Source organism: Mytilus edulis, chromosome 4, assembly GCF_963676685.1.
Source record: "Mytilus edulis chromosome 4, xbMytEdul2.2, whole genome shotgun sequence".
Lineage (NCBI taxonomy): Eukaryota > Metazoa > Mollusca > Bivalvia > Mytilida > Mytilidae > Mytilus > Mytilus edulis.
The window spans coordinates 59,905,176-60,016,154 of record NC_092347.1 but is presented as its reverse complement, the minus strand read 5'-3'; the positions used below and the strand labels follow the sequence as shown (position 1 = coordinate 60,016,154).

At 31.6% G+C, this 110,979-nt stretch overlaps 2 protein-coding genes across 20 annotated transcripts; one reads left to right on the top strand and one right to left on the bottom strand.

Annotated features, from left to right (window-relative positions):
- Positions 1-544: 544 nt before the first annotated feature.
- Positions 545-63,244, bottom strand: LOC139520113 (uncharacterized). Of its 17 annotated transcripts, none has more exons than XM_071312560.1 (20): positions 63,026-63,242; positions 43,653-43,736; positions 43,076-43,192; positions 42,420-42,476; positions 40,347-40,640; positions 39,816-39,859; positions 38,601-38,750; positions 37,729-37,798; positions 36,567-36,714; positions 35,131-35,166; positions 32,628-32,699; positions 32,160-32,186; positions 29,577-29,690; positions 25,035-25,127; positions 22,889-23,047; positions 22,173-22,268; positions 21,545-21,922; positions 19,018-19,143; positions 15,711-15,779; positions 791-1,113 (listed from the first exon to the last, which is right to left on the bottom strand). In XM_071312560.1, the coding sequence occupies exons 1-20, from the start codon at positions 63,068-63,070 to the stop codon at positions 941-943; spliced, it is 2,352 nt and encodes a 783-aa protein (XP_071168661.1). In that variant the 5' UTR covers positions 63,071-63,242; the 3' UTR covers positions 791-940. The 17 variants fall into 17 exon arrangements, with proteins under 17 accessions (XP_071168666.1, XP_071168667.1, XP_071168668.1 ...); XM_071312563.1 differs by having other exon boundaries at positions 15,711-15,776; XM_071312562.1 differs by having other exon boundaries at positions 22,889-23,044.
- Positions 63,245-63,561: 317 nt separating this feature from the next.
- On the top strand, positions 63,562-100,835 carry LOC139520112 (serine-rich adhesin for platelets-like). Of its 3 annotated transcripts, XM_071312558.1 has the most exons (25): positions 63,562-63,644; positions 67,833-68,027; positions 68,741-68,835; positions 73,787-73,980; positions 75,967-76,025; positions 76,757-76,926; positions 78,610-78,668; positions 79,160-79,239; positions 81,775-81,920; positions 83,078-83,197; positions 83,593-83,979; positions 84,203-84,276; positions 84,808-84,878; positions 85,989-86,122; positions 86,975-87,504; positions 88,808-88,884; positions 90,763-90,935; positions 92,050-92,110; positions 92,217-92,233; positions 92,884-93,098; positions 94,515-94,633; positions 95,130-95,281; positions 96,340-96,419; positions 97,617-97,655; positions 100,343-100,476. In XM_071312558.1, exons 2-25 carry the CDS (start codon positions 67,843-67,845, stop codon positions 100,382-100,384), a joined length of 3,279 nt encoding a protein of 1,092 aa, XP_071168659.1. In that variant the 5' UTR covers positions 63,562-63,644; positions 67,833-67,842; the 3' UTR covers positions 100,385-100,476. The 3 variants fall into 3 exon arrangements, with proteins under 3 accessions (XP_071168659.1, XP_071168658.1, XP_071168660.1); XM_071312557.1 differs by lacking the exon at positions 92,217-92,233 and having other exon boundaries at positions 92,050-92,154; XM_071312559.1 differs by lacking the exons at positions 92,217-92,233; positions 97,617-97,655 and having other exon boundaries at positions 92,050-92,154; positions 100,343-100,835.
- The last annotated feature ends 10,144 nt before the right edge of the window (positions 100,836-110,979 follow it).

Genomic DNA, 110,979 nt, shown 5'->3' with positions numbered 1-110,979 from the left:
GATCACGCTAAATGAATTTAAATTATCTACAGCATCCTATAACATATAATATATAACTAACTGTTAAAATATTGAATGTAAAGGTAAGATTGTTAGTATGATTGTGGGATGCTTAACTTCCAGTGGCAAATATTTCATGCATGTTCAGAACAATAGAGGGTGAAAATGTACATTTTAACTGGCTGTAAACAATGAGCAAAATATCATAATAAAAACTGACCTGGCAAAATTATAATCTACCTACAGCTTTGAAAAAAAAGCAAGTAACTGGCCAATTTGTGGTATTATATATATTGTTGTGTAGTACTTCTAAAATTTTACTTCACACATTATTGCTTATTCATACAAAAAGCTATTGCCACTATTTCATACAATTTTAAAAAGGTTAGGTTTAACAAACTTATAAATGTCAGAAACAAATATTGTTGTGCCTAGGTGAGCTAAAACTCTATTGTTTCAATATCATATCAATCCAAAAATTTAAACACTGGGGATTCATTTATTTTCGTGGGTATCAGTTTTCATGGATTGACGAAAAATTGCATTTTTGTGGGTATTGATTTCGTGGTTTGCTAATATCTAGTTACAAGGCAATAGAAAATTTGTAATTCGTTGAACATTTTATTTCACATATTCCCACGAAATCCACAGAAATTCATATCCAATGATTAATAATGAATCCACAGCCACTTCTAGCTGAAATAAACTACTACGATCACTACGATCACTGGATTGGTTGGGTTGACTTCACAAGTCAATCTTATTAGACAAAACATTATAAGACAAAACCCTGCTCATTGACGATTTTGGTAAAAACAAAAAGTTCATTAACTAACATCATGATTTGTATGTATACAAATCCTTGCTAACATTACAGCAATATGCAAAAATTTATCACATTTTTTACAAATCAAAAGAGTTTTAGCATGCAAATGTTTATTCATCCATCTGTTTCAGGTAGTTGTTCATACAGATCATCGTCATCTTCTATGAAATTTTGAGGTTGGCGGCCTGGAATGGCTGGAATGGTGGATTTTCTTTGCTGCTGCTGCTGTCCACCAAGCACATTGTTTAAATGCCTCATAAACGATGGTTCTGGACCTATTTTGGAAACTGAAAGATAATATGCATGTCAATATCAATATAAATAAACCATTGTTTCAACATTACTACCCTTTCTTGTATGTTATATTGAATCCATCTTTTTTAAATTGTTAAAAAAGTTAAGCATCAGTTGATACAGTAGCAGCCTTTCTGTTTTTAACAAAAAGCTTTAAAGAGCCTGTGTTGCTCACCTGGATCTTTGCATTTTCAACATAAAAGATTTTAAAAATTCTGAATAAGATCACATTTCTGTTGATCTTGTATAGCTGATAATTTTCTGTGTCATATATTCTCTCTATTTAAGTTTTTAGCCAGAAATAAAAAAAATGGTAACACTTCAACTTTAAAGGTAAAAAGAACTATTGGAGGAGAATATTTTTTTAACAGTTAAGACCTTAACAGACCATGGACACCAAGAAATGAAAATTCTAAAAAGGAAGTTAAGTGAGTCAATATTTAGTCTGCTCAGTAGCTTAAGTATCTGCAAATCATTGGTTACAATTCTAAATGTTAATTGCGTAAACCCCTGAGGGTTTACGCAGTATATATTGGACGAGTGATGTAGTCTTTCGGAACACCAGATGTTAGTCGGAACACTTCTGGTCTTTCTATGACCACCTTTCAAATACATGCGCAATAGCTATGACCACCTTTCAAATGCATGCGCAATAGCTTACAAATCTGTTGAATATGCATTAGCATCTTAAGTTGCTATAGAGATATTTTACGTATGATCTGAAATTTATTATGATATAATATTTTCTTGCACACGATTACAAGCTGCTAATATTAACCTACATGCGTAGTATTTTAATTAGTCAAACGATGTAACCAGCTGTGTTTAGATATGAGATAAGATTTCATGTTATATTCTGAACGAGAATAATTAAAAATAAAATCTTTAGAAAGAGTTTTAGTAGCATTTTATTTTAGATTTTACGTTTAGTGAAGATGTACATGTTGTAAAAAGCAAGCTATTTATTTTTTTATACTGAAATTATAGCGAACCCTATCATAGTTTTCCATAGATTCACCTGCAAGTTACCTGTCCATTTAAACTTTTGTAAGTTCTATTGTCCCATTGAACAAATACAACAGGTATTGTTCTCTGTGTAGTTTATTTTTAATAATATTCATTATACCTACCAGTGAAAATTGACATTTATTAAATTAGAATATAATTCGTGTTAACTAGTTCTCATCGCAAACATCTAGGTGATCTAGAAATAAAAACATCCCTAGGATGTCCGATCACCTTACCTGTGTAATACACCCCACTACAGGTAAATATACAGGTATTCTCATCAGTTTTAATTTTTGCGAGCTAGCGAACAGATGTTCTCGTCGCTGCAAAGTTTTCAACAAAATTAGAAATTTAGTTTTTTTCTATTGAAGACTTCTTTAGATAACAAAGTTTTAATAATATATCGTTTAAATTGAAAATTTAAATATATTTTTGAGCATGGAATCCGATCTCGAGGTGCACGAGAATTCGGAGGAGGTAAACAAAGATACGCCATCTTTTTTACCGGCAAGTAAAGATATGTCCAGAACCAAAACCACTGGTAAGGCTAAGAAAAAGCCGTCAAAGTCAACTGCATTGCAGCAGGAATATGACAAGAAAATCCAAGGTTTGCAAGACAATTTTGATAGTAAATTTGATACATTATTTAGCATGATGCAGTCGTTAGCCAATGTTAGAGGGGCAAATAACGAGAGTATAGTTCAGAATAGGGATACGCAAGGTATGCCCAGATCTGAAACTAATCCAGATTCAAGGGGTCAGAATAGAGAAACACAAGGTTTGCTCAGATCTGACACCCTTAGACCCATTATCCCACTAGTTTCAAATCTAGACGAGGATTTGGGTTCTCCTAGAATTTCTAGAAATATAGATTTCGACGCAAGGTCGGAAATTTCTATTCATGTAAATCCGATAGAAAGGGATATACTTGGTGATATTCGCTCTGACAATGAGTCAGATAATGAGAGCGAAATTAGATTTGAGCAGTCAACAGGTAGTGTTGCTAGAAAAGGTGAAAGGTTTATGAAACATGTACAATTAAAAACTGTTTCAAATGATGTAAACAAAGATGTTGAGTTAAGCTCAGACAATATAACTAGACATAATGTTTTGTCAGAATTGTTTAGTGAGGATATTGCCTCAAACAATGATAAAGGTAGTGTTGGGTTGATTATGGATCAGGCACAAGTCACTATTTTGGAAAACTCCTGGCGGTGTCAGCACCCAGAGAAACTTTCCGCTTATAGAGAGGAATACAGGAGTTGTTTTCCTGTGCATGATAGTGCTGTAGAGTTCTTGCAAGTTCCTAGTCTGGACGACTTGCTAGAGCCAATGATGAGAAAGAATCATGGGCCAAAGGCAGTAAAGTCATGGGATACTGGCCATAGGCAATTATATACACAGCCTTTAAAACAAATTGAAAAACTTTCATATCAAGGGCAAATGGCGTCTCGAATGAATGTGATTTCAGGCATGTATATGCAACAGACAATGGGTACTCTGCTTGGGAAGCTTGAAAATTCTCCGTCTTTAGAGCATGAGGAGAAAGAATCATGTTGTCAAATTGTGAAAGATTTGTTCTCAATGTCAACTAAGTCTTTGGACCAGTCGGGTAGGACTGGTGCATTCTTTCATTTAGTCAGACGTAAGGCTGCATCACATGAATCAGGTCTTGTGAATTTGTCTGATATAAAAGACAAAACTCAATATTTGCCTCTATCAGGAGAAGGTGTTTTTGGGAATGGTCTTAAGACATGCCTTGAAAAGCGCAAGGAACAAAAAGATCAATTGAATGATTTATTACCTGAACTAGGTCAGGGTAGGAAGAGAAGGGCAGATTTTGACAGAGATTGGCAAAATAAAACTCCCAAGTTCAATGTTGAGCATAATATTGTAAATGCCAATAAGACTAGAGGCTCAAATAACAATAGGTTCAATGTGCCTAAGACATCAAATAGTGGGAGACAGCCACAAAGAGACAATCAAGGCTATAAGGGTCCTGCAAAAGAGTCAAATAAGGACAAGACCAACAAGGCTGGTCAGAGTAGCTGGGGGTCTTTTCGGATCCCCAGAAAGAACAACAGTTGACTCAAAGGTAGGCTCATGTTTAATGATGTGTACAGAGATTCCGGTAGGGGGGCGTCTAAAATATTTTCTTCAAAATTGGAAAATGATAACAACAGATCAGTGGGTACTTTCTATAATAGAGGAAGGTTACAAACTGGAATTTCTTCAAAGACCTGCATGGACAGGCATCAAGAAAACAATACTATCTCACAAAAACGCAGATATATTTTTGGCAGAAATAAATTCTTTATTAGAAAAAGATGCTATAGAAAAAGTATTTTTTCCGGAATCTCTCACAGGTTTTTACAGTACACTATTTCTGGTGCCAAAGAAAAACGGGAAAATGAGACCTGTGACAAATTTAAAACCATTAAATGCACATCTAAAGAAAGTCCATTTCAAGATGGACACAATGAGCAAAGTCATAAATCTAGTGAAACCAAAAGATTGGGCAATTTCAATAGATCTGAGCGATGCATATTTCCATGTACCAATTTTTCAGAAACATCGTCCGTACATGAGGTTTTGCATAGCAAATCAATGTTATCAATGGAAAGCAATGTGCTTTGGCCCAACATGTGCTCCTCGAATTTTTACAAAACTGGTGTCAGTAGTAGCTGCATATCTGAGAACTCAAAATATCAGAATGTCAGTATATTTAGACGATTGGTTGATAGTCAATCAAAACCAACAGCAATTAGTTCAGGATCGTCTGAAATGTCTCAATCTGTTGGTTTCACTAGGCTTTATGATAAACATAGACAAATCGAGCCTAGTTCCAAGTCAAGTGATAACTTACTTAGGGGGAGTTTTTCATTTAGACAAGGGCCTAGTTTATCCAACAATGGAAAGGATAGAAAAATTACAGATTTTACTAGAAAAAATGATTTCAGGTCAGAATTTGGCTCTAGATTTTTTGAAAATTTTGGGGATGATGGCATCATGCATCGAATTGATTCCCAATGCTCGTCTGTTTATGAGACCCATCCAACTTCATTTGTTAAGTTTTTGGAGACCAGTCAGCAAAAATATGTTGGCACATGTTCCATTGACACAACATCTGAAATCCCATCTTTTATAGTGGAAAAATTCAGCCAACACTCTGAAAGGCCGATATTTGCAATTGCCGAAAATCAATGTGACCATAACGACAGATGCTTCAATGAAAGGTTATGGGGGTCATATGGGAAAACAGATTTTTCAGGGAGTTTGGAACTCAGAACAGAAACTTTGGCACATAAATTGTTTGGAAATGAAAGCTGTAACTTTGACAGTTCAGCATTTTCTGAAAATTTTGAAGGGAAAATGTGTTCTGATAAGGAGCGACAACACAAGCGTAGTGCAATACATAAATCGTCAAGGGGGGACGAAGTCACCAAATTTATGTTACTTGACTTGGGAGCTATGGCAGATAGCAATTCAAAACAACATAGTATTGAAAGCAGCCCATATAATGGACAAGAAGAATGTTTTGGCAGATCATTTGAGTCGGGAAAAGGTTTGTCCCACAGAATGGTCTCTGAACAAGTCAATAGTGCAGCAGATTTTTCAGATATGGGGAACTCCTTTGATAGATTTGTTTGCGTCATGGGAAAATCGCCAGACAGAAATCTTTTGCACTTGGATTCCTCATCCCAATGCTCTGGCCTTGGATGCTCTGACAATTCCTTGGGAGAACATGTACGCGTATGTGTTTCCCCCAATTTGTCTGATTCCAAGGATATTGCAATATATGAGGCTGTTCCACTGTCAGATTATCTTGATTGCACCCCAGTGGCCAAGGAGACACTGGTACACAGAGATTTTACAGTTACTGATAGCATGCCCAATAAGACTACCAGTAATGGACAATTTGTTGTCTCAGTTCAAAATGAAAATGTTTCATCCAAATCCAGAAATATTAAATCTGACAGCATGGCTTCTTTCGACAGACGTTTTAAAACAGAGGGATTTTCTGAATCAGCAAGAACATTGCTCTCAGCTTCATGGCGCGATGGTACAAAAAAGGACTATTCCTCAAAATTCGAAAAGTTTAATAGCTGGTGTGGTGAGAGACAAATTGATCCATATTCAGCAAATTTAAATCAGATTGCCGATTTTTTGGCTTATTTATTTCATTCTGGTTTGCAATATAGGACAATAGCAGGTTATCGATCTATGTTATCTGCAGTGTTACCTCCAGTGCAAAATTTTCCTGTCGGCCAACATCCTAACATAGTTAGAATTATCAAAGGTGTTTTTAATTCTAGACCTCCTAAGGTTAAAATTCTGCCTGAATGGAACTTAGAATTATTGTTACTGGCTCTTGAGAAGAAACCTTTTGAGCCTATGCAAGAAGTTGATTTAAAGCATGTAACTTTAAAAACAGTGTTTTTAGTTGCCATAACTACATTCAGAAGATGTAGTGATTTGCAAAGTCTCCGTATTGATGACAAGTCAATGAGAGTTCAAAGTAAGGGTATTACTTTTGTAAGACATGGCTTAGCCAAGCAAGATAGACAAAAACATTTTGGAGAAAAATTATTTGTTCCCAGTTTTCCAGAGAAAACTTTAATAGATCCAAAAAGAGCTCTTTCAGTTTATTTGGATAAAACTAAGAATTTTCGAGGAAAGTTGAGTGAATCAGAAAGAATTAAGCTTTTTCTGGGAATAAATGAACCGCACAAACCGGTATCAACAGCAACTATTTCAAGTTGGATTGTACAGGCTATTAGAATAGCATATAATGATGACAATATGAAAGTAAATGCACATTCCACACGTGCTATAGCTCCAAGTTGGGCTTTGTACAAGGGAGCTTCTTTGAAATCAATTCTAGATTCTGCCGACTGGGCAGTTGAATCAACATTCGCAAAGTTTTATTTGCGAGATTTTGATGCCACTAAAGTTTTAGAATAGGATATAAGCATACAAATTCATTTATTTGTATGATATTTTATTTGTATTTGCAGTATAACATGTAGCTGTATATAGATGTAAATAGTGGGTTTTTTGTTATGGTGGTAGTATTTTATCCTGTTGGAAAGATATTTGTTTGTGGATTTTTTCTTGAAGAAAAGGAAATTCATCCACCACCGTTGAATGAATTCAACACTGCTTTGGAATCAGTGAGTATTCTAATTTAATAAATGTCAATTTTCACTGGTAGGTATAATGAATATTATTAAAAATGGAACAATTTGTTCCCAAGTTGAGATTTTTAATAATAGAGTTATACCTACCAGTGAAGGGGCCACCACCATCCCCCAGATGAATTTCGAGATACATGTAAGTGTAGATTGAAGGAACATGACAAAAATCAAAACTGATGAGAATACCTGTATATTTACCTGTAGTGGGGTGTATTACACAGGTAAGGTGATCGGACATCCTAGGGATGTTTTTATTTCTAGATCACCTAGATGTTTGCGATGAGAACTAGTTAACACGAATTATATTCTAATTTAATAAATGTCAATTTTCACTGGTAGGTATAACTCTATTATTAAAAATCTCAACTTGGGAACAAATTGTTCCATTTGATGGGACCTTTAAATTTCTTCCAAGAGAAATATATCACTCATTGATTAATTTACCTGAGTAAAAAATTGAACTGTCAATGAAGAAAAAATAGTTATACCAATACTAAGTAAGGACTCACAAAACTGCATGTGGTGTTGTATTTATTCGATACCTGGAGTAACTCGTTTTTAATGTGTTCAATATTACATTTGTAATACTGATTCAAAAATTAAAAGTTGATTTCTGATCAAATATTCAATATTTTTGTGTGTTTGATAAATAAAGATTTGAATATTATTATCTTTAAATTAAGGTCTTCATAAACATAAGTCTATAAATGAACAACAACAAAAACATGTAAATTCATTGGAAAATACTAAAAAATGTGTCTGAAATAAACTTTTTAGTATTAAACCAGATTTTATATTGAACAGATTGAAAATATATTAATGATAATATTGAATAAATACAATATTGCATACAGTTTATGTGAGTTATTAGAAGTATTTCAATAAAAAAGAAGATAATTTTTTGGTCAGGTAAATTAATCAATGAGTGATATATTTCTCCTAGAAGAAATTTAAAGGTCCCAGTGAATAAACTACACAGAGAACAATACCTGTTGTATTTGTTAGATGGGACAATAGAACTGCCAAAAGTTTAAATCGACAGGTAACTTGCAGGTGAATCTATGGAAAACTAAGATAGGGTTCGCAATAAAAGGAAGTCTTTCTTGCATATGATTAAATTACAGTTATTTTTTTTTGGTTAAATATTGCAACTTTAATAAATAAAAAAAATGGTTATTAAAAATAAAATTAAATAGATATTGAATATGAAAAAATAAAATATTTTGAACGAGAACAATTAAAAATAATATCTTTAAAAAAAGTATTAGCACTTTTTGAAATTTTACGTCTAGGATAGACCAAGGACATGGAAATATAATCATAAATACGTGCCTCGAATAGGTGTAAAAACGAGGATTTAAAAAAAAAAATCGGTTATTGAAAATAACGTTAAAATTAATTATGAAAGTTATGTCCGTATTTATTTTCATTAATATTGCAAATTTAAAGTTATTTTCTTTGTTTAAATATTGCAACATTATTTACTTTTTTTAATAACCTCTGAATCCTTTTCGTCATTAAAATGCGACTGATAAGTATAGATATTCAATATGAAGGGGGAAAAAATAACCGTGACTGAAATCTAAATCTAAAATTTATTTTTAAAAAATACACATTTGACCATGCAGATGTAAGAAATGATACTTCAAGCAATGAAACAACGAATTAAATGTGCCACTTTAATTACGACTGATAACCTAACTAGAGGCTCTAAAGAGCCTGTGTCGCTCACCTTGGTCTATGTGCATATTAAACAAAGGACACAAATGGATTCATGACAAAATTGTATTTTGGTGATGGTGATGTGTTTGAAGTTCTTACTTTACTGAACATTCTTGCTTCTTACAATTATATCTATAATGAACTTTGCCCATTAGTAACAGAGAAAAATATTTGGTAAAAATTTACATAAATTTACCAAATTAATGAAAATTGTTAAAAATTGACTATAAAGGGCAATTTAGGTCATGTGGACTTATTTGTAGATCTTACTTTGATGAACATTATCGCTGTTTACAGTTTATCGCTATCTATAATAGTATTCAAGATAATAACCAAAAACAGCAAAATTTCTTTAAAAATTACCAATTGGAGGGCAGCAACCCAACAACCGGTTGTCCAATTCATTTGAATATTTCAGGGCAGATATATATTGACTTGATTAACAATTTAACTCCTTGTCAGATTTCCTCTAAATGATTTGGTTTCAGAGTTATAAGCAAAAAACTACATTTTACCCCTGTTCTATTTTTAGCCGTGGTGGCCATCTTGGTTGGATGGCCAGGTCATCGGACACATTTTTCAAACAAGGTACCTCAAAGATAATTGTGGTTAAGTTTGAATTAATTTGGCCCAGTAGTTTCAGAGGAGAAGATTTTTGTAAAAGATAACTAAGATTTACAAAAAATGGTTAAAAATTGACTATAAAGGGCAATAACTCCTAAAGGGGTCAACTGACCATTACGGTCATGTTGACTTATTTGTAAATATTACTTTGATGAACATTATTGCTGTTAACAGTTTATCTCTATCTATAATAATATTCAAGATAATAACCAAAAACAGCAAAATTTCCTCAAAATGACCAATTCAGGGGCAGCAACCCAACAACGGGTTGACCGATTCATCTGAAAATTTCAGGGCAGATAGATCTTGACCTGATAAACATATTTACCCAATGTCAGATTTCCTCTAAATGCTTTGGTTTTTGAGTTATAAGCCAAAAACTGCATTTTACCCCTATGTTCTATTTTTAGCCGTGGCGGCCATCTTGGTTGGTTGACCGGGTCACGCCACACATTTTTTAAACAAGATACCCCAAAGATTATTGTGGCCAAGTTTGGATTAATTTGGCCAAGTAGTTTCAGAGGAGAAGATTTTTGTAAAAGATTACTTAGATTTGTGAAAAATGGTTGAAAATTGACTATAAAGGGCAATAACTCCTAAAGGGGTCAACTGACCATTTCGGTCATGTTGAATTATTTGTTAATCTAACTTTGCCGAACATTATTGCTGTTTACAGTTTATCTCTATCTATAATAATATTCAAGATAATAACCAAAAACAGCAAAATTTCCTCAAAATGACCAATTCAGGGGCAGCAACCCAACAACAGGTTGACCGATTCATCTGAAAATTTCAGGGCAGATAGATCTTGACCTGATAAACATATTTACCCAATGTCAGATTTCCTCTAAATGCTTTGGTTTTTGAGTTATAAGCCAAAAACTGCATTTTACCCCTATGTTCTATTTTTAGCCGTGGCGGCCATCTTGGTTGGTTGACCGGGTCACGCCACACATTTTTTAAACTAGATACCCCAATGATGATTGTGGCCAAGTTTGGTTCAAGTTGGCCCAGTAGTTTCAGAGGAGAAGATTTTTGTAAAAGTTAACGACGACGGACGACGACGGACGACAGACGACGGACGACGACGCCGACGCCGGACGCCGGACGCAAAGTGATGGGAAAAGCTCACTTGGCCCTTCGGGCCAGGTGAGCTAAAAATGAATCATGCATGCATTTTTAGCAGACTTAACCAGGTCGGCGATAAGATATCGAATATAAAAAAAGAAGATATCGGGTTTGGTGTCAATGAGACAACTATCTGCAAGAAACCAAAATAACACAGAAATACAAACTATGGGTCACCGTACGGCCTTCAACAACAGGCAAAGCACGTACCGCATAGTCGGCTTTAAAAGGCCCCGAAATGACAATGTAAAACAATCAGTCAAAAAAGAAAATTAACAAAGTCCGTATCATCGTATGCATAACTTAGTTGCTCACCAGAGGAACTTTACGCAAGCGTTTAAACATGCGTTCCATAAGTTTGAAGTACGTCGAAATGCAAAGGTATACGCTTGGTGAACGCTTTTACTTCAGGAAAATTTTAATGGAACATAAAAAAAATCATTCAGCTCAAGCGTTTGTCAAATGTATATACATGTACCTGTAAACTGCACGCACATAATATACACGCTACACGAGCATTGAAAACGCTACAGATAAGTTTTAGACACGTTAAGGGCACATTGCATACAAAAATACTCGTCGCCTTAAAGCTTTCATTTAGGAAAAGAAGTCCGATACGGGTGAAACTTCATCAAACCTACAGAAGATATTACACCCTCTCTAACCATGCAACATCGGACTAGACATAGAAGTACAGGAACTACTCACATTAGTTTGAGCTGTACAAGATCTACAAAAATATCCCGCCTGCCTCAAAGGTGCATATAGGATCGACCATGGTCCAGCACTAATGATACAAATACCAACCAGAGTTACAATGACGTGGTAGTAAGTCTTTAAAGGCCACCGAGCGGCCTCCAAAAATGAAAAAAAACTACTATTTAGTCGGCTATTAAATGCCCCGACCATTAAGATTTAAAAACAAAAATCAAACAAAACTAAACAGCCTTATTGATAACAAAATAATTTACGAAAACAACTTGACCGACATGAATTATGAACAACAACCACTGTACTACATGTTTCTGGCTTTAGAATGGGCATTGGCACATAAACAATGTGGTGGCCATAAACCCAACCCTCCCAAATGAACCAAACCTTAAGGACAACACATCGCAAGAAAAAACTGTAAAATATCAGTTGCAATTCGCGTCCCTAAAATTATGGGTACGGTGCACAATAATCACTTACATAAAAACAATAGACACAAATCACTGAAATAATCGCACTTACCGAAAGCTATTTCAAAGCTAGTGAACATGTAGACGAACCAGTGGACATAGACGGACTGGTAAACATGTAAACAGACGGGCGAATGTGACAGACTTATTGACAAACATTCACATATAGACAGACCTGCAGTTGGGAATGTAGGAAGACCAGGGGAAACGCTAAGGTACGCTTTACGCACACCCAATACACGCTTTAAGCTCGTTGTGCACACGATACAGATATGATTGACAGGTGGAATGCATCAAAATTACTAGCGTTTTGGTAGCGTGCATGATTTTTTTTACCTCTGCCGACGTACGTCGGATCTATACGTTGATGTGTGAAGCCGGTATTACATTATTTAAACCACTAAACAGGCAATGTCAGTTTCTAATTCTTATGCACAACAAAAGTAATATAAGACAATACATCTTTATTAAACAATTATCTAATATATATATAATGCCAAACAAGCATTTGGGTTTACGATTGCATTTCTTTTTTTAAAGAAAGCAACTTGTTCATTGTATTCTTCAAAATTGATATAACACAATTAGTTATATCTGAATTCTTAAAAATAATTAAAATTGTAAATATTATGACACTTTATACTGTTTAAACTTTGAACAGATTTATTATGTGATAAGTACCCAAATTGCACCTATTTCGACAGTTTTTTCACCATTTTTTTTAAATGATCAAGACAACAATTTCCATTGTGTTTATTTTATAGCTGTATCCTTCTTTATTATATAGGTACACCAATTTGAATTTTAATCCTTATTGAGTCATAGAAAAATGGGTTGGAATCGACCTCCAAAGTATCCATGATTCCATAATGAGGAGTACCCAAAATACCCAAGAATTATAAGGAGTACCATGCTTAAATTCACATCATTAAAAAACGAATAACAGATGTTTTGATTTATTTTTTCAAATATTTGTAATAATTTGACATTAGTACAAGCTCACTATTCATTTTTTTAAAGATGGATGTTTGTAACATTTTTTTTTTTTCATTTTTAAAAGATGACTTTTGGTGAACGTTGCATGGCAATGTTTCGTAAATTTTTCTTTTCCAATGAAAGCTTCATCTGCTGATATAAATTGTGAACATTTAGTGTATATTTGAATATATTCACCTATTTTGTAAGACATGCATAAAGTCAAATAATCCAAATACACAAATTGTTTAGACTCAAAGACAACTTTTAATAATTAGGAGATAACTGTATTGTATTTTAAGCTCCGACGGCATCAATTGGGGATTTGATGGTCGCAAATTAAGTTTACTGGCGACGCGTTAGCGGAGACAGTAAACGGGTATTTGCGACCATCAAATCCCAAACTGACGCCGTTGGAGCTTAAAATACAATATTGTTATCTCTATTCTAATGAAACTGACAGAAAACAACGTTAAAACATGTATTTAAAATCTGTCAAATGACGTCTGCGCTTGCGCGTACGTTCCATAGCATCAATTGTTAATTGATGCCATGTACAAAAGTGACGTTATCCAATCAAAAAGAAAGTTACAAACGTTGTTGCATTAGAATTTCTGATCTGTTTATTTTGAATAGGTGAAATTTGGGTACTGGGTGCAATTTGGGCACCGTTCACGGATCTTTTCAGTTTTAAAGATTCTGTTATCTTGTGTTTTTTAAAGCAAGTATTATATTCTGATTAATACACAGAATTATCTTTAAGGGAAAATAGAGAAAAGGCAGAATGATATTATAACTGATATAATTGAACTACCATTTAAGCAAAAGAGTGAATATATGAAACATTTAATAAAAGCAAATTGTGAAGAAATATTATCAATATTCTTGTCAGATGACACAGTGCAGTTATCGTCCTTTGAATTTTGTTGTCTACAAATATAGTCCCTAATGTGCACAGTGTATAATTTGCAATTTTTTTTCTAACACTTTCCAAATCTATATCTTAATGTTTTATGTATGATATATTAAGTAGAGGGTAGGAGGTTGGGGATATTTTTCTTCAGTGGTTGAATAATATGTTAAAAAAATTTTGGATGGTGAATTTTAATGTAAAGTTGATGTTGTTCAGATAAAAAAGGAAAAAATTAGTATGTCTGAAGCTGTCAAACTGAATGATAGACTCCATTAACATAGACTTGGCCACAATTTGAGTCGAGTGGGTAAGACTTTTCTATAATTTGATATTATTTGTCCCAAAAGAAGTACACTACACTGTTAAACTCTTATTGAGACAGAGCTGAGGTGGGATTCTTTTTTAACTTGAATTTATTGTACAAAAGAAATGCACATGAAATAATTGTGTTCTTGGGTCTTATACAAGTGTATTAAAATGTAACTGAACAAATTAAAAATGATTTAAAACAAAGTTTGAGTACTATAAATTCAAAAATTATTGCCAGCATTGATTTTTGCAATCTTGTGATTTTAGACTAAAACTAGAACACACCCATGATATCGCGGGTCCGTGACTGAATTAAAGTATATAACTATGCGCAAGCATTATTTGAGTATTAGTATTGTCATCTGATAAAGTCATGCTGATTATAAGATACACAGTTTTCTCTGCTTTCAAATCTTTCTGTTTGAACCCGTCGAACTGGAACTTATCAATTATTGGTAATATTAATTATTTGGAAAACAAAAGGTCCTGGAATGGAGTATTTTTTAATCAACAGCATTGTCCTATATTAGTTATAAATAAAGTTGAATTCTTTGATTCGCTGTTTTACGTCATGCCCAGCTAACAAATTGAAAACTGTACCTATACGCCTTATTTTTAGTCCAGATTTTTAGTATTCGTATTGTTATCTTAGAAAGTCTTACTGATTAAAATACTACAATAGGTAACAATTCGACAATTTAGTAGTGTCAACCCTGTGATTATGACCCGCGTATATAGCATATTAATCCTGAAAACACCGCTGTTGGTGCGCCTGTCAGATGCGGAACGTACCGCGAGATAAGGTAATAGGTAACAGGTGAATATACTATTGGTATCGGTATCGGACTCGACCCGGAACTTCTTAATTATTGGCAATATTAATTACGTGGGAAAACAAAAGGGCCTGGAGTGGTGTAATTTTTAATCTACACCTTAGTACTATATTAGTTATATATAAAGTTGAATTCTTTGATTCGTCGTTTTTACGTGATGACGGCTGACAAATTGGACCTCGTAATTTAAGTATTATAGATGTGATTTGAATTTTTGCGATATTGAGAAAAATCCTTTTTAATTCTTAAAAAAATTAAAACATTGCAATAATTTCTGAATTTACAGTAAATAGATATTAGTAGCATTAGTGAAATAAAGATTGTTAAAGCACTGCAGACAAGAAGGTTTCACAGAATTTTTTGATAAACGAAAATGATCACACCAAAATAGTCACTAAAATTTAGTGTTCTGTTTAATTTTCTTCACAATGGGGATAACTGTATTGTAATTAAAGCTAGGCAACAAGCAGGACTCGAACCAATAACATCAGTTGACCTACAATGTGAACTGCTCCCCCCCAGTGAAATCTGAAAGCTGAATAATCACACTAGCACTATAGTATATGCCTATTATATGTGAAAATAAAATATGCAACAGCAATAATGGTTTTTAAGTGGGTTGTGAGAAACACATATATACATTATTATATATAATGCTGATGTGAAATTACTTGTCCAAAACCCATGTTACTGCAATACCTTTTAATTGTTCTCTTATCTCAGGGCTGATTGTAGGTGTGCTCTTAGACCGTTGTCTTCCACATGCTACTGCAAAAAGCAAACTTGATTGTGCAACCATAACACACACACAAAACATCATACAAACACAAAACAAACATGTAATAGCACTATAAACTGTCTGCATAGTATTTCAGAAATTGCTATAATAAACTTCTTTGCCAAAACGTTTTTTGGAACTGATTTAGTTGCCTTCCAGACACTGAGTATGCTTTGAAATGATTCCAGAAGGCTTGTCATATACACATACTAAAATTAAGTATGTTTGAAGAATAGCTAGTCTAATTTGCCACTGTAAGGACACCCAAAAAGGAGTTTACAGATATTTTATACAGAAAACTGTTTTTCTGATAACTGAAGTATAATTTGTATAGCCTACATATACCAGTAATATGGATTCATTTATTTTCTTTGGTACATGTACTAATTTTCATAGATTGAGGAAAAACTGCAATTTATTGGATATTTGATTTCATGGTTTTGCCAAAGTCTGAATACAAGCGTAAGAACAATGAACTGTACTTGTTTTTAAAATTTAAATTTATGGTTTACCTAAAGCAAGGAAATCCACAAAAATTGGTATCCCCAAAAATAATAATGAATCCACAGTATCATACAGATACAATGACACATGACACAATCTTATTTCAATGGCTACATTATGTTAGTATAATAAAAAGTTTATTAGCCAAGACAGAAATCTAATATTAGATTGTTGGTTTGTTATGAAGTTTGAAGAATAGAATTATATATAAACATTAGGTAGAATGTTGCACTGAAATAAGATGAAAAACACAGAAAAGCATATAATCTTATAAATAGCGCTGAATACGGACAAATGATTTCTATTTATTACATGTACAGCATAAATAATTCTTGCTGATTCAGGAATTTCTCAAAACTTTTCAGGTCAATTTTATTGAGAGCATGAAAAAAATGCTTGTGATGTGAATGCATTTGCAGAAAACGCTATACCTCCACCATAACTGATACAGACCACTTAATGAACTATTTGTGTATGCCAAATATTCTAATGTCTCCTATCTTGGGTATATGGCATTGCATGATGGGTAATTTTGTAAGTCTTCCTTTTTATTCAGATTAATTTGTCATTTAATTAAAAAAAAAAAAACATTTTGTCATCAAAATATTGTACAACAAATATCATGGCTAACTAAAATCTGAAATTTGGATTTCAGCAAATTACTGAAACTACTTCAGATTCTGGGTATTTTAGCCAATGTTACGTTAATTCTGAACATTTTAATACTATAGTGTTGTCAATTGCTCTGATAGTTAAGTATAAAAGGTCAATGAATATCTGCACACACAAATAACTCATTAGAATCACATGTAACTTCAAGGCCGTAGCGCATGTCTTTTTAAAGTGAGGCATTTCGCCGAGCGGAGCAAAATTTTTGGGCCCTTTTTTTTAGGGGGGTTCGGATGCATGAAACGGAAGAAGCTTATTTCAGCATTAATATCTATAATAAAAAAAAAATATAACAGAAATGCGTTTTTTTTATTAGCTAGCCTAGTAAGTAAGAAAACGAGTTTCAATATTAAAGTTAATCTCTGTTGGTAAACCAAAACTTTCCGATTCTCCTGTAACCCGTACTATTAAAAAGCTTCAACACACGTTCTGATGTATATATATATATATACTTATCTCCAACAGCAAGTTATAAGCTTCTAAAAGACCAGAACATATTATAAGCATCAATTAAGATACATTTATTATACATAATCATTAACCATAAGAATATGTACAGAGAAGACTAGACCAACATTGTTACTTAACCAGATGTTTGACGTTCTAATGTCACAAGTTATCTGTAAACATGTAAACATTCCGCTGGAGGACATGTCCACCTATTTGGACACATTATTCTACCAATTTTTAAGTCATTGGTCTAACCCACCGTTCGGGGTTCGAACCCACGGCCTACCACAATAGAATCAATGGAACACGCTAGCATACAACCAAACAATGCTAATAATAATAATAATAAAAAAGAAACACGAAAAAAATATTTTCAAACAATACCAAAAATATAGTTCATACTTTTATCAAGGATGATTTGTACAAATCCTTGCTTTTATTAAAGATAAATAAAAATCATGAATTGCTTTATACGTTAAAGACTTCCATATAAAAGGCGCTTCATGATTTTGTTTAAATCAATTATAAATAATCCTTATATTTTTTGGTCAATGAATTATTTTATCGATTTGCATTTGCGGCATGTTTGTTTTTCAGTGTGTAAACATTGGTAGATTCAAAAATAAACCAAGAAAGTTATAAGCCAGCATACTTATTGGGGGGTGTTTCAACTTTTTTTTTCTCTTAAAGAACCCGTCTTCAACCAGTTTTGTAACGACATAAATAAGATTTGTTTCAATTTTTGTATTTTGATTTGTAATCGGGACACTTATTTTGTTTTACCGTCACCGCTATGGTAAAATAATTATATTCAAAATAGCTGCTGCAGATTGGAAACACTGTATGTAGTGTGCCGGTAGATAGTTTGAAACTCGAAACTCGCATATTGATAATGTAAAATACATGAAATTAAAAAAAATGACACTTCTAAAGTTTGATCGTCGTTTCAAAAGTGAGGCATTTGCCTCATTTGCCTCCATTACGCTACGGCCCTGAACTTACAGTGTAACAATATATAACCGGTATCATGACATTGCTAAATTTGTTTTGGCTAAACTAATAAAGGGGTAGGAGGATGTTTTTTGGGGGGATATCAGGATTTGTTTTAAATTTTTGCAATAATTCAGGATTTACATTTATTGGGACTTCAGGATCCTGGAAAAAAAGTTTTTTCTTCTTCTGAAATCAAGATTTAGCTTTTATTTTTTACAGAGGATTACACCCACCTCCCCATTAATGGTTGTCAATTTTTCCATCAGATGGTCAACAGCATTTACTATCAATATCAATAGCTTGAAACTTTGGGTTAAAATTTTGAAAACTGATTTTCCTGTGTGAAATTCTTCATCATTATTTGATTCAAGTATGACCAGTGACATTTTAATAAATTCTCCCTTGAGACAGAAAAAATCTTTTCATATTTGTAAAATCCAATCTTTTCTGAAAATAAAACTTTCTTTAGATAATCCAAGATATCTTGATGGTAGGAAATACATTGTTACACTCTATAAATTCTACTTTCTGTTAGCTATCTGATCCATTTTCATCCCCCCCCCCCCCCAAAAAAAAATACAAATAATTACACCTGAAATAAGTTTGTCTTACCTGGCGTTTTTGCATCATCATAAGGATTTTCACCATTTACTTGGCTCTGTGTATTTAGGTAGGAATGATCCGAAGTGTTAGGACAAGCAGTAGGCTGAGGGGCTTGATTAATTACAGTTCCAACACCTATATAGGATATACCATTTATACAATATGTAAAATATTAGACATAGAATATGAAGCTCAAGAGCTGAGTTATTAGAAATATTATAGAGTGGTGAGTTTTCATGAAAGTTTAACTTTTATTTCATCTCACAAGAATAAAACAAAATCTTGAAAACCCTTCTTTCCTTTGTAAATTTGTAGTTTCAAGAAAATAAAGACAAAAAACATTGCAAACTAATTTGGTTCGAAAATAAGTGTAGGTAAATACACCACAATACAATATTTTATTGTAATGAATACAAATATATACCAACAACATAGAAAATATGCTTAAGAAGAGAGAAAAGTAAACTAGAGGTTCTTAAGAGCCTGTGTCACTCACCTTGGTGTATGTGCATACATGTATTAAACAAAGGAAATAGATGGATTCATGACAAAATTGTGTTTGATGATGGTGATGTGTTTGTAGATCTTACTTTACCGAACATTCTTGCTACATACAATTTTCTCTATCTATAATAAACTTAGCCCTTTAGTTACAGAGGAAAATATTTTGTACAAATTTACAAAAATTAACCAAATTAATGAAAATTGTTAAAAATTTACTATAAAGAGCAATAACTCCTTAAGTGGTCAAATGACCATTTTGGTCATGTTCACTGATTTGTAGATCTTACTTTGCTGAACATTATTGCTGTTTACAGTTTATTTCTATCTATAATAGTATTCAAGATAATAACCAAAAACAGCAAAATTTCTTTAAAAATTACCAGGGGGGGGGGGGGGGCAGCAACCCAACAACCTGTTGTCCAATTCATCTGAAAATTTCATGGCAGATAAATATTGACTTGATAAACAATTTTAACCCCTTGTCAGATTTGCTCTAATTGCTTTGGTTTCAGAGTTATAAGCCAAAATCTACATTTTACCCTTATGTTCTATTTTTAGCCATGGTGGCCATATTGGTTTTAGGCCGGGTCACCAGACACATTTTTTAAACTAGATACTCCAATGATGATTGTGGCCAAGTTTGGGACAACGATTGACGACGGACGCCAAGTGATGAGAAAAGCTCACTTGGCCCTTTGGGTCAGGTGAGCTAATAATAAATATAGTGATGCTTGCTCTAAGGATTAAATAAGTTTCTTTTGTCAAAATATTCCCAAACAATATGGTAGAATGCCTTTTGAAACCTTCAAACAATTTCTTTTTGTAACGCGACAAGGTTTTGCTCAAATAATTATCTTGCATAGCATACAGCAAAAGTAAGCTTTAACCAATAAGGCAACTATTCTATTCTAATTCCAGTAACTTTCAGTTATATTGTTTATAAGTAAAGCTAAATATTCATTGGACTTCAGTTTAAAAAATATCAAACATTTTGACCTTTTTCTCTTTTTAAATATTAATTGAAAGTTCAGAAATTATAGTGTGCAGTTGTAATTGCAATTATTAAAATATCTAAACAAGTGCAAGTTTAATTATTGAGGATTCAGAAAATGCTGCATATAGATAAAATATCTAAATTGAAAATGTGAGGTTCTGTTTGGCAATAACTATCGCATAGCAATTTTCGCAATTATATAAACATTGCAAAAATTACAGAATTTAGAGTAATAGTATTTCATATAATTATCGTTTAAAAAAGGAAGGTTATTAAAATTGTGCAACAAAATTTACAATTGCATGTAATAGATTTATATTAATACTTTTATTAAATGTTATTATATAAATAACACATAGCTGAGAGGGTGATAGAGCAGATTGTTACCCGAGAAAACATTGTCAACCGCGGCGAAGCCAAGGTTGACAATGCTTTTTAGAGGGGTACCAATCTGCTCTATCACCCTCTCAGCTATGTGTTATTTAATTTATTATACTGAATGTCCTATCATTATTGTCTTTTACAGATTAGTTGTAATTTAAAAGCATTTTCTAAGATGTCACCTACATAACAATGTTACGGGTAATATAAAAAACAGCAAAAGTTAAGCAAGATAGAACTTAAGCATTGTATATAATTACTTGATGTAAATTCGATTCACTTTCCTTTAAATTGTCGATTTTTGATTGGTCTAGACGAGAGGGTAACATTCAAAAGAATTGTCACCCTCTCAGCCATGTGATAGAGTAAATTAACACCCTCGTATTATCCAATCAAAATATGGCATTTTAACGTGGAGTATAATAATATAAATTGGAAAGCATGACCTACTCAAATTAAAAATGAATTTATATACATTGTATACAATCTCTCCAAAGTAGTATATTGTTAGAGTGAAGGAAATAAGTAATCTTACAATTATAACAAGTCTTTTTTTTTTAAAGCCATACAGTTTCTAACATCCTGAGATCAAATTTAATAAAAATAAGCAGAAAATTTCAAGATACATTATTTTTTTTCCGTTTAAACAGAACAAACCTGTCAATTGTTTTTGTGGCGTTGTACTTTCTATTTTCTTCTCAAATCTAGATGCTATGGAAGATACACCTCCTGGGTGAGAATCATCAATTACTCGTCCATCGTCAGTTTTTTCTGGTTCAGGGTCCAAAGATACACTTTTTCTAGCAGGTTTAAGACCCATTTGTTGTGGAGACGGAACAGAAACAGACTTTGTGACGGGTGATTTTTGTGCTGATGTCATGATTGCACCCTTTGATGGATCTGGCTTTGTAAAGTCAGTTTTTCTGAGACCTAACTGTTGTGGCGTAGGACTATCAGCCCCAAAGTTATTTACTGGTTGAAAGGTTGGTGTACTGGCTACATGTTTTACAGATGGAGGTGGTGCATTTGTAACAGCTGAAAAAATAATTCATTTGTGTATATTTTTTCTTGTGAAATTAAAGGTCAACCTCTTAATTATGAAGCCTACAACTTTATAGCTCAATTTTTTTTCCAACTCCATGAATAAAAAATAAATGAATTAGACTATCAGTAAAAGAAGCATAACAGTACCAGTGGTACACCTAGTGCCCTTTCTGACTTAAAGTATTAATTCTAAATTCTAGATCTTTTTTTAATTTCGTTGAATTGTTTTATGATAATGTACCTTTCATTTCCAACACTGGGTTGAGTTTAGCAGTTTGTAGTTGTTGAGCCAAATTTGGCACTGACTTAGCCCTCTCATGTCGTGGTGGTGGAGGTGCTAAAATAAAGAAAAAAATAGTTTACACAGTTCTAAAAGTATTCAATAAATAATACTATTCTTAGCTAAAGAAACGAAAGACTTTTGTTTGTACTTATTTTTCTTATAACATTTGCTTTCCATTATGTATGTAAAGTTTTTCAAGCATTGTTGTTTTTATCTATCATTTTTTTTACTTGAAAACTAAACTAAACTAAAGTCTAAAAAAGTTTGTATTACTCACATAACTATACTCAGTGCATATATAAAAAGCTTACTCATGTCAAAATGAGTATAAAGCATGAATTGCAATAATTATTTCTAAATTTCTACATCTAACTTATGCTACTGTGGATTTATTTATTTTAGTGTGTATCAATTTTCGTGGATTGAGGAAAACTTGCATTTTCATGGATGTTTGATTTCCTGATTTGGACAAAGACTGCATACCACCTTGCAGAAAATTTGTATTTCATTAAACATTGAAATTGTGGTTCACTCTCATCCATAAATTCCACGAAAAATTGGTGTCCATTAAATAACAATGAATCCACAGTAAGTGCAAATTATCAGCAGTTTACAAAGACTCCATTTTCTAGGCCAAAAAGGTTCTTTGTTGTCCTCCTCTCTTGATTACTTACCAGGTGGTATTATTGGCTCTTCGTTGACATATGATATTTTGGAAATAGGTTGGTGTGGTGCTGGTGGCGCAGGTATAACTGGGTTTGGTACAGGGGGTATAGTTGATCGTGGTACAGGGGGTGCAGGGTGTAAGGGGGAGTCTTCTTCTACTTCTTCTTCTACAATAAAATGTCAAGCTATATCTAAAATCCACAGTACAAATATTGTTTTTCTAAATTTCAGCATTCATTTTTCTGTGACTCAATAGAAACTCAAATAAATATTCCCTCCCTTGACTCAAATTTTTGTGAACAGCTCATGTTGTTAAGATACAAAATATCAGAATATTTGTGAAGAAAGATGGTGGTCTCGTATTCTTTCATCTGGTATAACATTGACTAACTAGTCTCAGACTCTAAGTATCAAAAACAAAAAAACCTTTATTATGTTTCATTTTTATTCTGAGAACAATCCCTTACCCTTATTAGTTATAATTTGTGATGTGATCTTAGAAAATAAATGTTTAATCAGTATGGATTTATATTTTTGAATAAGGTTTGTACTTTGTGGATTGTTGTAACAGATATCTATGTGCATTTAAATAAAAAAGTATAGAAGAAAGTATGCAAGCAGATGTAGACTATAAGTCAATGAAACAGCAACTTAACAATACACAAAAACTAAAACACAAAAATATTGCCCACAACAAGCCTTTTGGCCCTGAATTTTGTCAGTGAAATATTGCCCACAACAAGCCTTTTGGCCCTGAATTTTGTCAATGAAATATTGCCCACAACAAGCCTTTTGGCCCTGAATTTTATCAGTGAAATATTGCCCACAACAAGCCTTTTGGCCCTGAATTTTGTCAGTGAAATATTGCCCACAAGCCTTTTGGCCCTGAATTTTATCAGTGAAATATTGCCCACAAGCCTTTTGGCCCTGAATTTTATCAGTGAAATATTGCCCACAACAAGCCTTTTGGCCCGGAATTTTATCAGTTAACAGTCCTTTTTGTTTGCACTGCAAGTTTCTTGTGTTAAAACTTTAACTATTTAGGTTTTTTTTTGGTGATATCCATTTTATGTGTCTCTGTCCTCCTTATACAACCAGTCATTGTGTTATTGTTCAGCATGGTAAAAAAAAATGTATTCTTGTCTTTCATTTTAGCTAATGTGCTTTGTCTATTATATGCCTTTTTGTGTTTCTTTGTTACATATGACATGGCTCTGTACTTATACATCCCTTCAGTATGTTATTGTGCTTTGGTAAACTTAAGTCTTTCATTTTTCCTAATGTGCTTTGTCTATGTGCCTTTTTGTGTTTCTTTGTTACATATGACGTGGCTCTGTACTTATACATCCCTTCATTATGTTATTGTGCTTTGGTAAACTTTAGTCTTTCATTTTTCCTAATGTGCTTTGTCTATGTGCCTCTTTGTGTTTCTTTGTTGTATATTGTTGTTTTTTTTTGTCATAAAGATTATAACACAATGTTGACTACTGTACCCTAATTTTTGAAATTTTTACCTATAATGTGTGTTTGTTTTGTTCACACATAGTTGTCAATATGATGCGACTGTCATACAAGTGAGAGGTTTAGCTAGCTATAAAACCAGGTTTTATCCACCATTTTCTACATAAGAAAATGACTGTACCAAGTCAGGAATATGTCAGTTGTTATCCATTTGTTTCATGTGTTTGAGCTTTTGATTTTGCCATTTGATTACAGACTTTCCTTTTTGAAATTTCCTCAGAGTTCTGTATTTTTCGTTATTTTACTTTTTACATATGAAACCTTTGCATGTTTTAAATGAACATATAGAAAACAGCTAATCTTGTTAATCTAAGACCAAAATCAGGTATACTTCCATTATTGAAGAACAAAAACATCTAAGAGGTGATTACACGGTCTTTAAAAATAGACAAGGTCTTTTTTTCCGATATATACATCTGATGACCCTTAGTCTAAACAAATCTTGTTTTAAGCGCAGATATATAAGGGTTTCACATGTCAAGTTCTAAATGGCCCTAATTCTAATGAAGAATAGTTTAAAGTGCTGATACGTCAACTAAGGGTTTAATATGTCAAGCACTGAATTGTCCTAAATGTGTAGAAGGCTGGCTTTAAGCGCAGATATTGGAACATAGAGTTTCAGTGATCTCTTACCTTGTCTTTGTAGATCTTGTAAATTGATATAATCCTCAGCCCTAGCAGGTTCATCAAATGGGTCTATTGTTTTATCAAACATATCTATAGCAGCTGAAGATAAGATAAATATTGATATATATCATTTCAGTTTTATAATTATTAACAACATATGACAACCAGATGCTTCGCAGGGCGTAGCTTTATAGGACCGCAGAGGTTGAACCCTGAACGGTTGGGGCAAGTATGGACACAACATTCAAGCTGGATTCAGCTCTAAATTTGGATTGTGATTAAATAGTTGACACAGCATAGGTTTCTGACACAGAATGAATGTGGTCTAATAAACATAAAATTTGGTTTTTGGCTTTGAGCAATTCACTATGCTGTTGAATATTAATCCTCTCAAAAATATGTTTGAAGAAATTTTCTTTATATTTATGAAATCTGAAATGAGAAAAATTGACCCCCCCCCCCCCCCCCAATTTTTTTTCACATCCCATTCCCTTATTCCAAAACTGATCTCAATTCAAATTTCTAATGGAGTTTGCAACAATAACTACTCATTTAAATACATCATAAAATATTAAAATGTTAAACAAGTGCTTGTTATCACTGAATGGTAAAGATTGTTTTAATTTATCAGTTGGTAGTAAAAGTGAATATACATTGTATATTGTATAAAACAATGATTTAAGTTGATTCAACTACTATTCTGGACAAAGAAAGATAACTCCAATTGAAAATTTCTTGCTATTGCTCAATATTTTGCAATTAGATATTTTTTGCTATTGCGCAATACTGTGCAATTGAAGATTTCCTGCTATTGCGCAATACTGTGTAATTGAAAATTTCTTGCTATTGCACAATACTGTGCAATTGAAGATTTCTTGCTATTGCTGAATACTGTGCAATTGAAAATTTCTTGCTATTGCACAATACTTAATATAATAATTTTGGATCCTGATTTGGACCAACTTGAAAACTGGGCCCATAATCAAAAATCTAAGTACATGTTTAGATTCAGCATATCAAAGAACCCCAAGGATTCAATTTTTGTTCAAATCAAACTAAGTTTAATTTTGGACCCTTTGGACCTTAATGTAGACCAATTTGAAAACGGGACCAAAAATTAAGAATCTACATACACAGTTAGATTCGGTTATCAAAGAACCCCTATTATAATTTTTGATGAAATCAAACAAAGTTTAATTTTGGACCCTTTGGGCCCCTTATTCCTACACTGTTGGGACCAAAACTCCGCAAAATCAATCCCAACCTTCCTTTTATGGTCATAAACCTTGTGTTTAAATTTCATAGATTTCTATTTACTTACACTAAAGTTATGGTGTGAAAACAAAGAAAAATGCTTATTTGGGCCCCTTTTTGGCCCCTAATTCCTACACTGTTGGGATCTCAACTCCCATAAATCAATCCCAACCTTCCTTTTGTGTTCATAAACCTTGTGTTAAATTTCATTGGTTTCTATTTACTTATACTTAAGTTATTGTGCGAAAACCAAGAATAATGCTTATTTGGGCCCTTTTTTGGCCCCTAATTCCTAAACAGTTGGAACCAAAACTCCTAAAATCAATCCCAACCTTCCTTTTGTGGTCATAAACCTTGTGTCAAAATTTCATAGATTTCTATTTACTTAAACTAAAGTTATAGTGCGAAAACCAAGAAAATGCTTATTTGGCCTCCGTGTTAAAGGCTGTACATTGACCTTTAATGGTTTCCTTTTTTTAAATTGTTATTTGGATGGAGAGTTGTCTCATTGGCACTCACACCACATCTTCCTATATCTATTATTTGGGCCCTTTTTGGTCCCTAATTCTTAAACTGTTGGGACCAAAACTTCTAAAATCAATCCCAAACTTCCTTTTGTGGTGATAAACCTTGTGTTTAAATTTCATAGATTTCTATTTACTTAAACTAAAGTTATAGTGCGAAAACCAAAAGTCTTCGGACTACAACGACGACAAGGAGGCAGAAGACGACGCCAATGTGATACCAATATACGACCAAAAAATTGAAGCGGTCGTATAAAAAAACAGTTGTTTTTAATCATTTTAAAATATTATAGACTGATTCATACACAGGTAGTTATTTATTAAAGCCGTGGCAATGAAACCTGAATGTTCTTTCAGGCGCAAGCAATACTTGTTTTTCTGACTCCTTGACATTGTTTTAAAGAAAACTGTTTCAAAGCTTCATTCTATTGACACACTTATACTTTTAAAATAAATCTATTTGTTGATAGTAACACTTGAAACCTCAAAATGAAGTAAACACAGTAAAAAAATCACCACAACACCACCTTTGGAACACTTTTGACAAGAAATTTGAACAGAATGTGTTCAAGTAGAACAATTTTTAAACTTCATCAGTAACTAATTATTATGCAATTTCATACCAAATATCAGTTAAGGGAGTTCGCTTCTCAGTTTCAAAGTAATTAACTTTTCTAAACACTAGTTTATATTGATAGGGAATTAATAAATGAATCCAAAGAGCAAAAAATATATATAGGTCACCGTGCTTGTTTTCAAGATATAAGCCCTTGAAATTTTGGCGGGAAAATATTCTCTCTTGACTTTTCATAGCTTTATCATTGACAGGTTGAAGTTCTCAAAAACTGTTAAAAAGTAATTAAAATTTTATAAGACTTTCACAGATGGCTTATCATTATACATGTAAAAGATTTACAAAAAGAAAAATGGGGGTCACCAGACAAATTTTTTCAAGGCATTCAAATGAATAAAACCGGAGGATTCCGAAAATCTGACATAAAATCCAAAACATGACAAGCCAGCTTCCTTAAATACCTGTTAGGAGAGTTGACAAAAAAAAAGAAAAATATCAATATAAGAAAATATCTGTTGTAAGCATGGCCTAGACTTTCTAAAGCTTAGCCCATTTAAAATAGACTCATGCAATGCTGAAGTTCTACATTGCAAGACACCTACACCTGCTTCTTAAATGTTTACACTCACAACTATTAAGCTAGATGGACAGACAGAGAGCAAAATATGCAAAAGCTGACAATTCCCCTTTATGTCGAGATGAGCTAAAAAGGATTTGGAAATCATCATTCTTAATGTCTTCATGTGACAATTTCCGATTATTGTAAATTCAGAAATAATTGAGAGGTTTTTGTTAATTCCGATAATGCATTTGAATGAGTTTCACAATAATAATAACTCCCATTCTGATATCTGATACTTATCACCTTCCCTTTGCCCTAATCACTCTGCTTAGTGAATCAGTAGTTATTGTGTCTTGCCTTATAATGACATAAGCAGGCATTATCTGCAACGCCACATTGTGTGAGGAGACGTTACAAAGATTGCTTTTGTCGCTATAAAACTGTCTTAGGAATGGGGAAACAAACCAGTAAAAGAACTATAAAAAGATTATCTGATTTTCTATAGATAGTTATCATAAAATATATACCGCTTTACACTTTGTAATATTTTTGCTCGTTTAATGTGCTCACTTGCGAAAAAAATTAATATAGTGGCTTGTGACTGATATTTAAAGATATCAATGTGAAGAAAAGCTGAAATCTAGACATATATCTTAATGAAAATTATCCCATAATCATAGCAATTAATCTCCAATTTTTGTCCATTTCACAAAGTCCCAATCAAAAATGCATGCAATAATTTCTAAATTCATAGTATTAAGGTCAATTTAATCATCTGGCATCTTTTGTAAAGTCGAAAAACTTAAGTACGTTTTAATTATATCATGTAATTTCAATGGGTCTAAAAATTTAAAACTTATTATAATAAATAGAGCAACTTCTATTATAAAAAGGATTTTACAAAATAAAGAAAATATATATAAATGTTTATAGTATAAAAAGCAATGTCTCAGTAATGTTAATAATATGCAGTTTCTTATGTTCATGATTAAAACCTCTAAATATATACTGCATATAATATAATGTTTATTATTGAAAATTAAATGGTGATGATAGATGCAGACCAAGATTTTTATTTCAAAAGACAAAGGCAAACACCACATTGCTTTACCTAATTAATCTTTTTACAATTGTGTTTGAAGTAAAAACATTGCCTTCATATTGTATTGCGTAAAATAAATTACATAACCTAACATGTAAATTGGACATATGTAAGTGAAGAGGCTCTTTTTCACATTTATTCATGTAAACCTTGGTCTGCCACCATTTTTTATACTGCGGATTCATTTTTTTGAGGGGCTGTAGTTTTCATTGACTTCATTGATAAAGCTGAAGCACTAATTCGAGTTTTCAACAAAATAGACTGAAGTTTTGTTTGCAGATTTTGTCCACAACTAAAAAGTCAAATATCCATGAAATATATTTTTTTCTCAATGCATATAATTGCTCATTGTTGAAAGCCGTATATGACCTATAGTTGTTAATTTCTGTGTTATTTTAGTCTCTTGTGGAGAGTTGTCTCATTGGCAATCATACCACATCTTCTTTTTTTATACACATGAAAACAAATGAATCCACAGTATACATCTATATCCACACAGATCATACTATACAAGATAACCCCAATGACAAACCTGCTGCCTTGATGTTTGTTTGGATATCATCCAGTGATGGTTTCCCTGCTCGTACTTTATAATCACTAGCGGCTCTTGTTGTGTTGTATGAATGGCGTGCTTGCTGGTAAGGAACTACAGGCAAAAATAGCAGCCATAGATTTATGGGTTGATATTTTGAAATTAGGCAAAGCACACCAAATAAATAAATTCAACATAAATGCAATTAGAATTACCAAAATTTAAATAAATATCAATATTTAGTTTTTAAAATTTTGAGTGTTTAATATATTGCAATTAGTTCATTTCACCCCTTCTAAACATTGCATTTATTTTGAAATCCATCCATAGCAGACTATATGAATAGTTTGCTATAGCTGTAAATAATGAGCTAAACATATACATACAAGTAGCTAAGTTGTATTGTAGGCAGGGATTTAAAGATATCTTCTCCTCCATGTGCACATGCAACATAAATAATGTAAATTTTTTTTGACATTCTAATCTTTTTATTTTTAAAAGCACAGATGTCGAATAAAGTTGTATCATTTAAAACAACCATGCATGTCATATACATAAAATGTTGACACAGGGATATGTCTTGCCAAAGTAAAACGGTTTTAAAGACCATGACAAATGGGATGGAGCCAAATGAAATGTGCCCATGGTAATACAAGTATCATGACTTTCATATGTGGTTACCATTGAAATTGCATGAACTAACTTTAACACCTGTTGAAGCTGTCATAGCTGGAAACACCATTCCTAAGCTTGTCTCCATGACTTTTTTAAGGGACAAACATATCAATATAGTATTTTCTCCATTCTACTTTTTTTAACTAACATTTTGACAAACCATTTGTTTTGTTGACTGGTTTTTTCTCAAGGAATCAATTTTTTGTCATAATTTTCCTTAACATTTATGTCATGATTTGAATGCAACTAAATGTTGTTCTGGCAGAAAATATGTAATTTGCTTTTTCTCTCTCAATTACTCCACATATATATTATTGAAGTATGACTCATATTTTCTGATGACAAAATAGGATAACAAATTCATCATATGAGCATTAAATTTTAAAGACATAATTTTTTTTTTGGCAAAATGGAGGAAGAACAGCAAAGAAACTGAAAATGTGTCACAAGGTATGGCATAACCAAATGAAGCTTGATTCCATATTTAAAGAAACTATGACTCATAGTTTTTAGAAAAAATTTGACTGATTTAGGTTCTGGACAGACGGACAGTCAGAAGTTTTAAACAAGTATGTCCCTTTTTCAAAATGGAGTAAAAAGTTATTTTAAAGGCTTGACATACATTTAAATGTCTACGGATATATATAAGAATTGTTTGATTTGGAATGTATCCTGGCATTTAATACTGTAAAAGGAGAAATGTCCATTGGCTTTTAACTTGTGGATATATAATTTCCATGAAATTGAAACTTAAAAAACAATTTAACTGACATAAAATATTAATTCATAGATTTATTATACAAATCTATCAAATTGATATATTTAAAAATTATATTCAAACTAAGCTTTGCAGGTAAAATGAGTTTTCAAAAATAAAATCTATGTAATAATTATCTATATAAAAATAAAAATATGATGAAGCTTGTCAATTAGACGAACTATTCACCAGAAACCAAAGGAGCATGGTGTAAACAACAATAGATAACTGTATGGCCTTCAACAATGAGCAAAACCCATACCATATGACAAGTCATTTGTTTCCTTTTGCTCAATAACAACACCCTTCTTCATCATTTGGTCTCTGGTGGAGAGTTGTTTCATTGGCAATCATACCACATCTTCTGATTATTATATTAATTGCTCCTGCATGACAAAATCTACAGCCATTTGACAGTTTTTGGCATATATTACTAGCTAGTAGAAAAAAAAATTAAAAATAAAAAAAATGTGGCAATTGAGTATACTTTGTGCTGGTATGTAGTACAGTGACCAAAATAAGTTATATCAAACTAAAATCTATTCTATCCTCATAAAAGTTAGAACAATAGAATATGTATATACCAGAACTTTCTTCACTGTAACTTGCTACAAATATACACAAAACACCCTTGCATTGATGCATGTAGTAATTATTGTTAAAATACAACCCATTCCATTTCATAACATGAAATATTAATATTAAGTGTGAAAATTTGACAAAAAGAAGAATGCCTTCTATCTAATGGATATGGTAAAAAAAATGGTCATAACTTCATTTTCCTAAATATTTATGTCATGATCAAATGTGACTTCCATAAGGGTTGTTCTAGCACAAGATGTATAATTTGCTTTTCCTCAGTCACTTACCTCTCATATACAATATCGAGGTATTATTTGTAGTTGCTGATTAAAAATAGGATGAAAAGTTCATATTTGGCAATAACATTTTAAAGACAGGAGTTGTCCCCCCTTTTGTAGTGGCAATAACATAACAAAGAATTATACAATTTCTGGCAAAGGACCTAAAGTGCATTATTGTTCAGTGTCATTCCTTTACATGCAATTGTCATGCTACCTGACCCAAAATCAAATATCTAGCTTTCCACATGCTTTATTTACGATTGAAGAATCTTCAAAATTTGTACTCACATGAATTATCATAATCATCATCTACTGCTGTTATTTAAATGTATCAATTTTTTTTAAATTGTGCAAAAACAATAAAAGTATGGGAGATTGGTTTAACTCTTTATTCAATTCTATTGCTTTTAAAATAAGGAGATACAGTTGATAAGTAAAAAAATTACTGAATGTTCACGTTTCGGAGTTTCTTGCAAAAATCTCTATCTTTAATTTGGGCTGCAATCATTTTCTTTTTCACATAATTTATAAAAAAATCAAATTAAAACAAACAGAAATTAATCCAAGGACTAAAAGTTATTTTCATGGTCAAAATATTCAACATGTAAATTCTTCTACCGTATATACATTTTTTTAAATGTTATCTTGGTCTTTTTTTGTTTGTTTTCTATTTTGATTAATATGTTGTAGGGTTGCTTTTACACTGGTGTATTAATTTTTTTCCAGATCTTTGTATGGTCTATTGTAAGAACTTACATTTGGCAGTTGAAGGCGTCACAGTTTTGAATCCTTGACGCTGTGGTCTGGACGGAACTGGTTCTTCATAATCTAAATGAAAAAATGTACTACTATTTATTTCAATATAAGTCAAAGGGTATCAGCTTTCCAAAAAAATTGGCAGGATGCTATGTATCAAATCCAACTTTAAGAAAGAATAGTTTTAATTGCATCTTTAATAACTTTTCTTGGTAACCATATTTACTATCAAATCATTTATATCATAAACTCAACATATTCAACTGTTTAGTAATGAAAGAATATTATCAAAATCCAAAGCTAAATTTCTAATTTTTTTAAATTCTCTGTTGTTTTGCAAGTATTTTTGTCTTTATTGTCAATTATTGTGAAAAGTAATTTAGTTTCTTACATTTCAATTTTATTTTTTTCTCGATTGTAAGTAAAATATATTTCAATATCTTCAAAGAGATGAGTAGAATATTTTCTCCTTGTTATTACACAGTCTTGATTTAAAGACCATAGGTACTTTCACAACACAAAACAATTAGATAACTCACTAATGAAAAGTATGGTCACTAGTTGAAGTAAAAACTATGTTTTACTATTTAAATAATATTACCAGTCTTTATATATATATATTTATATAACCACTATCCAAAGTGTGAACCCAGACCATATCCATGAGAAAATATTTATGTACAGTAATATTTGAAAAAATACAGGTTTGAAAAGTACATGTAAAGATCTATTCTAAAAAAAAATGAAGCATGACTCCTAAAAGATGTTTGCTATTACTGCAAGGCATGTGTAAATGGCTTAACAAAATCAAATTCAGTTTTATACAGTGACAAATAACAGCCATTGCTTTACTTAAATTACTTATCACTTACGTAATAGAGATCATTCAAAGAATAATTTTAGGCTTGAGTTAGGTCTTGGTTAGGGAAGGCTTTTAGGATAAGGAATTTTGTTCTAAGATTAAGATTAAGATTAAACAGTAAAGAGTTAATAGTTGGCAGATTGTTATATTCATTTTAATGCATAAACTTTTTTTTATCACCAGTCAGTTAAATTTAAGCATTGAATATGTGAGCAACCTTAACATCAATATTGTTGATTTTTTAAAATCATTTTGGCAGGGTATTTTCCAGGAACTTAAAGTGATCATGAAAGAATCAATTTCCAGGTTTAGAGAATTGGCAAATACAGCTCTTATTTGAGAGTTTAATACGTAAGAGAAGGTCCATTAAAGCATTACTCGAAGTGTTATGTGGTCCAAAGGATGGCACTATACCATGAAAAGATTCAATGTTATGGTATGGTAAATCTCAAAAATCACACCTTTGGGCCAGGTGAGCTAAAAGCAGGTGCACGAAATTCATATCCTATTAAAAAATTCTGTGCTAGTTTGGTGTAATAACAAAGTGTGAAACAGACAACACAAAAACAAGATAACAGACATGATTCCTGTGTGTTATCTCAGCTAAAAATTGGTGATGTTATCAAATGCTTAGGTTAAAAAAATATCCTCTAACCAAACAACCTAGATAAAAAAAATAACTTACGAGAAGACCCTAATGTTCAAAGAAATATATAAAAATAAGCAATACTGTATAGAAAGCCTATCTGCAACTGTAGAAACTCCATGCAAAGTAACCCAATCAATATTAAAATTATAGTAAAGGAAAGGAAATGTTCGATCTTGTACCATTAAAATTAATATGAGGCATAAAGCATTTTACCTATGTTCAGAGAAATTCTGAAAAATATTTTATATAACCAGTCATTTTTGGGGACTTTTTGCTAAACTTCATTGTATACAGAACCTCATACTGGAGAATATTCATAGTTAAGAAAAAGTTGGTGGTATGTATGTTTTTAATCAGAACGACTGTTTTATGAATGCCTATATACATTTTGTATTTTTCTATTCATGATGGATAGATATTTATGTGAAGTCATGGATTCCTTTTTTTGCTGTCTTTATAAATTGATTATTTGTTTACACTTAATTAACAGTGTACTAAAAATCAAATAGAAATGATATTACCTTCCATGACATTAGTCACAGGGGAGATAACTATCTCATTTTTAATGTGCATATATTACAGTATATCAGTAATTATCATACATGAATCAGTATCCAGATACAAAAGACCTTTTTCATATAACCGACTTTTAACTCTAGAATATATAACTTTTGGTCATGTTACCTTACTTGTGGTAAGGCATTCTGATAACTGATTCTGTCAAGTAGAAACACCTGGAAGCAGTAAAATCAAGCTTACAATCGGTGCAATTTGGTGGCAAAAAAATACTTGTTTTATGTTTTCTATACACAACAAAATCTTGTGAAAACATTTAATTTCCCCCCAAATTGCCTTAATTGTAAGCTTGATTTTACTCTTTAAGATGCTCTCACTTGACAGAGCACCACATTGACCTACCACAGAGTCAGCTATATGAAAATAGTCTATTCAATAACAAATACCCATAGAGTTGAATGACACACAAACATTACCTGGTGGTGGTTCATTCAGAATGTCTGCCACTGTATCTGTATAAAACAATGTCAGTGGGTTAGAAAAAGCAACAGAAACATGCGAACACCTAATAATTATAAACTCAATTGCTATAAAGGGGTAGCAGATAATTTGAAGAAATCAGTTTTTTTTTGTTAACATTTTTATTTGTTATTCTTGTGAAATGTATGATAATTTACATAAAGGTCAAAGGGTAAATGCCAAGGTCATATCAGTAAATGTCCATCAAATTAAAATTTTCTGTTGTCATGTAACATTTCCCCTTTATAGCATCCTATTGAGTAGATCAGTGCTGAGTTGAGTGTATTTCAAAAATATAAAAATGTAAATATACTTCACCAATGACAGCAGTGATCTACCAGAGAACAACATTTGCCTTCTTTTACATTATAGGACCCTTACTATATAGGCCTATTCCAATATCTTCCTCAGTTCTTACTATAACCATAATACTTAACCTTTATTCAACCCTAAACCTAACTTGACCTAATTTATAATTGACCCTTGCAATATCTTCCCCTTTAACTAAACTTTCCCTAAACATAACCTTAACCCTTATCTGCACTCTTTCCCTTTTTCAATCTGGCCATAACTTATTCAAAAACCTAAGTTAAATATAACTCTACTCCTTACCATAACCTGATTCAAAAGCCTCTAGCTCAAATAGAGCCTTTACCTTACTTGAAACCATACCCTGATTTGAGTGTCACAGATGATTCTTTACCAAACCCCTACCTGAAACCAAACATTATTTATGGCTTTGAACCTAAACATAAAGAGAGTCTAAAATTTCCATACTTAATCACTAGCCCCAAAGTAATAGGTCCTCTAACATAAAAGAAGGCCACAACATATTATACTATGGATTTATTTAATTTATGGTTACCAATTTTTTGCTTCCATGAAAATATTCAATTTTAATCATAATTTATACCAATAATATCAGCTTAAAAGTATTTCTAGATTCATGCATCTAAATTGGTAGGAATAAGTATCCAATGAATAAAGAAATCCATAGTATATGTAATAGTGAAAACACAATAAGACTATGTTACTGTGTTAAGTCAAATCATTTAAACTAAGCTTTTCTGTAGTGTATCTCTCACCTTCTTTTTCTGTTAAAAAATATTCAATACATTCAAATTCATTACAGTTATTCATGTTTTATGAAATACTTGATGTGTTTGCATTTTTTCCCTAAATATTTTTCTGGTATGAATATTAGTGACTATTTTCTTCTGTAGAATATAATACTGCATTATCTTATAAATTTGTAAAAATTGTAAAGGGAAAGGTTTTGCAAATATGAAATCTTAAAAGTAAATGCTCACAAATTAACAGCATCAAAAGGGACATTTTCCCCCCGTTTAAAATCAGTTTTTACAGATAATAATGTCCATTGCATGTTGCATACCTGCAGGTTGTAATCTTCCAGTATTATATGGGTCTTCAACCATACCAAAGTCACTCAAGCGATTAGTGGTTAGAGGGTTTGTACCATAAGTTCCTGATGTGGTCACAAAGTAATTCATTACACTGGTTAAATTTCTCATTGCCTCATGCTGTAAAAGAGATCACTTATATCAAAATAAAAATTAAAAGTATAAAAAGAAATTGCTAACTGTTTCATAGAAACAATGAGTCTTGGTTGCGAATTCTGCAGTTAGAGTGAAAGTTTAAAAAAATTCTTCAGATGCTATTTCTTCAAACAGCAGAAGTTTCATTACATTTGCAGAAGGTTTGACAAACTTACATAAATAAAAGGCCGTTAGTTTTCTTGTTTGAATTGTTTAACATTATCATTTCGGGGCCTTTTATAGCTGACTATGCGGTATGGTCTTTGCTCATTGTTGAAGGCCATACGGTGACCTATAGTTGTTAATTTCTGTGTCATTTTGGTCTCTTGTGGACAGTTGTCTCATTAGCAATCATACCACATCTTTTTTTTTATATTATTCATGTCTGTAAAACTTTAAATAGATTGACCCTAAATGCTGACAGTATGGAAGGTATGTCATATTTCCACAACAAACTGTTGCTGGATTGACATAAATATGAAACTGTTTATTCAAAAACATTATTTTATATATACCAGTATTTTCAATCAACTTTTATTTGAGCAAGAGTTAATTCCCTTTGTAGCCTTTGTTAGTTTAAAAAGAAAAGTCAAATCTCTCAAAATTGACCAATATTTTGAATAGTATCATAAAATCAACCAATCTATAGTTAAATCTATTTTTTCAGTACTGATGATCTTGCCCTACTGGTATTTATATAGAGTTTTGAGCCAATAAAGAAAACAAATAGACCAGTTTAGACAGGTACAATACAGGAAAAGTCACTCCAAAATACATCAGTATTACCCCTCAGTAAGCCATAATATTGCTAATGAGTTGCATTAGCATATATAAAGTTTTTTGACAGGAAGTCGACCAACTTCTGAATTGACAACAAAAAATGCACTATTTCAAAAGAAATGTTAGTATTGGCCCATTGTACAGATCCACAAATCTCAAATCTATATTTATACCAGGGCAAATACAGAAACACCCTGTTATAACACTATCAATACTAACTTGATTTTCAACTTTGATCTTGTAGCCTCTCTCAACACGTATAACTTCATAATGTTCTATAGAAGACCTCCTGAAAGTAAATATAGACTTTGATCATTTGTGATATGTTCTGTTTTGTTAGAAAATTCTGCTAATAACAAAGCAAGATTTCTTAACCTTTCACAATACTTGATATAAGGACAATTTTGTATTGCTGAAGCTTTTGGTTTTAATTGTTTGTCAAGCATACACTTATTTTCTTTTATATTGACCTCATCCAAACAGAAATTTACTTTCTACTAACTAAACAAAGAAGGAAAATTCATGAATCTGATTTCATTGTTGAATACTAGCACCATTTTTAGTGAAAAATTCTTCATTTTCCATAAAAGATCCAAAATGGCAGCTAAGTTATTTAAATTTTGTACATTGGTAAATTCAAGATTTCTTTTTAAATTAATCAGTCTTTATCAATGTATTATATGCTGTCATAAAAATCCTTCAATTTACAATTTGTCACTTATCACACAGCATTCAAATCAAACAATAGTGCTGTGTCATAATTACATATATAATGACAGCTACAAAATTCCTGGATCCTGATTTGTATTCCTAGATGACTATTTCTAAATGTCTAAAGAACACATATTTATTTTTCATAAATTGTTTTGTTATTTATTAATTTCTCAATTGATTTCTTTCATATTATGATGTATGAGCCTTCTATAGCCTACTATAAAGTATATTTTTTTTTATCATTGTTTTATGTTTTACTGTAGGCTATAACTGCTTACATCCACTTCATTTGAACTTTGGTATTTCATTGTCTCATTGGCAATGATACCACATCTCCTTACTTTTATATACTTTACTTCAGCTAAAGACAAACATACCCTTGTTTCACAAGTCTTTTACTTATAACATAACTGCCATCTTGTTTGAACCTGTTGCTTTCCCTCATAAGTGTATCACCATATTTTCTTTCTGCTGCTATGGCTAGGTATGATTCAGCCTTTTCTCTTGTACAAGCCTCAAAGAACCAACTGAAACAAACAAATAAATCCATTTTCCTATGGCTTGTGCTTGACTGTTTTTTAAAGATATTATAATTTTTGTATATTTAAGCCTGTGCAACCAAGCAGTCAGTTCGCGTCAATTTGTTAATGTCTGTTTGGTGCAATGCTAGGAAATATATTATCAAATTATCTAGTGTAAAATAACTTCCACTGTCTGCCTCTTCAAGAAACAAGAATGTGTCCATAGTACATGGATGCTCCATTCTCAATTTCATTTTCTCTGTTCAATGGACTGTGAAATTGGGGTCAAAACTCTGAATTTGGCATCAAAATTAAAAAGATCTGACATATAAAATGGAACAAATATGTGTTTTAAGTTTCAAGTTGATTTGACTTCAACTTCATTAAAAGCTACCTTGACCAAAAACTTTAACCTGAAGAGGGACAGATGGACGAACAGAGGGACGAATGGAGGGACAAACAGACACACAGATCAGAAAACATAATGCCCCTAGTTTGAATAGAAAAAAATACAGTAATGTCAAAGAGTTGCTGACCAAAACGAACTCATCCTGTTTTTGAAACAAATGGACATATGGAAGGACAAACAAGGCAACTGCAATAGTTTTAGAATAGGATAATGATAATATCTTCTTTAAAGAGGCCCCTCATGGGGGGGTCCTAGTAATCACATAATCACCATTTTTTTGCCAATATAATCACATAATCATTAAATATTTGCTTATCTTTAGTAATCAAATAATCATAAACTAAAAATACAGTCCTAGGTAATCAAATAATCATGAAATATTTGGCTTAATAATCAAATAATCATTAAAAAAACGGCCAAGTAATCACATAATCAAAAACCCCATGAGGGCCCTCTTTAAACAATGACATAGTATTCTTCTTATTTCAGAATCCCTTTGACTGAATAATAGATTATGTAGTACTAAGATCATTTTTTCAAATCTAGTAAAGAAAATTTTACTCAATTTCTTCCACTTGGATAACTCTAAATAAACTTTGATTCTCATATATAGCTCATGCATTTCTAAGGACTGAACTAGTATATCAATTAGTAATACCTACCTAGGGGTAACAGTATCATCTTGGTGGTTCGAAAACTTGTGTCTCTACAAAAAAACAAAAAATAATTCTTTTTAAAAACCAGAAATTGAAAATTCAACACAGGAGATTGAAACAACATGGTATAATTTTCGATCAAATTTTTTTTATCAAATGCGTAATTTTTAGTACGCCATCTGGTATTGTGGTTGTATTGGTTAACCTTAGATTTTGATTATCATATATTTGTCATGATTTATTTGTTTAGGAAAGAAATTTGCATACTGTATTACTACTCTTTTGGAAATTTCCCTTTGGTTCATAAAATTAAAAATATAAGATGATTGGTATCACTGTATTGCCAATGAGACAACTCTCCACCAGAGACCAAATGATATATCGTTTTGCATGAGAAACCACAAGAGCATTGTTTATCTAATAGATATAAGAAGATGTGATATAAGTGCCAGTGAGACAACTCTCCGTCCATGTCACAATTTTTAAAAATAAACCAAGTTTAATATAAGCCCGGTTTGTAAATTTGTTTTCAATTACCATAACTGGACCACCGCCAACACCATCGATCGTCAAGGATCCACTTCCACTAGATCGAGAATTAGATCTATGACTTATGACTCCACTGTCGTCTGATAATACACTCTTTCTGTTGGGGTTAGATCTAGCACTAATTAAAGATTGTCTTGGACTATTTTCAGTGTTGCTCTTTTGGCTAACAGCATCAAATTGAATTGGAGGCTCTGAACCATTAAGCAAATGGTAATTAGCAACATCTTGTTTGATTTTGTTGATAATATCTCTTGGAAGATCAAGGTCATCTGGCACTTTTTGCTGAAAATAATCAAGAAATAATATATACAACAATGTATCTGCAACCATTGAATTAGATAAAAAAAAGTTTGTAAAGAGGTGTTTGACTAAAATTGTAAGTATACAGTAAGCAACAAGCGTCAATTGTTCCATTGATTTCTTAATTTACTGAATACGAATAAATTAATAAACATGATAAATGGATGATATTCTTCAATGAGACAGCAACCTAAATGACAAAAAAAAAAACACACTATGGCATCAGGACTAGGTCCTTGCTAATTTTCAAAGTTCTAAATTGTCCAGAGTCTAACAAGTTGCGAATACATTTAACAGAGACTGATACTTAAATGAGACAGCAACCAATAAAACAACAACAATAAGACATCAGGACATGTGTCTATAATGCAAAATGTTTAGTTCTAAATTACAAAGTATATTTAATAAAACAGAGACTATCAGAGACCTGCCATCTTTGCACTTCTAATTCTCAAAATGACAAAGACATTAAATATGAATGACATAACCCATCTATTTCAAATTTGCAATTTAAATCAAAGGTTTGACAGTGAAAAATCTGATAAAATTAGACAGATTTTGTTTAATTGTATTTTGAAGTTATAAAATGTTCAAAGACGTGAAAGTAACTTTTTATTTCAAACAACACAAAATGTAACTGTTCCTGTGCAGTCAAGTTTAAATTCCAGTCTAAATTTGTTCAGCTGTGGACTTTTAACAATATTCTATACATGCCATGCTGCGAAAAAGACACATTATAACAATACTTTAAGATTTTTCGACCAGTTGATAAAGTATAATTGAACTAATCATACTAATGAAATGTATCACTTGTAGCTGCAGGGTATTCTAATTATAGGGTTATTTATGGTATACCTACAAACAAACAGCTTCATATGTGTGGGCTAAACTTGTTTATCTAAAAAAAGTTTTTTGATGTTAAAATTTATTTGCTGTCAGTCTGAGTGGACATAAATATCCACTGCAATCATGCTTAAATGATAAAATTAAACTGCTTAAGGATGTTCGCTACTCTGTTTAAAAATAACAAGCTTTTTAAAAGACTGTTATAAATTGAAAGCTATATAAATAAATAAACTTAAAAAGCAGAAAAAAATGGAGGGTCCATGTGCTTGTTTTAGAGATATAAGCTGTTGAAAATTTGGCTGCAAATAATTCTCTCTAGATTTTCCTTTAACTTAACATTGGCACCTTTTTTGTTTAAAAAACTATGAAAAAATAGCAAAGATTTCATAAGATTTTGAAATATGGCTTTTTAAATAATATGGCTTTTTAAATAATATGTAATAAAACTATGAAAAGAAAAGTAGGGGTTAGTTGGCATTTTTTTTTAATGTTAATACATGGATAAAAAGAGAGGATTCCAAAATTCTGGCAAAAATTCAAAAAGTAGAGGAGCAAACATCCTTAATCGACAAAAAATGTGTTTAAAAGCTTAAATCAACCGTATTCCTGTCTCATTATTAAACATAACATCCCATCTCACTATATTTAAATAATAATCAGGATATATCAAACAGACCGTTACAGATGATCTGTATGACTGAGGTAACTAAAAAAACTTATGACCATCAATAAAAAGAGTTAATTCGGTCAATTTTCAATGACATTATTTTAAGAATTCATATGTAAAGTGGTAAAACAATAAATACATGCATGTGAATCATAAAAATGTCAAAAAAAACTTTAAACAGAAGTTTTAAACATAAGTAATGATAAGCTTTTATGATTATTCTAAATTGCAGCAAATGTTTTCCTTACCCTAGCAACGCCAACTATATAGCCTCTCCATAAATCTCTTTCTGACTTTTTGTCACTCTAAAAAAAAGAAATACGAGCTTTAATAGCTTGTTAGACATACTGTTAAGTCATACGGGTCTAATCACTTCCTGGATGGCTTTCCACAAATATAAATTACATTGTTATTGTGAATTAATTACTATTTGTGGGATATCAATTTTTCCGGATTTGAAAGGCAAAGGTGTTCGACAAATTTAAATGTTCAACGAAATACAAATCATCTATGCTATGGGATGGTATGCACACTTTTAGTAAAACCTTGAAATCAAAAATTTTCCTTAAACCATGAAAATTGGTACCTTACGGAAAACAAATAAACCCACAGTATATATAATTTAAAACAACATTACATTGTAAAGACAACTGAGCTTTGACACAAGATGACACATTAGAAGAAGATACTAGAAAATTTAAGTTTTAACTAGCTGCATGGTTTTAGTAAAGTTGTGGAATATTCAAAAAGCAAATTACCAATGTAATAATGTAGGAAAGTTTTATTATATAAGTTTGTTTATTTATTTCACTCTCTCTGCATTGCGGATTACCCCAGAAAAGATATACCTTTTTTTACTTTCTCTCTCTCTCTCTTAATTGAGTCGCCTGACAAGTCTTCTTACCTTAAAAGTATTAATTCTTCTTCTGTTACCAGTATACAATATAAACTTGTAATTGTTAGCTTTTTCTGGTCTAACCTCAAACTTTGTGGTTGGGTCTATTGTTAAGGTGCCTTCATGCTGTAACAGAAATCAGTATCAGTTACACGGCTACCATTATGAAAAGGTCTAATATTTGATTTTGTAAGTTTTTATAAAATTCCCTTTTTTGTATTTATCTTGGAGGTCCGTATATCTGTTATGCTTTTTTCATGTCAAGTTTATATTGACCGCACTGACATTAATAAATCTTTCCTAATCTATCAAGTAACTATTATATATTTTTTCTATGAAACTGAGGCCTTGAATTTAACAGATGGTTTTGCAGTGTCTTTTTATCTTAAAAACATCATTGAATTGTGACTGTAACTATAAAAAAAATTACACAATGTACTTTACTACTATAACTTTTATTTTGAGCCCTAAAAATTCTATTCAATGCTTAGCTGTGTCAGATGTTTCTGTTCCTATAGACACGAAAACATACATTTTCTGGTAGGAATTGTCAAATTTTTCAATACAGATAAACATGAGAACTTACATTTTCTGGTATGAACGGTCGGTCTCTAAATATAAAAATAACATTGTTCTTCATTACCATCCATAATCGACGGTAGGAACTTTGCTGAAATGAAAAAAAATTAAAAAATTACATGTACTCCAATATCTTTCATATTTTCTCATCAGCTGCATCTGTTCCAATTTTCATGTTGTCTGGTCTGAAAAGTTCTCTTGAAAAGAGCTCTTGAAATGCATAGAAAGTTAAAAGATTTTTTTAGAATCCTGATAGCCTAAGTTTAACAATGACTTTTCAAATCTAAAATGACCCGAGTCATGTCATTGGTTTATGCTATTTTGGGGGATTTTTGTTATTGCCTTTTTCACAAATTTAGTGTTGCTGTCAGACCAAATTGGACAACCTCACTTGGCTATAGGTATTCATAAGATGCCTTGCTTTATATAGAGGGTCCAACTTGATTAATGCATTTGCCCATATTTAAGGAGAGTATTTTCACCTCTATGTTGGGGCTTTTCCAGAATTAATTGTATGGGGTTGGTTTGGAAGGAAGGCACTTTAATTAAAATTTGATGGGTGGTGGTTATTTAAGAAAGATTGCTTGAACATTTAAATGAAATATCCCATTTAAAATGTATGAATGGTGGGGTCAAATAAAAAGTGCCTTCCTTTTGCTCCATACATTTATTTTTGGAACAGCCCTTGTCTATTTTGATAAACTAGTATTGTTAGATTGTTGTCTCATCAATGTTCACCAAATATGTCTTCGTATTTATATGACCTGGAAATTAACCATATTTCATCATTGTTCTCTCTCACTTTTTGCCAACATTTTCAAGTGAAATGATCAAGGAGCATGCACACTATATTTAAAACAATATGTGAGTTGCGTCATATTGAAATTGACCTTATGCAAGTGCACATAAACATGTACATGTATAAGACTTTGATTAGTACATGTATTTATGAACAATTTAGGAAAAAAAGATGAGTTTCTGTCTGTTTTGTAGGCTTCTCATAACAACTTATTTTTCACAACAGTTACAGACATTTCGTAGACTTTTTCAACCCAAAATAGAATAACAGATAATGTTGATTTCTATCATATGCAGTGTTATTTATGTACACTAGGAAATTTCTTAGTCAGAATATAGATTAATTATCAAGACATTTACATTAAATCTAATTGGTACATTAGTACTTTGGAACAGTTTTTTTGGCATCAATAATGTCCTTAAAGTCACCTTAATGCAAGGTGAATATAGGTGTCATAAAACCCTAGTTTTCTGATTCTACATGTATATTAAATACAAGGTTGAATTTATCATGATATACAAAAGAGAACAAAGTACAGTTTTGAGTCAGATGTAAAAATATTATTATAATCTATGTGGTAACAAAGAGCATTGATCAAATTAATAAATATCTATATAAAACCCATTATTATAAAACACCATTATTTTTAAATTCCTCCTACAGATAACATACATATATTGTCAATTAAATATGATTAGCCAATAAAAAATTCAAAATATTAAAGATATCATTATTTGATAGACGTTAATTATTGAAGGAAATCATTTCCATAATATAAAAAAATGTCATAAAGGAAACAATGTAATAGATGATTACGGTAATGTACCGATCATTAATTTGAAAATAAATTATTCTTGTAATAACATCATTTTATAACTATTCTCATATAAATTCTTAATTCCTGTGAGAATTTTTCTTTTACCTTTGACTTTGTACACTTCCTTCTCAGCCGAATAAAATTATTGTTTACACTTATTTAGATAAATATGATTGATTGATTGTTGTTTAATGCCTATTTTAATAATCAACTAACTGTAAACAATAAAATTTGACAATTCTGCTTTCTTTATACACTTTTGATTGACATTGTGATCAACAGAAATAAAAATTACATACACAGTCACTTCTACACATTTCACTTAGTACTTAGTAAGCGGACCCCTTAGTAAGTAAATTTTATTTAGAGTCGACATATATCTATAAACAACAAACAATGAGCTTAAGAAAGCTCTTACAACCAACTAGAACATATGTACAAAGCATCACATGTACAGTACAACAAGGTTTCAAAAAAATTGTATATTTTACTCAGTAACTCTTGTTTTGCCTTTATATGACTAGGGAACTCAGTTAAATGGTAGTGTAATTTTTTAAGACAATAAATTCAAATTTTTGAAAAATCGAACCTGGTCTTTCTCAAAAAGATTTACTGTGTAGTGTACCACTATTGGGACAAATATAAATATATAAAAATTTTAGAACAGTCTTCTACCTCTAACTCAAAATATGGACAATTCTATGTTAAGTTTGACTAAAATTCAGTTTGACAGCTTCAGACATAATAATTTTTGACCTTTTTTTATAAACTGAACCAAATCACTACTAAACATAAAGATTCAGCCCCCAAACTTTCTTAGCATTTAATTTCATCCCTGTACTAATTGGGAAAGTTTATGAAAAAAAAAATGCAAGTTATGCATTGTTCACACTAGGGACATTATTTGAAGATAGGGAAAATCAAAGGACAATAACTGTGTCCTCAGACCATATATATAAGAAACATAGAAAACTTTATCAGGCATGCCCTACATTAGGTAAACTTAGACAGGAAACTGCTGTCATTGCAATTTTTTACTCTTTGTATAAATGCCTTAATAGAAACATTGAGAACTTCCTTTAAACATGCCTTACATAGTACTTAGACACAGATACTATAGATACAACATTACCATAATTTACTGTTGTTATGCCTTATAAGAAACATTGAGAACTTCCTTTAAACATGCCTTACATAGTACTTAGACATAGATACTTAGATACTACATTGCTATTCACTTTGATCAAGATTTCATCTTGTTGATAAAGGATTAAAGATACCTACTCAAAATCAGTCAAAGTGTTACAGAATTTGAATTATTATTTTCTTTTAAAACACAGTATTTTTCCTGACTATGTCTGCTATTGAGGTTAATGTTGCAAATAAAAACACTACATGTACATGTATATATATTTATGCATAATTTAAAGATCTAGTTAAATTACATGAATTATGTGTCTAAAGAAAACCGTATGGAAAAAAAACCTTTAGAACTTTAATACATAATTACTGATGTGGAGAATTACATAAACAATTATAAATGTGCAGACAAGTACAGATGAGGATAACTTATTTTTAGGTGTACAGAAGTCGGCAAACACGTTTGTGAACTTAACAAAAAATGCCAAAGACAAAATGTCAAATGTAAATGTAAAAGTTTTCTAAAAATTATCACCGAAGTATTAAAAAAAAAATTAGGACCATATCCATTCATCAGACATTGCATGCAAGAGATATTTAACATGTTTCATTTATGTGTGAGAAAAAACACCACTTAACGATATGATATGTCAAAATACAATGAATGCTTTTTATAACCTTAAAACTGTTTACAACTTTACAAAATTCAAAGAGATATTTCAATTTTTATTTCAAAAGTGCAGAAATTAAATTGGGCTCTTTTGAAAATATTTGGCAAAATACCAACTAAGTCTAACTATATGTTTATAACAAAATGATTGCTTTATCCAAGATTAAATACTTGTGAGAAAGCATAAGGTGGTCTTATTTCAAAACTTCCCTGTCCTAAATGGGAATTTCCCTGTCCAAAATTGGGAATTACCCTCCAAGATTGACCCACATTTCTTTGAAAGCATAGTAACATTTGATACGAAAGCACTTCTTTAATGCATTCCTGAACCGTAAAGTAAATTTTGTTCAATGCCAAATTTGTATTAAAATACATTTCCTGATCAAAACAAAACAGAATTGACATTCATGCTCTGAAAGCTATTCTGTATACTAGTAGATAAATTTACAAATATATATATATATCATGTTATTTTTTAACAATATAATCATAAATGCACCCGTCTCTTATCATGAAAAGATATCAAATTTATGAGTCTGTGTATTCAATGCAATATAATGTAATAATTTGAATCAATTTCAAAAAGCTTTACGAATATACTTAAGTTTAGTACAGAACTTCAATGCAGCATCAATAAAAACAAATTTATACATCAATCCTTAAAAAATCTTATTATAAAATAATAAGATGCCGCACTATTGCCAATGAGACAACCATTCACCAGAGAACAAATGATGTAGAAGTAAACAACTATCAGTCCCCACATGGCAACAATGAGCAAAACCAATGCCCAATAATATTAGCTATTAAAGGGCCAGAAATCAAAATAGTTTACTAGATTCCTAGTCGATAAAAGTTACATTTTATATTTTAAGGTAAAAAAAAAACTTGTCCAATACCAGTGTTCCTCATCTGTATACTACCAGTAAACGTATTCTAACCAAATCTACACCTCTTATAGAAGTGATTTTGAACAACAATTATCAAAAAGAAAGGTCTTCATAGCAAAGCTAAAAAAAGTCTGCCAACGAGCAGTTAAAAAAAATTTGAAGCAAAATATAAAAAAATTTGCTAAGTTCTTTTTATTCAAAAAAACTTCAAAGCTTCATAATCATTTCATATCTTAATAAATTCTAAAATATTCTATTCTATTCATTGTACTTTCTTTCTTGGGAAAATACTTATGTTACATAACACTTATTATAATTAGAATTTTATGGGGACTTTTTAAAAAAAATACTGTCTAAAATTTCATATCATTCAACTATAAACAGCATACATTAAAATTGAATAGTTCTAGCCATCTCTTTTTACACTTTGAAATGCAGTAATTTATCAGTAAATTGTTGACACAGAGATATGTCTCACCTGTTGTCAGCAGAAAATTCAGAAAAAGACAATCTGATGGACAGCACCATTTCTAATTAATTAAAAGACGCTGGACCATGAACTGGTAGGCAGGGTCTGTAAATGGTTAACAAACTGCACTTGTCATATTTTAACTTCAAGGGGACTTTTCAAATTTTCACATTATTTAACAATAATTACATTAATAGTACAAGTTCTAGTCATCTCTTTCCACCCTTCTATCATTCTTTTAAAATGTGTGTTCCATATCAATGTTCATTATTTAAATACTATGAATTATTTAACCAAATGCTTACATATATGATCTACACCTCTACTAGAAATTTACTTTTGAACAAAATTAACTAGAAAAGATCGGTAGTTATTACCAATGTGTTTTCAACTGATCGGGCTGAGCTTATGTTTTAATTTGTATAAGGACAGTCTATTTGAAGATATGTGTGATAAGGATGATTGCCATTATAATACTAATTGAATTCTAATCACTAATCAGTGTCACCAAACGCATATACAAAAGGACTGATTGTATGATACGAGACGAATAACTGGACACTTCATTGATGAACTTATCCCAAAACTCCTATCTATAGATGGACTGATCTTAAATGAGCGAACTTCATAAACTCCGCCCAGTCAAGTGAAATAAATCTAGTAATAAATATCAGTTCAAATCTGTTTTCTCTCCAAAGAAATAGTTGCAAAAATTAGTAGCTTAAATGAAATACATGTAATAGAATTTATATCTTTAAACTTTTTACATTAAATAATTTAAAAGCTTATTCATAATAGATAAATTTTACTGCATATTTAAAATGAAACACACACAAAAAGATTGCAATTTAAATCTCATTCGTGAAAATAAACCTGTACAGTATTTTAAATTGAGACATGCAATAGAAAACAATTATCATTCAAAAAAATAACCTGTACTCTATAGTAAATTTATAGACATATTCTCAAAATAAAAATTAGTCATTCATAAAAATACAATTAGGACATGCCTAAAATAGCCATTGATAACAAATACAATGCAAACATGCCTTTTTAAAAATGATTCAAGATAATCCTTTTGTAAACTTTATTTTAGCTCTAAAATCTTTCATTCTTTTTCATTGATAATAACTGCCTTGATCATTCCTATAGAAACTCATTAAAATGGCTACCCATGGAGAACATGTAACTAGTATTGTTGAAGGTTTTGTTGTTAAATGGTGATAACATATTTAAAGATTGACGAAATCTAAACTTTTACCCGATATTACTATATAATGGTATGAGTAAATCTAGATGGATAATACATATATTTCGGCAGACGCAGGGTACTTTAACTACAAGGTCACAACAAGGAAGCTTACATAGGTCATATCATAGGTCATCAGTTTAATTACAGGTATTAGTTGTCCCATTATTCTTGGAAAAATACTTGTGTTACATTACACCTGATAAATTTTAACTTTAAGGGGACTTTTTTTTCAAAATATAACTGCCTAAAATTTCACATTATTTAACAATAAACTGCATAAATTAAAAGCAAAAGTTCTAACTATCTCTTTTTACCTATTTAAATGCAGTAATCTATCAAAAAATAAGTATATTGTATGTAAGACTTTTTAGACAGCTACTATAATCAAAAAGTACTTTACACAGAAAGACTTTTCTTATTCGATTGAAAGGAATTCTATTTTAAAATCAGCATCTATTTAGCTCATAGATCTACAGTCAACTAGATCAAGAATTTTGGGGAAACTTGTTGCACATGCCCATTGCAAATAACGAACTAGTTTCCTAAATTCTTGATCTGGAAGACTTAAAATCTATGAATTATGTTTTTGAGCATTTCTTGAAATCATACGTTTTGTTTACTGTTCAACAATTGCATGACTAAATTCAGTCTACAATTTATGAAATTACAGTACTTTATAATGAACAGAAACCTTGCAAGAACCTGTGCGACTGTCAAACAAGTGAAAAGTTTACCTAGCTATAAAACCAGCTTTAATCTACCATTTTCAACATAAGGAAATGCCTGTACCAAGTCAGGAATATGACAGTTTCCAATACATTTGATGAGTTTGAGCTTTTGATTTTGCCATTTGATAATTGACTTTTCAGCATAGAAAGGGCATACATATCACAAGCTTCAAGGGTTTATCAAAGCATATATGCTGATTACCAACAGATTTATGTCATATTACGAGTCTACTAGAAATTCTTTTTGACATAGTAGCCCAAAAACAAGTCTTGCGTAAAATTACTGATAATTTATATTGATTTTGAGGCCTACTTTTAGGAAAAATAATGTAGATTTGTTTGATATACTTTATACATACAAACGTACCTAGCAGCCAGTATAGGGTAATAAATGTCAATTACACTTCAAAAAAATCATCAATATCTCAAACTAGTACATAATTAGCATAATATTTCAATTTTTTCTTCCTTATATCTTAATCGAACAATCTGTATAATGTTTTAAATCATCCTTTGCTTTCCGTTATTTTTTTTTCAGATAATGATTTAATGCCAAGCTGTGCATAAATTAACTTTCCAAATAATAAAGACGAAATTGAAAGGAAAAAAAATCTGTTTAAATTCCAAATTTAATTAAAACTTACTTTCAATTTCAAAGTAACGGGGAAATAAATATACTTTAGAAATGAAACTTCTTTTTTTCAATAAATCATGCGATAATTTTAATTTGTAGGTTGGTTGGAGAAGACGTTTCATTATTATGTCAGGAACTGTAAAACAAATGTTCATTTGTTATATACTAGTATGCATAACACATTTGAATTCTTATAAAGAAACTTTTATTTGAAATTTCAAGCATAATATTTTATTATAATTTTATTTTATAAAGCTTTGGATTGTACCTTTCTCAATTTTTTATGTTATTCTTAAATCATTTACGGTATTAAAATTCTATTTTGTGATTCCATTTTCTTCAAATTTCTAACAGACCAGGAAGAAATTAACGGTTTATTGATTTCAGTATTGAAGAAATGCAATACACACTAGATTAAATATTTGAACACCTATTATCAAAGCCCAATCATCTACAATAAGGTTTTTGATAAGAATCTGTGTCAATTATATTCTTACATCAAAAATTTTCAACGACTTATATATCGTAAGGCTTGCTTTATATCAGACAAAATAATGTGCATACATTTTCAACATACTGTATACTGTAGAATTTGAAGTTAGTTGAAAATTATAAGTACTTATATCTTCACTTTGTGAATTACATTTGTCAATTCAATAGATATTTTTGTCTATGATGAAACAGATTTTCATAAGGGTACACATGTACATGTATATATGCTTTTAACAAACCGTTTTTTTTTTTTTTTTTTTAACTCAAAACGTTGTCAGCATAAATTTTTGGTAACAATGAACAGTTGAAAATTAAAAATTTAAAAAAAAAAACTCAGATGGTCAAACAGTTTGTTTCAAAATTTAATCTTTTGTATAACTGCTTTGGAAGGAGATGTGTTCATATTTGAAGCTTTATTTCGAATAACAAATTGTAGTGGGACAAGGGTAATTTGCAGAAGTTTGATGAAAACATTTCTTTGAATTTCCCGTTTATTATGAAAAAATATAATAAAAGTGATATAGATATAGGAAGCTGTGGTATGAGTGCCAATGAGACAACTCTCCATCCAAGTAACAATTTATAACTAGAGGCTCTAAAGAGCCTGTGTCGCTCACCTTGGTCTATGTGCATATTAAACAAAGGACACAAATGGATTCATGACAAAATTGAATTTTGGTGATGGTGATGTGTTTGAAGTTCTTACTTTACTGAACGATTTTGCTTCTTACAATTATATCTATAATGAACTTTGCCCATTAGTAACAGAGAACTATATTTGGTAAAAATTTACATAAATTTACCAAATTAATGAAAATTGTTAAAAATTGACTATAAAGGGCAATAACTCCTTAAGGGGTCAATTGACCATTTAGGTCATGTGACTTATTTGTAGATCTTACTTTGCTGAACATTATTGCTGTTTACAGTTTATCGCTATCTATAATAGTATTCAAGATAACCAACTAGAGGCTCTAAAGAGCCTGTGTCGCTCACCTTGGTCTATGTGCATATTAAACAAAGGACACAAAGGACACAAATGGATTCATGACAAAATTGTATTTTGGTGATGGTGATGGTGATGTGTTTGAAGTTCTTACTTAGCTGTTTACAGTTTATCGCTATCTATAATAGTATTCAAGATAACCAAAAACGGCAAAATTTCTTTAAAAATTACCAATTGGAGGGCAGCAACCCAACAACCAGTTGTCCAATTCATCTGAAAAATTCAGGGCAGATAGATATTGACTTGATTAACAATTTTACTTCTTGTCAGATTTGCTCTAGATGCTTTGAATTCATAGTTATAAGCCAAAAACTGCATTTTACCCCTATGTTCTATTTTTAGCAGTGGCGGCCATCTTGGTTGAATGGCCAGGTCATCGGACACATTTTTCAAACTAGATACCCCAAAGATGATTGTGGCCTAGTAGTTTCAGTGGAGATTTTGTAAAAGATTACTTATATTTATGAAAAATGGTTAAAGATTGACTATAAAGGGCAATAACTCCTAAAGGGGTCAACTGACCATTTTGGTCATGTTGACTTATTTGTAGATCTTACTTTGCTGAACATTATTGCTGTTTACAATTTATCTCTATCTATAATAATATTCAAGATAATAACCAAAAACAGCAAAATTTCCTCAAAATTACCAATTCAGGGGCAGCAACCCAACAACCATTGACCGATTCATCTGAAAATTTCAGGGCAGATAGATCTTGACCTGATAAACATTTTTATCCCATGTCAGATTTCCTCAAAATGCTTTGGTTTTTGAGTTATAAGCCAAAAACTGCACTTAACCCCTATGTTCTATTTTTAGCGGTGGCGGCCATCTTGGTTGGTTGACCAGGTCACGCCACACATTTTTTAAACTAGATACCCCAAAGATGATTGTGGCCAAGTTTGGATTAATTTGGCCCAGTAGTTTCAGAGGAGAAGATTTTTGTAAAAGATTAATTTAATTTATGAAAAATGGTTAAAATTGACTATAAAGGGCAATTACTCCTAAACGGGTCAACTGACCATTTTGGTCATGTTGACTTATTTGTAGATCTTACTTTGCTGAACATTATTGCTGTTTACAGTTTATCTCTATCTATAATAATATTCAAGATAATAACCAAAAACAGCAAAATTTCCTCAAAATTACCAATTCAGGGGCAGCAACCCAACAACCGATTGACTGATTCATCTGAAAATTTCAGGGCAGATAGATCTTGACCTGATAAACATTTTTATCCCGTCAGATTTCCTCAAAATGCTTTGGTTTTTGAGTTATAAGCCAAAAACTGCATTTTACCCCTTTGTTCTATTTTTAGCCGTGGCGGCCATCTTGGTTAGTTGACCAGGTCACGCCACACATTTTTTAAACTAGATACCCCAAAGATGATTGTGGCCAAGTTTGGATTAATTTGGCCCAGTAGTTTCAGAGGAGAAGATTTTTGTAAAAGATTACTTTAATTAACGAAAAATGGTTAAAAATTGACTATAAAGGGCAATAACTCCTAAACGGGTCAACTGACCATTTTGGTCATGTTGACTTATTTGTAGATCTTACTTTGCTGAACATTATTGCTGTTTACAGTTTATCTCTATCTATAATAATATTCAAGATAATAACCAAAAACAGCAAAATTTCCTCAAAATTACCAATTCAGGGGCAGCAACCCAACAACCGATTGACCGATTCATCTGAAAATTTCAGGGCAGATAGATCTTGACCTGATAAACATTTTTACCCCATGTCAGATTTGCTCTAAATGCTTTGGTTTTTGAGTTATAAGCCAAAAACTGCATTTTACCCCTATGTTCTATTTTTAGCCGTGGCGGCCATCTTGGTTGGTTGACCGGGTCACGCCACACATTTTTTAAACTAGATACCCCAATGATGATTGTGGCCAAGTTTGGTTTGATTTGGCCCAGTAGTTTCAGAGGAGAAGATTTTTGTAAAAGTTAACGACGACGGACGCCAAGTGATGAGAAAAGCTCACTTGGCCCTTCGGGCCAGGTGAGCTAAAAAGTAAGTCAAGGTAAGGCCATTAACATGGAGCCTTGGCAAGCTATAAAGGGCCAACATTAGATTTTTATGAGGTGAGGAACAGATTGAATAATTGATTGATAGGTCTTTAACTTTAACCTCACTTTCAACACTATTGCGTTGTTTTGTGGCAGTCAGTTTTTGCTGGTGGAGGAAGCTAGAGGACTTTTTAAATGTTGTCACCAGGAATTATTTCAAGATAGGTTCAATTTAGTTATCAAGTTTTGTTAAAACAAAATCCGGTCACTATGATATTTTTTTTGTAGTTCAATTCTCAATCATGGCTGCCTAAATATAATTATAAAATATAAAATAAGGAGTCAATTCAGCAGAATAGCATATTATACATAGAGATCCATTTTCATTAAAATCCTATCGCAACAAGATGTTCTCTCAAAATATGCCAATTTAGAAATAAAAAAAACGTTTTCACTACAATTTTTTTCTTCCAATTAACACTTACCACAAAATTGACAGGAGGATCAATTTAGAAAAGCATACAGTACTTAATAACCCTGATTTGGCATATTTTAGTTTCACATTAAAATGTGCAAGTGCACAGAGTTTAATTAAGTGTCAAGTTGATGTGACCACAACTTCATGGTTTTAGATATGATTGGAACCTCAATGATTCTCTCTATAAGGAATTTTCCGTCAATATAACATTATGTTTAATCATCTCCTATTTAAGATTATTCAACATAATGACTTGTACTTTTGATAAATATTAACATAAGTATAACTATATGTAATTATTTTAAATTGATCACTTAGTAAGGAAAAACAGCCTTCTTTTAGAAAAAAAACCAAAACTGTAAATTGAGATTTATCTATCGTGTAAATAAGGGCCAAAATACCATAAAAAAAAATATATGAAAGAAGATCTCTCAACAAGGGATATAACTCAATCATTGCCTAAAAATATACTGAATTACTGCATCATATTGTTAATAACATAAATAACTATATAAGTTATTTTTGTAAGTAATTATCTTAATTTGATCATGTAAGGAAAACAGCCTTCTGTTAGAAAAAAGAAACATCTATAAATTGAGATTTATCTATTGTGTAAATAGGCACCAATATACTATAAAATATTAAGGAAACATTTTGAAACAATATTTCTGAACAAGGGATATAACTCAATCATTGCCCAAAAAATCATGATTTACTGCAGCATCAAAAACATCATAATTTTGTGCAAAACACAAATTAAATCACGAAGCTGCATACAAATGTAATTAATTATAAGTAAATATTGCTTTTGACATATACGAATATTAAGAAATTCACATCTTAATTTTAAAAAATCCTAACATTTCATTACATATCATGACATGTAACAAGTCATATGACCAAAAAAACTGTGTCTGAATCATGATAAATTACTGAAAATCAAAAGTCAAACAAAGACATTGATTGTAAAACTGTATTATTATGTAAGCACAATCTTTTAAATTAAAATATCAATAAACTTCAATGTTTATTAATGATCAATATAGGTGACATGCATAAAATTTCAATTTCAAAATGTTCTTAAACAGGTAAAAATATATAATACATGTAATAAAATGAGTATCAAATTCAAAAGTGTTCTGAAAATAGGCGGGGATCCAGTCATTTTGAAAAGTGTGGAAAGGGGGGAGTTACAAAAATGAGAAGTTCATATTTCCCTCTGGAACAAAACTCAAGTAAAGGATCTTCTTCTCTCACTATGTCATTAATATGATAAAAACCAAGCATAAAAGATTAATAACTGACAAATAAGGGGATTACTGCCATTTTCATAAAAATTTTCAATTGGTCAAAGATTAGGTCAATTGTCAGCAGGAAACTCACAGATGTTATCTCTAAACACTTTAAACAAACAATAAGTTCAATGATATCCATAAAAGGTAACTATTTACCTTATGAACTAATAACATTATACAGTGTACAGTAAAATTTGGTCACAAAGTTGCTAGTTCCAGAGGAGAAGATTTTTCAGAAAATTAATGAACAAAATTGATGACCTTAGCATGCACATATGCTTAGGACCAGCCTATCAACAAACAAATTCAGTATACTGAAAACATTCAAACATTAGTGCAAAATCCCATGGGAACATGTCTTTTAGATTTTCAGTTGTCAAGTTGCTGTCTCATTGATGTCATTTTAACAGGTATTTTTCTCATGTCGAAGGTGTAATTTTGATTGGCAAAAAACATTCCCAAGGTGTTTCAAAATTTAATTTTCTTTCCCAATAAAGTGCAAGCAGCAACATTCATGACAGCATGAGTTTCCCATGTCAATATCACAATAATGCATAGGAAAACAAACTAAACATTTCATATAACGGTTTATTTTATGATTGTAGCAAATAAATGTTATTATAAGAAGCAAATGGTTCTTTTTGTAAGTTTATTGGGTTAAAAAAAGTCTTGATGGTGAGCACATTTTTAGTATGAAGCCCTTCTGATCTTCATACAAAAGGTGCTTCTTTAATTTTAAGTGTACACCCCAAAAAAAATACAAAATGGAGATTTTCATTGCACTATTTAAATCTACACTAATAAATCTAATACAAAAAAAAATCTGAACTGATGTCGAGATATTTTGTTTTAATCTAAGACTATACCTTTAATCACAATGATTGAAAACATTGAACCAGGAAGTAATAAGTTCATTTCTTATGTACTTCAAAGAAAATCAAATGAATAGAGCGCAACCAACTGTATTATAAAGTTTGCATGCCTATATATAATAAAGCAACAACCATATATATCTATGCAGTGATTCAGAAACTAATTTATTAAAGAGACAAACTAGGAAGAATCGTCTAGTTTCTTCTAAAAAAATTTTTCAAGGAAAATTAAGCTGTTATAAACTTTGTAAAGATAAAATATAAAATTTCAATACAAAACTCAGTGGCGGATCCAGAAATTTTCATAAGTGGGGGCCCACTGGCTGCCTAACAGGGGGCCCGATCTCGTCACGCTTCAGTGATTCCCTATATAACCAACAAATATTTTTCTCAAAAGAGGGGCCCCGGGCCCCCTGGGTCCCCCCCCTAAATCTGCCTCTGAAACTGGTTTCTATCAAATAACAAAACAACAACATGGCAGTGTACTCCTCAAGTTCTGTTATTTAGGATAATAAAATGAAATAGATCTGTTATACCTACATCAAAGATAAAATCTTACATGCAATCATTGTGTTATAATCTCCAAATTTGTCATAATATATCTCAAACTTTTTTTTCTTAGTAAAAATCAAGAATATGTCTGAGAGAAATTATTGCCATTTCAGGAAAATTTGTATACAAATATATGTATTCAATCCAGGTTATAGGTTTTTATTACTGCGTTGCTCAACCAGGTGCATTCATTACAATAATTTCTAATTTCAGTAATGCATATTAGTCAAATATCAACTGAAGTATTGGAAGATGACCATATATCCTCTATTGCTATAATCTGTTAAATGATTATCAGCAAAAATAAATATATCTTAAATTGTAAGTTGTAACTTTATCTCATTTTTATAAAAAAAAAAAAAAAAAATTTATAAAATGAAAGCAGGCATTACAGGACAGGACTTTTGTTAAATTGCATGTGCTTGATATATATTTCTTAAACACACTAAGGACTTTTTCTAAACCAATTATTCCAGTAGCCTATGTAATCATTTCAAGTTTTGACCTCAAAATCTTGGTGAATATGTTTAAAATTGAAAGACCAATTGCGGCTATCTTTAGGCTATATATAAATGTCCTTATCAACCTCATCCTTCTAAACCAATGGTTGCCTCAGTGACAGAGTTGTCCAAGTAGTTCAACACAGGTTGTGAGTTTAAAAAACTTAAAGTGATCCGAAACTTTGCAGTACTAATTGGCGTCCTCAATGAAAAAAATGGCCAAGAGAGCTAGAAGTCACATTAAACGACAATCAATCAATCTAAGCCTATGATGATACTAGTTGACGAAATAACTATATATTAGTACAAAATTTAATTTGATGTAACAATAAATATAAGCAATCAGATTTTTTTCTCTCATCAGTTACATCAACAATGCAGAGTAATAAAACAAACAACAAGAATGTGTCCCTAATACAGGGATGTCCCACTCACACTATCATTTTCTATATTCATAGGACTGTGAAATTGGGGTAAAATCTCTAATTTGGCATTAAAATTAGAACGATCATATGATATCATAGGGAACAATGTGTGTACTAGGCTTCAAGTTGATTGGACTTCAACTTCATCAAACTACCTTGACCAAAAACTTTAATATGAAGAGGGACAGATGGACGAATGGAAGGACAAACAGATGCACGCACCTAAAAACATAATGCACAAATTAAAGATGCCAAATCCAATTCACATCTGTCAGCTAAATTGAGCAGAATGAACTGAAATTTTAACCTAAATATGTAATTTAATCAGTCAACTTCTTACATACATTGACATTCTATTTAGAAGTGAAGGTTTTAGATCTAATCATCTTTGTAAATTTGTATCAATTTCCTAGAATAGTCATGAATATACACCACTGTCACATGAGAAGGCATCCTTACATATGTTTGTTTCCCTTATATTCTACAATTTTAGTATCTGATTCTTAGAATAAGAAAAAAAAATCACACCTTTTACTAAAAATTGTGTATATGCTGTAGATATTAACCTACTATTTTAGACTTTAGTTTTTTTGATAATCATTATATTATTGATTAAATAAATCACAATATATATATTCTGAACACTGGAACAATCTAAAACGTAAAAACATATTTGTAAAAATCCACAAGTGACAAGCATTATGATGAATTTCTCTTGTATGCAAAAAGTACAAGTATAAAAATATGGTTACGTCTCATATGCAAATGTTTATTGTATATTACTTATTGTTTATGTATAAAGTTCTCCTTGTGAATAACATTACATTTAGTCTAACACAAAGATAATACAAATTAAGATATTTCTAATTCATTTCATTATATAAAATAAATCCTTTTCTTTCCAACCTCTATTCAGAATTTCAGAACCTACTTAGTATAATTGTTGCTTACTTTAAATTGCGGAATTGGTTGTTGCAATATTTTTATCGTTGAAAAATTGCAACAGAACATATTTTACAAAAATTAAAATTTGAATTTCTAATCTTGATAGCCTTATCATGCTTATTGTATTACATGCAAGCGTTTCCTGAAACTGAAAAAATACATATCTCATTTCTGCTCATTGGACACAATTTCAATTAATATAATAAATGGAAACAATAATTTCTGATTTTTCAGTAATTTTTTTATCTTATTTCATCTAGAAAATACTTGAAATATTTGTCACTGGACATCAACATCAAGCATAGTAAAAACCCGTCAATTATGTTCAGAGTAAACCTTGACCAAAATTCAAAAAAATCAAAATATAACTAATCATGTATTGCTATATAGTTATGGAAATTTATGGTTCTAAATTCCTGTAGATATTTTATACTTTATCAGCTTATGTTTTGGAATTTGGAATTTTCTCAGAATGTTTATAAGTCTTTACCCCAAATTTATTTGATGTTAATTGATTGATATTTTAGTCTATGAAACCATGATTTATAGTTGTATTTGGGTTTGAACCAGCTTTCAGTAAATGAAGATACCTTTGTTTCATTCTTTGGTGTCTTTCTTCTTTTTTGTTAGTTGTTTTTAGCACATTTTTACTTTTATTATGAATCTGATCTGAAACCCTTTCCAACTGATTTTTTCAGTCTGTTTCTATTTAGCTCATATACACCTTTGTCCCTGGTTGAAGGGGGATTAATCAATAACATTATCACACATGTACATGTCTAACACTGTCACATACTTGATGTGCCTGTACTAAGACAGGAGCCTGTTATTCATTGGTTGATGATTGTTTAATAAAGTAGTTTTGAAAGTCCTTCAATAATAAATATATTCTATCTGGATTTGCACCAGCCAATTTCAACTTTAGTGGGCAAGTGAGCAAGTACTTACTTCAAACACAGATCATTATAACAATAGGTTTTAAAACTTCATAACCAAGTTCCAGAGTAGTTTATAAATGATGAGGAATAATGCTTTTTAGAAATTAAAAAATATAGGATGTGAATTGTTTTAAGAAGGATTAAGAAGGAAAAAGGGTTAAAAAAGATGATAGGAAAAGACTTAAATATTTGTACCAAATTGTGGGAAGTGGTTAAATAGTACTGTAGGATTATTTATTTCATTGTATTTGGAAGCATATATTCTTTAAAATCAACTCTCATTCATACTAGCCATAGGCAGATTCAAGAGGGACCATGACGCCCCCCCCCCCCCCCCCCGCCCCCCTTATTGTGTGAAAAATTTGATTGATTACATTGGGAATTACTGAAGCATGACTGGAGCAGGCCCACCCTTAGGTTAGTTAGTGGCACCTCCTTACAAAAAGTTCTAGATCCACCACTGCTAGGAAACACTTAAATCTTCTTGCAACTATTTAAAAGTCATGCATTAAATTAATCAAAGTCATGATGACAAATGATGATCTTTGGTTGAGTTTGTAAAAAAAAATGAGCTGACAAACGTCAGCAAAAAGTAATCCTATATATATAGTATTGACCTAGAGCAGTATTAACTAGCTGTTTATCAAAAGTAAACATTGCTTATCTTTATCTTATTCAAAACTTGTGATATGATTTACATAAATATTTATCCAAAAATGTTTCCAACTATGATAAGTTTGAAATTTTTCAGATTTTTTATAATTTTAATTAATTTTTGTCTATTTAGTATTTAATTATTGAGTAAAACAAATTGAGATTTGTAGAATTTTGCACTGGCATTACAAAAATAGTCTCGTCACCATAACTGGTGTATATGGTGAAATCCTGTGTAAACAAATAGCTGTTCATCTGTATCATGTTTATCTTTAATTCATCACTAAAAATTCCCTATCAGTAAATTGTAGTGAACACTAATAAGTTTCAGAGGACTTGGTTCAAGTTTTTGACTTGATAATGGACACAGGGGAAAATCCCTCATTTTTTCAGAAGATAGGTAATTGACAATACTGTCTCCACTATCTAATCATTTAATCTTTTGATATTGGCACCCGCACAGACTGCATAACTGTACTATCTTTAAAAAGTTATGCCAGGTTAAAAATGACATATATATGTACAAAATGTGAAACTATTGTTTAAAAATAACTAAAAAAAATCATCTGTAAGGAAGACAATTAGCAAATAAAACTTACTATCAATTGTAGTAAGATATACTATGGTTGTGAATAAAAAAAGATCTGGGTTTAACATTGTAATTAAATAAGACAGCAAACTTAACACACAAAAAGCATATAGAGTTTTTTTTTAATATCAGGGCTGATCTAGGATTTGATGATAAAAAGAACAAAACATTATGTAGATTTCTCTTTTATATTTGAGGCATTCTTGCTATGGCCCTTAAGCTTTTTATCAGCAAGTGATAAGGCATTTGCATGAATGCTAAAATTTTGCACTGGCATCTCTTATACAATTTTAAAAAGGTATATATTGCATAAAAAAACAAATACACTAATATTTCTTAACAATCAAATATGATTTAACATCTACTCTTACAGTATTCTTATATATATATATATTTGTAAAAATTTCAAGTCAACCTCATCTTTTAATTTCATTGATAACTTGGCATGTGGATGTTTTCTTCACTTTTGAAGAGCATTTGAGAGAGCAAACATTTCTTAAAAGTTCCAGATTATTAATGTTAATCATTATACTGTGTACAGATATGCATGGTGTGAAGGTCTATGCTGAATCATTATATACAAAACGAAAAAAAGATTTCTGATTTGCATTTGAAGGATTTATTAAGCCATTATCAGATTTCTGCGTATATATTATAAGGGTGGTATAAATGAATTATTTAATCTTATTTTTCTTATATCTAAAAAAAATCTAATTGTTTAAGGATTAAAACAAGCAGAAATCTTTTTAATTTAAGAACAGAAGTTATAACTGTTACATGCATTTATTTATTATACTGATAATATTAAATAAACAACATTCAGTAAAGAAACTTTAAAGGGTCACATTTCGGCCAATTCCTTCTAACTGCCATTTAATACATACAACGCTAAATGAAAGACACATAATGATAATACAATGTGCAAGTCTGTCAACATTATTTTAAAGATGATTTATTAGATAAGTTGCAAAAATTAGAAAACAATATAATCACTATATTTTAAAGTCTGAATGTTATATGTTTGATACTTTAAATATAACAGTTTTTACATATATGCATAATAGTGTAATTGTCAAATCAAAAGTGGACATCTGTTAAAAAAATCTAATCATTATAAGTATTGGCTGTAACAGTATCTAAGACAATTAATATCATGTCATGTTTACAACTTCTTGTATTATTATAATTATAAAAAAAATAATAAAAAAAAATCAACATACCCATTTGTGTTCAAGACATCCTTCATGAAATCTATATTCCTTCATTTTGCAATTTTATCATGCTAATTAAACATTTAATATTCAATAGTCAATGTTAGTATACTTAATATTTTATATTTAACTAATCGTCAGTCTGAGATATGAGAAACACTGAACCCGATTGACAGGTTTATCGCTTACAATGAGGAAGTTCTTTATTTAATTCATATATGTACCTGTGTGGGATTTGTGTATTGCATTTACCTAAACAGTTTAATAACTACCTATTGACCCTGTCACGCTTCACTTCATGGCAAACTGAAATTTACGCGGGAATCAATTCATAGCATATGAAAAGTCTTGCGCCCCGACCTAATTTTACAGAAATTTTGCTTGAAAAGTGAATGCAATTTATATTTCAATAAGCAAATTCTTTAAAATTACTAAACACTGAATTCTAAATCTTTGAAATATACTATTTTCATTTATTTACCGTTGTAAAAACTAGAAAATAGTTAACAGATTTCCGGAACATAACCTTTCCTTTCCGCAACTGAGAAACATAAACTTTAATGGAGAACACGCATGCAGAAGTTATTTGGATTTTCTCCTTAATTTCTACATTTTTGCAGAGATCATAGTATGTGAAGATGTTATAATTTTAAAAACGATTCCTTCTAAATACAATATTTATGCATTTGTGACATGATACTTGTTTATAGCTATGCTTTTAGGCACATTTTTGCACGATTTGCCTACAATCGCAATGGGATACCTGTCGGCCAGTTCACAGATGACATACACATCTACAACAATATCTCTTTCTTGGTGAAGGACGATTTTTAAAGTTGCTTTCATATTAAAAAGAAAAAAATAACATTATTTTTCAACTTAGCGTGGTAGTGAAAATGAAGTGAAGTAATATAAAGTATGGCTACTTTCATTTTCTTTGTTTACATGTTTACAAAAAAAGAATGCACATAATTTGTAATAATACCAGTGCTTTAAAAAGTTTTATTGTTAAAAAAAATATAACACCATCAGCTAGTGTCTTTGTGCATACTTTTGCAGAGGAAATAGTAATACTGTGTGTTTGTTAGTTTATTCGGTCTTTAATGGGCTATTTGCCAATTCCCGTCAATTGACCCTGTTATTAGAGATCCCTTTTTAGTTGTCTCTCTTATGAGGGACATTAATTTTTATTTACAATGGAGAGCTAGCAGAAAGAGCAAATTTACCTGTGTGTAATGTGAGTAATCTTTAAGGTTTTCAAATCCTTCAATTACATTAATTTTTTGTTAAGCTAAATACTTTTGTCATCAGAAACTGTTTTTCGTGAAAAATTAGTTGAACAGCCGATACACCACTTTCAATTTGCTATGCTTTGCATTTGCAAAAGCCAACTTTGTCCAGTGTGGAACCAGTCTACGATTCACAAAGGGAAGTAATTAGTTTAAAAAGTGTGTAATAACAGAATCAAATTGGTAATTGGTAAATGGGGTATTAGCGCTTTCATAGGTACAGTTCTTGACAGATTTTCATTAACTTTTTACATACGGTTAATATCATTTATATCTGGGACAATCTTCAGACAGGTTTTATAATGGTGGGTGATTGACTTTTATGAAGAGTTATGCCCCCTCAGTCTCATTAGCACCCTCTCAAGTACAATTCTTGAAATATTTATATTAAACTTATAGCATACAATTAGTCATGCCCTAGAAAGAACTTAGATTCTTCGATCAGTGTGTTACAAATAACACATGCAGTGCTTTGGTAAGATATCTTCCAGAATTTTAAAAACACACAGAAAATAGATATGTTGACAGATCAATACATGTATGCATATATGTGAAACATGGGGGACATTGGAATTCTGTTCTACTTTTTCATTTGTGGCTTAATATCACTTGAAAATATGGGAGATTTAGAATTGTAAGAGTTTCCAAATGACCCTAAGGAGTTTTTAAATCAAAATTTCAAGTGTAGTATATCACTTTGCTGTTGTTAGTTACAACAAACATTGTTATCCAAAAAGGATTCTGTTATGAGCTAATATAGCTTAATTGATCTGGGTGCTCAATTCTTTACAAAATTATCTCCTTTTGCAATTTCTTTGTATAAAATTTCAGATTCTCACTTAGTATTTATAGAGCTTCATAAATTTAATCTTCCTAATATTTTGTTGTTGCTGTGTAAACATATATTAAGTTTTAAAGATAATTTTTATTGCTTCAATTAAAAATTGCCAAATTAGAACTGTACATGGATGGGATTTAAAACTTTGATAGCAGACTATTGAGTCTTTTTTTTCTTGAACTTTGAATTGTCATTCTTTTAAATTTGTCATCTTGCTCAATCAAGTGTGGGATTTTGGTTTCTCTAATTTTTGTGCTATTTTCACATTTCTTGAGCCGTGTGAGAAAAATATTTCTCCTCCCTAGTGAAATATCTGTTCCTTGGCAAATGATTGGTCGAAATTTAATTGTGATAACAAGTTTTCTTGGTTTCTTCTGAATTTTCCTATTGTTACGTCATGAATAAAGGCGACCATACCTGATGACGTCACGTCGCACATAAAGAACACAACTTTCGGAAAATCATTAGAAAAGAAAAAAAAAATCATTAAATAAACAGATTCCGACAATATAACTCGTGTATCACAATATTTCTCCACTCTCAACAGTTAAATTTTGATTATTTAAAAAGCTTGGCAAGTCTCACGCTTTAAATAATAAAATTCAACTGTTTCGAGTGGAGAAATATTTTGGTTGCTCACACATTGTTGGACTAATATTCCAGTGCCTCTCTTGCCATAGATGCCATAAATATATGTACCATCAGAAAAATACTTTCCCGATGGGGAGATTTATCATGCTTCATTTTGGTATCTTATCAATATCAAACTATTTACTTATTAGGACATAACTGTATTGTATTTTAAGCTCCGACGGCATCAATTGGGGATTTGCTGGTCGCAAATTAAGTTTACTGGCGACGCGTTAGCGAAAACAGTAAACAGGTATTTGCGACCGTCAAATCCCCAATTGATGCCGTCAGAGCTTAAAATACAATATTGTTATCTCCATTCTAATGAAACTGACTGAAAACAACGTTAAAACATGTATTTAAAGTTTGCCATATGCCGTCTGCGCTTGCGCCTACATGTACGTCCCATAGCATCAATTGTCAATTGATGCCATGTAAATATGTGACGTTATCCAATCAAAATAAATTTGTTGCATTAGAATTGCTATTTGATGTAAAAATATTAATGCATGAAAAGCATATTATTTTAGAAGCTAGTGATTTCATAGAAAATTAGTCGATATCTTCATAATCTTTGTTATTTTTTTTTGGAGCTTGCAACAACTTGCTGTGGAAGCGAGAAATAGGGATCCTACACATTATGGCAGCTTTCTCTCTTCAAAGTAAAGATTTTGGTCTTCTTTTTTTTTTGTATTTTACTGCAGGCCTCTACAATAACTTTGTTTTCAACTTGTCCTGTAAGTACATACCAAAATTTACTTGTCCGAACGAAATTGTTACTTGTCCAAAAAAATTCTATTAAAAATAAATATTTTTATGAAAAAATTACGGGTATGGTATTTATTATAAGGAACAAAATAAGGTAGCAAAATGAGGTACTGATTTGTCTTGGTCATGAAATGTCTCCTGCCTTGTCAAACTGTCTATCAATCATGTCTACTAAATATGTCTCCTACGGTGCCAAACTGTCTATTAGACGTGGAGCTGAATCTTTCAAGGTGACGAACTTACTGTCCTGTAAAGTTACCTTATCTACAAAGCGCATCATTGATTCGGATTAGTGAGACTGGTTTCCGAGAATAGTATACCTTTTACCTGTTAAAAAGTACTTGACAAAGAACCAGTTAAAAATTATCGATTGCAAGTAAACATGTCGAAGAAAAAGGTTTTGCACTTGAATAAACAGAAACATGTCAAATTAATATTTTTTTGTTTATAATTACTTTGTTCATCAAAACTGGATTAAATTTATTTTCTGCAGAATTATTGCACTTGTCCCAACGGACAAGCTTGATACAGCTTTTACTTGTCCGACCTTTTTTCCCTCTGGTACCGGACAATCGGACAAGCGTTATTGTCGAGGCCTGTACTGATAAAAGGACTTCATTTTTTTCTCCCCATTATGATATGTCCATTGTGAAAGTTTTTTAAACATCAATAACATTGCCAACCTTCATTGAATTCAATGAAACTTTTGAAGAAGCTTTTTTTGTCATAATAGTATTTTACTGATAATTGTACTTGTACTCTGAACTTTGAAATTTGCTTAAATCCTGGTCATTTGGACTCTACATGAAGTCTCCACACACTTAACACAATTATACCACATCTACTTTTATTGATACAAGTTTGTTTTTTTGCAGTAAACATATGCATTCAGTCTGGATTTTTTTTAATTTATAGACATCATTAATTTCTTCAAATCATGATGGAATGTTATAAAATTTGGTCTTAAGCTCCTTCTAGATCAAGAAATGGCATCTAAGAAAAAAGTTTAATTAAAACATAATTTTTCGACTTCATTTTACTGATTAATGTTTTTTGGCAGTCAACATTACACTTTAGCAGCATTGATCACAGGCAACACAGTTCTGTGGAACCCTGTACCTATTTTATTGTGTTGTTGTATATTTTATTGTGCATCTTTACCATCAAAACCAATATATAATCATTTTCGATGAAATTGTATTTTGAATTTATTTATAAAAATTTCATTAGTCTTGTCAATAGATATGATAAATGAATTGCATATATATTAAATGATCCACTTTATTTACAGAAAATACACTATGGGTACAATTCCAGAAAATATCAAGAGAAACGTCAGAGCTGTACTTCTGTCAAAAGTAGGAGGTATTCTAGTCAGTGATTTTTCAAAAGACTACAAGAGCTTGCTGAAAGAGCAACTGAATTGGAGACAGATTGGATTTGATAACATGAATGATCTGATTAAAGCCATGCCAGAAGTTGTGAGGTAAAACATATATATCCAATTCCTACCTGATTTATACTTTTCCCAGTTGTTAGTGTATTCGTAACAATGTCTAGTATTAGTTCGTTCCTAATTCAAAAATTAAATTCTTTGTCATATCCTGGAACTTTTGTCCCTTATAAAGGCATGAATAAAGCAAACCTTATCCCATTAGATGTGCAGTGAGGCTACAAAAATAGATGATGATCTTTAGAAAAGAAAGTAAAACATTAAAAAACAAAAATACAGAACTCCAAGGAAAATTCAAATAGGGAACCGAAAGTCCTTTATCAATTGACAAAATCAAAACTCAAACACATAAAATGAATGGAAAACAATTGTTTTATTCCCGACTTAGAGTAGGCATTTCCTCAGATAAAAAAAAGAGTTAATAAGACCATTTTTCTCCAAGCTCATGATATCATTACATAATATACTGATTTTGTAGTTTATGCAACCTATGAAGAAATGCCTTTACTTTAGTGTGTAGGAATGTGGAAATTAAGTGTTAATTATTCCTTTTTCAACCTAATTTATATTTGCTATTACTGCCATTGACACAATACATTTAAAAGATGGTTCTGTTCAACCAGAAAGTAAGTAGAAATCAATTTTGCTTACTGCTATGTCATTTGATCTCTGTTGGAGACTTGTCTCCTTCGTAATCATGCCACATCTTCTAATTTTGATATTGTTCTTAATAAAATTTATTTCAGGTTAGAATTCAGTGATAAAGATATGGCCTACAAGATGTTTGGGAAAGTAGATCCAAATTCTTCATATACACCACTTGCTGCCAAGTTAGCTGCTGGTAAAGGAACTATTTAATAATTTTAGTTCACAATTTGAGGTTTTTCATTTGACATATTATATTACGTATACTGATAAAAAACAATTAAGTTAAAAAAGTGCATGTGTTTATTGTGTTGCATTGGTAACATTATTCCCACAACATAGCCTTTTATTCAATGTTATTCAAATATTGATACATGGCACTGAAAAGGCAACCACCACTTCTCATTCGACCAGATTCTGTTGGGAATTGGTTAATAAAAATAAGGGATTTACGCACTTAGGACATTCATGTGAGGTACTTAGTTCTTCCCTTTGGCAAACAAATGGTGTATATACAGTTATTTTCTAAATTCTCTTCTCTTATAAACCTAAAGATTTTGAAACTAATAAGCGTTTTTTCAAATTGTCGCTTATGTAACTGTCTTTTGCAATATCAGATTTCCACCTTCCGTGAATCTTTAATAATCTATCCGAGACACCAGAATTACTAGCGGCTGAGCAACCGCCTGCCCTAAAACTATGTGTACCAAAAATTCTTGCGTTTAAACCTATTTCCGATAGAGCCCCTTTTACAATCTCTCTAGTCCTAGTATAAGATAGTTGTATATTCTTTTTTCTCAGCTTACAGTTGTTTGTACTTTTACAATACGATAAAGCTCTGAACACAAAATCATCTGAGGACCTGTCTATTTTAGCTTTTTCTAAATAATCACTTAAAATCCTAACAGGACAGTGTGCTTGATCAAGTTTAGCTATCGAAACGTTTTTTCCTTTTCTATAACAATCGGTTTTGCTACTCTCAATATAGATATCAATATGATCGTTTCCGAATGTGATGTTCTTAGCTCTAATCTGACATAATTCGCTGTACCTTAAAAATCCTGAATAAGCCAGAAAACACATAGCTAATAATCTAAGATTTTTTAACGAACTATTTGTACCGCCAAATTTCTTAAAAAGACTGAGCATGATATTTGCATTCATCGGTTCTTTTTTCTGAATAGGCCTATTAAGCTTTCTTTTAGATGCCTCCACAATACATTTAACTATATCCGAGGCACATGGGTCTTTAAACCCAGCTAAACTGTGAGCCCACTTTATAGCGTAACATGCAGCTTCTATAGTACTGTAGTGTTTAGCACTTTGCATTAGATATTGAAGATATAAACTGACATAAATTTCGTTGGCAGGAAGGACAGACTTGATTTCTGTATACTTTTCAGACCACACTACAAAACGCTTAAAACTGTATGCATATTTAACAGTTGTATTTCTGGCTTTAGAGTCAATAACTGAATTCTTCATTTTTCTGAACAAAATCTTAAGTTCTGTGTGCTTTACTTGTGTGTCATTTTTCCAAAATCCCGTTGAAAATATTTTCTGTAAAATAATTATAAATTAAATAAATATTTACCTTGAAATATGCGTAACTGCTCAGCATACATCAAACAGAAAAAACAGGTCCAGTGACCATAACTATACCCAGTGGTATCTACAGACCCTGTGGCCCAAAAAATATCGTCCAGTGACACAATATATACATCAATCAGCTTCTGTAAGCCCACATCTCTGAATAGAGAACCTCCAGTAAGTAAATTCTGCAAAAAATAATAAAAAGTTATCACAAATATCAATCAGTAGCTTTCAAACGAACAGCTAAAATTCTACCTTTGAATTTTCCGTTTGCAAAGATAGAATTTAAATTGTTTCCAGAAACTAAATTTCTGCCTACCTCGTTAAATTCGAGCACGTCTAACACGTACGATCTGTATTCTGTATTTTCATCAAAAATTAATGGCCAGTAAGGAGACGACGGCCAACTCGGAACTATCAGTGTTCCCTCTGCTTTGCATCTGACCAAGTGGTTTATGCACTTACAAACTAAAGACACAGGTGGTACTAATAGATTGTTTTCTTGTGCCCAGTGGCACGAGAAAGCGTCTACTGCTGAGGAACCAGGGTTCCAGTACAACGAACTAAATTTATCTACTTTGTTATTGTCCATATTGGCAAACCTGTCGAAGGTATGAGGACCCCAGAGGTCGTCTAAAAACTGAAAGTACTCTGAAGAAATACCCCAGTCATCAATATCTATAATCCGACTTAATAAATCAGCCTGCTCGTTCTCTTTTCTGGGTAACCAGATAATGTGTAATGTAATGTTTTCAAGTAAACAACACCTATAAATTTCTAATGACAACTGTTGTAACTCTTGTACTTTGCTACCTTTATTTATAATGCTAACAGCATTCTTGTTATCTGTGTGAAAAGTCACGATACTGTTTTGTAAGAGTTTTGAAAAGGCACCGACACATAACTGAATTGCTTTTACTTCTCGCCAAGTAGAACTCCTACCTCGCTCAGTTTCTAACCACATTTTGTGCAAAATTTTTGTTGAATTTTGTATGAAACCAGCAGCGCCCGTGTCGCTAGCGTCTGTGAAAATATGAAAATTTGAAATATTCTTTACCAGATCAACCGCCTTTAGTAAAGGCAAATTATCTCTCCAGAAAATAAGCTCATTGATACAATCAGGATACTTGCCGATGTTTACATATTGATCCCAATAGTCTCTTATATTAATAACTGAAAAAATGTTTCTTGTCATGATCTGGGTAACATTACCTACTGCTGGTGTTAAAGCAATTAACTTACCACAGATTTTGGCCAACTGTCGTACCTTTACCCTGTAACTAGAATTTAGTATAAAAGCTACCAAATTCAATATATCATCTATTTTTCTTTGAGGAATTTGCAATTTGCAAGAAATTAAATTCCAAGAAAAACCTAACCACTCAACGTGCTGTGAAGGTAACCATACACACTTGTCTTTGTTTGGCACAAAACCAGAAGCAATCAAGTCTGCTTTGATTCTTCGAGCGTGTTTTACACATAGTTCATAACTAACTTCGACCCCAAAACCATCCTCTAAATAAACAGCTACCTTTATGCTAGATTTACGCCAGTGCTTTACCAATTGTCTCACAGTTTTAGTAAATATATACCCGCTGGAACTTAAACCAAATGGCAACACAGTAAAAACATAAAATTCTCCTTTCCACGAAAACCCTAAATACTTTTGATGTTGTTCAAAAATGTTTAAATGGTGATATCCCGCCTTCAAATCAAAGACATATCCGTAACAATTCAAAGTAACATATTGTGATAAAGTTTTCCAATCTTCGAATTTAACTTTGTTTACAATCACTTGTTTATTTACATGTCTTAAATCTAAAATCAATCTGTGTTTACCTTTACCGTTAACTGAAACAGTTAAAGGGTTAACAACGTGTGGCATAATTGATACACGTTTTACTAAACCGCCCAATACAAGCTCTTTAACTGCACTTGAAACAAAATCTGAATGCTCTAACGCAGATTTATTATTTTTAGAATACATATTTTCAGGCTCTTTTAACAAAGGTATTTTGTAACCATTTTCAATAATATCAACAATAAAACTAGAAGCGTTAATACTTTTCCAAAAGTTTACAGAATTTTTAAGCCTGTCTTTAACAAAAATATCTGAACAACCCTTTTCATATTCAAAATAAGATTCATAAACATCTTGTACCTGTAAAGTGTCCGTATGAGCGCTGAAATCCTTATGAAGTTCCTCTGGGAGCTCCAAATCCAGTCTTGGTGTCTTTTTTGCAGTCGGATGCCCAATGTCCAAATAATCCACATCTGAAACACATATCTCCTTCCCTGGACCTTTTGACCTGGTTTCCGTAACCAGGTCTGCTCCCACGAAAGGGCGGCATGCTTACAGAAACTGGAATTGCATTATGAGCTGTTTGCGATGTAGAACCGGAAGCTTCAGCTGGTCTTTTTCGTACGTTCTGCTTCTTGTCTGCAGATTTTACGGACTTTAACTTTTTCACCGCCCGGGTATCAGCTGCTCTTATCTTCTTTTCGTCCTCGGAGTCGCTGGCTAAATCATCGGACAAATATTCTTGTACGGTTTTCCACCCTCCCTCCGACTTATCAGCAATTCTTATGAGCTTGTTTCTTTTCTTTAGCGTGTTAAGAGCCTCATTCAGAATAGTTACCGCTTTATCCGACTTGTTTCTCCCTAGGTAATCCAACGCCCTCTGTACCAAATCCTGTAAATCTACGTTCAGCTCGTACTGGACCTGATGACCCTTGAATTTGAACGGATTTTCAGCCTTTTTAACCTTTTTCTCCAAAGTATGCGTGGTATCTGTGAAAGATGTTTCAATACCCGACAGTCTAGTATCCATATATGTTTTGAGAAGCGAAAATAAGTCTGCATTAGACATTTCATGCGGATTTCTAGTAGACGTACCTTGTTCACTCGCTAAATCTAAGGTTTCCTCCTCCATATCAGACATTGTCAACGTACGTCTACGGCAATACAGGTTTAACTAACAAAAACTACGTGTGTACATGCGAATGGTCAACGCCCTTATCGATAATTTCAAATCGAGTCCACCGTATTTAAATACACTCAGGTTCATAAAACCTGTTACAATTCTATTGTTATATTAATAGAATTATCATACGATAAAATTCTTCCGCCACGTACATAAATATATATAGACTTGACATAACACTGGATGCAGTAACTATTATTAAAACCTGATGTTAAATTAATATTCCTAAGGATATATTAATTGTCAATATTCATTTTGTACATACTTAATTTATCATTTAAGAAATGCATTATTGGTAAAGCTATATGTCAGCATGTGTTTATTGGGCAGTTTTTCTCTTCCACTCCACATCTTGCACTAACTAAACAATGTCTGCCACAAGATAACAAAGAGTGCTAAAAGATGCATTAAACACTATCAACCAATCAAAATTGTGCTGATAATCATATTATGCAAATGTATCTCATGGTATATGAAACTTTTAAAAAATGGTTTCAACTTATTTATGTATCAAAATCCACATAGAAAATCCAAATTTCTTGTTGGTAGAGGTATTTTTTTTTATTGCAGAAAGTTCCACTGAAGGAAAGGCAGATAGGAGAAGAAATAATTTTGGTAACACAAATAAAAGCAGCAGTTTTGGCAACATGAACAACAGTAATGCTAATGGTGATGATAAATATGGACACTTTCAACCTAATATGAGAGGGCATTACACACTGTGCTATCCTAAATTTAAAGAAAACGATGATGTAACAAAAGAGGTAGGATTTTCTTATGACTTTTACAGTGCAGAATGTATAGAGGGTTGCACACCACGTGATATTTTTTATGCCCGGCCTTAGTGGAGGGGGCAGTAAGTTTTACCATTGTCCAAGTTTTACCCTTGTCCATCTGTACATGTGTATGTACGTCCCAAAGTTGGTTTCCATTCTCTTATTTTAGTTTGACTCAGGCTCAACCAAATACTATGAAACATATAGACTATGCTTTTTAGCTCACCTGGCCCAAAGGGCCAAGTGAGTTTTTCTCATCACTTTGCGTCTGTCATCGTCGTTAACTTTTACAAAAATCTTCTCCTCTGAAACTACTGGGCCAAATTTAACCACACTTGGCCACAATCATCATTGGGGTATCTAGATTAAAAAATGTGTCTGGTGACCCGCTAAACCATCCAAGATGGCCGCCATGGCTAAAAATTGAACATAGGGGTAAAATGTATATTTTGGCTTATAACTCTGAAACCAAAGCATTTAGAGCAATTTTACAGGGGGTCAAATTGTTTATCAGGTCAACATCTATCTGTCCTGAAATTTTCAGATGAATCAGAGAATCCGTTGTTGGGTTGCTGCCCCTAAATTGGTAATTTTAAGGAAGTTTTGCCGTTTTTGGTTATTATCTTGAATATTATAATAGATAGAGCTAACTGTTATCAACAGCAATAATGTTCAGCAAAGTAAGATCTACAAATAAGTCAACATGACCAAAATGGTCAGTTGACCCCTTAAGGAGTAATTGCCCTTTATAGTTAATTTTTAACAATTTTTTGTAAATTTTTGGAATGTTTTACAAAAATCTTCTCCTCTGAATCTACTAAGACAAATTTAACCAAACTTGTCCACAATCATCATTAGGGTAACACATTTAAAAAATGTGTCCGATGACCCCGCCCGTGAACCAAGATGGCCGACATGGCTAAAAATAGTACATCGGGTAAAATGCAGTTTTTGGCTCATATCTCTGAAACCAAAGCATTTAGAGAAAATCTGCTGTTCATAAAATTGTTCAATAGGCTAAGATCTATCAGCCCTGAAATTTTCAGACCAATCGGGCAACTTGTTGTTGGGCTGCTGCCCCTGATTTGGTCATTTAAGAAAATTTTGCAGCTTTTGGTTATTATCTTGAATATTATTATAGATAGAGATAAACTGTAAACAGCAATAATGTACAGCAAAGTAAGAGCTACAAATAAGTCAACTTTAGTCCTTTATAGTCAATATTTAACAATTTTCATAAATTTTGTAAATTTTTGTAAATTTTTACAAAATATTTTCCACATTCACTTCTGGGCCAATTTTATTATAGATATAGATAATTGTAAGCAGCAAGATTGTTCAATAAAGTAAGATCTACAAACACATCACCAACATTAAAACACAATTTTGTCATGAATCCATCTGTGTCCTTTGTTTAATATGCACATAGACCAAGGTGAGCGACACAGGCTCTTTAGAACCTCTAGTTATACCACAACACACAGAATAAGTTTGAATTTTGGTGGCGTCGCACGAACAGTTTTACTCCTTTATAAATGGAAAAATTGCTGAATTTTCAATTTCAGTTTTGTAACTTAATTTTGCCTCAACTGAATGTTATAAAACTTATAGACAATACTTAATACCACAAAACTCAGATCAATTTTAAATTTGGGTAGCGTCACTTTTACCGTTCTTCAGTTATGTCCCTTTATAATATATGCAAGCGGGGGCATGGGACACATTTCCCATTTATTTCTGTGAGAAATCTGTTGAAATCCAAAATAAATTTGTTACAAATGGAAACACAAATATCTGTGATGGGGTATAAATGAAATGTTGTCCCATGTACATCTACATTATTTCCTAGACTATCCCAGATGTTTCAAACAATTATGTTGTGAAAGGGAACATAGAAAAGGGTTTCATTACACTATGGCATGTTTATCTTTTTTGTTTTGACTTGACTTGACATATCTCATTTTGTCTTTTTAGATCTTAGAAGAAAAATATGGTGAATTTCCAGGATTGTTTGAAGTGCATATGATTCCCAGGTAAAATATGGTAGTCATTTCACTGAATAAGTTTTAAAAAAAAGGTTAAGCATTGTAATATAAAAGAATATATATGAATTTATGAAGACTTAAGCTTCTTTGGTGTATATAAGACGCCTTTGTGCCATGGTATTGCTATGTTTTCACAAAAATTCACATGATGGTATTTCCCGTCATATGCATCTTTACTCGCTAGACCTGAATGGGTATATGAGCATTCTTGTGATCACTTAGTAAGTTGTCTTTGCTTTATTATAAATTGTTTATAAAATCATCTAATGTTTTATTGAATATGGATGCTCCTCTTTTGGGAATTTGAGTCAAGACTTAGTCGACCAACCAACATGACCACTGTAAGTAAAGATTTCTAAAATAAGTCATAGATATTGTTATGCAAATCAATAAGGCTCAATTAATTGGTGACATTTTAACCTGTTAGAGAACTGTAAACCATAGTCCGTTTGTCTGTTCATCAACACTTCGTTTTTCAAGTTTGAACAGATAAATGTTAACCTAAGATTAAGACAGATGATTCTGTTGGATACGCAGATACTTGGGTGACATGAATGTTACTGATAAATTTAATGTATAATAACTTGCAATTGAAATAAGTAAAGAAAGGTTAAAATTTTGATGTTAAACAAATGCAAACCTTTGCACAGTTGATATATTCCAAGGTCAGCACCAGTTAAATAATATGTGACAATTTTTTAGTATATTATTTTTTTCAGAATGATTTTTCTTCGATATACTATGAAACAAAGTGCCATTAAATGCCTTGAAAAGTATGAGAGTGAAAAAACTTTAAGAATTGCAGAAGAGAAATGTTCAAAGGGTCCTACAAATCAACCAAGAGGCCAGAAAAGGGATGATGATATGATAATGTCAAAGAGAAAGTCTGGTAAGTCATTTCATAGTCTGCCAAAATGTTTACATTGAAATCAATATTGCAAGGTTTTATTATTGATAATAATACAACTCCGTGAATATCAAAAACCTTAAGAACTTGCAGAAGAATTCAAACTTTGTTATATTGCATGAACAATGTTGTAAGTGAACTTTAGTTCTTCGTGATATGACATTATTTGAGTTCAACTTGATAAGAATGCATTAATTACCATAATGACAAAACATGAAGAATTCGAAGTGGTCAACAATACAGAAAATAATGCAAAGCAAGAACACAGGATCTTTAATGTATTTGCATTCAGTGTTAAATAGAATATATGCATATTATCAATGATAGATTAGTATATTATTTTATTACAGCTAATATCCTAATGCATGTAGAGTAAGATTTTAGTTGGATTGCTTGCTTTGTTTGTATAAATGTTTGCTCAATATGCAAGAACATTATACAAGCTGAAGCCCTGCCTATCTGTTGATTGTAAATGTCAATCTTAATAACAATGCTTGAGCAAACATTTATACTACAAAGCAAGCAAGCCAACCAAACCTTATAACTAAATGCATTAGAAAAAAGCTCTAAGGAATATCAAGAGTTATTACTGGACAACAAATGAAGGGTATCAACATTACTATTACTACACATGATCATGTGCAAATGATAGTTAAAACTATGATCTTCGCTTTACAAGTGCAACTGTTTTGGTAAACATTAATAAGAGTTCTAACCCAAACATTGATCAAGCTTCATTTTATTTTCCTTATACTGTAAATTTTACTTTCCTTGGTAACATAACTTTATCTCCAACAATCAAATATATTGCTACAATCATAAGACACTGCTTTCCCTTGGTAAACCTGCTAAATGATATTAAAGCCGATTTTATTGAGTGTGTAGCGAAAGATAATATCTTGGGTAAGCTTGCTTGCTAGCTGAACTGTGAAGTCATTATTAGGTATGGTACACTACCCTCCTTTCCTACAGACAGATAGATTTTTTATTTGTCAGACTAGTCTATAAAAGGAGGGTAGTTACCTAACCTAATAATGACTTCACAGTTCAGCTAGCAAGCAAGCTTACCAAACATATTACCTTTCGCCATGCCCTCAATAAAATTGGCAGTAAAGCTAAATAACATCAGCCAAATTGAATTAAAATCAAAAAATAGGCTTAATGTGGTCACTAGACTTTCAGAATATTGTGTAAAGCACAATTCTGTATCCACACTTACTTTTATGAAAATGACATGTTCTTATCTTGATAGCAACTGTATGTTGTCATTAAAGTACCAATGGTTACCTAATACTGAAGCAGACATAACATAAGCCTAATGAAAAAAGCTAAAATTTCTATATAAAAATTCTCATTCAACTAAGATGTATATTTTTTTTTAAAGACTATGCGGCATAGGCTTTGCTCATTGTTGAAGGCCGTACGTTGACCTATAGTTGTTAATTTCAGTGTCATGTGGTTTCTTGTGGAGAGTCGTCTGATTGGCAATCATACCACATCTTCTTTTTTATATCTTGGAAAACCTTTGATTTTGGTAATCATTCATATTCATGTTATTTAAAAAATAAGTGTTTCATATCTTGATTTTTGCACCTTTGAAATATCTTTGACAGTATATAGACAACTTGAAGATAAAACTCTTTAATGTTCAAGTTTTTGTTTCAGGTAATACAGAGGAAGACAATGAAGTATACGTTGGGAATTTAGATAAATCTGCAACAGAGGTGAGAAGAATATAATTGCATCAGTGTTTTATTTATTGTCTTGTGTATGACGAAAGTTGCAGAATGCCAGACAATGTATTTATTTACATGGGTCATTGATAATATTCATTTTATGTAATACTGATTGTTTAACCTTTAAGACTTTAACATAAATTCAATCAAGAAGAGTAAAGCTAGCATTTTAGAGTGTGCGCTCTTGTTCAAATACGGGAAGTGGGAAATTGTATCTATTGCATAATAATATGATATTATTAGTATTTTAACATTTTTGTTATTCCCTCACTACAAATAAGCTCATGAATATTTATTTTTTGACTTAGGGGCTTAAAACTTTGCACTTCAAGCTGCTGATCTGTAATTATTATTGTCTTATAAAAATATGCATGGATGACATTACTTCCAGTAGAATCCATTCTGATATATATTTATATACTAATACTGTATCTACATTTTCTTGTCATAATGTTTAGTTTAATTTTTGTACTTTTTAGGATGACGTTAGAGAACTTTGTGAAGAATTTAATCCCACTGATGTCAGGGTTAGAAAAGCTCGAAATGATGACAAAAAAGTGTAAGTATATAGTACCGTCTCATTGAGAATAAAAACTGGGTTTTTAGGCCTAAAATAAAATTTCATTTGTTTGGCATTGCCGCCCGACCCACTGAAAAACTTGCCGCCCAAATGATTTTATTTGCGTTTCAGAAATTTATTTATTTTTTATTTAAAAAAAATCGAAATTGTGCCGGAATTTGATCGTATCCGACGAGTTTGTTCCTGGCTTTACTTATTTTAAATCACGATCTTCAAAGCGCTTGCCTTACACTGTATTTGGAACAAACATTTAAATGACATGGAATAGAAAAAATCTGCCAAAAGTAATGTCAAAGAGGCCGACAGGGGAAAGCATCTCCCTATGCTGCAATGCATTGGTTAAGGGAGATGGATTTAATCAAAAATCAAATTTTCAGCTATTCTTTGAAAAAAACGTTCTGAAACACCTTGTAGAGGACTCAAATTTTATCTTTTGTAAAGCAGAAACAGATGATGTCTGCTCGACTTTGTTGCTTCATGAGATGGAAGTTTTTCACCGGGACATCACAGAACAAATATGCGTGGCTCTTAAATTTGTTGAATATGTGTGGCTCTTACATTTGTTGAACTTATTAAATATTTGAAATTTATCATTGACAAATTTTCCCTTGAACCAGAGAACAATGTATCTACTATAGTCAGAACCACAATGATGCATTCAAGATAATTATGGCTGTAATCACCAAATCTTAAAGACCAAAATGGTCCCAGATTTACAGGTTATAGTAGTTTTGTACCAGTAGATTCTAGCCTGGTACAAAACATACATATTTTAAAGACTAGCATCTTGTGTCAATTGAAGTACTTCCCCCCTTTTCTTCTTAACATGAATAAGATAATTCTTAAAACATAAAAGATACTGACAGAAACATATTTATAAACGTATCTTGTGTACTAGTGATGAATAAAATCCCCTCCTTTTCCACAATTCTAAGGGCTCATTAATTTATCTGTATTCATGTAATGCATGTCCAGATTTCTGTTAATCAAACAAGCATTACAACCCATAATTTATTTATCTGCAAAAATTGTCTGTCCTGCTGCATATTTCCATTTTGAATTTATCATACGTTTTAAACCTAGCCCTGATAAACCTTGCACTTAAGTATATTACTAATAGTATAAACACCATGTCTATTTGTGCCAACCTTTCAAATTTTTAATATTTTGCTATCCTAATTTGGTACAGATCCTTTATCCTCAAAACTTGTCAGGGGCAGTAGGCGTGTTTGTATGGTAGTTTGTCATACCTTACATGTATGATTACTAGCCTCTAGGTATTGGTTTGAGCCCTAGTTGGGCAGTTGCAAAATTAAGGTTTGATTTTCATGTCATATGTGGTAAGGTTAGTCAGTTTCCTACCGCAGGTTGGCGTTTTCCTTCAAGTACTATGGTTTAGTACGCCACTAAAACTGTCTGCCATGAAATTACCCATATGGTGTAGAAAGTGATGTTTATAAAACCAAGGCAAACAATCAAAGTTTTAAATCTTTGTCCATTTGTACAAGGAGCCGTAGTGGTTGAGCCATTTAACTTATGGTAATTTTACCAAACTGTGACCACAACTTCAAGATGTGACATCAGGCCTCTGTTCAATGGGCAGTCCCACAATAAACGTTCAATTTTCATGTCATACATCTTATATGGTTAATTTGTCAGTTTCCTGCCTCAGTTCTGTATTTTTTTTCTGGGTACTTTGATTTACTCTGCCAATAAAACTGACTTTCTTGCATGAAATTATCCATATGATATAGAATGTGACATTCATCAGCATCCACCAGCATGTACACACAACAATGGTGCAATGCTTTAGACAGCTTTGGTCTAGAGACTTCATGATTTACATGTATAAAGCTTTTAAATGTAAAAAAAAAAAAAAAAAATCCCTACCTACCTACCCACCTGCTGATAGTGTGGGTCGGCAATGCCAAACAAACAATTTTTTAAGGGTGGTCTTAAATACCATCTTTTATAGTTCAACTGGCCTAATGTGAATTCACAGTTCATGGAAATTATACTTCACCAGACTTTTTTTCTATCATTGGTGCAGATTCTGTAGATGCAAACCAAGTTGCATTTCATTCCAGTTAACCTACTTTTAACAAAAATTTTGAAACTTTTCTCTCTTCTGAACTTTTGTGTTTTGTTTTCCTACTTTTGAGGTAATTATGACATTAAGACTTGAAGAAGACAAATTCTACAAATCTTATTTTTGGTACATTGAAATAACACTTGTTCACACATATTTGTTGATACTGTGAGTTTTCAATAAGTTTATTGAACTTTGATTTTTTTGTTTGACTTTTTCTACCAAATATGAAGTTGTTCTATATAAAAAGAACTGTAGAAAAGTCAGCTCAACAGGCATGAGTTATAGTGCTTGTGGCTCATCGAAACTGTCTGACACCTACTCCCTGTTTTTTGATACTTTTGTCAGTTTCAATCATAATTTGGATATGCTTAGCAAGACATTATGTGCATTTTTAGTACAGTAATTATTGCTTCTTTTTTTAGATTTTCATTCATTACATTTAGTGATAACAGTAGTGCTCAGAGTTGTGTACAAAAGTTAGATAACCTTGAACATAAAGGTCGCAAATTGAACTGTAGAATTGCAGTTAAAGATGGTGGCCAACCAAAACAAAATACCAGAAATGAAGGTAAGAGGATATAATGTACATGCATGTAGAAGATTTAAAGTGGGATGCTGCTCTACTACGCAGGGCTAAAATGATTTATGATTTATTGCCATCATTCATTGTTTATGTGAAAATAAGAAGATGTGGCTTGATTGCAAATGAGACAACTATCCACTATTAAAGTTCAAATGAAGTGGATGTAAGTAATTATAGGCAACTGTATGGCCTTCAATAATGAGAAAAACCTATACTGCTTCTATAAAAGCTTTCCAACATGAAAATATGAATCAATTCAATTGAGAAAACTAACAGCCTAATTCTTTATGTTGATAATTTTATTTTTTTATTTTACTGAAGGACAAACTTTTTGTCTATATTTGTTATTGTAAGTTTATCAACAAAATAACGGCATTCAAAACTGGACCAAATATATGTGGATTTCATTATCTGAGTACATCCTTTGAATTGCAGTACTTAATTTTTACTGTACTTTTATTGACTTCTTATACATTTGATCAACAGAATTAATTTTGACTCTAAGTCAGGGAATGCCAGAATGAAAAGTTTAACCCTTTTCTTTTACTTGATTGTAATTACTGATAATCAAAATTATAACTTACGTTCAGCTGATGAAAAACTATTAAATCTTCCAAAACCAAAAACAATTTTTTTAAAGAACACTTTTACATATTCAGGTTCTCAAATATGGAACAGTTTACCAAATGAAATAAAAATGAGTAATACACTTGTATCTTTTAAAACAAAATGTTACAAATTTTTCATCAATTGTGCAAATTAATATGCTTTTTCATTATTATTTAAATACAATTGTATATTGTGTATAATATAACTTTGTAATACTCTATATACTTATAAATATGTTATTATTATTTTGAGGACTCTCAGGAAGATTAGTTTTAACTAATGGGATCATCCTCTTGAAATAAAGATTATTTATTTATTTATTTATTTATTTATTTATTTTATTGTTGCTCTCGACCTATTGTCATATATTTTAGATTTGACTAAATTGCACTTTGTTTCTTCAAATCAAACTGTTCAACTTGTCAGAAACGTTAACCAACTAATAAAGCAGAATCAGTCTACTCACCAAATTTAAAATGAAGGGAAGCATAGTCAGTGGCAGTTAGTATAATAATGCATTTACTTCTTTTTAGATTCAGGTGGTAAAACATCGTGGGGGTCTGGAGGAGGAGGACAAAGTTCGGGGAGGAGTGTGATAGTAGACGATGATGAATCGTGGGATAATGAAAACAAAAGTAGCAGTACTAGTAGTGGTAATGTATTTAAAATCTTATCTCTAACTTAACAATATAAAAAGGGTGAAATGGTACTGCGAAAATAAGGAGATGTGATATGATTGCCACCTAGACTAACTATCTACCAAAGTTCAAATGAAGTGAATGTAAGCAATTTAAAGGCAACCGTACAGCCTTCAACAATGAGAAAAACTCATAATGTATAGTCAGCTTTAAAAGGCCTCAGACTTAAGAATCATGATTATGTTCAATTGAGAAAACTAATGGCCTAAGACAATGGTGCACATTTTACTTAAAATTGTACAAGAATTATTGTCTATGCCATAATTAAAAAAATCATTATTAAGTAAAAGAAAACATTCTTTTATGTAAGACTGTATAATATTTATTTATATTTTACATTGGTTATTTAGCCAAGCCTGCATCTACATTTTCATGGAAATCTGCTTTAAACCAGTCAGATGATAGTGCCCAGAAAACATCTTCATTTGGGCAGACTTCATCATTTGGTCAAAATCAATCCAAGCAGACGTCATCTTTTGGGCAGAATTCATCAGAACAGACTTCAACTTTTGGACAGAAGACATCTCAGCAAAGTTCATCATTTGGGCAAAAATCACCTCAGCAAACTTCATCATTTGGGCAGAAGACATCAGAACAAACTTCATCATTTGGGCAGAAGACGTCAGAACAGACTTCATCATTTGGGCAAAAATCACCTCAGCAAACTTCATCATTTGGACAAAATAAATCGTCATTTGGACAGAGTTCTGGTCAGAGTTCTTCTTCCTTTGGAAAAGGTAATGAATAAGGGCTATTCCAGAAAAAAATGTATGGGGGGTTGGAAGGCAGTTTTTTGATAATAACTCTTAATTACAATGCTTGAGCAAACATTTATAAAAGCAAAGCAAGAGAGCCAACAAAAAATTTAAACACATTAGGAAAATAGCTCTATTTACAAAATCGTATTAAATTTTCAAGATATATTCAATTTTATTACTTGTACAATTTTAATTTCCACAGGATCAGAGACTTCAAACGGAGATTCAGAACCAGCTACTGTGTTCTTTGGCAATCTTCATTCAAGTATTACACAGGTATATGTTACAATTAATTTTAATGTTGCAGTTGACACAAATGTGTTCATTGATAATAAAAGTTTTCCCTTTCAAAACCCTTTTATATTTATGTCAATATTCAACCCTGTAGTACCCATTAATTAACTGAAACAAAATGAATTAAAACGTAGAAAAAGGGGTAACAGACACTTTATGGAATGTAAGTCAATATCTTTTCATTTTCACCACAATTTCATCATTTTTAACGTAATTGACATCTGAAAACAGATTTCTTAAAGGGTCATAATAAACCACTTAGTTTTGACATGTAAATTACATATACAATATTTTGGTATGTCCACAGCAACTTTGACTTTGTCTCTGAGCATACATGAAATTGTAACCATACGAAAGAACTGCCAAAGTAGCAAATTAAGTGTTTTTGAATTTGACAGAAATATGAAATACAATCGAATGGTAAAAATAGTTCAATGCAAATAGGTTAGAATTACACTGAATGAATTGTCTGTAATAATATTTTGTAACAAATTGTTATTATCTTTTTATTAGGAAGATCTTGAAGATCTTGTGAAAGAGTTCTCACCATCTCAGATTAGATTTAAGTCTGATGGACGTAGAGTGTAAGTTATATATATCTTTATACCAAGCCTTGCAAATTAGGGTATGCTGAGCATAACAAAGTTGCATTTTTGTTATACCCCCACTTTAAAAAAAAGTGGTGGTGTACTGTTTTACCTGTCTGTCTGTCTGTCTGTCTGTCTGTCTGTCTGTCTGTCTGTCTGTCTGTCTGTCTGTCTGTCTGTCTGTCTGTCTGTCTGTCTGTCTGTCTGTCTGTCTGTCTGTCTGTCTGTCTGTCTGTCTGTCTGTCTGTCTGTCTGTCTGTCTGTCTGTCTGTCTGTCTGTCTGTCTGTCTGTCTGTCTGTCTGTCTGTCTGTCTGTCTGTCTGTCTGTCTGTCTGTCTGTCTGTCTGTCTGTCTGTCTGTCCATTCATCTGTCCTATGAATATTTTTCTTTGCAAATTTCTAAGGAACTACATCATAAGGATTTCTGAAATTTGGTTTCATGGTTTATATAAGTCAGCTATACCTTGTGATTAGTTTTCAGACTCATCACTCAACATCTTCCTTTTTACCAAAATATTTGGGCGGGGGTATCATCAGTGAGCAGTAGCTCACAGTTTAAATTTTTATATTTGATTTTCCTGAGATAAAATCACAGTAAGTAAGAAAATTGCTTGACATTAATTATATAGGTCAACAATCTTTTGAATGGCATTTTGTTTTAAAGAACACTAGCTCATCTGACATACATTACATGACCCCAATCGTATTTCCAGTTATCATTTAAGTTAGTGGATTCAGTTTGCAGCTTAGAAATTATACATGAAAAGTTTGGAATATTTACATCAGAATTAGTTACAAGCGCACTAACATGTAGACCTTACTAATTCAATTTGATCACAGTATATAGAATGCATATAAATGCAAGCCTCTCTTTTTCATTATGAATTGTTAAAAGTGGAAGAATAATCAGTTAATTGAAAGTTTATTTAATTTGCGAGTTCATTTCATTTAATAAATTCCAACATTTTAGTTTGTCAACCCTTATAGGGGTTATTGTTCTTAGAGAGATAATATCCTATATATAGATTTATTTATTTTTAGATCATGGAAAATTTACCCACTAAGGGTAAACAATGCTCAATAATGAATCATAGACATTTTTTTCAGATTTGCTTTTGTTGTAGTCCAGTCAGAAGCAGTTTGCAATGAGTGTATAAATAAATTTAATCAAATGGAGTGGAAGGGGAGGAAAATAGCCTGTAAACTTTGTTCTGAAAACAAACCAGAAAAACAGAATAATGGTAATGTATTAAGCTGTTTTGACAGTTATAACAATGTTTTAATTGTTTGATCAAATCAGTTTGTTGAACTTAAAATGGGGAAAGATATGTAACTGAGTAAAAAATTCCCATCAGGGATATATTGTGAGTGTCCCTTGTGATGAAGATATCTTAATGTGACTTAGCTGCGGAACAAAATAGGCGGAGAATGTATACAAATGGAAATAATTAGATAATAGTGTTAAGGAAATGAATATTCAAACATAAATAGGTACGTCATATCCTAGAAAAATATCTATCGAAACGAACTATATATATTGACAAGTTTTGCATGGATTATAAACAATATTTTTTTGAGAAATAAGTGCGACCTGAACCTGGGTCGCAATTCCGAACGTTTTGAAATAGGAAAAATCCGTAGCTCTATGGTCCTGAAATAGTCAAAAAATAACATAAGGACCTAAGAGCTTTGGTTCCGCAGCTAAATGTGACTAGGATTGCAAGTTTTGATGAAAACTTTGGCTTCCTACACCAAGTGAAAATGGCTTAAAACACCAACAAACTAATATAATGATCAAATTAGTTATTATATTCTTTCATGTTGAACAAAATAACATTAGCAATAAGAATTCAATAAATTTAGAAATCATTGCTTGCATTTTTTATTTGTGATTTATGAAATATGGACAAAAATGCAAGATTATTTATTACTATTTCACCAAAATCTGCATGTCGATATATATGTATCATATATCAGAACGTGTTTTCTTTTTATTGTGATACTCACTTAGTCACATTATACACATTAATAAAAAACCTCACAATAATTTTAGAATTTTAAGTAAAATGATTTTTTTTAATGTATTATTTCAGCAAAGACAGAATCATCAAGTGGTAGTATGCCATGGAAATCTGGTGGGGATCAAAGTTCAAATATGAGTAATAGAGGTCAAAGATTAAGTAATAACGATGGGGATACCGACAAAAATCATAATGATGTGAGTGCTAAGTTCGGTAATTTGACAATACAAACTAGTGAAAATTCATTTTCATCAAAAATAGCTTCTCCACCAAATAGACAACAAAGGTCAGAGTTACTCCAGGCGGCATCACCTAAAAGTAGTTCCCAGCAGAGGTCACCTTCAAGCTTCCAGCAGAAGTTGCCTACAAGTTTCCAGCAGAAGTCACCAACTAGTTTCCAGCAGAAGTCACCTACAAAATTAAATCCGTCCAATTTAGAACAATTTAGTCGAAGTCCAAAGAAACCACAGATGCCTGATTATTCTGGTATGCCACCCCTGGAACCAGCATTTGTAGATGAGATGCCACCTTTGGAACCAATTGATACTGAAACAGAACTTGTTGAAGTGTTTGTTGCTAATTTTCCATATCACGAAACGACAGTAAGTTTGGCCTTTTATTTTCTGTATTATATTTATTGGAGGTTTACTTATCCCTTGGTATAAAATTCACCGAAAGCACTTGGCCATACAACTAAAATTGAAATTTAGGTTTCTGTTAGTTGAAATCAAGATACTTCAAACGGGAAATTTTTTCTATGAAATAAACATCAATATAAATTATGCTTACACAAATTTTGCCACAGTTATCCTTTGGAAGAATTAGTAATATCAGTGTATTGTTTCTACAAATAGAATCTTACAAATGCAAGTATGTAAAAAACTTGAAAATAAAACATGAGAAGCTTAAAAAGAAATGTGCCACACAAGTTTGTACATTATGGTGAAGATTGAATATTGGTCATTAAACAAAACCAAAAAGTAATAACTTTTAGGTGCAGTAACAGTGAAAAAATTAAAGGAAATCTTTGATACTGGAGTCAGTTTAAAAAAAAAATTATGACTAAAACTGATCATAAGTATACTAAATTGTTCATAACTTGCGAACAATTTTAGTCGTAAGTTTTTTGTGAAACCAACTCATGGAAATCATTACAAAAACTCATTACACTTATGATATTTATTATTATATAACATTTGTTAACAATTTGTATGCAACATATTACTTGATTTATTTCACTTGACTGGGCAGGGTTTAACTCGCTCACTTGTTATAGACCAGTCCATTTACAGACAGGTGTTTGGAATAAATTCATCATTAACGAAGTGTCCAGTTATGGTCATTGAGTTGGTTGGAATATGTAAACACTATATGTGTTTTTGCAAAATGAATAATGAGACACAGTCTTTGATTTTTTTGTAAAGCAGAGTTTAAAAACATGCAAGAATTGTCACATTTTGGAATTTATGGAAATAAAAGTAAACTATAACAACAGCACTTGCATAATTTGCTTTCAACTTTGGTCTAATTCTCTCATGTTTTGGTGACGCTGTTAGGTGATTAGAAATCAGTAATGATTGAAATGGCAATAATCCTTATCACATACATCTTTAAATAGACTTTCCTTATGCAAATTGAATTGTAAGCTCCGTCTGATCAGTTGAAATAACATTGGTAATACAGTGAAAACTATTTTAACCAAACCTTTCCGGGACTTTAAATTTGGTTTGGTTTTAAACGATATTCGGTTTTATCAGGTTCATAACGCATACAATTTGATATGACAGTGCTTAAGAACATGTTTGGTTTATACAGGTTTTCGGTTTATGCAGGATTCAGTTTAGCCAGGTTTCACTGTTCATGTATCAAGAATGATTATCTATGTTATATGTTTTATACTTGCAGGATGATTTGTATGAAATGTTTGAATCAGTAGGAGCTGTAGATATGCATATGATGAACTCCAGCAACACAAATAAAACGTAACATTGGTTATCTTTAGGGCTATTCCAGAAAAAAAATGTATGGGGGGGTTGGAAGGCAGTTTTTGTCAGCACCCGCCACCCAGACAATTGTAATTGAGAATTATAGTGCATTATAGTGTGGAAAGTTGCTCTGATACCCATCACCCATGTATTATTAATACAATGTGCCTTCCAACCCCCCACCCCCCATACATTTTTTCTGGAATAGCCCTTAGACAATTATACAGATTCTGAAATAATGATATGCACTGCTAGGACCTATACATTAAAAAATCATGTATTTTAATCTGCATGAAATAAAATTTTATAAACTTGAAAAAATAGCAAACTTGCATTTTTGGTTTTAACAATTCAACATGGAAATAGCATAAAGGGACATTTCTTTATATAAAATTTTATGTAAATGGCTTTGACAACAAATATATGTCAAACATAGTAATTCTGTTTCTTTTAAATCTTTTAAACAGAAGACACGAACATAATTTAAAGCCTTCATCTGGTTTTATTGAAAAAACAACTTAAACAAGTGCCTTCATGTTAAATGTTAAAAATTAGTGGAATTGTATATTGATTAAGTCTGGTCAAGTTCTATGAATTTACACAAAATAAACTTTTTTTTAAAAATAACATCCGAATGACTTTTGATTTAGTTGATTTATATAAAAATAAGAGGTGGTGGAGTTCTATGAATCTACACAAAATAAACTTTTTTTTAAAATAACATCCGAATGACTATTGATTTAGCTGATTTATATAAAAATAAGAGGTGGAATATACCGAAAGGTTTTTCAAACTCATAAGTCAAAGACAAAGCTGACAACATCATGGTAAATAACTCAAAGGACCAAAATACAAACAATAGTATACAAAACCCAACTTCTTCTTGTCTCTGTATGAGCCTTCTTTATAAGGAGCACCTAACAAAGTCAACTAAAGAACGAGCAACACAAACCTCACCAAATATTAGGGGTAATCTCAGCTGCTCTAGAAGGGTTGGCAGATCTGGCTCCACATTTGTCACCCACCATGTTCAAGACTCCAAAGATAAACATAAGGGATCTCTTCATTTGTTTAGATGCTGACTTATTACTGAAAACATTCTGTGATAAAGAGTCATAGCTCACTTCTTTTACATGTTTAGCTCATGTTATGTTTTTTTTATTTCAGAAATTTTTAATATATTAATTGTGTTTTCAATTTCAGTAGATAGTGTAAACAATAAAATATTGTTTAGATACAACTTAATTCAGAGCTTATCTGAAGAACAGCATGTAGGAAAGTTACTAGTATTCACACAATTTCAGTGCTTGCTACAAAATCTTATACATTGAGTTGTGTTTTTTATTTGAGGTCATATTTTCACACTTTTGCATCAAAATGACGGGGTAAAAATTCAAACATGTGGGAAAAGTATATTGGAATTAACAGAAACATAGATAATTGTAAAATAATTGAAATTTTCATGGTTAATTCTAATAATTTTTGTGTTGTTCAATTGATATAAAAATCACAAGAATTATGTGGGAAAAACCCTAAGTAACATTGTTACTGTTTCAGACATATTTATTTGAGATAAGTTAACCATAGTTGTCAACACTAATAAAATTGGTTTGCTGTAGACAGATTGTCACAGGTATCAGTGGCGATCCAGAAATTTTCTTAAGTGGGGGCCTGTTCCGGTCATGCTCCAGTAATCCCCTATATAATCAACAAAATGTTTCCCAAAAAGGGGGGCCAGAGCCCCCTGAGCCCCCCTCTAAATCCACCCTGGGTATCAAGGGTAAATTGACTGAAATAGAAATGAAAAGGACTATGATAGAAGAATATCACTTAAGAATAAATGTAAATTAAATTGTATTTTTTGTTTTACATAAGAACTGCAGCAATTGTTTACTTCCTTGATCAAGACACAGCAGATAATGCCATACTGCAAACTCATCAGGAAATGTACAAAGGGAGATTACTCTGGGTACAGATATATGAAAGGGATCCCAATAAAAGAAGCAATACTACTGAAACCTTGAATTTGAGTATATCTGTCAAAACAGGTAATTTTGATTTGAGTTTAAGCATGTTATGTATTGTTTATAGAAATATGTTTGAATTGGAGGACAAAAAAGAAACTAGCATGTTAACAATGGTTTAATATAATGCCAAATAACAAAAACATACTAAGGAACTGAAACTATATTGATCTTTTAGGTCTTTATGTGATACTTCAAAATAACAGAGAATTAGTGTTTGAATGAATGTAGATGTGAATTATAGATTATTGACAACAACCCTATAACACAAAAACCAAAAGACATAGAAAAAGTTAACACATAGTCTTCAACAACCGTAAATTTGTTTAAATAAGGAAATCTATGGATCACCATTAGTGAAAAAAGTTTTCATAAAATTGAGAATGAAAACTGGGAATGTGTCAAAGAGACAACAACCAGACCATAGAGCAGACAACAGCCAAAGGCCACCAATGGGTCTTCAATGCAGCGAGAAACTCCCGCACCCAGAGGAGTCCTTCAACTGGCCCCTAAACAAATATATTACTAGTCCAGTGATAATGTCATACTATAAATTTATCATAGACTTTAAAAAATCTCTAATCAATGAATATAAGATGTGAGGGCATCAACCTTAAACTTGGCATGATTTGTCATAATAATGCAGATTTTGTCAAATAAATACCAAATTTGTGTGTTTACCAAGATTTGATGGTTTATTGAAATTTGATAGTGCTAGCAGGGCATTTTCTCAGAAAAACATTGTTATGAGGAAGATTTATAAGAAGTGGGTTACTGGACAATATGTGTTTCGGCATTGCTTAGGAAAAAACCCCAGAGAGGAAGTACAGAATATAAAGACAATGCAAGTAGCAAGAATCCTTAGTTGTGGAAAGGATGATGTGTATCAAGCTTGGTCAGTGTTAGTATACTGTGGATTCATTCATTTTTTAGGGTACCTATTTTCGTGGATAGAGAAAGACTTACCATTTCATTGATATTTAATTTTGTTGTTTTGCAAATGTCTGCATACAAGCAAATCAAAGTTGGCAATTCATTGAACATTTAGATTCATAGTTTATCCACAAAATCTGCAAAAATCGGTATCAAACGAAAAATAATGAATCCACAGTATTTAAAAGATATGTTACTCCTTTAGGTGCAGGTGGATCTAGATGTGTCAGCTTAGATCAAAATTCACACAGACATACTCCCTGTCAAACTTCACACAGACATACTCCCTGTCAGAGTATCAACATAAGAGGTAAGTTATTTAAGGTTCAAGTACACAAGTTCTACTAATTCACACAGACATGCTCCCTGTCAGAGTAAGAACATAAGAGGTAGGTTATCTAAGGTTCAAGTACGCAAGTTCTACTAAAACTAAAAACCTTGTATTTATATTTTCTGTGAAATCCTGTGCCTAAAAATATTTGTATACTGGTTTGAATGTCTTTTACCTGAAAAGTTGATAAAAGTTAATTATTACTAATGGTACTTGTCATGGGCTCTCATTAAATAGTAAAAATTATAATTTTGTAGGCCAGATATACTATCTGGGTCGGGATAATTTTATTTGCTGAACAACCTTTCACAACAGATAAATTTATAAATAGTTTTCCAGATTTAATTGATATTAATTCTCTAATAAATAACAGTAGCCTCAGATTAACTCCACATCATTTTGTCTCTGAAGAAGGTTCAGGAAGATACCAGTCAAGCATAACATTATTGTTGCATTGTGTACTCTGCATTAAGGTGGTACCTAACACTACAGGGAGATAACTCTGTTAAATCAGCTAAACATTGTAATCACGTATTTGTTAAGGAAATATTAAGCTTTTCAATGATCAAAATGAGTGCTTGTCCAACCAATTTTTTTCAAGAGAGTGATTGGTTCAAAATTTTATGAAAATTAAACGAGCCAAATTAATTTTAGTCTAGGTGCTGGGTACCACCTTAACCTCTCCCTTAATTTCATATCTTCTTTCAGGTGCAGAAAGTATGGATTCATTGAAGTCTTCATGTTCAACAGGTGCAGTAGGAAAGTCATTCAGAAATTTAATGGTTACATACAAGCTAGTTATGAACAAGTTGGGAACCCGTGTTCGAGACATTGTGTTCAAACCGTATGAAGAAATCGTGGTTTTTATCACTTCAGTATTTGATGAGAAGACTTTCTGGGGACAGATTATTAAGGATGCTGATGTAAGAAGTTACTTTTTTTTGTGGCACAGGATATTGATCTTTAGGAATCAATATTAAGCATCTGTTTTGTCCTTTAACAAAAATTCTGGTTGAAATAACTATCCATCAAAGACTATAGGATATTGAAATGAGTAATTATAGGTCAATGCACAGATTTCAACAATGATTAAAACCCATTCTGTATACTAAAGCTAGAAAAGGCCCTTAAATGACAAAATTAAAAACAATTCAAATGCAAAAACAAAAATGATGTAGAGCAACCACTGACATCTCTTGAAATACAGGTCCCTGACTTGGCTCAGGTAATAAAGGATATGGTGAGAAATACAGGTCCCTGACTTGGCTCAGGTAATGAAGGATATGGTGAGAAATACAGGTCCCTGACTTGGCTCAGGTAATGAAGGATATGGTGAGAAATACAGGTCCCTGACTTGGCTCAGGTAATAAAGGATATGGTGAGAAATACAGGTCCATGACTTGGCTCAGGTAATAAAGGATATGGTGAGAAATACAGGTCCATGACTTGGCTCAGGTAATAAAGGATATGGTGAGAAATACAGGTCCATGACTTGGCTCAGGTAATAAAGGATATGGTGAGAAATACAGGTCCATGACTTGGCTCAGGTAATAAAGGATATGGTGAGAAATACAGGTCCATGACTTGGCTCAGGTAATAAAGGATATGGTGAGAAATACAGGTCCATGACTTGGCTCAGGTAATAAAGGATATGGTGATTTTAAACTGTTATGTGATGCTTAATCCTTACCTTGGACAGTGATGTAACAGCACAACCTAAAAACAAATTTGAAATAAGTTGAAAAGGACTTGAATCATAAGATCCCCACTCAGTTTCTTAATTTCACTAATGATTTTACGATTCGGAATTCAGTTTCAGAATCTAAAGGACCATAGTTAGGTTCATACCCCAAAATTAAAACAATGTCAGGTCATTGGTTGAATTTCTCAATTGTTTGGAAAATCATAAGCTTATCAGATTGTTTAGGTGTAAGCCTTTGCCAATTTTACCCAAAACGCATTCGATTCTGAAATATTGATCTTCGCAACTGATAAACCTCCGGGCAAATCTATTGAAATGTTATCTGAAAGACATATTGATATACTGTAAATTCAGAAATTATTGCTTGCATTTATTATTGCAATTTTGTCATTTTATACTTAAATGCAATTTAATTTTTACAAAATATTTCAAAATGCGAGTTTTAATTATTGCGTTTACAACTCTGTCGCATTTTTAGCAATAATAAAAACCTCACAATAATTTCTGAATTTACAATATCGCTGAAGAAGAAAAAAAAATCAATAAATTTAAAGCATACTATTGAACAGTCTGAAAGCATGATCTGAATTATTTTTTTATTAAACCAGGTATTCAATGAATTATTTTGTTTTTGTAGGTGTCATCATTAGAAGATCTGGAAAATGTAATGGAACAGTTACAACACCCTGACAGTAGAATAGGTTTCACAAAAGGTTTAGGGAGATGTACTGCTAAGGTTGATGATGAATGGTATAGGTACGTATATTATAGGGGTTCAAAGTAGGGTTACAATATTTTAATGCCCTGCCTAGGATAGAAGACAGGTGTTACGTTATGCAGTGTTTCCGGATAGTTTTTACAGGTGTGGACTTGTTTATAAAAAAGTAAAAAAAGGCACAGAAGCTTGTTAATGATCAAATTCTAGTATCTAGAAGAAAATTTGCAAAAAATCATTTCCTGTTGGTTTTTTTTCAGAATATTACACATGTACTTATAAATGGACTTTCTCGTCCAGTTAACATTACATACAGTCTGCAGTTAAAGTTTTTAAATCATTTATTAGATTCATAAAGCATTTCATTAACTGTAAATCTATTGTGTGCATTCCCCTATCACACTGAAAACATAGGCAACAGCAAAAGTAGGCAAGACACTGAGTTCTGCTGAACCCTTACAAATTTTACCTATAACTGTTCCGTTACGTTACTAAATGTCTTTACAAAGAAATATTTATGAAAAATTTCTTTTCCAGATCGTGGATAATAGCAGACAGAAGAGATTTTACAATAGAAGTATTTAATGTAGACTACGGAACAACAGCTGTAGTTAGTAAACAAGAAGCATCCCTTACTGTACCAGAAGTCTGGGATTTACAACCTCTTGTTCGACCATTTAGGATTAAAGGTAAAGTTCTATTAACAAGAAGCATCCCTTACTGTACCAGAAGTCTGGGATTTACAACCTTTTGTTCGACCATTTAGGATTAAAGGTAAGGATCTATTAACAAGAAGCATCCCTTACTGTACCAGAAGTCTGGGATTTACAACCTTTTGTTCGACCATTTAGGATTAAAGGTAAAGTTCTATTAACAAGAAGCATCCCTTACTGTACCAGAAGTCTGGGATTTACAACCTCTTGTTCGACCATTTAGGATTAAAGGTAAGGATCTATTAACAAGAAGCATCCCTTACTGTACCAGAAGTCTGGGATTTACAACCTCTTCTTCGACCATTTAGGATTAAAGGTAACTTTCTTTAAGGTATTAGGTACACTGTTGAACCTGAAATCCTGGAATAGCAACCTCCTGTTTGACTGTTTAGGATTAAATGTAAGGTTATCTATAGTATGAGGTACAATATTGAACCTGAAATCTGGGATTTACAACTTCTTGTTTGACCAACCATTCAGGATTAAGGGTAATTGTCTATAAGGGTTGATAAACAATGTTGAACCTGAAATATCAGATTTATAACCTCTTGTTTTCGTCCATTTAGATATCTTATGTATTATCTTCAATACTGGCTCTCTCTGGTTCCAAAGACGAAAATATTTTTTTTAATCTCTGCAAAAGAAGCTGTATCATCAGTCCTTCTTTGGATTTAAGATTATTATTTTATGCCCCACCTACGATAAAAGACGGGTATTATGTTTTCTGATCTGTATGTCCATTTGTTCGTCTGCTCATCCCACTGTCCCACTTCAGGTTAAAGTTTTTGGTCTTTTTTGAAGTCTAATCAACTTGAAACTTAGTACACATGTTCCCTATATGATATGATCTTTCGAATTTTAGTGCCAAATTAGAGCTTTGACCCCAATTTCACGGTCCACTGAACATAGAAATTGATAGTGCTAGTTGGGCATCTGTTTACTATGGACACATTCTTGTTTTATTAAATTTCTGTTGAAATGAGATTATATACATTTTCAGTATATGTGTTTTAAATTTGCTTTTTTATTTACAGAGGGATCACATATTATGGATAAGACGATGGAACAGATGTTGTTTAAAGCGAAAGTGACTGCTACAAATGCTGACGAAACCGTAAGTTACCAGATCTGTGTATTGAATAATGTGTATGCTTTATACGCAATTGGCAAAATTCCCATTTAGTACCTTTCAGTTCTGTAAAAAGTTTGATCTTAGCTGTCTGAAATTGGATAATCCCACTTTGTTGTCACTTGTTTAAATAAAGTTGTAGATATGGTTCATATAATATGTTATATCTATCGCTGGTTCTTACTAATCATTCATTCAGTAATTTCTACTCTTCTAGTTATATTTACTACATCATTTCTAGGCACTAGTTATATTTACTACATCATTTCTAGGCACTAGTTATATTTACTACATCACTTCTAGGCAATTAATAGTGATTAACAAATACTTTTTATATTACATCAATTACAATCTTATTATTTAAAACATAACTTTGTTTTTGACTTTTAAGGAGGCTCGAGGGTATAAAAATTTCAGAAAAAAATCAAACATTTGTTTTTCATTACAAATTTTATTTATTTCCTTTTGTAGTTGTTACTTTATCATATGGTACAAACATCATTCAAAACAATCAATTCGTGTTGGCCCCAGATGACTTTCAAAATGTATACATCATTGAAAAAGTTCCAAATTATCTCCCTTTGGTGGAAAAATGCCATTTTTTGGCTCTAAAATTGAAATATCTTTTTCAACTCATCGGTGACCTATCTTTTTTAATATAATTTCCATATAAGCTGTACTTAAACTAAATTATTGTAAAATTTTAGCGATTTCTGTAATAAATTTCTTATTTTTCTTTCGATATTACCTTTATTTCTCCTATTACTTCAACAGAAAAAAACCGCCTTTACACAAATGTATGCTTCTTTCGAAGGCAGATTGTGAGCGCAAATGAACGGTGACCCTACTTTTTTATTTTATTTTTCTATTAACTATAAGATAAAGTTCATTTATAGAAAAATATAGAGAAATCCTATATAAATGATTTAGACCCGCGAACCCCCTTAAGTTCAATTGAAAGAATAGAAGTTCATAGTCATTCATTCATTCATTCATTCTATTGGTTGTCCTTGGTTCCTATATTTCTTTCTTTGTACCTACCTTTTATTCAGTATACTGTTGCTATGAGACACTGCAGGAAGACTAAATCTAGGTGTCTTATTCATACTTGATTGATTTTGGAAGTTAAGAAATATTTGATGCTATAGCAAATTAGCTCATTAGTATTACTGACTGTTGTAGAAAAATGAAGAAAATTCTTCATTGCTTGGAGAATTTAAGGTATAACCTTGCATGCATTATCAAGTTTACTTAGTTGCTTTATAAGCTTTTGCATTTCTTAATTTTATGTTAGAAATATTTTTGCTCAGCATAATATTAGCTGCATGTGCTGATTTTTTTAATTGATTTTTATACGATCCCCAAAAAAAATTTGGGATTGTATAATGGTATGCTGTCGTCGTCTGTGTTGTCGTCGTCCGACGACGCATTGGTTTTTGGATGATATCTTTAGTTAAAGTGAATAGATCTTCATGAATTTTTTTCAGAAGGTTCAATACCACAAAAGGAAGGTTGGGATTGATTTTGGGGATGATGATCCCAACCGATTAGGAATTAGCGGCCCAAAAGGGGCCCAAAACCTGCATTTTTCTAGTTTCTGGATAATAACTTGTGTAGAAGTATTTCAATTGCTCTGAAATCATACCGCAATGTTTAAAACCACAAGTAGAAGGTTTGAATTCATTTTACGGGTTATGGGGACAAAGTTTAGGAATTAAGGGCCAAAAAGGGGTAAAAAAAACCAGTTTTCTAGTTTCAAGACAATAGATTTGTTAGATCTTTGACCGCATTAATTTTGTGACAAAAACCTATATTATGTCAAAAATTTGATCACAATCCAAATTCAGACAGAGTCAAGCTAGAATATTGTGACCAAGTTGCCCCAACTGTTCAGGGTTCAACCACTAGGGTCATATAAAGCTGCGCCCTGCGGAGCACCTTGTTTTTTTGTTGCTTTTATTCTCTGTTTTGAGACAAATGGTATACTAGATGTGTAAATACATGGATACATTCCATATATGAAGGGATTACTGAATACTCTAATGGCTAAATTAAAAAAAAAAAAAATGTGTTCGGCTGCTGTCTTCTAGACATCTACCCCATTTACAAATTTTGATTTTTTAGGGAAAAATAACAATTTAGTGAATAATGTTTGATGATTTTATACCCCTTTTAAGATTGCAGGGGGTAGGAGTGTATGAATGGTATCCAATCTGTTCAATTGTAATAGGTAGATTGACAATGAGTTCTGGTCACTTTCCATTTAGACAATGCAGGTCTTTATGGGAGAATGATGTATAACTTTATGTTGAGTTCTATCAAAAATGAAATTCAAAAGCAGGCATGAACAAAAGTTTAAATATATAATGCTTTCTGGGAAGTCTGTTAAAATTAATTGGAATACCTCTAGTCTTGAACTGCATTGCACAAATTGAAGTTCATCATTCATCATCTCATTTTTTATGCCCCACCTACGATAGTAGAGGGGCATTATGTTTTCTGATCTGTGCCTCCTTCCGTCCATCCGTGCGTCCGTTCGCTTCAGGTTAAAGTTTTTGGTCAAGGTAGATTTTGATGAAGTTGAAGTCCAATCAACTTGAAACTTAGTACATGTGTTCCCCATGATATGATCTTTCTAATTTTAATGCCAAATTATAGTTTTTACCCCAATTTCATGGTCCACTGAACATAGAAAATGATAGTGCGAAGTTCAGGTTAAAGTTTTTGGTCAAGGTAGTTTTTTATGAATTAAAGTTACATCAACTTGAAACTTAGTACACATGTTCCCTATGATATACATGATCTTTCTAATTTTAATTCCAAATTAAAGTTTTGACCCCAATTTCACGGTCCACTGAACATAGAAAATGATAGTGTGAGTGGGGCATCTTTGTACTATGGACACATTCTTGTTTTTTTTTTTTTTACAAGCACGTTATCTTAACTTCTGCATGACATTATTTTCACTAACATCATAGTTTCATAGCTATTGTATCTCTGTAGCCCATCAAAGACTCTAATTTTCCTCTGAATGCTACAATGCTTGAAGATTGGATGCCAAATTGAAATTCTAACATGGCTAGTACAGTATAACAGCTTTCATGTCTTGTTTTGTCTTTGATCTGTGCTCAGTAATCTTGAAGTTCAAAATGGTTCAAGGTTCTGCTTGGCCAAGGATAAAAACAAGACTAAAACTTGGCAGTGCTGTTTAGACTGTTGTAGATTATATTTTTAAAGGTTAACACATTCCCATTGAGTGGGATTAACATTTGTCTATTTCGGAAGGATTCTATAAGATAAAAAAAGGCAATGTGTACTCAAGTCCAAAGTTTATGCTTGAATACCTGAATTAATTGATTTTAACATGCTCAACTGAGGCATATTTGAAATTTCCCATCTATCGTAGCATGATGTAATATAGGAAACTACCTTCTTGAAGAAAAACAGAAATACATCACTTTGTGATGCTACTAATCCTTTTAGTCATTTTCTCACACTCTGGCAATACTTACACAGCATTTGACAATGTGAACTTATTGTAAAGCATTTATTACAGGTCAAATTCTTATCTTGCTGTAAAGCATTTTTACAGGTCAATTTATAATCTTGATGCAATTCTTTGAATTTAAATATTTTATGATAGGTTAAGGCTGATCTTAGATTTTAAAGAACTTTTGACAGGTCAATTTCTAATCTAGAAACACTTAAATACAGGTCAGTTTCTAATCTTTAAGAACTTTTGACTGGTCAATTTCTAATCTTAAAGATCTTTTGACTGGTCAATTTTTAATCTTGAAGAACTTTTGTCAGGTCATTTTCTAATTGTAGGAAAAACATGAGCCATAATATCACTTACTTGGTACTTTGAAATTAATCAATTTCATTATTGTTAAATTTTATATTTTCAGGGATTTTTAACAGAAGTAGAAGTGTTAGGCCCTGCTGAATAGTTCCAAAAACCATTGTACGTGGATGCTAAATATGGAGGCCTGAAAAGCTCATTAGTTTCAAGTTGGATAGCCCCTTTAATGATTCAGATTAAGCTACAGATTGAGTTTTATAGAAGGAAGACTTTATAGAAGTTTGTGGATAGTGGATGAAATCTTGTTGAATTATGGAACATCTATTTTATATATAAAGTTTTATATCATTATTAACTATCAGTTTATTAGCTTTTTAAGCATATGGTTTTGTTATTGTTTATTTTTTTTGTATGAATGAGGAATTTCATAAAAGAATTTTGTATTTTTCAATTAGCCAATCAGTTTGTTATACTATACATGTTATATGTGACTTTGTTTAGACTTATTGATAAGAATATACATTTAAGAATATATGAGGGTTTGGATGGGGTTTACGGAATGAAATAAAAGCGTTCAAAGTGCACATTAAGGCCAAAAAGGAGAAAAATGGGTAAAATAAATAAAGGATACGGAAAAATGGACTTTATAAATTACAGAATGCTGAATCTAATGACCCTTTCCAGACTCTTATGTGACATCCTATATATTTTAAAATTGATATCTAGTTATGTAATACACCCATGCTGTATATGTTGATATAAGGATAAAATGTTTTGAATATTATTTTAGCTTTAAATCAAATTGATAGATGACTGCTTTAATAATGCAGCATCACCACTAAAAGCTATGTTGGTCTGAGGAAGAAATTGATAGCATCTAGGCTAAGGTTTTCTACACCTTTCCTGATTCTGTAGAAAATACTGCCTCTAAGATAATTTTTGCCTCACTTAAACAATGTTAAGTGTTGTCAATATCAAAATACAGTCTACAGTGAGTTTGATTTGAATTTCAATTTTCCATATATTTTTTTGTAAATGACATTGTCAGCCAGCATGACAATGACAGGTTTCATTGAACCCTTTTTCAATTTTTATGATTCATATTATTCAGCCAAATACTTGAAAGGGTAGATAGTCTTTGTGAAGTTACATTAGGTAACCCACTTGAAAGAGAAATTAGTGTCATTTTTATTCTCAAACATATAATAAGTTTTCATGGACACTTTTCCATGGAAAATATCATAACAGCTCTTTTAAAGTCACACTACATATTGTACCTTGCCTCTTTTTTTCAGCTATGTATTTGGTTAAATATTCATGAACCAGAGTATGAATGATTCATTGCTTAATTGTTAAAAAAGATATCTTAAGTGGAAAACAGTTGCAAAAGAAATGCAACACATATCATTCAGTTTTAATTACAATGTGCTATTATTTATGTTATGTAATTTTTTTTAATATTTTGCTATCTGGTAAATGACCGATTGTTTCTAATTCAAAAATTGCATTACATGAACATTTTCCTAGTGCAAATAGTATAAAATGTATTATGATATAGCAGAAAAGTGTTTAAAAAAAAAAAAAAAAAAAAAAAAAGATTTATATTAGGGAGCTGTACCTTGCACTTAAATATGTTTGAAATATTTTACCCTGGATATTACACTGTCAAACACTCAATCTTGAAATTGGACTGATGTTTTGCATATTTCCTTGAATTAGCAATGTACCAGGTAATTAAAACTCAATAATTTAAAATTATTTAACATTCATTTTGTATGTCCAAGGCTCTTTCACAAAATTTACATTGATTGACAATATTTCAAAGAAGATCAGTTTTAAGTTTATTTACCGACATTGAAGAATTTTAAGTCTGTCCATTATCTTATTCTGCCTGTTGCTGCAGTCAATCTTAAAATGTTAATATGTTACTTCTTATTCTCCATAGAAATAGTTATTCTATAGTCTGCAAAGTATTTATCTTTTTGAAATCTGCTCTTACAAAGTTATGATTCTTGCTCTGTTTTAAATTGTACGTCCGGTATATGCTTGCATAAATAAATAAAAAATAATAGTAAATTATGTATTTTATATGTTACAGTACATTGTAATAATGATATGCTAAGAGTGTTAAATAAACTTCTGTTGTTTCCCGCAGAGCTAAAGTGATCATTGGTTTGTCCCCAAATATTTTGTTATAGAATTGATGACAAAAAATAATACAGTGAAAAAGATGAATATATTGAACAATATGCACTCAGATTTTTTGAATAATATATAGTTAATAAATCAGGAATATCAATTGCCTTTTCTTTGATCTATAGGAATATTTGAAGTGTTTGTACTTATTGTTTGCATTTTTGAAAATCTTAGTATTAGACACTTAAACATGGAAATCAGAATATTTTTTACCAATGTTTTTAAAAAGTGCTAATATCCTACATAAACCACACAAATTTCCAACATTACCTTTAGTGGTGACCTACATTTGTGTGAATTAGAATATCACAAGCATTATGTTTGTGCAAAGAAATAGTTTAACGGTTGCAAGAAGTTTTTAATCCTGAGAAGAATAACCTGAATTTTACATTGGTTTTTTTTTGTTTTTGAGAATAGTGAGTTATCTTATGAGATTAATGACTGAAATACTGTTAATATCCGGGAATGGAACATTCATAGGATACAGTCATGAATAAAACACAGTATACATGAATATGATTATTAGAACACATTAAGTCTTGTGGCAGAAGACGACTTTCACCATTTGTCTGAAGTTTTTTACAAATAATTTTTGACAGACAGGTGAAAATGTCTGAAGTATTCTTATCATTTTCTTTCCAATTTTCTGGGTTTCTAATTTGCGTTTATAAATATCATGGTTATGTACATTTGTTCCCGTCATTTATACTTTGCATTCTCGGTCAGCCCAAATTCTACAAATTTGCCTATTTTTTTTGTGCATTTCCAGGAAATATCTCTGTTTTTCAACTTAGAATCTAAATGTAAAGTATATCATTAAAAAATGAAGGATTTTGTCCTTTATTTGTCTTGAAGATATACATTTTCGTTTTTAGCTCAATCTGTGCAAAAGTAGTGACTTTTCAACAGGTTAATTTCTTGCAAACGTAATGCCTTTTAGACAATTAAGAATTTCTTTAGTGCAAAGGTAAGATCTATTCCTGCAAACTTAATGTGCCACCTTCTAGTAGTACTATTTATGTCTTTTTAAAATATCTTATGTGGCAAAAAACATACTCAAAAGAATGGCAAATTCTGAAAGTTCAATGAATATCGTCTTATTTTCAAAGTTGAATTCTCTCTACATTTGTAATACAAAATTGATAAACTACTTTTGAGTTTATGTTTTTATAAAAAAAAATGTATAAAGTTTCTACATACCTTATAACTTTGTAAATACCACTTGATGAATTTTAGTGAAATGAAATGACCAGTTGCAAAAAAAAAAAAAATTTATACATAACAATTTTCAAGTAAAATAATAGGACAAGCCGTAGTATGTCAAAAATAGAAAATAAAACGGCTTCAGTGATGTCTTCTTTTTCTATATAATTTGTTTTACATGGTATGTTTCTGAGGCTCTTATTGTATTGTCTTTTTGACCCTTAAAACTTGCAGCATTCGTTTCCATTATAAAAAAAAAGGTTTTGTACATTTTTCTATAAATGAAAAAAAAAATAACTCAATGACATTATTTAACATACTTAAATAAAATTTATCAATGTTTTTATATGATATGTCAGATGTATTGATAACATATATGCATTAAGCTGTTAGATTTAATATTATAAAGGTTGCTTAAACTTTACATAATATAAAAAGTTATTTAAAGTGATATTGACAAGTACAACAAATATCAAACTTGTCTGATAAATAAGGCATTTTTAATATGTGCTTATATCTTTTATTCAGATTGACATGCCATTGGTGTAAAATGGATGTTTATATGAATTTGTTTCATGTTCCTTACAAAGCATTCCTTTAAATATCGGTATGTTATTGAGAGAAAAAAAATAAGAAATGTGTTATAGATTTAAAAGTACATTGATTTTCTGCATAATTGACTTTTTATAATATTGAAGAAAGGATGTTTATTTTACATGTTCATTATTACAAGTATATATTATTTTGGTCAGGAAGACCATACAATAACGTTTTCAAGTGTTTATCAAAAAGTTATATTTTGTAAATATGCTTGTAATAACATGTGTAATCATGTATGAACAAATAATTCAGTTTAACAAAACCCTTTATATTGATATTGCATTAGTTAAAAAAAAAGAAGTTTTTTTTGTGTTTCTGAATTTTTTCGAAGCCTTTAAAGATGTTTTTTTCTTTAAAGCCTTTGCCTAAGTCTCCTGTGTCAAATTATCAAGTCTGGCAGGAAAATAAACAATTATCGTTCTTTTCATTTAGCTTGTGTAAAGAGAAAAGAAATATGTGTAAAGTAAATTATAAAACATGTTATATTTTCAAGCGGTAATTTTAAAGTTTCAAATTTCTGATAATCTTGTATTATCCAGTAATTCTTTAAATTGTTGCTTCGTTTATATTTAGATACACGATTTCCCGTGATTTCTACATTTAGATTTTCTTTCAAAATATATTCCTTCTCTGAATTTGCAGATTTACAATGTGAGCATTTTCTAAACAAATGTTTTCTTGGAAGAACTTTAATTTTTCTGGTATCTTATTTTGTAAGAAATATCCATTTGTAGTCTCTCTTTTTTTATTACCTCTGCCTTATGATCCATATGTATCTATTTACCTACAACCGTCTCATTTTAGATTGTAAAGATGTAATGAAGATGAATGAGGTGTCTTCAACTGCCCTCTTGAAAATGAATTTATCAGTACAATTGATGTATTTGTTTACAGTATGAATAACTCGTAAAATTTTACTAATGAATTTTAAGAAATATAATTCAACCTTTATTTGCCATAACTTTGAAAAAGTCTGTTTGAAATCTAAACAAAATGTAATTCTTTAAATTGTTTCATAAATGTTTTCTAAATCTATAAATGTGAAATGTAGTTTCTGTTGCTTTATTACGAAGACTTTTCTGAAATAAAAAATTCTTGTTATTTGCTTGTTTGTTTAATTTTGATATGTAGATGTAGGAATTAGTTTTGCAGTAATCTTTGTTTTTATACCTCATCCATGGGGCAATGAGCTATTGCCATCACTTGGCCACCATCTCAAGACCATTTATATTTTTGTTTTCTTCTCTGAAACCACTTTGCTAATTTTGCAAGTACCTATGGAAGGTCTTCTACTAAACAATTGTAAAGGGTAAGTTATGATTGCTCAATTTTCAAAAATCTTCTCTGAAACTTCAACCGAAATGATTTGATTCCTGGCAGATTGATGATTTGAACTTTTTGCAAACATCATTTAATTTTGATCAGATGGCAATCGTGGCAGTATTGTTGGCAGTGTTGTCATCGGAAAGCCTATGAAAGTGAGACATAGCCATGATACATTTGGTTGTCGGGGTTGTCACAAATAGATCAAATAGATTGTTCATTTGAGAAACTGTAAAACCTTCATGAAATTAAATAAAAATTGTGATAGAAGCTTTTATCGAAAGACAGTATCTAGAGTTAACTTTCAAAATAATTTATTTTAATTTGTCAGTGAAATATTATTATACCCCCGCTTTGAAAAATACTGTTTTACCTCTGTCTGTCCTTCCGTCAGTCTGTCAGTCTGTCAGTCAGTCCGTTCGTCCCATGAATATTTTTCGTCACATTTTTCTCAGGAACTACACTACCAGGATTTCTGAAATTTGGTTTCAGGCTTGATATAAGTCAGCTATACTGTGTGATGCGTTTTCAGATTCATCACTCAACAACTTCCTGTTTACCGAACACTTGTATCATTTTTACACCTGATAGCCAAGTTGAAAATTTTTCGTCACATTTTTCTCAGGAACTGCACTAGCAGGATTTCTGATATTTGGTTTCAGACTTGATATAAGTCAGCTATACCGTGTGATGCGTTTTCAGATTCATCACTCGACAACTTCCTGTTTACCGAACACTTGTATTATTTTACACATGATAACCAAGTTGAAAATTTTTGTCACATTTTTCTCAGGAACTACAATACAAGGATTTCTGAAATTTGGTTTCAGGGTTTATATAAGTCTGCAATACTGTGTGATGCGTTTTCAGATTCATCACTCGACAACTTCCTGTTTACCGAACACTTGTATGATTTTACATATGATAGCCAAGTTGAACATTTTGTCACATTTTTCTCAGGAATTACTATACAAGGATTTCTGAAATTTGGTTTCAGGATTTATACAAGTCAGCTATACCGTGTAATGCGTTTTCAGATTCATCACTCAACAACTTCCTGTTTACCGAATACTTGCATATTTTTACACTATTAAAATTATCCACTTATGGCGGGGGTATCATCAGTGAGCAGTAGCTCGCAGTTTCACTTGTTTCTAATTATTCGCTACCTAGAGGCATTATGTTTTTTTTCAGTCCCACTTCAACTCAAGACTTAGTACACGTTCCCTACGATATGATCTTTCTAATTTTAATGCCAAGTTAAGAGTTTTTACTCCAATTTCACAGTCCACTGAAGTGAACAAAGATACACACTGAATTGTCTCTCCTACTTGATTTACCATTGATATAATGTTGATAGTCCTAAATATAAAGCTAAATGAGGTAAAGGTCAGAAAACCAAATGGAAATACACGTACACCTTTATACAATCATTCAATATACCAAATATAATTTAAGTAATAATAGTTGACCTATGGCATAGTGAAGAAACAAACTAAACCAGGAAAACTTAACATTGATCAATGAACCATGAAAACAAGGCCAAGGTCAGATGAACGCTGCCAGACTGACATGTACACCTTACAATCAATATAGGTGACCTTTTGCATATAGTATCTAAGAAACAAAATAAACCAGGAAAGCTTAATATTGAGCAATGAACCGTGAAAATGAGGTCATGGTAATGATAATTGCCAGACAGACATATGCACCTTATAATCATTCCATACACCAAATATAGTTGACCTATTGCCTTAAGTTTAAGAAAAACAGACCAAAAAACAAAAATTTAACATTGAGCAATGACCATAAAAATGAGGTCAAGGTCTAAACATACCAGACTGACCAGTACATTGTAAAGTATTTTTGTACACCAAATATAGTTGACCTATTTGCACACAGTATTAAAACAAGACCAAAACACAAAAACGTAACTATAACCACTGAACCATGAAAATAAGTTCATGGTTGATGCCACTTGCCAGATGGACATGTAAACCTTCAATCATTCCATACACCAAATATAGTAGACCTATTGCATAGTTTTAAAAAAACAGACCAAAACACAAAAACTTAACTATAACCACTGAACCATGAAATTGAAGTCATGGTAAGATAAAACCTGCCAGTTGGACATGTATACCTACAATTATTCCATACACCAAATATAGAAGACCTAATGCTAATAGTATCCTAGATATTGACTGAACCACGAAAACTTCACCCTGTTCACTGATCCATGAAATGAGGTTGAGGCCATGTCAAAACTGTCTGACTGGCATGAGGACCTTGCAAGGTATGGATATACCAAATATGGTCATCCTATTATTCATTAGAGAGTAATTAAGAATACTAAAAATCTTGGATTTTTTACAAGTAGTCGCTTAACCATTAGTAGAGGCTCTCAAGAACCTGTGTTGCTCATCTGACTCTACTTGGGTTATTGAAATCATGTAAAAAAAAGATATATATCATAACAGATACTTAAATAATGATTAATATTGGCCTCGTAATTTAATAATAAATCCTGGTGGCCATCTTGAACAGTAAATCAGCAACAAAGTAACAACACTTCATAAGGAACATTTATGACACTTTAGTTTTATTCCATTCAGTGGTTCTCTAAAAAAAGATATTTGTATGTATTTCCCATAGGGTCCTATAACTAAGTTCCTCAATGGCAGCCATCTTGGATGATGGATCGGCTACAAAGTAACAACTCTTGGTCAGTACATCATAAGAAACAATCATGCTATGTTTAGTTTCATTCCATTCAGTGGTTCTCTAAAAGAAGACATTTGTATGTTTTTCCAATAGGGTACTATGTTAAACTAAGTCCACCGCTGGCAGCCATCTTGGATGATGGATCGACCTCAAAGTAACAACACTTGGTCAGCACCTTATAAAGAACATACATGCCATGTTTGGTTTCATTCCATTCAGCGGTTCTCTAAAAGAAATTGATTATTCAAAATGTAATAAGTTAACTACAACAATAACGGATGCAAAGTGATGAGAAAAGCTCACTTGGCCCTTCAGGCCAGGTGAGCTAAAAATGAGGTTAAGAACAATGGACACATGACAGACGGAAACTTCCAAATATAAGGCATCTATATATATGAAGTATGAAAGATCCAGGTTTTCTACCTTCTGAAATATTAAGCTTTTAAGAGGTTAGCGAAAGCTGTCACCTGATCACTATCCTTGTCATGCACAACAAAAATGAAAATGGCAAATGGGGCATCCTTGTTCTATAGACATTCTTGTTTTATTGATAAACAAGCATGTGTCCATTGTACCTATATGCATATCTTACAATTATACACCAAATACTGAGGACCAATGCCTATATAGTATGTGAGTAATAAACTTAACCATAAAAAATAAACATTGATAAACCATGAAATTGAGAGCAACAGTTAGATATACTCTGCAAACAGGACATGTTCACCTTACAGGACATGTTCACCTTACAATCATTCCATATACCACATATAATTGACCAATTTGACCTATTGCTTATTATAACCTTGAGCATTAAATCTGAACAACTAGGATTCATGCATGTAGACCTTGCAATGATTCCAAGACCAAATATCAATATCAAATTAATTTTTGGTATTCTCTGAAGCGATTATTTGGTCAAGATCAACAGACTCTTTCACAAATCATATTTATACTGCATTCGTTCTATTTGAGCAGTCAAAATGCGTTGACTGTATATTTCTATGTCATATACAGTCACTGACCCGATATCACTTTTCCTCATGAATAATTAAATAGAAGTTGCCGAAATAACATTTAATTATTTATACGACCTCTTCAACCTGTTCTTGTTTCCAATGCATACAACGATGCGTGGAAAGACTCAACCTTGTTTCTTTTGTAATTATTGGAAAAACATATTTCATTTATTAATAGTTTTTGTTCGCAACCTATAAATCATTAATTTGTTATGCTTATGGTTGATATTTTAGTCCATACTCAAATGATTTCGTTCACCATCGAGTGTGGGCATGGTGGGTTTCAACAGGTAAATGTACATTTCATTGTGTTGAAAATTTCACCGTGAGCATGATACGAGGCCTTTTTAAAGGGGATTTCCCCAAATATTTAAATTAAATAAATAACCTTAATGCATTAAACAACAATTGAAAATGTTTTTTTTAGATTGCAGTATAAAGACAATAATAGTGCATTGACTTGTCATATCAACGATATAAGGATTCGGCCCGAAACGGGGAAATAGCTCGGCACAGCCTTGCATTTCCCCGTTTCTAAGCCTCATCCTTATATCGTTGATATGTCAAGTCAATGCACTATTATTGTCTATGTATACAAGAATCAGGTATTCAGACACTCAAAATTAAAAAGCTTTGTACATACGGTTTATAGTAATTGCCACAAACAGATTAGCACCCTATTGTCTTGCAACTGTTGCTGGCAAGAAACTGGTTTGATTCGTCCACATATCCATGTGAAAGTCCCAAGTTATAGAACCTTTCTGTAGTGCCATGTCATATTTCAATGTCTGTTTTATTTATTCACAACTACTATAGATGGAAGATTTAGACACTGGTTGCTTGTGGAAAGACTAGTTTGCTCTAAACATCTTATGTTTGATTTCTCATTGGTGAAGAAAACCCTATTATTTCTTGTGTTCATGTCAATCATATCTTTTTATTAAATACATTGGGGGCTATGTAGGAAGAAAATAATCATGTATGGTCTGAATCAATATTTTTAAATCACGTCATTTATTCACATCATGGATTTGGTTCCAGATTTGTAACTAGTAAAACAAGAGTGCACATGCTGAAATGTCTCGCCTTCTATACTAATCATTGATATTATGTTGATAGTCCTAAGTATAAAGCTAAGCTTTAATACAACTGTCACATAAACTTAACATTAACCAAGATAACTAAACAAAGACCAATGAACCTTGAAAATGAGGTCAAGGTCAAATGAACCATGCCAGGCAGACATGTACAGCTAACAATGCTTCTATACAACATATATAGTTGACCTATTACTTATAGTTTAAGAAAAATAGACCAAAACACAAAAACTTAACACTGTGCAATGAACCGTGAAAATGAGGTCACGGTCAAATAAAACCTGTGCGACTGACATAAAGATCATAAAATATTTTCATACACCAAATATAGATGACCTATGGCATATAGTATTAGATAAAAAGACCAAAACTCAAAAACTTAACTTTGACCACTGAACCATGAAAATGAGGTCAAGGTCACATGACATCTGCCCGCTAGATAGGTACACCTTACAATCATTCCATACAACAAATATAGTAGACCTATTGCATATAGTATGAGAAAAACAGACCAAAACACAAAAATTTAACTATAACCACTGAACCATGAAAATGAGGTCAAGGTCAAATGACACCTGCCA

Coding starts and splice junctions, on each gene's coding strand:
- LOC139520112 (XM_071312557.1), top strand. CDS start 67,843: ATGGGTACAATTCCAGAAAATATCAAGAGAAACGTCAGAGCTGTACTT. Junction 83,198..83,592: donor AAGTAGCAGTACTAGTAGTG/GTAATGTATTTA, acceptor TTGGTTATTTAG/CCAAGCCTGCATCTACATTT. Junction 87,505..88,807: donor TTCCATATCACGAAACGACA/GTAAGTTTGGCC, acceptor TTATACTTGCAG/GATGATTTGTATGAAATGTT.
- LOC139520113 (XM_071312560.1), bottom strand. CDS start 63,070: ATGAAGGAATATAGATTTCATGAAGGATGTCTTGAACACAAATGG. Junction 40,641..42,419: donor ATATAGTTGGCGTTGCTAGG/GTAAGGAAAACA, acceptor GATTATTTTCAG/CAAAAAGTGCCAGATGACCT. Junction 19,144..21,544: donor GCCACAAAAACAATTGACAG/GTTTGTTCTGTT, acceptor TATCCTATATAG/GTGTTGGAACTGTAATTAAT.